The 139456-nt window shown below is 40.9% G+C and overlaps 17 protein-coding genes, 1 non-coding gene and 2 pseudogenes across 19 annotated transcripts; 6 read left to right on the top strand and 14 right to left on the bottom strand.

The window, feature by feature from the left end:
• Nucleotides 1-5865: 5865 nt before the first annotated feature.
• On the bottom strand, nt 5866-7782 carry LOC115738270 (transcription factor RAX2-like). The gene is made up of 3 exons (XM_030670855.2): nt 7555-7782; nt 7259-7388; nt 5866-6849 (listed from the first exon to the last, which is right to left on the bottom strand). The coding sequence occupies exons 1-3, from the start codon at nt 7688-7690 to the stop codon at nt 6090-6092; spliced, it is 1026 nt and encodes a 341-aa protein (XP_030526715.1). The 5' UTR covers nt 7691-7782; the 3' UTR covers nt 5866-6089.
• Nucleotides 7783-25613: 17831 nt separating this feature from the next.
• On the bottom strand, nt 25614-28996 carry LOC115733696 (pentatricopeptide repeat-containing protein At4g13650-like). The gene is made up of 2 exons (XM_048284602.1): nt 26480-28996; nt 25614-25777 (listed from the first exon to the last, which is right to left on the bottom strand). Exon 1 carries the CDS (start codon nt 28944-28946, stop codon nt 26526-26528), a length of 2421 nt encoding a protein of 806 aa, XP_048140559.1. The 5' UTR covers nt 28947-28996; the 3' UTR covers nt 25614-25777; nt 26480-26525.
• A 719-nt stretch (nt 28997-29715) lies between these two features.
• Nucleotides 29716-34289, top strand: LOC125316377 (probable RNA helicase SDE3). Its single transcript, XM_048284586.1, has 4 exons — nt 29716-29754; nt 29877-30921; nt 32433-32636; nt 32963-34289. Exons 2-4 carry the CDS (start codon nt 29890-29892, stop codon nt 33938-33940), a joined length of 2214 nt encoding a protein of 737 aa, XP_048140543.1. The 5' UTR covers nt 29716-29754; nt 29877-29889; the 3' UTR covers nt 33941-34289.
• On the bottom strand, nt 29736-39397 carry LOC115733697 (annotated as a pseudogene).
• Nucleotides 39398-42684: 3287 nt separating this feature from the next.
• Nucleotides 42685-46729, top strand: LOC125316378 (probable RNA helicase SDE3). Its single transcript, XM_048284587.1, has 3 exons — nt 42685-43507; nt 45019-45222; nt 45549-46729. The coding sequence occupies exons 1-3, from the start codon at nt 42752-42754 to the stop codon at nt 46524-46526; spliced, it is 1938 nt and encodes a 645-aa protein (XP_048140544.1). The 5' UTR covers nt 42685-42751; the 3' UTR covers nt 46527-46729.
• A 4213-nt stretch (nt 46730-50942) lies between these two features.
• LOC115738145 (probable prefoldin subunit 5) lies at nt 50943-53489 on the bottom strand. Its single transcript, XM_030670673.2, has 3 exons — nt 53196-53489; nt 53012-53089; nt 50943-51318 (listed from the first exon to the last, which is right to left on the bottom strand). The coding sequence occupies exons 1-3, from the start codon at nt 53487-53489 to the stop codon at nt 51235-51237; spliced, it is 456 nt and encodes a 151-aa protein (XP_030526533.2). The 3' UTR covers nt 50943-51234.
• Nucleotides 53402-67871, top strand: LOC125316379 (thioredoxin X, chloroplastic). The gene is made up of 3 exons (XM_048284588.1): nt 53402-53539; nt 64993-65386; nt 67166-67871. Exons 2-3 carry the CDS (start codon nt 65051-65053, stop codon nt 67370-67372), a joined length of 543 nt encoding a protein of 180 aa, XP_048140545.1. The 5' UTR covers nt 53402-53539; nt 64993-65050; the 3' UTR covers nt 67373-67871.
• TRNAT-UGU lies at nt 53652-53723 on the top strand. Its single transcript has one exon. It is a non-coding gene; the product is annotated as a tRNA-Thr (tRNA).
• LOC115738146 (E2F-associated phosphoprotein) lies at nt 53814-56480 on the bottom strand. The gene is made up of 3 exons (XM_048284589.1): nt 56228-56480; nt 55407-55572; nt 53814-54311 (listed from the first exon to the last, which is right to left on the bottom strand). Exons 1-3 carry the CDS (start codon nt 56283-56285, stop codon nt 54050-54052), a joined length of 486 nt encoding a protein of 161 aa, XP_048140546.1. The 5' UTR covers nt 56286-56480; the 3' UTR covers nt 53814-54049.
• LOC115738144 (E3 ubiquitin-protein ligase RING1) lies at nt 60074-61534 on the bottom strand. The gene has a single exon (XM_030670672.2). The coding sequence runs from the start codon at nt 61294-61296 to the stop codon at nt 60331-60333; it is 966 nt and encodes a 321-aa protein (XP_030526532.1). The 5' UTR covers nt 61297-61534; the 3' UTR covers nt 60074-60330.
• Nucleotides 67872-68798: 927 nt separating the features above from the next.
• Nucleotides 68799-71045, bottom strand: LOC115738142 (sugar transport protein 10). Its single transcript, XM_030670669.2, has 4 exons — nt 70894-71045; nt 70370-70695; nt 69652-70281; nt 68799-69260 (listed from the first exon to the last, which is right to left on the bottom strand). Exons 1-4 carry the CDS (start codon nt 71027-71029, stop codon nt 68814-68816), a joined length of 1539 nt encoding a protein of 512 aa, XP_030526529.2. The 5' UTR covers nt 71030-71045; the 3' UTR covers nt 68799-68813.
• A 6551-nt stretch (nt 71046-77596) lies between these two features.
• On the bottom strand, nt 77597-79936 carry LOC115738143 (sugar transport protein 10-like). Its single transcript, XM_030670671.2, has 4 exons — nt 79758-79936; nt 79229-79554; nt 78511-79140; nt 77597-78184 (listed from the first exon to the last, which is right to left on the bottom strand). The coding sequence occupies exons 1-4, from the start codon at nt 79891-79893 to the stop codon at nt 77738-77740; spliced, it is 1539 nt and encodes a 512-aa protein (XP_030526531.1). The 5' UTR covers nt 79894-79936; the 3' UTR covers nt 77597-77737.
• Nucleotides 79937-81955: 2019 nt separating this feature from the next.
• LOC115738141 (putative pentatricopeptide repeat-containing protein At5g08310, mitochondrial) lies at nt 81956-85014 on the top strand. The gene has a single exon (XM_030670668.2). The coding sequence runs from the start codon at nt 81996-81998 to the stop codon at nt 84519-84521; it is 2526 nt and encodes an 841-aa protein (XP_030526528.1). The 5' UTR covers nt 81956-81995; the 3' UTR covers nt 84522-85014.
• Nucleotides 85015-87674: 2660 nt separating this feature from the next.
• On the top strand, nt 87675-90592 carry LOC115738161. Its single transcript, XM_030670692.2, has 3 exons — nt 87675-88185; nt 89352-89901; nt 90056-90592. The coding sequence occupies exons 1-3, from the start codon at nt 87697-87699 to the stop codon at nt 90361-90363; spliced, it is 1347 nt and encodes a 448-aa protein (XP_030526552.1). The 5' UTR covers nt 87675-87696; the 3' UTR covers nt 90364-90592.
• Nucleotides 90593-93240: 2648 nt separating this feature from the next.
• Nucleotides 93241-95057, bottom strand: LOC115738326 (60S ribosomal protein L44). Its single transcript, XM_030670933.2, has 4 exons — nt 94952-95057; nt 93848-94027; nt 93581-93655; nt 93241-93469 (listed from the first exon to the last, which is right to left on the bottom strand). The coding sequence occupies exons 1-4, from the start codon at nt 94952-94954 to the stop codon at nt 93410-93412; spliced, it is 318 nt and encodes a 105-aa protein (XP_030526793.1). The 5' UTR covers nt 94955-95057; the 3' UTR covers nt 93241-93409.
• A 983-nt stretch (nt 95058-96040) lies between these two features.
• Nucleotides 96041-101110, bottom strand: LOC115738306 (serine carboxypeptidase-like 34). 2 transcript variants are annotated; one of them, XM_030670911.2, is made up of 10 exons: nt 100717-101110; nt 98619-98726; nt 98308-98403; nt 98097-98189; nt 97926-98014; nt 97537-97830; nt 97312-97448; nt 96977-97069; nt 96783-96888; nt 96041-96502 (listed from the first exon to the last, which is right to left on the bottom strand). In XM_030670911.2, exons 1-10 carry the CDS (start codon nt 101048-101050, stop codon nt 96353-96355), a joined length of 1500 nt encoding a protein of 499 aa, XP_030526771.2. In that variant the 5' UTR covers nt 101051-101110; the 3' UTR covers nt 96041-96352. The 2 variants fall into 2 exon arrangements, with proteins under 2 accessions (XP_030526771.2, XP_048140436.1); XM_048284479.1 differs by having other exon boundaries at nt 98097-98193; nt 98312-98403.
• Nucleotides 101111-112939: 11829 nt separating this feature from the next.
• On the bottom strand, nt 112940-116391 carry LOC115738162 (serine carboxypeptidase-like 34). Its single transcript, XM_048284359.1, has 6 exons — nt 116121-116391; nt 115844-115957; nt 113700-113835; nt 113511-113606; nt 113305-113410; nt 112940-113071 (listed from the first exon to the last, which is right to left on the bottom strand). The coding sequence occupies exons 1-6, from the start codon at nt 116389-116391 to the stop codon at nt 112940-112942; spliced, it is 855 nt and encodes a 284-aa protein (XP_048140316.1).
• Nucleotides 116392-118424: 2033 nt separating this feature from the next.
• On the bottom strand, nt 118425-120924 carry LOC115738163 (serine carboxypeptidase-like 34). Its single transcript, XM_030670694.2, has 10 exons — nt 120632-120924; nt 120360-120473; nt 120127-120213; nt 119958-120050; nt 119768-119856; nt 119384-119674; nt 119123-119259; nt 118931-119026; nt 118711-118816; nt 118425-118620 (listed from the first exon to the last, which is right to left on the bottom strand). The coding sequence occupies exons 1-10, from the start codon at nt 120900-120902 to the stop codon at nt 118471-118473; spliced, it is 1434 nt and encodes a 477-aa protein (XP_030526554.2). The 5' UTR covers nt 120903-120924; the 3' UTR covers nt 118425-118470.
• A 1150-nt stretch (nt 120925-122074) lies between these two features.
• Nucleotides 122075-124616, bottom strand: LOC125316328 (annotated as a pseudogene).
• Nucleotides 124617-125700: 1084 nt separating this feature from the next.
• On the bottom strand, nt 125701-132426 carry LOC115738290. The gene is made up of 5 exons (XM_048284480.1): nt 132382-132426; nt 129299-129394; nt 128891-129003; nt 127890-128167; nt 125701-126828 (listed from the first exon to the last, which is right to left on the bottom strand). Exons 2-5 carry the CDS (start codon nt 129326-129328, stop codon nt 126017-126019), a joined length of 1233 nt encoding a protein of 410 aa, XP_048140437.1. The 5' UTR covers nt 129329-129394; nt 132382-132426; the 3' UTR covers nt 125701-126016.
• Between the last annotated feature and the right edge of the window lie 7030 nt (nt 132427-139456).

The raw sequence follows: 139456 nt of genomic DNA, 5'->3' as shown, positions 1-139456 counted from the left end.
TGCTCACCGGCCGGTGAGCCTTATTTGAGACTAATTTGGCCACTTGAAGGTCTTATTTGATACAAATCTTCTTTGGTTCCTCATTTAAGAAAATCACTCCACTTAAAACCCTTATTTGGAATTTTTCATTCCTTCTATTCAATAGAAACTCGAGGTGTTACACTTTGAGGTCTTATTTGATACAAATCATAAAGGTCTTATTTGAGACTAATTTGGCCACTTGAAGGTCTTATTTGATACAAATCTTCTTTGGTTCCTCATTTAAGAAAATCACTCCACTTAAAACCCTTATTTGGAAATTTTCATTCCTTCTATTCGATAGAAACTCGAGGTGTTACACTTTGAAGAAGACCTTTTGGGTTAATCTTGGCTTCTTCTTTTTTGCGAATGCTTCGAGAACAGAAAAATTCAGTCAACTATTAAATTTAAGAGAGTACATGTTAGACTTTTCGTATTATTTATCCAAAATAATCAGTTCTAACTTGTTTGATTCGTGCAATTGAGTCTTTACGCCAATTTAGTAGCAATTCCATTAGCTTGTCACATGAGGATTAATTTGCTAGTTATTTGGGATAAATAACACAATTGATGGTGTCATATAAGAATTTTATTTATTAGATTCCATATTCAACTGGTGAGTATGGTTCTAGAGTAAAACCCGAAACTGGACCGATGGGAAACTTGTCCAATTCGGGTCGGGTTCTATGGTTTGTAGTGTAGGTTTTAGATTTCAAAAAATGGAAAGCTTCTTCCGATAGGTATGTTCTAGGTTTCAGATAAGTGGAATCTAGAACCTAAAATCTGGAACTTGTAACAAGTTTTTGTGTTTTTCTTAGTATATATTTTCGCACAATTCTGCGGTATTCTATGGCGTCCGATGATAAATGTCCGGAACCACTAATCTGAGTTTTCATTTTCAATGGCTAATATTTTTATTTTGTTAATGGTTCATATATTTATCGTGTATCTAAATATAAGTTAAGGTCAAGTAGATTGTAGCAGCAAATAGTGGTAATTAAAAGTAATGATTCACTACAATCGTTTAATTAAGAATACATGTTGAACCTAAGTAAACTATGGAAACGACCATGGAACCTTGGGGTGAGCAAGATGAACCGACCGGACCGGGAGCCTCTCGCACCGAACGGAACCGATGGGTTAGGTCCATATATAGAGGTCACCGGTTTCTCAAGGTGGAACTGTCTGGGCAGCTTGTTTTCCGGTTCTCGGGAGGAACCGGACTGATGGATCGCCCATTATGACCTATAAGTTTTTAATTTTTTTTAAATACACAATTAATTATGAATTCTTAACCACAAAAAAAAAAAATTAACATTTCAGAACTGAAGTGCTCGCTTTACTGAGTCTTGCCTTAAACCTAATCCCCCTAATGAGCAATTGTCATCGTCTTCCTCTCCATCCTCTCGCTCTCAATCTCTCTCGGCGGCCACTCTCACCTCTCGCTTCTCGCCTTCGAAACGAAGTTGATGCACTTTCTCGAAGAGGTCGCGAAGCCATTGCTAAGGTTTCTCGCTAAAAAGGAGACGAGCTCCAATCCGTATTGGAGACGGCTTCATTCTTCGCTGCTGCAATAGTGACATGTGAATTACCAGATGCCATTACTGCTTCGGCTCTGATTCATGTTCTGATCTCGCTTTCTTTGGAGAAGGGATCAATCAAAAAGGTCCGTCTCATTAAAAGCAAGCAATAACTGCTTTCTCTTTCTCTGTGGACAGAATAATTTCAGTTCTTCGGCTTCTCTTTATCTTTGAACTCAACCGGTTCTACTAGACCGCCCGAGAGCCGTATTGGACCGATCAGTAGGATCTGGTTTCGGTTTGGTCCTCGGTTCGGTTCTCGGTTCTGAAAACTGGGAACCGGGACCACCGATTTGACCCCCAATTTTGGAGGGAATCGAACTAACCCGGACTATACTCACCCTAATTGGAACCTGTGAGGTTAGGTTCCATGACATGCGGTGTAGGTTTCGGGTTCTAATAAATAAGAAACCTATTTCGACATGTAGGTTCTATATTCTAGATGAACCCTATACAGAACCTGGAATTGCTCACCCTTACTTGCTAGAACAATGCCATTGCATGACATCACAAATGGGAAAAACAGCTATTCTGCAATATTTTGTGTTTGAAGGAGCGGAAAATTTTCAATTATTCAAAACTAATCCGTACATAATATATATATTTTCTTTACAGTCTTTATTCAGGAAAATGTCGTGGCAAGTTCTTTGGGAGTTTAAAATAATGACTAGCTTGCCCCGTATATATCTGTAAAAAAAGCATGTTAATCCACTGCCACCTACGAACACATAAGATAATGGTCCCACTTCACTTTCCATGCAAGGCACCAAGATTTCTGATGGACTTGGACATATCTTTCTTTCTTTATCTTCTTCTTCTTCTTTTTGGTTTTTCAAATGTTACCATTTCTTGGTAAAATGGACTTAATGTTATGTTGACGAAGTAACATGTCCTTACACGATGAGACTGTTCAACCATAATAAAACGTGTATAACAATTGTCAAGACTGTCGGTTCCACACGTTTGACCTTTGCCATTTCAGCCTTTCCTCCTCAGCTTTAAATACGACAAAGTTCAGACCAAAATAAAAAAATAAAAAAGAAGAATAAGAAAATATTAAATACATATAAAGATGAGATAGAAAAATGAAACAGCTGTGAACCTCATTAATCAAATGTATGATTGGTCGTCTCCGATGCACATCGTCGACTAAGGTGGAAGATCTAGGCACCATTTTAATTTCTTATCTTGCAAAATTTATTTTTCACGTGCATAAATCATTTCAATTTATTTCCTATGTGTGAACTGAAATCAAGAGCCCAAAAAGTTTTGAACGGTCTTGTACAGGTGTAGGTTGGCATTGATATTCAACTTGTGACCCCATTGAAGAGCCAATTAGACGCCGTTTGACCTAAAATTATATATGTGAATGGCTCTAATTATGTGTATGCACTCGCTTGATGACTCTTATTTAATAATTTAAATGTTAGATCTCGTCTTCATTAGTCGTGTCTCAAACTTTTAGATGGATTCACATTGATAATTCACGGAATTTGTTAACCCTGGCCACTCATCTCACGTAATTTCTAAGTGGGATTGGAATGTTTTGGGGAGTAACTTTACAAAGTTACCCGATTAGATTAAAATAGCTTTGTCAAATTTATCCCGAACACCAAACTAATCCAACACATAAATCTCTCTCCCTCTCTTCACCCACCTCGGCCTCGGATCTAGTTGCTCTGCCACCCCCACCCTCGCACAATTGCCGTCGCTTGAAGCTATCGCCATCGCCTCCCTATGACTGCTGGGATCATCATTTCGCCCGTCGCCATCGTTAACCGAAGTCCCTATTTCTCCATCCCACTTATTCCACAACAAGAAAAGAGGAAGAGCATGCGACCTCAAATTGGCCGCACCCATATAGGTGGCTGCCGATGTCGAGGTTACGTCCTAATTTTAGGTGCTTATTTGGTAATAATTCTATTTTCGGAAATAATTTCTAAGCAAAAATGATTTTTTCTACTTCTGTTCCCCGGAATAGAGAAATAGATTTGTTATTCTTCTTGTTTTTATTCCAAATCTGTTCCCTAGCTACTGAACTGTTCTGGGAACAGAAAAATTAACTGATGTTACTAAATAGATTTCTGTTATTTTTCTACTCACGGAGCAAAAGAACATAAATCAGAGAAATAGGAGTGTAACCAAACATGTCCTTAGGTGCCTGTGATCTTGGATCTGAAGCCATGCTCGATCCGACCCAAGGGATATGGAGAGAGAGTGTGAGATAGAGGGGGACGAGCGGCGACGGGGCCGGACATTGCCGACAGAAATTGTGACTGCTTTTGCCGGGGGTGGAAACCATGGCTGACGGGGAAGGCACGGGGACGGACGGCAGATGACGTTGGCTCCCGCAAGGGTCTTGATCTACAATGGACAGTCGTGACTCGTGCGAGTCCGACAAGATTTTGCCTAATCTATCTTTGTCTTCTGTACATTTCGTTTTTTCCTTATAAAACTTGGTGGGCAAAGTTGGCCCAGCCTCTCATTAATTATGTACGCTGACAGAGATCTTGTCGGAATTAGTTTCTTTACAGCCTTTGGATTTGCATCCTTTCTTGTAGGGATTCCTTGCCACGTTCTGCACCCCACATATACAGATAGACATACGCTATAAATTTAGACAAAACTCAGCGACCCCTGATTCTTTTTATGCAATGTGGTTGCACGAAAATTTCGTAATTATCTTATAAGAAATGCTTCCTTAACAATACTGTCAGAAACGGTACAACCTCAATTATAGGCCCTCATACCATCACTTCGTATTTTAAATAAAACACTCATTAATTGAGAGATCGTGTGGTCAGAAATAACTGACAGTACTATTAGGTCAATAGCTTCCTTATCTTATCTCTAATCTCCACTTTCGTTTCCCCAAGACCGACATTTATTCACACCGTTTCATATTGTGAATGAAATAATATAGTTAGACCCTAGTACTATAGTCTTAAAGGTATCTAATCGTATTGATATTTTACTGACTTTGCATCAAGAACAGCGTATAATACGTGGTCAAGAAACTGGTTCGTTACCATGTGATTAGGCCTATGCCATTGTTTCCAGGATACATTTGTGTATTTACACCTCACAAACATTTGTTTGGAGGAAAATAGAAGAATTTTAGTAACTAGAATAGTTGGGAATTGATGGCGGCGGTATTGGCGGCTGAGACGGTGGTCGGACATGATAGAGCAATGGTCGACGGTGGTAGGAGATGGCGTGGTTTTTCAAGTATACACCTTTCCTTACAATGTTTCTCGGGCCGGTGGAGACGAAGCACATATGTGCATTCTGGAGATTACAGCATGTGCCGACGAAGCACGACGCGGTTTCGCGGGCCGTTGGATTGGGCTAACTAGTCACACGCACGACCCGGGAGATTAGACGGTCAAGATTCGTGAGTTCGCTATTTCGGAATCTTTACGTTACATGACAAGAGATAACATTAACTAGGTGATTACCATGACCGATGACCACCCTATCAATTCAATAATCTCACCGGTGATGTGCATGGAACCTCATGACGTTCGTACGTAGAGATTACAATTGATTTCTTAGCAGCTAACTTATGCTGCGGAAACACATACGACACACCGTTGAACAGTTTTAAAATCTCCTCCTCCTTTTTTATTATTACACAACAAGGACTGAAACTCATATGAACAAGTCAGAGAGACTAAGATATTGATGTGGAACTCCCCACTATTTTATTTTTAATAAGAGCTTCAAATCTCCACAAACTTCCCAAGTTCTGAACACTCGCACAATTTTCAAACTTACTGCAGAAAAAAAATGAGATTTTTTTATGAATGCTGTCACTTCTTCCCCTTCCTCTGCTGCAGATCAGTTTGTTCTTGGCAGGAAGCGTGAAAACCCCAGTTGAAAAGCTGTAGAGAATAATGAAAATGGCAGCAAAAAAAACAAGCGACGCCCACACCACCTGTTTACGTGTGAATAGCAAAAGATATGGAAAAGCCACTGTTTGCCTCTCCAACCCTACACTGAATCACAGACCCAGTTTTCAAGATGATTGTGAGGAAGCAACTGCAAACAGCGATTTGACTTAATTTTTCAGGGAAAAGATTAGATTATGTGAGTCTAGTAAAACGTGCCTGCAGGTTTTCTGTGTTTTGGTGGGGGGATTTGGGGATGTTACTGTAATTTTCACGAGATTTTATGCGATGAATCTTGGTCTGTGATTGCACCAAGAGATCCGTAAAGTATAACCTCATCCTTTGATGATCTTTCACGAAAATAAATGCACGAAATCAAGGAAAAAGAAATTGTCTCTTTGTACTGTCAAAGATAAGAGATGTCACATATTTCATCACAAAAAGAAAGAACACACAGACTCCCAGAAACTGAAAGTCTCAATCTTCTGAACTGAATCCCCTCCTTTCCCCTAAACCCTTACCCCATCAAATCTCGCTGACTTGACACATATTCACGGGTCAGACTTCAGACAGAATCAGAGATATATTTGATTTGCATGCATCAGAAATAGTACAAGGCTCTCTGATCTTCTGTTTTGTTGCTCTCATCAGTGAATAATAAGCTGCTGCTGCTGCTGCTGTTGCTGATTAGTCTCTTGACATCCTCAAGATCATAGCCCAGCACGCTGCTATCGGTCTCCCCAAAACACCCACTTAAATTGTTGGCATTGTCACAGCTCCCACTGTTGCTGTAACTAGATCCAACCCTCTGTACATGGTGGTTTCCCTCGAACCCATTAGGTATGTAACTTTGAAAGTCCATCTCTTCTTGCTTGACCCCCATCTCTCTCCCATAGCTGCAATCACTTCTCTCGCTACTTCCAAACACGAGCATGTTGTTGTTGTTGTTGTTGACGACGATGTCTTTAACTGAGGAATCATACTGGATGGGGCACAAGAAACCACCCTCTTGGGCTTGAAACAGTGATGAGGAATCAGTCAATAGGGTAGCGCTAGAGGGGAACGATGGTGAGAACTCAAGGCCTGTGATTGATGACCTGCTGCTGCTGTTGCTGCTGCTTGGGGGGTTATAGAAAGATGTGGTGGTGCACTCTCTGTACAGCGAGGAGGGTAGTGATGATAATTGGGATGATGGACTAACTAGGTAACTGTGAGGAGTTGATGATGAAAATGGAGGGATCATGAGCTTTCTCTGGGATGGTGGGATCATGCCCATGAGCTTCTTCTTGAGCTTGGTGTTCCAGTAGTTCTTGATGTCATTGTCCGTCCTGCCTGGTAGCTGAGCAGCTATTATTGACCATCTGTGTGAAATAAGGGGAGAAATACTTAACACTTTTTTCTTTAAACAGATAAATTTGGCCTGGCGGGTGTTAGATCGAACATAAATGGAACATCTGGTGCAGGAAGAATGCCCAAAAATGGATGATTTTTCCACTCAATGCAATATCTTGTTGGAAATGGAAACGCCTACTTCTCATCTTCTTTCCCTGGTTCTTGTTCTACACCCATTTCAAGTAAGAATTTTATCTGATGACAATGATGATAGGCTCCTGCCAGTCCCACTCGTGATATACTTAAAAAGAAGTTTTGTGCAACAAGAATGGTAGCATCACAACACAAGTCAATCAAGAAATGGAAATAAAAGTGCACACTAGAGAGAGAGAGAGAGAGAGAGAGAGATTTCTGCATATAGATGAGATATGTATGTACCTGCTTCCAATGGTGGCGAAGAGGCTGAAGATGATCCGGTCCTCCTCATCTGAGAACTCACCATGCTTAATGTTTGGCCTCAGATAGTTTAGCCATCTAAGCCTGCAGCTCTTCCCACATCTCTTGAGACCTGAATGATGATTAACCCCCAGAATCAGACACATCTTAAAACACCATTATCAGACAACACTGGACTAGGTTTCAGACAGCAGATCAGAGAGAGAGAGAGAGAGAGAGAGAGAGAGAGAGAGAGAGAGAGAGATGGGTGGTGCTTTATCCTGAAAAATCAAATTTACCAGCTTTCTGCGGGAGGGCAATCCAATTGCCGCCAGTGCCATATTTCTCAATAAACTCTTTGAGCTTGGAGTCCTCTTCAGGTGACCATGGCCCTTTCTTCACATTCGCCTTGTCACAGCAAGGTGCTCTTCCCATCTCTCTCTCCCTCTCTATGACCTTGTGGGTAATGAGCAAGTTCTTGGAGGATCAGAGAGAGAGAGAGATGACAGAGAGAAGGAAACTTACTTTTTTCCGGTGATTCTTTCGGTGGGTGTGCTCTGGGGGACTTTCCTTATATCAAGAACCCCTTCGCTTTCGACAGTAGAACAAATTATTAAACTATTACGGATTGGAGTGTGATAAGTCAAAGGGGGAAAGCAATGTCTCCAGTGCAGAAGAGAGAGGAGAGAGAGTTTCCAACTCTTGGTGGGGGGATGATTTAGCTAAGCTAACGGAAGTTTTTGTGTTGAAAAAACCTTCACAAAGTCCATCTTGCTTCTCGGGAAAGAATCCCCAAGTCTTGGCTCGGTAGAAACATCGCCCGCATCATTGCTGCAATTAATTCTTCCTGAATGGCGACACTTTCCAAACTCTAAGACCTTTGCGACCGTGTTTAATCGCACGGAAGGCGCGGCCGAGGGCAACGTTCCGTCCGAAACAACAACGTGAAAACGATCTTTCTCGAATGAGACAGACAGACAATTAGACTCATTTTCGTCGAGTTTTGGATACGATCCACTTATTTGAAAACCCGTCTGTAAGTGATCGTTCGATTATTCTCTCGACGTCTCTTTCTTTCGTTTTCCTCTCGAACGGGGTTTCAAGAAACCTCAAACAGTGCATATAAGCATTGTTTGCTTATTTAGTTAAAAGAAGACAAAGTTATAGGGGTGACACTTTCCGAACTCAAGAGCTTTGCCACACTAGAATCGTGTTTAATTCCATGGACGGTTTAGAAGAGGCCATGGTTTTGACAATAAATTTCGTCCAAAATTATATGACAGTAAATTTTTTTCCCCCAATTATGTCCACATTCTTGCTAGAATTATTGTATGGACATTCAATTAATTTCCATAATTAGTGTATTGCTAATCTACGTAACTTAATATATTCATTTTGTTAACCAATCGTAATGTTGGTAGCATAACATAATTGGCCGTCACGCTTTATATCTATGTTTTCATGACGTGATCGTTCTCTATGTCAAATTAAGCTCATAGCTGAATCTAAGTGACACATACAATAGATGCTTTGATAATTCTAGGCGTAGTTAAATTTACAAACACATAATTATAGTCGAACCATCTTTCCATATTATCATATACTTATCACTTAATCCGCCGAGTACCTAAAATTAAGTTCCACTTTATGGAAATCGGCTCATACATTTGCAACTTTCCGATTTCTTAGTAGATACTCATATGACGTGGACCGCCCGAAGAGCCTGTTTGGTATACTTGCGACTGATCTGTATTTACGCTATGAATTGTTGCATGTTGTTGATATCTAACATATATTTTAGATCCGCGGCACCTTCAAGTTATGTGAGATATAGTTAAGAGCCATGATAGTTTTCCTCATTCTCACAGCCGAAGCTGCCGTGTGAAAGCTATACCAAGCAACCTCTGATACATCGATTGAAGTAGGCAAAGAAAAACGAGCGATGTAGGTTTCAGCGTTGGTGACATTCCTAATCGAAATCCTCCGAAGCAATTCTTGAAAGAAGCGATCAAGAACATAATGTGTTGAATTAGGATCCTCCTCTTCATTTGTATGGTGGAATTGATTCTTTCTCATATAGAAAAAAAGTTCAGACACGTGAGAACCAAATCAAAACCGATGGTATGCACGGATCCCGCACATCGAAGCGCAGAGCAAAAGCACCTGCAAGAGAAATCAATCATCATTGGGGGACTGTTCAACCACCGTGGGGGCAGAGAGGCCAAAGCGTTGAAGTGGTGGCGACGAACGATGAGTCGAGGAGGAGGATCGAGATGGGTCCCCATTGGATCGGGCCACTCTCAGGTGTTTCGTCGGCCTGACAACTCAATGCCAAAGTGAAAAGATAAAAACTCATGACAGATCACGTCAAGATGAGCATCTCTCTTGACTTGCAATTGTGGGCAAACAGCTTTTCCGCCTCAAGATTGCTAGATCACTCGGAAGTTCTCCTGCAGCAGTACCGGAAAACCCTTTTTCTGGAGACATTCAAAATGAACAAATCTCAATTGGATTGAGAGATAATATCAGCATTTATCGGGGGTTTGATTGCAATTAGGGCAAAATAATCTTTGTAAAAAAACCCGTTTCTTAAAAGATGGTAGAGCGGGGCGTATTTAAAGGAGAAATACTTTCGCGTATGGTCATGGAATCGCTAATTCTTGCACGAATTTGAGAATTTTCGATCGGTTTTCAAGATTTATATATGAAAAGAAACCGGCATCATGAATTATTGTCGAGTCTTCGAGGTAGATTTCTCTTATATAACTTTATTAATTGATTTGTAAATCGATGTTTGTTTTCTCATTATGAGAAGTCATAATTCAAACTTTGCTTACCTCCCAAATTGTGGTATATTCGTTGGGTTTGAGATTGAATTATAAAAAAAATGGTGACAAGCGTCATCTTGACAAACCTATTGAGTGTTGAACCCAAACTCTATGCTAACTAAATAGTCAATGATGATGGAGATGAGAAAGTAAAACCCTAAAAAAAATATAAAAAGAGGTTGAGGACGATGGGGCGGCATACATGGAGAAATTGACCATGTTGGGTCAAAAGTTGGTAGATTCAAAAGAACAATCGAACCGGTTGTTCAAGGGTAAAACGATAAAAAAAAAAAATAGTATTGTTTCTCCAACAATAAGCAAGAAAGGCTTCTAGAATAACCAATCTCGATTTGAATAATTAGAACCATCGCTTCCCTTTCAAATACAGAGGAAGAGAGGAAGTTAGGGTTCTTCAAACCATGCAATTTCTTCCTCCTTAGAAGCTTCGTTTATTGGAAATGACTTGTTTTTGCATGATGTAGGGACCTAAATGTCAAAAATAATTAAGAGAGAAAAAGAGCCTAGGAGCAGGAAAACAAGGAGCAAGTTTGTCCCAACCTTGAGGCTAGCTTCCTTGATATATCACTCAAGGGACCAAAACTGTTCATGGTCAAGCCTAACACTATAGTCTAAAAATGAGAAAATTACCAAAAAAAAAAAATCTAAAAAATTAATGTAATTGTGCCAATTCAATCCTAATCATTTTTTTTTGGGTCAATTCAGTCTTAAATATTTTGCATTTGTGTAAATTCAGTCCATCCGGCCCACTTTTATCGGTTGGCACTAATGTAGACACCGATTTGGCAATTTTTCATAACATTTTAATATTTTTTCTTTTTTTCCTTCTCCTTCTTCCTCTAGCTAGTCGTCGATCTGGCGACCTCATCGGCCACCGACAAGGATGAGGTCGACCTCACCCAAATCTAGTGAGGCTCAACCTTGCCATCGCTGGGTGAGCTTAGCCTCGCCTCTACCCGGTCGCCGAAAGGAGGAGAAGAAAAAAAAATTAAAATTAAAATTAAAAATTAAAATATTGTGAAAAATTGCCATGTTAGCTCTAGCAGCCGCAACTAGCTAAAGTTAGCCGAATGGATTGAATTGACACAAACGCAAAATACTTATGACTGAATTGACAAAAAGAAAATGATTTAGGACTGAAATGACACAATTGTAATAGGTTTTGGAATTTTTTGGTAATTTCCCGTCTAAAAACTATTAATTTGATTAGCGACACCCATCTTTTCCTTTTCTGTTAAAAGCAACCCGAAAACAAGTATTAGAATCTTATAGTTTACAATGGGGCTTCAGTATATATATCTCAAGAGTCAATGTGACATATATATCTTGCGATTATCAACGATTTTTCTAGTATCATCCGATGAAGGTTGCTGGTGACGAGAAACGATTAATAAAACGCTAAGAGATTGGTCCGAAGCTGCATAAAACCATGCATGGTCTTCGTTCAACAACGTGCAATATTGTATTGGGGTTTACTATAGAGTTGGGGTCCAAGGAAAACTGAATAGTTTCAGCGCGTTGATTAGTGCCACTGCCAACCAATGATGTGGTCATCGCTAACGTCTTTGTTCCTTTGCTGTGAAATTTCAACCACGGTTTCATCAGCGAATCTCACTCGCTATCCAATGGCTGTTCAACTTTAACCAACTTATAATCTTGTTGAATTTGGTGGTTCTTGCGTTGTGATTTCCCTCCAAGGTGTTAGATTAGATGCATAAACACGATGAAATAGAGAGTAAATGAGAGAAAGATGAATCAAGATACAAGGTTTATTCTTATTCACCCATAAACTTGGGCTACATTCAGCATATGATTCTACTATAATTAACACGTCACAATTTTCTGTTACAACTTTCAATTACAATGAAAAGAAATTATATAAAATAATAGCTATTCATAGACCCCCGTGCCTTCCTTTCGATTGGGAGTATGAGCCACATTCCAACACAAAGTTAGGGTTTCATGTTTAACCTTGTGATCCCACGTTGTGCGTGCATGCCATGGCATAGGCAACCAATTCCATCCACCAGTCGCGCTTGGACAGTACCCATAAGCTAAGTTTCCAAGCACTAGAATAATGTTGCTTTACCTAGTTAGCCAAATATATGCTATATATTCATGTCAAGATTAAGGGAATGCTGCGAAATCGTTTCCGGGACTTGGTCTAGGTTTTGTACCGTTCGATTGACCGGCATGGATATGCACGGCGCTAGGACTGAATGCGAGATCTTGCACACGATGCGCATTCACCTACTTGATTATGCCCCTAGAAGCTACCCCTTTTTATTTTGTATATGTGATTTAGAACGAATATATATTGTGGGGTCAATGATTTTGGCCAGTTTTATGAGGTGTGGGTAGGTGTACACTTCAATTGCTTATTAATTTTATGAGTACTACTTGAAGCTCCATCATACCATTAAGTCCAGATCTTTTTCTTTTTTGCTGCTGTTGTTAATGTTGAGTGGATTATTAGATGTAGAAAGACATAGAAGAGAGCGACAAAGGGTTGGACAAGAAAGCGCGTAGGAGAAATGCATGGAATTTGTTAGCATTTAGTCGATGAGTGATAAAGAGAATTAAAAACATAGGGCTTGACCTTTCTCTAGGTCATCGGTCGAATGTCGCTAAGATGTATATGAATGCTATTGTTTACTCTAACAACAGAAAAACATTTAAAGTGCCAATATTTATGTACGACACTCACTTTAGTGCAAATATTCTTTTTTTATCACTTAAGTGCCAAAATCGGAGAAAAACGATCGGTTAAGTGTCAATTCCGGTAAAAAAACGATCACTTATGTGCCAATTCCAGCCAAACAATATACGTGGCATTTTTAATTAATTTTTTAATATTATGTGAAATTTTTTTTAAAAAAAGTCAATCCACATGGTATCCACATGGCAATTTTTTTAAAAAAAATAGTCCACATGGATGCCATGTGTAATATCATTTTACAAAATAAGCTAAAATATTTTAAAAAATTAAATTAAAATTAAAAAAATCTTTATAACCTAAAAAAAAATTTGGGCGAGGGCTTCAGCCCTCGTTGCCGCATCCCCGTCGTCGCCAGCAATGGCCGCCTAAGGGTGGGGGTTGCCTCATCGAGGGCTAGCGAAGGCCGGCGGCCCTCGCCCATGCCCGGCCACGGGCCTCCGCCGACGGGGGATCGAATGCCATTGGTGGCCCGCGGCTAGGCCCGGGCGAGGGCCGCCAACCCTCGCTCGACCCGGGTGAGGGTTACGACCCACACCTAGATCTGAGCTAGGATGGGCGGTGAGCGACCCTCACCGGCCTTCAACGGGGTGACCCGCCGGCCAGTAGCCGGGGGTCGCCGACCCCTAGCCAACCAACCCCCACCCGTTGCCAACAATTATCGGCGGCTCATCTTGATTTTTTTTCTACTTTTTTTTTTTTGTTATTTAGTCAATTTTGCAATTACAAATGCTGAAGTTTTGATTTTTTTAGGTATTTTTTTAAATTATTTTCATTTTTTTTCAGTTTTTAGCTTATTAGGTGGAATTTTTTATTAAGTTTTGACTCTTTTTTATTGCTGATTGGGATTCTTAGCATGCCACGTATGCGCCACGTATGATTCCGGCAAGCCACGTTGGACTTGTTATTGAAATAATAGTTTTTCAAAACAACTGGTACCTAAGTGATCCAAAAAAAAAATATTGGCACTAAAGTAAGCGTCGTACACAAATATTTGCATTCTAGGTGTTCTTCCGCCTTACTCTAACAAGATGCTGATTTTAAATAGAGATTTGAGAAGCTGACAGTATAACGATGCAATCTCAATCGCAAGTATTATGAATGGCAAAAAATATATAGCAATCATGGCGGGATCCACTTCTGATTTTATGCCTAGCATTTCACATTTATATTGTCATATTGTCATGCTAGCGGGATCCTTTTAAGTATTCACCACAAAATTAAAGTTCAAAAATAGAATGGTAAAGTATTATTTATCACTCATGTAGTGTCACCAAGCCAATAATTCACCCATAGAGGCTAATTACTGAGTTTTTTTTTTTGTCAGCAATTTGAGAGATAAAATAGGCTCGGTGATATCACATTAGCATGACGAGTAGTATAACTGATGCGCGGTCGATTTCTTAATGTCAAAATCATAATATTACTTTCGATTTTATTTGGAGAGTAAATCAAGAGCATCGCTCGCGAGCCAAAAATGAGTAGTGGAATATTATTTCGACTGCTGATTTCCTTAAGAAAACTATAACTTGGGAATGGATCCGAAAGGTGTTCAAATTCTGGGTCTGAGTTTCCAACAACCATGTTTAATGAATTACAGAAGATGAGTATTTGGCTCCCGTTTCTCATAACCTTCAATGTAAGGGAATAGATCTTGGGAAAAGTTCCTACAATAAATACATGCCGATCATCAATTAATCGAGTCTTCTAATCGAGCCCTTCACAAAAACCCGAGATATACTTTATGCCAGAAATAATAATAACAGACAGGAACACCAATCTCTGAATTCATGGAGAAATCAAACTGGATTTGTCCTAGAACTTCAATCATTAACATGGCTCACTCAATAGAAGCACAACTTGGATCTTGTCCCTTGTGTTAGCCATTTCAGTGCTAAGTGATCCATAGCTAATATCTAACATAGAGGCCAATGATAGCCAATAACTCACCATCGAAGGTAGCTTACAACTTTTATCGTGTCACGCTCTCTAAAAAATAAATTATTCTCAAAATCTTGAAGATTTTAACTATTGATTCTTATGATTCCGGAGGATTTGGTTACAAGAGAACTAGGAATGGATAATTTGCCCCCCTTCCTCCCGACTCTTTGGTCAATAAGCGATTTCCCTTCCCTGACCCGTATTGCTCAACCTAAGAACAGACAACAATACTACTTCCAATAGATTGGTGGATCATGGACGGACAATGCCCATACGACGAAGGTGGAGAGATAATGCAGGAAAAGAGATAGCTTGGATAAGTTGTGACGGCTAGCAGGCTCGTAGGAATAGTGGAGGGTTATGCATGGACTGAATCATACTCCAAACGGGGGCGCATCACTAGTCTTTTGATACTTACTGAGACTTATTAAAACCTCCGGGATGATGCATATTTTGGACCGGAAAAATTGAATGTTGCATCTTTTTGCGTTTCGCAGTTGAGCAAACGTTATGGGTAATCTTTTATATAGGTTCATAATCACCCGTAGATCTCAAATATTAACATAAAATGAGGAAAACCCTAGTCTAAAACTCCAGATCCTATCTTTTTAACTGAAAGGAAAGCATGCGGCATGCAATTTGGGAAATTCACACTGCGCATCTTGGTCGATATTGAAACAGAGAAAAGTCGCAGAACACTATGCAAATTCAAACGAGTTCCCTATAAAAAATTTAAAAAAGACGAACGATCAACTTTCTTGTTCTGTCCTTTCTTGGCACAAAGGAATCTTTTAAATAGAAAAAGGGGAGAAAACAGGTAGGGTCTTCCCTCTCCTTTACAAAAATAATTGACAGGAACACACACACACACACGCATAATAAAGCCAGCAAATCGATTACATCACATTAAAGAAAAAACGAATTAAACTAAAGGAGACAAGGGACAAGTGTCGTCATCTGCATTGACTCTCTGAAAATGCAATAAAACTTTTGTGCTATGTTTTTGTCTGGTCCCTCTCACTTTCTCGTGGTTGGCAAACCAAGATTAGAAAAAAGCCATGCACGCAGGCTGTATTCACGCATTAAAATGGAGGAGGAGGAGGATGGCCTCTCGTCCTTTGCCGAGTAGTTTGATTTTGACTCTTGGCCATGTGTTTAGGGTCTAATAATTCATCGGATCTCTCTCTCTCTCTCTCTCTCTCTCTCTCTCTCTGACCTAATATGCGTGATAGGACTTGTGAGTGATCAAAGTCTTGTTAATTTCCTTAATCTTTTTCCTGATTAAGTTTACTGTGCACGGCACGCCAAGGGTTGAAAGTGAATAGGGTTCTCTTTTGATTGATATGCCTGTCGAAAAAAATTATTATTTATGTCCTGAGAATCTTAGAGCTAAAGATATTTTCTTTTTCCCTTTTCTCTTTTCTATTTTTCCAGCTTTTTAGGGCATGCATAACAACAATTTCGATTCTCTAATTCTATTTCCTGGAACATTTATGGAGCAGAAACAAGAATAAAAAAAAGTTGATTCTCTAATCCGGAATCACTTTTGAGAAACAACAAGAATAAAGTAAGAAGGCTCTAACTTTATTCCGCTCGCCTCCGATCTCCAAGGGTCGCCGGAGAAAAAGGAAAAAATTTATACTAATAGAAATAATTTAATAAAAATATATATTTTTCGAAAAAAAACAACAAATATTTTTTTAAAAAAAATTTTAAAAAAAAATTTGGAAAAAAATTAAAAAAATTCTCTAGATTTGTATTGCATTCTTAACAAATTATAAGAAATAAATATGTAATGATTTGGTTAAATATAGAAGTGTTTAAGTAATACAGGTCGGATCGGGTATGGGTTTGGTTAAATTTAGAAGTGTTTAAGTGCAAATTCGTGGCAAAAATTCAAGTGCAAATTACTTATTGAGCTTATGTTTTTTCTTATGGATTTTGCATATGTCTTTATGTTCCACGAAATAAATAGACTAATTATTGATTATGTACGATATGTGTTCATTTTATTAGTGATGCTATATAGGTTGATTTTGTAGTGACAAAAAGTAATTATTTGACTTAAATGAAAAAAATGGAAAGGGAAATTGTTTATAAGAACAGAAATTTTGTGCAGTTAGCAAACGCATTTTTGCTCTAGGAATTCAAATTTTGTGCGATCACGAAACGCATTCTGATTCTTTAAAACTCGTTCATAGAACAAAATCAGAAAAAATTAATTCTAATTGGAATTACTTTTTCGAATCAGAATTCTAACCAGAATCGTTGCGCCCTTAACTAGAGCTGAGCTTATGAAAAAAAAAAAAAGTTAGGGCTAAGCATAATAGATCAACCGAACCGAGAACCGCTCAGACCGGACCAAATCGGCCGGTTTGATCCGGTTCCATAAAATTGAAACCAATCATGGACGGTACGATTCCTAGTCCCATGGGAAACCATACAAAATAATATATTTTTTTATAAAAAAAATATATAAATGTAAATGTAAATCTAAGATGCTTAGAATATTTAGTATGACTTTCAGATTTAGCGACAACACGATGCAATTAATGAAATGTGGTCAGATAATATGTTGTTAGAAAAAGTTGATGACAAATCACCAAAAAAAAATATATATATATTAATCGGTCCAATGATTGAATTGCCCAGGAACCAAACTGGACCGGTTAGTCCGGTCCGATTTCTGATCCTTGAAACTTGGAACTGATCCTCTCGATTTCACGGTAGGATCGGATTGGACCAAGAGCCAATGACCCCTAGTTTTCACACTATTCCTAACGACTCTCACCTAAAAAATAGTGGGTGACAATCCAAGCATAGCGACAAAGTTTGCATAAGCAGCACCAATCAATCATAAAACCATGAATAATCACTCAATTAAGCATAGTGCGCCGTGGCTCTTGAATTTGACGTTGTTACGTGTTGACCAGGTTGTGTAGCTAAGACATTACACATGTATAGGAAATTACAGGCTAAGAGGAGTCTTGAAATTGGAATCTCCTATCCCATCAAAATGTTCAGAGAAAAATTTACGAGAACAGTGCTGAAGTTTCAGGTGAGCGGGGACTACAAAGCAATGCTTAGTAGAACTTAAACTCTACTTGCCCTTTTTTTCTCCGGCGAGTGATCTGAAAATTCACCGATTGTTACAATTAACGATTCATATGTGAGAATGGGTCCTGTATACATGTGATCTCCGCGTCCGCACTACCACGTTCTATATGCCTTAGGTTTTTGCTTACGCGTTGCTCCCTATCCGTCGTTCCACGTACCATTCTTCTACCGTGCTTATTTGTCACTTAGATATGGGGAAAATTATCCAAAAAAAAAAAATTCCTGAGCCTATTGTAATTGTGCCAATTTAGTTTTAAACCCCCCCTTTTTTTTGTCGATTCAATCCTAAACATTTTGCAATTGTGTCAATTCAGTCCATCCGATAAATTTTCACCTGTTGGCGCTGATGTAGACGCTAATACAATTGCAAAAGATTTATGATTGAATAAACAAAAAAAAGGTCTATAACTGGATTAATAGGTGTAGGAATTTTTTGATAATTTTCCCCTTATATACATGTCAAAGTGCATTCCATGTCTTTTGTTGGGAGAATTTTTAAAAAAAATCATAAACGTTATTGCAATTGTGCTAATTCAATCCTAATTTTTTTATTTTTCCAATTGAGTTCTAAACATTTTACAATTATGTCAATTCAGTCCGTTTCGTGGCAAATTTTTAATATTTTTTCATTTTTTATCTTTTTTATTTTCTTTTCTTTTTTCTTTTTGATTTGAGTCGGCGACCACCGGCCCCTAGGCGAGGGCACGGGAGCCTCGCCAACTACTCACAGCCCTCATTTAGCTACCGGCCCAAACCAAAAATAAAAATGAAAAAAGTACATAAAACAAATAATTAAGAAAATAAAAATTATTAAAATACTATTAAAAATTTGCCACGTCGGCCGGCCGGCCAAATAGACTAAATTGGCACAATTGCAAAATATTTAGGATTCAATTGGCATAAAAAAAAATTATAACTGAATTGGCACAATTTCAATATTTTTGGTAATTTTCACTCGTTTATTTATATGGTTTCAACGAGCTTTATATTCACGCGGCCGTCTCCCTCCCGAATTAGAATTTCTAACATAGTATTAGAACCATATTTCACCTATGTGAGACCCCTCGTTGTCAATTCCATTCCCGATCTCTCCTTGCACGTAAGAGGTTGTGTTAATGAATCTCTCGCGTAGCTTGTCTATAAGTTGCTAAATTGACTTATATTCAGATATAGTCTTCATCCTCCCCCTATTTAAGCTTTCAGATTAGACATTGTGGCAGAATTAATGAACGAAGATCCTTGTATTTTCATTTTATTTTTACAGCAAAGCACACGCGAGACATGCACGATGGAGATCGCAACCACTCGACGGAGGAGGGTGGGGGGGCAACGATCGAGATAGATTTTGTCTTCGGACGTACAAAATTCCTCCGAATCCCCCCGAGCACCCATCTCCTCGGCGAGTTCACAAAGTCCAAAAAACCTTCGGATATGGCAGGATGCTCTGGCTAGATGTAAACCGTGCGAGAGGCTTTGAATTCTCGTTCTATTACGAGCCGAACCATGCCCTGGTTGCCTCAGTCAAGTAGCGTATGCCGAGGAGCGTCCACCACCTGATACGGAGTTAAGAATGTCCGGTTGCAAAATGGGATTCGCTCTTGCACAAACGCACATACCACACGATTCTTACGTCCTGTCTTGTTCATGACTCGAGGAACATCTTACGCAAACTCAACCCGGACCCACGATAACGACGACAAAGGGAAGCAACATGACAAGAGAAACAGCTAGCCCCTAGTCACCCCAAAAAACGCAAAAGCCGTAAGTCAAAACTTCGTCATCACTGGGATTCTGGCACTGTAAGAAAGACGAGAGAAAAAAAAACCGAAGTAAAAGAGCGATTCGTGCCTTTGCCCACCCCCCTCTCGAAACGTGTCCGACCGTCTCTGAGGTCGTAACCTCGTCCTGTGGACTCTTGGGGATTTACACTCGCGCGTAAGATTCAACGTTCAACCCCACTTTCTCAGCTCTTGGCTGGACCTTGGTCGACCGGATCGGCAATTGAGATTCGTCTGTCCCTCACAAGATGAATGACATTGTTAAATTCGACTCCGATGAATTTGGAATCGGGTCGAGCACATTTCCCATCCATGACTAGATTTTGGTCAGGTCGTGTTCGAGCCAATGATGGGCAGACCGAACTTTCTCTTGTCCAAACCCATCCATGTACCTTTCAGGCCTCTTGTGCCTGGATAGGACAACATCCATCTCTGTGAATCAGATAAATTACATCTCTTCATCGCGCGTTGTCCTTGTTAGTTCCATATAAATCTCATAAAAATTCAAGGCAGTTCATTGATTTTGTTGAACATTATGTATGAAATAGAGTATAATCTTATGAATAAATTGCATAATTTGATAAGAGTCAAGCAGCAAGTGGAGGCATGGCAGCATACTCGAGCGAGTGTGATTGGCGGGTGTGATGAGTTGTTCTCAGTTTTTAATGATTTGATTAAATATGGGTTTGTTAGCTGACTGGTGCTCTCCAGAACCAATCAATCAATCACCTCATGCAAATCTTCCAACGGGGAGAAAAGAAACAGTTCCTATCTGTTCGATTTGGTAGGTGGGAAATTGGTGTGCATCTTTGAATTTTTCACCGCTTGTCAACGGGTCGGGTCAGCTGCGGATTTCCGGATCCGGTGCTGTGAACTGTGAACAGCTCCGGCGGCCCGATCAACGGGGAAGTTTGGGCGCGTCGAATCCGGCACGGGGTTTAAGCATCCCAAGCCCGTTTGCACTGGAAAGATCGCTGAATTTGCCATACGAACAGTTAACCATGTTTGAGAGGACCAAAGTGGGTAGATTGAGCTTAATTACGGTCTACTGAGGACACGGTGACATGCGGAATCGACTATGCCAGCCCCAAAAATGCCTTTTTTGATAGACTTGTGTTTCGATACGATTGTTGCGTTTTATGATATATCATAAATTTGGTACACTGAATGAACATTTATGTCTTGAATGTTAGGGGTGAACGGTGAAAACTGGAACCCACCCATCAAAATCAGATTTCAATTTTTTGAACTTTGAAACTCACAATGCATATCATGAAACCTAAAACCTACCATGTCATAGGTTTCAAGGTCTACCCAGGTCCCAACTTTATTTTTAATTGAACAATTACAATGAATTATCACCTCTAATGACCACCATTTGTTACTACAATCTACTTACCACTACTCATTTTTTTATTTTTATTTTTTGGCCAGAACCACTATTCATATTTAGACACGAAAAATATGAAGTATTAACAAAGTAAAAGTCTCCGTCGTCGATATCGCTGGAAAAGGAAGTTTAGACTAATGATTCCAGATTACACACTCATCATCAGACGCCACGGAATATCGTACGATTGCGTGAAGATATATAATAAGAAAAGCGCTAAGATATGTTTCGAGTTTCACCTCTTGGAACCTAAAACTTACCTATCGAAATCGGTTCCTCAATTTTTGAAATATGAAACCACCTTGCATACCTTAGAATATGGAATTAGATTGGCTTCCATTAGTCCGATTCTCTAGCTCTCGATTCTACCCTAGAACCATACTCACCCCTATTAAATATGGTGGCGAAAGTGAGTCATTGTGGTGTGATATCGATGGTTTAAAAGGGGATGACTTTTCTTTCCTTCCTGGTTTCTTTATTCCCATCTAATCCATTTTCGTTATCCCATAGAATAACATGTCTATCTTCATGTTCATGGAAAATTTCTTATACATCCGCTACATGATTAATTCCATTGAAATTCAAAAATTTAATGGATTTAGATATAAATACTACTATTTCTTATAGAGCTAGCTTGATGCACCGTCTCAGTATCGTGACCCCTATCCAAGATGCTTCCCCGTTTATTCTTCCTATATCTCATTCAATTAACTAACCAACACTAGACATGATAAATAGACGGGTCATGTACTGATCTCAAAGCACTTATCTAGAACTACAATTGATATTACATTTCCTTCGTAGAAATAATCGGGCACGAGCGAGTCCGATTAGGCGTGCCAAACACAAAAAAAAAGGGTAAATGGATCGTACATTTGCACTTTCTGAACCCTTAATTAGGTCGTAATCCTATCTTGTGCCTTGTGTAGATAACCACTCGAAAACATACTACGCCGCCCAGTTGTAAAGAAATTTATTTTGTCCACATAATTGGAGAAGTCTCTACTGATTATAGCCTGATGACTCATTCATAGAACCTTGGTAAAATAATCTTTCTTGCGGAATCCTAAGCAATCTTGAGGTGCATTTGGAGGAGGAAAAATGGGGGCTTTAGACTAGAGATGATCAAGCAATTTCGACTGTTTCGACACGTGGCATAAACCCAATTATTTTGCTCAGTATCATTGCTGACTCTGCTAAATCTTTCTTGGTACTCGTCATATTGACTTGTAAGTGGTCAAATTCAATTTTAACTTTGGAAAGCAGGGAGAGAGACAGAGAGAGATTAGTGTAGGCTGTCTAGCTTGATATGAGTAGATGAGCCTAGTTCAATCTAGGACATGCCTTGAGCAAATTGCTTTGGCCAAAAGGCAACTCGAGGCGTTGACTTTTTGAGGCGTGAAGTTTCCATGCATTTGATCTCAGTAAGAACGACGTTTTGATGCCCAATCATTGACCACTTTCTGTATTTTCCAACTCTTATTGTTTTTGCAACTTTCCCTAGAGATAAGACAGAAGATGCCTCGGATAGAAGTCAACTTATACGCAAATCCATGAAGCAACCACTTGGCTTTTTACTTACTTCTTGCCTTGTCCCTGAGGTTAGCGCCATCCGGTGCAATTGGGTAATTAACTAGACAAGAAAATATAAAAGCATTTCATTCACCGATTGTTCTCGCGATATGTACAATCAATAATCTATAATCTATAAGTCGAATGTGTCCTCATCAAACATGTTTCATGAGTGTCCTCGGGTCCCATTTAACAAGACCATTCATAATGTGTTGGCGCAAATTTATTTACTCGAAAGCAATTCTCATTTGCTTTTTTCGTTTTGTATCTTTCTGGCTTAAGATTTGTAAGCATACGAGTATGCCACAATGCTCCATGCCATGCCCAGGAGTTGTAAATTACTAGGTTGATGCCACAATGATTCATTAATTCGAACTTAAGATAATAATGATTAACTAGAGTTTCTTTAAATAAGGACGAATTAGAACTCCAATATGGCATCAACCTAGTTAGTCAATGATAAGTTCCAATCCGAACTTAGTTATTACAACATTTATCATGTTTTCTAGGTCATTTTCTTGTATTTGTCTGATTCTAAACTTGTGCATTGTTTCCGGAAATGTTATGTACATTGTAGACTTTCATCCGTTATTTTCTCGAAATTCTAAATATTAATTATATTAAATCTATTCAATTAATTTTTTTGGGTAAAAAGTTACTTTCATATTTTCTAAAGTAGGTGCAACTTTATCTTGATTCTATTTTGCATCTTTGGGAGCTTTATAATATTTCTATCTTATCTAGAAATTTAGAGGGCATTTCAACCTTTTTATTTTTTTATGTGCTTTCCTTATCTCTCAAAAATATTATGCCCTTTCTCCTAAAACAAAATTTCTTTCCAACTTTTTTCTCATTTAGGTAATTTCTTGAATTTCTGTACCCTTTTTGTCTTATCATCAATTTGTGCCATTTCAATTTGATTGTTCATCTTTTATTGGTTGGGCCAGACAAATGCACCCTTAATGGCATGCCAAATGGCAACATTCAGCAAGAAAATTATTACACCATAAATTTGCTATGTTTGTGTAGGTAGATAGATATGTGGCCATTTTGTGCACGATTTGTGGGCCTCTGTTTTGGTAGCTAAAAAAACACAAGAGTCCATAGAAATTCTTCTTTCGAGGGATGATGGGCCTGATACTCCAACATCATCGATAGAACACTTCATGTAAGAAAAATCATTATAAGGGAAAAGCCACAATTGAGAAAATAAAGAAAATATGCCAGCATGAATATTTGCAAGCATCCTAATTAGCCAAAATATGAAGGAGCTGAAATTTGAACCGAGGCAGGCATTTGGGGTTGGATTGAACCTGGGCCTGACCAACTTAATTTAAGGCTAATCAATTTTTTGTCCAGACCATCACAACACCATCCGACCATTTTCACCGATTTAAGGAGCTAAATTTGATAGACTTGTATTGGAAGAAAAAAGAACATTGTTGTGATGTCAAAATTTAAAAGGATCTAATTGTCATAAAGACTATATTTCGGTGCAAAATTACGAAAAAGTTGAAACATTATCCGGTTTGATTGTCGAGTAATTTGTACTGTCCATTACGTCCCCCCAATTTCGCAGAATTTACCGAGTTATTGCTGACCAAACATAAAAGTATTGGCAAGTCACTTAATAGCACTTCCATTTTCGGCCAAATTAGGACAATACTAAAGAGCAAAGCTACAAAATTAACCCCTAAAATGGAAAGATCAAATCTATAAAGACTGGCACTAGATATTAGAAAAATCATTCAAGCATTATCTGTTAATTCTAGGCTCTACTTTATACCCAAATGCTCTCACTATCCCATATAATGCACGCCCCTGCAACTTTGACTCTACTGAATTTCTTAAGTGTTGCTCTACCTTTGCTTATTTTGCTCCTGAATAATGCTGACTTTCTGTACAGTAGAAGCATCCAATGTCAGGTACCTCAGCTACATTTCTACTCCCGGAGCTGCTTGACCGTGGAGAGCATTTGTCTTCGAAGTGGTTGCTCACAAGATTTCGAAAGTGCCCGCCAGTGCAGCCGGTGCTCCTACGCATAATTCAGTACGAGTCATGAGATCTCCCGACGAACATTAAAGAGCACCAATTCATCAATAGACCTGTTAGAAAGTTTTACCATAATAAGGGCTGATCGCAGCAAGAACCATGAGTTTGCCTTGTCCTTTCAATTTCTTTCTTTTGTTCTTTTTATGTATCCATTTCATAGGCTTCAAACTTACAGATATTGATGGATTATTCGTCCCTGTGTAATACAAATTGGGATGCAATGCATAAGTTTTGATAGCGTCAAATGACACTTATTAAGACAGAAACGGACACGGAGCTCAGTCTGGAATAGTCGGTCGATGGGTATGATTTTTTCTTTAGACTTCAGAGCCAAGAAAGCTGTGGAGTCGCAGTGCCTGGGTGGTCTCTTGCGCCCATCTCATGACTATCGCCACGCGCGGGACTCCGTTTACATGGTTAGTGTGCTATATATCCTCAATTATTCTATTGTGTTTACTTCAGTGAATAAATGAAAAGTATGTTTACACTTTCGGTTTCCACTGAAAACATCAGAATACGCATCTTTTATGTGTAAATCAGGAGCAAGAGGAAGATTGTTAAAATGTCTCAGTGGTACTTTTTATGGGCATCACTTTCAAGTGATACATTACGCAGCTTAGCCTATAATTTTTACAAGAAAAAGAGTTAGGTGGTTCAAGGCATGAAGTTCGTAAGGGAAGGAGAGATGGACTCAAATCATCTCTCTCCTCCGATCCAACAGCCTCTTTGTTGGTAATATTGTGGTCTTGCTGGGTGCACACTCCATCAATGCTTCTCACAGTAAGCATTTCCTGTCCAGAATCTACCACTACAACCAGACACAAGCCATAGACCCTACCATGGAGAGAGAGAGAGAGAGAGAGAGAGAGAGAGAGAGTATAGTGTTCCAGAGCCAAATGTTGATCTGACGGTGATGGTATCCAATGATGTGATGACGCCGCGCACACTGGCAACGCGTAGTACCAGATCCTTCTAAAGGGTCTCGGCTTGTTAACGACTGATCAGATGTTGAATTCAGGAAAGGAGACCCAGGGAACGATGAGTTTGATGACTAGAGATCAGCGAGTGTTCCTCAAACACTTCATCGCAGCCACAATCAAGCTGGGTAGACTGGGGATCGAGACAGGGAATGATGTGAGATCAGAAGATATTTATGGATTTTCTACTTACAATTGAGCTTTATCATACTTGTAATGAGATTGTATATCATGCATTTGCTTGCTCACAGCAAAATTCATGTCTACTTATTGAGAGCATCAGATATTGTGTTTCTGCTTTCAGTTTGATTCAAGTAGTGAAAAATCATAAATGAGAAATATTTTCGACCAGTAACTTGCATTTTCTCATAAATGAAACATCATAAATCAGAAATAGATCATTCGATCATCAGATGCAAGCTACAAATTTATGTATAACATATATCTCTGCTAAATACAATGTGCAAACAATGTGCTACAGATTACACCAGTATCAGCCGATCATAAATATGCTGCCGAAGAAATTGCAGCAACACTAATTTCTACTGAGTGCTAAATGTTACAAGCATTTTCAGCACCGACCATTACAACATTGATCGAAAATTTTGATCTGTCCAATACTATTCAGATGACTCAAGCATGCAACACCCAGAGGAGGACAATTGACTATTTCTGAGTCTCACTCGAATGAAATAACACCAAACTTTGCATGGTCGCAGAAGATACTTTGTATACAACACAAGCAAACAGGACAACAAGCATTAACTAGCTTTTCTAGTAGATCCACCGTCAGTCAAACCAGAATAAAGACAGCAGATGACAAGTCCAGGCTTACTTCTTAACAGAGAGCATCTCTGGCAAACTAGTCTAAGGTTCAACTTTCAATGCACTTGTACCCAGCTATATCCAGGGGACTTTGGAATTCTTTTTTTAATCATATTTTGTCTCAGATGCTCAGCATTTTCCCAACTACCTGCTTCTGAATAAACCTTAAACAACAGTACATGAGCTGCATCATTTTCCGGGACCAATTGACATAACATTTGAGAAGCCCATTCTCCTAACACTCTATTTCCATGTATCCTGCAACCACTAAGGAAAGATCTCCAAATACCAGGCCAAGGTGAAAAAGGCATTGTCTCAATCAAACCCTTAGCACCTTCAAGGTATCCGTTTCGCGATAGCATATCTACTAAGCAGCCGAAAATTCCAGGAGATGGTTCCAACCCATAGTCTGATTTCATCGAGTCAAACAATGCACAGCCTTGATCAACGCACCCCATATGATCACAAGCCGAAATGACAGAGATAAAAGTAGCGTGACTAGGACACAGATTGGCCAACTTCATTCTGTCAAAGAGTTCTGAAGCTTCCCTTACAAGACCATGATGAGCATAAGCCATGATCATGGAATTGAATATAACCACATCATCTGATCCAGATGACTGATTGAAAGCTAATCTTGCATTGGGAATGTCCCCGCACTTTGCGTAAGCATCAATAATTGAACTAGCGACATATACATGTGTATCATAGCCTGTTTTGGTAGCAAGTGAATGAACAGACTTAGCTTGATTAAAAGAAGAACTATTGGCACAACTGTTAAATATACTGCCAAAGATGAACTCATCAGGTTTCACATCAGCTTCTAAAAGTAAGTTCAGAGATCTAATGGCTTCACTATGGAAACCGCTGCCATTGAAGGATGATACCATAATACCCCAGCAGGCCAAATCTAGTTTCTCAAGGGCATGAAAGCACAGAAAAGCAGCATCTGGACGCCCCAACCTTATATAGAATTTAACTAACCAGCAGCAAATACGATTATCACCCGAGAGAACCCTCTTAATTATCAGTCCATGAATTTGTCTCCCCATCTTCTCATTTCCAGATTCGACACAGGTTTCTAAAATGCTGGCAATCGTAAATACATTAGTTTCCACTCCTGAACTCAATAAATTGCAGAAAACCTGTAGAGCTTCCGGATAACAACAATTTAAATTGTACCCAGAAATCAATTCATTGAAATCACCTGTCCCCTTCGACAGTATGCTATCGAAAACTAAACGCGCCATAAGCAACGCGCTGCATCTGGCAAACATGTTGATAAGTGAACTTGTGACAGTACTGCGGTGAAAGAGTCCAAAATGCATGGCAAGACAGCAAAGCTGAAGCCCCATGTTTAAATCACATGCATTTCCACATTTTCTGAACAAGACGGAAAAAGTAATTTCATTAGGCTTCAATCCTGTAAGCATGAATTTACGAAATAAGCCTGCAACTTTTGTCACATCCCATTCTTCATAGAAGGCCCCAAATATGGTATTCCAGGATATAACATCTTTCTTCAGCATCCTATCAAATACTTCAAAAGCATGCATCTCCCGACCATTTTTAAGATACATATCAATGAGTGAATTCATCACTGGAATCCTAGATTGCATGCCGCTACACATGATCAGCCCATGAAGCTGTTTTCCGTAGTACAAGTTACCAAACAGTATGCAGCCTTTAAGGGCATTGATAAGCGTAAACTCATCCATAATTACTCCCTCAGTCTTCATTGAAGACGCAAGCCTCATGGCCTCAATTCCACAACCGCACAGTACATACCCTCCTATCATAGCATTCCAACAGCCAACATCGCAATTCCCCATGTATTTGAAAATCTGCTCGGCTTCTTCAACACAACCCAACTTGGAATATAAGCTCAACATTGAACTCCCGAAAAAAGAATCATTTTCAATCCCAAGCTTCACAACAAGACCATGAACGCACATACCCAACTCCCAAGCCTCTATGATGGCGCATGCTTTCAAAACACTGCCAATAGAAAACTCGTTCGGCCTTAACCCACTCCTCATCAACTCCAGAAAAACCCGGAAGCCTACATCTAGCTCCCCACTACATACCGCGCCCGAGATAAGCGAAGTCCAAGAAACAAGATTTCTCCGGGGCATTTCATCGAACACCTTGAGCCCGTCGCCCAAAGTCCCACACCTCGAGTACATATCGATGAGGTGGTTCTGAACGAAGACGTCATCTCTGAACCCAAGCTTGACTGCCCTACAATGGGCTTGAGCTCCAACGACCAATGCTTTTGACGCGGTGGAGAGGGAGAGGAGATTTGCGAGCGAAGCAACATGTCGTTGTCTCTCTAGTGACGCATGACCTATATCGGAAGAACCCAACTGAAAGGTGAGGCTTTGGCGGTCGCGGGCGAATGTTAGACGGAATTTGTGGGCGGCTTCGATAGACAGAGAAGGTTTGAGAGTCGATGGCAGCAGAGAAGAGATTCTCATGTGACATCGTGAGACGAGCAACAGCGTCGTCTTCTCCAGATACAGCAGAATTCTTTCTTGTCTTTAGATGCGGCGTCAATTATACGCCAAACTTTTCCCTTGTCCAAAAACTCAACTTCAAAAAAACAAAAAAACCACAAACTTCCGATCTATTCTCAAATATACTCCGTAGTAGTCTAGGCTCCACTTGACGAAACTTTTTTACATTGATAAAAAAATCCACATAAGCAAAATCGAGACAATAAGTACAGACATACGTGGTATTTTTACTTGGATAACAAATACGACGCAACAAAAATCGGTAAAATTTTTCAAAATGAAACTGATATGAAAATTATGGACGATTAATAAGGACTTTTGAACAAAGGGCAGACGAGATTGGATTTGAGATTAGAATAAAATCAGTGTTTTTTTTAGACAAAAAAAATTCATAGTAAATTTGAAATTCGATTTAAAGTTTGAAGTGTTTTTCTGAATTAAAAGAGTTTGGGATACATTTAGGGCTAGGTTTAAAAGTTTGGGATTTTTTTTTTTTCGGTCAATTTGTAATATAATCTCAGTTTTCTTGAAACATGCGTTGCAATGTACGTGAAAACGACCAACTAGTAGTCGGCTCGGCCCACCCATGCTGCGGATACGTGATTCGCTAACACGATGTACGATGATGTTGGGAAAGTTTTACGCCAAAACTTGCGCGAGACCTTCGGTTTTCTTCTGGTCTTCCACTTCTCTTCACTGTCTGAATTTCTCTCTCTCTTTTCGAAAATAAGAAAAGCTCCGCCCTTTTCTGCAACCTCCACGATCTTGAGTAAGTCCATCGTTCTTGATCGCGCAAAAGCATTCGCAATTCGGGATCGTGGGTTGTGATTTCCCCCTTTCGAGTTCGCGTCCGTTTGCTGAGCTTCCTTCAATCTCTCGCTGTTTTCGAAGGGAGCGGGGAAGTATGTCATTTCTTGAGTTGCTGCAGTGCGTCCTCTGCTGTGAAGAGGAAGACGTTTATGACTACCGCCAAGCTCAGAGAGATCTTGGGCATGGCGGTCCTCTACTTGATCGAATTCGCAGCGCCTTTGGTTTATTGCGCACGCATCATCATAGAGGACGCGAATCGCGATCGGAGGCTTCACAGTCACTGCTCTGGAATACCCACAACCCATCACCTCTCAAATTCACGCCTCCTTCCTCATCATCCTCCCCTCGCCATGTCGTCGTGCACAACCCAATGAGCAGAGACCCCATCAGGCCTAAAAATGAGCCAAATTTGACCAGGACTGTCGGTGGCAGTGGCTTAACCCAGTCTTCTCACTTCACATCTCCGTTCAAAGCAGTCGCTTCGGCTTCTCCGAAACCATCCCCTTCTGTATCAAAGCCGTCAACCGCCACTTCTAGCGATCCGTTTGTTTCCCCGGCCGAACCGGCGGCCATCTCGGCTCACTCGAATCAGTATGTGTCGAAGTCATCTGAATGTTCCAATGAGCCGTCTTTATCTCGCTTGCTACATCCTTCTCTTTCAAAAGCGTCCTCACCAACTCCACAAGTGCACCAACATTCTTCTCCAATTCCTGAACCGTTTAAACGGGTCCAACATCCAGTTTTTTTGGACACCAAACCGCCACCAATCTCCGCTCACTCGAATCAGAATGTAGCAAAACCGCCTCCGCCTTCCTATCAGCCATCTTCATCTCGTGTGCAGTCTCCTTCTTGGTCGAAAACAACGTCGCCTACCCCGAAAGCGCAAGAACGCTCTGCTAAACAATATAAGCCAGTCTTACGTGCAGTTTCCCCAGTTTCGCCGGATCAGCAAAAGGAGACTGTTTATGTTCAGAAAGATACTTCCCCTCTTTACAACGTCCCCGAGGATATTGAGGATTTGATCAAGCGAGACATTGTGCCAGGCGTTCTTCAGAAACCACTGTCTCCCTTGACCTATAGGGACTATTTTGCAGCTCTTCTATATGCGGAGGACGTCTACATTGAGGTAACAACGATGCTCGACGATTCAATGTTTTTATTTTGCTGTGCGAGTTAATGTGTAATGTCAGTGCCACATATGGCATTGACAGTTTGGTTAGAAAGATTGAAATCCTTGTCTCCATCCTCCCAATCTTGTATGATCGCTTGCGATGTGAGAATGCAATCAAGTGTAGTGGATGAAGTCGGTAGCAATAATTGTTAGCTATAATTTGTTCTTGTATAGGTTCATTATGATAGCTGCTAGCCCACAGTAATGCCATGACCTCATTTTATAGAGAAATTTTGAGTTGCAAGACTCGGCAAAATCCATGTTGACATGGTGTGAAATCGGTGGATTTTATTTCATCATAGTCAACAGCATTACCCAAAACAAGCATAAGCTCCATTCTCCCAAGGATGTATAAGCATTTACTTACCCGCCTCAGACTGAATGGCGTTTACAGATTTATGTGTGCTCTCATAATGCGTTCGATCCTCTTGTACAATCAATCATCCAGATGGTAGTGACTGCAAATAGTTGGATCTAGAGAGGCGAGAGAAGAGGAGACGTGTTGGAAAAAATGCAACAAGGGGAAGAATAGTTAGGGACAGGGGTCTTGACATGTTCAAATGTGCAAATTTTGTGAGCTCAACTCATGTATTTCTGTGTCCGCGCCATGAGATGTTATGAGTATCACAGATTCTGCATCACTTTTCAAGATTTTAGATCAATGTAGCTTGGTTAACTGCTCTTACTATGTCGCAGAAACCTTCATAAGTTACTGGCCATGCTCACTTCGGATTCCCAAAGTTGGAAATCGCCTTACGATTTTATCATTTAAACGTAGCATGCTGAGTTTCTCTGTCGAGTTACTGAGTTTTAGTAATCTTCAGCTGATTCGTGGCCATGGAATTGAGATTTTAGTTGAAGCTTTTTGATCTGCAATATTGGGCAATTTAGCAGTGGAATGTGCACCACATGTCTGCTTCGCCTTGCATTTCTGATTAAGAGAGAAGCTCGTTTTAGCTTGTCTAAAAACGTGCACAATTGACCTTCAATGCTCAAGTAAGGAGATGCGGCTCTGATGCGGACGAAGTTTCTAAGGGGTATAAAAAGACTAAAAGATTAAATTGGAAGATGACTACAAGCAAGCCTCGAGGATCTAGGTCTTGCTGAGGATTTGCTATGAAATGTAGCTTAATTGCTGTTGTTTTTGTTGTCGTGTTACTTACGTATTCAGAGACTTGGAGGTTGATAGAACCAACTTGTTGATGGATAGTGACAGATTAGTCATGCACTCATGCCTCACCATGCTTCTTGCTATTTTTTGCAACAATGAAATGACGTGCTTTTAAGATGAAACTTTGGTTATAAATGCAACAGTCTCTGATGAAGTAGGAATCCAAGGTACTTTTATTGCTGTGAAGCATCATGTATTGTAGATTGATTCAACTTTAAGGTGACTAGAACACTTGTGAATAATATCAAGATTTGTTTTTATGATGTTCTAACAATCATTCTTGTATTTGAATCAGAAATGGACCGATTTCATTCAGGAGGATGTCACTTTGGAGCTGCATCAATTGACTATTTACAAGAATGTATTGGACAATGATTTCGCCGAGGAGAAAACTTATGTCAAATTCAAGATGGAATCTGTACCTGGGCGTCGACCCTTCCTTCTATCAAGGGATTTTGTTTTTGCAAAGCCCCTCGATGAGAGAGATACACAGTTTCAGGTTAGTCCTTTTCAAGTACATTTTAGAGTAATAAAGATGTTAGTATTGTGCTCTGTTTGAAAATGCCGTATTTCATCTCCCATCTGTTTGCTGAATGTGCTTTTGCATCTGCTTTTCCATGGTTTACTTTGGATGATGAATGAATGGCCAGTTGGTGGCTCCAATTGTTCGATTACTAGTGAAATTTTTCTCATCACCGAAGCATCGGTCAAGTTGAGTGCTGAAAAGTACAGCGGTCTTCTCGTTGGCATAACTTGACTATGATATGATTAGTTCAGTGTCACTCGTACTCCTTTCCAGTATTAATCATATTTGTCATAAAGCAGGGTTTTGTACATCGAGTGGAGAAGAGTTCTATCATCTTAGCTGAGTTTGGAGATGATTTTCATTCCCAGCATCATTCAAGCAGCAGATACAACATCAGCTTTTCTTTCAATAGAGTTTGCTTGAAGAGAGCTCATCAAGCAGTTGAAGCCGCCACTGATCCTTCCTTTGGCAACTTCCTCTTCCCCATATGCACAACCAGACGTGATTTGTTTGCCTTACCATCTCTTTTTTTTTCAAGTGACGTGCTTTACTCGGACCAAAGATCCGCAATCCGTCAGATTGTAACTCTCAAAGGTTCAGCACCGTTTCTCTTGGAGGGTCCTCTTTGTACACGCAGTCGAGGGCCTCTAGACCTATCAAAGGCCGGAGTTGTGGTTAGGGAAGCTGTGTCACAAGTATATCGACGCTCTAAAGATCCTCGGATTCTTGTGGCTGCACCTACAAACAAAACGTGCGATGTTCTGATGAGAAGCTTGAAGAAGGACATCCCAGATTCCGAGATATTTCGAGCAAATGCTGCTTTCCGTGAGCACGATGGGGTGCCTGATGACATTCTCCCTTCGTGTCTTTATAAAAAGAAGAGCGAGTGTTTCGCTTGTCCACCCCTCCAGGAACTCCGGAAGTTCAAGGTAATATTTTCGACTTTTGTGAGTAGCTTTAGGCTACACAGTGAAGGCATCAACGCAGGACACTTTAGTCATATTTTCCTCGTTGATGCATCGTCCACTTCCGAGCCGGAGGCAATGATTGTGCTAGCTAATTTGGCCAATGAGGATACAACTGTTATAGTCACTGGCGCACAGGGAAATCGCTCGGGGTGGGTGCGATCCCCAATTGCTAGGGAGAATGGTCTCAGGATATCATACTTTGAGAGGCTCAAAGAATTCACACCGTACAAGAAGCTCGACCCTAAATTCATCGCCCGGTTGGACCCTGAGCCAGAATCAAATGAAACTAACAGCTGCCTGTCATATTGAGTATCAGTTGCTTTTGGATACAAGCTCTGGCTACTTCAGAATGCTCTTGATGTGCTCTGTTTTCTCATTTTGCCATGTTTGAGCTGAGCCGCGTGAGAACGGGATTGAAAATGATGTAGTTATCAATAGGTGTACAATTTGCCCTTAATAAATCCAGCAGGTTGGTTATTTAGTTTTGTAATTCAGTTATAAAGCTCCTTTTACATGAATTTCACAGCTTCTCTTCTCCAATTCTCGAGCCTCATTTGAAGTAAATAGCTGTTTCCTTCGAAATTTTCTCCTCTGGTTCTGCAGAAGCTGTCAGCACCTGAAGTTGGCATCTTTGAGTTTGACAAAAGATGCAATACATGTCGCGGGCCTTTTAGCTGGGAATGATACTGCAATGCGGAGGAACGGGGAGATTGGATCGATTAATGGAAGATCACGGGATGATTCTGATTGCGCATATGCATGGTGGCACTTAGCTCGAACCATATCAAAGGAATTCCTTGAACTTATAATGCGAAATATGATCAACCCTCGTGTTAATTTCTACTGATTCGGATAAATGAGCCATAGAAATAGTGTTCTTTTTTTCGGTTGAAATGAGCCATGGAAATATTAACAGCTGATATCCACATTAAGACCTCTGCTTCAGCCCTTCTCTTTTACATTGAATAAGTTCAATCACTGTCCCTATGCACTAAAACTTCTGGATTCACTGAGGGAATAACCTTTGACCAAAGACATACATGGCTAGCATCACCAGATGCATGCTACATTGTCCAAGAAGCAGTTTTTCCGCGGCAACTTTGCGATACGATGATCTGCATAATGCCATGTTGTCAATCGGGCCTAACTCGTCGGAGATGATTTCTCCAGCTTTGCTATGCTCTTCTTCTTTGATGCTACCTGCGACGCCATCTCAGGCAACAAGAACAGTCAAGGAATGCTCAGCCGAGAAAGCACACAAACGAACGAAACCAATCGATAAGAATTTCCATCAAGCAAATGCAATCGGAAGCATCGTTCACGCAGTCCAAACGAATCATTGTTCCCTTGCAGTTTTGCCACACGAGGCTCCCCCAAGGCGTTTACATGATAAAGCATAAACATTCTTGTACATGTAGACAGAATACTCATGAAAGTACAGAGAGTATGACCTCAGCCATACAGATACTCACGTAGTATTTATGCAGCTCGACTTCAACGTAGAAATTGGACTCAAGATTTTCTTCATCTTACGTCATAAAAAGGAATAATTGGTCCGATTCTATAGGAAGAATCTGTTCTTTCGAATCACTTCCCCTCATTAATGTCAATCCAAGTTGATTTGACTATTAATGTGAGCGATACAGTGAATCAATAATAAAAAGAGGTGAAGGGTGCGTTTATCTATAGAGAAAAATAGCTATCTGAAAGATATATGGCTTTTACAATCCATCTTTTGTATTTCATCATTAATGAAAGCTCTTAGGCATATATAGTTATCAATAATGAAAAAAAATTCCTGTTGATTAAGTTTCTACAAGATAAAAAAAAATTGTTTTTAGGAAAATATATTCTATATTCATGATTTTTCATGAAATTTGGGTCAGATTCTTTATATATAAAGATGTACATCACTATATTACTACGTGTGTATATACTCTTAAACATTTTAAAATGTAATGAAAGCCAATCTAATTCCATATTATAAGGTATGCATGGTGGTTTCATATTTTAAAAATTGAGGAACCGATTTCGATAGGTAAGTTTCGGGTTCCAATAGGTGAAACTTGAAACATATCTTAGCGCTTTTCTTATTATATATCTTCACGCAATCGTACGATATTCTATGACGTCCGATGATGAGTGTGTAATTTGGAACCATTAGTCTAAATTTCCTTTTTCAGAGTTATCGATGACAGAAACTTTTACTTTGTTAATATTTCACATTTTTCGTGTCTAAATATGAATAGTAGTTCTGGCCAAAAAATAAAAATAAAAAAATAAGTAGTGGTCAGGGAGAGAGAGAGAGAGAGAACGTGTGGTGTCCTAGAGCCACGTGTTGATCCGATGGTGATGGTATCCAATGACATGATGACGCCATGCACAGTGGCAACGCGTAATACCAGAACCTTCAAAAGGGTCTCGGCTTGTTAGCGACTGATCAGATGTTGAATTCACGAAAGGAGACCCAGGGAATGATGAGTTTGATGACTAGAGATCAGCGAGTGTTCTTCAAACACTTCATCGCAGCTACAATCAAGCTGGGTAGACTGGGGATCAAGACAGAGAATGATGTGAGATCAGAAGATATTTATGGATTTTCTAATTACAATTGAGCTTTATCATACTTGTAATGAGATTGTATATCATGCATTTGCTTAATCACAGCAAAATTCATGTCTACTTATTGAGAGCATCAGATATTGTGTTTCTGCTTTCAGTTTGATTCAAGTAGTGAAAAATCATAAATGAGAAATATTTTCGACCAGTAACTTGCATTTTCTCATAGGTGAAACATCATAAATCAGAAATAGGTCAACCGATCATCAGATGCAAGCTACAAATTTATGTATAACGTATATCTCTGCTAAATACAACGTGTAAACAATGTGCTACAGATTATACCAGTATCAGCCAATCATAAATATGCCACCAAAGAACTGGCTGCAACACTAATTTCTACTGATTGCTAAATGTTACTAGCATTTTCAGCACCAACTATTACAACATTGATCAAGAATTTTGATCTGTCCAATACTATTCAGATGATTCAAGCAGGCAACACCCAGAGGAGGACAATTGACTATTTTTGCGTCTCACTTGAATGAACTAACACCAAACTTTGCGTGGTCGCAGAAGATACTTTGTATACAACACAAGCAAACAGGACAATAAGCATTAACTAGCTTTTCTGGTAGATCCACCGTCAGTCAAGCCAGAATAAAGACAGCAGATTACAAAGTCCAGGCTTACCTCTTAACAGAGAGCATCTCTGGCAAACTAGTCTAAGGTTTAACTTTCAATGCACTTGTACCCAGCTATATCCAGGGGACTTTGGAATTCTTTTTTTAATCATATTTTGTCTCAGATGCTCAGCATTTTCCCAACTACCTGCTTCTGAATAAACCTTAAACAACAATACATGAGCTGCATCATTTTCCGGGACCAATTGACATAACATTTGAGAAGCCCATTCTCCTAACACTCTATTTCCGTGTATCCTGCAACCACTGAGGAAAGATCTCCAAATACCAGGCCAAGGTGAAAAAGGCATTGTTTCAATCAAACCCTTAGCACTTTCAAGGTATCCGTTTCGCGATAGCATATCTACTAAGCAGCCGAAAACTCCTGGAGACGGTTCCAACCCATAGTCCGATTTCATCGACTCAAACAATGCACAGCCTTGATCAACGCACCCCATATGATCACAAGCCGAAATGACAGAGATAAAAGTAGCGTGACTAGGACACAGATTTGCCAACTTCATTCTGTCAAAGAGTTCTAAAGCTTCCCTTACAAGACCATGATGAGCATAAGCCATGATCATGGAATTGAATATAACCACATCACTGATCCAGATGACTGATTGAAAGCTATTCTTGCATTGGGAATGTCCCCGCACTTTGCGTAAGCATCAATAATTGAACTAGCGACATATACATGTGTATCATAGCCTGTTTTGGTAGCGAGTGAATGAACAGACTTAGCTTGATTAAAAGAAGAACTATTGGCACAACTGTTAAATATACTGCCGAAGATGAACTCATCAGGTTTCACATCAGCTTCTAAAAGTAAGTTCAGAGATCTAATGGCTTCACTATGGAAACCGCTGCCATTGAAGGATGATACCACAATACCCCAGCAGGCCAAATCTAGTTTCTCAAGGGCATGAAAGCACAGAAAAGCAGCATCTGGACACCCCAACCTTATATAGAATTTAACTAACCAGCAGCAAATACGATTATCACCCGAGAGAACCCTCTTAATTATCAGTCCATGAATTTGTCTCCCCATCTTCTCATTTCCAGATTCGACACAGGTTTCTAAAATGCTGGCAATCGTAAATGCATTAGTTTCCACTCCTGAACTCAATAAATTGCAGAAAACCTGCAGAGCTTCCGGATAACAACAATTTAAATTGTACCCAGAAATCAATTCATTGAAATCACCTGTCCCCTTCGACAGTATGCTATCGAAAACTAAACGCGCCATAAGCAACGCGTTGCATCTGGCAAACATGTTGATAAGTGAACTTGTGACAGTACTGCGGTGAAAGAGTCCAAAATGCACGGCAAGACAGCAAAGCTGAAGCCCCATGTTTAAATCACACGCATTTCCACATTTTCTGAACAAGACGGAAAAAGTAACTTCATTAGGCTTCAATCCTGTAAGCATGAATTTACGAAATAAGCCTGCAACCTTTGTCACATCCCATTCTTCATGGAAGGCCCCAAATATGGTATTCCAGGATATAACATCTTTCTTCAGCATCCTATCAAATACTTCAAAAGCATACATCTCCTGACCATTTTTAAGATACATATCAATGAGTGAATTCATCACTGGAATCCTAGATTGCATGCCGCTACACATGATCAGCCCATGAAGCTGTTTTCCGTAGCACAAGTTACCAAAAAGTATGCAGCCTTTAAGGGCATTGATAAGTGTAAACTCATCCATAATTACTCCCTCAGTCTTCATTGAAGACGCAAGCCTCATGGCCTCAATTCCACAACCGCACAGTACATACCCTCCTATCATAGCATTTCAACAGCCAACATCGCAATTCCCCATGTATTTGAAAATCTGCTCGGCTTCTTCAACACAACCCAACTTGGAATATAAGCTCAGCATTGAACTCCCGAAAAAGGAATCATTTTCAATCCCAAGCTTCACAACAAGACCATGAACGCACATATCCAACTCGCAAGCCTCTATGATGGCGCATGCTTTCAAAACACTGCCAATAGAAAACTCGTTCGGCCTTAACCCACTCCTCATCAACTCCAGAAAAACCCGGAAGCCTACATCTAGCTCCCCACTACATACCGCGCCCGAGATAAGCGAAGTCCAAGAAACAAGATTTCTCCGGGGCATTTCATCGAACACCTTGAGCCCGTCGCCCAAAGTCCCACACCTCGAGTACATATTGATGAGGTGGTTCTGAACGAAGACGTCATCTCTGAACCCAAGCTTGACTGCCCTACAATGGGCTTGAGCTCCAACGACCAATGCTTTTGACGCGGTGGAGAGGGAGAGGAGATTTGCGAGCGAAGCAACATGTCGTTGTCTCTGTAGTGAAACATGACCTATATCGGAAGAACCCAACTGAAACGTGAGGCTGTGGCGGTCGCGGGCGAATGTTAGACGGAATTTGTGGGCGGCCTCGATGGACAGAGAAGGTTTGAGCGTCGATGGCAGCAGAGAAGAGATTCTCATGTGACATCGTGAGACGAGCAACAGCGTCGTCTTCTCCAGATACAGCAGATTTTTTTCTCGTCTTTAGATGCGGTGTCAATTATACTCCGAACTCTTTCCTTGTCCAAAAACCCAACTTAAAAAAAAATCATAAATTTTCGATCTATTCTCAAATATATTTCGTGATTTGATCTCTACTTGACGTGACATTTTCACGTTGATAAAAAAACAAAAAAAACCCTCATATGCAACGTTGGGAAAATAAGTATGGATGTATGCGATATTTTTATTTGGATAATAAATACAACCCAATAAAAATTGATAAAATTCTCCAAAACGAAATTGATATGAAAATTACGGGCGATTAACAAGGACTTTTGAACAAAAGACAGACGAGATCGTATTTGAGATTAGAATGAAAATCAGTATTTTTTCTTAGATAAAAAAATTTGTAGTAAATTTAAGATTGGACTTAAAATTTGAAGTTTTTTTCTAAATAAAATGAGTTTGGGATAAATTTAGGACTAAACTTAAAAGTTTTGGATTTTTTTTTCGCTCAATTTGTGATATAATCTCAGTTTTCTTGAAACATGTGTTGCCAGGGTGCTCTCCCAACAAAGGAAAATCTTTTCAAAAGGAAGATAGTACCTGATCCTTTATGTCCCCCGTGCAAACAGAGTGTTGAAACAGCAGAACATGTATGCGTCCTCCACCCATGGACAAAGCCATTTGGGAAAATCCATCGCTGAACCTATAGATTTCGGATCGGGGATTATCTCAAATTGAAGAGTGGACTTATAACTTATCGAAGCACAGGAAAAACGAACTAGATCTGGCTAAGGTGGCCTCGGTTTTGTGGAGTGTGTGGAAAGCACGAAATGCAGCAGTTTTCAATCAAAAGCCAGCCAGCCAACCCCGACGAGGTTGTTGAGACGGCCCTCATCTCGTTGAAAAGCTTTCAAAAATGGAACCGCAAAGCTAGCAAATCCGGATCCGAAGAAGGTGTTGAGATATTAACGCGGAAACACCAACGGATCTTGCAAATAAGTCAATACGAAATCACCAGAAAAATTACGATGAACGATAAATGACACCAGAGATTACGTGGTTCGGTTCGAATGTCGGTACCTACGTCCACGGGGAGAGCCAGCAATGTAATCCACTATAATCGGATAATCAAAGTTACAATCGCTCGTGCACTCGAGTGTTTTCCGCACCTAGCTTAAGCCCAAAACAAACCCACAAGTATTATCTCGCAATCTCTCGCAGAGAATTTACTCGGAAAACTCACCGAGAAAAACGATACTCATCTTCTTTGCTTTATGTACAGAAGAACCAAAAAAACGCCCTTCACGTTCTTTTCTTCGTTCTCTGTGTGGCTTCAAGACGTGCGACTTTAAGAAGCGCTCTGTACAGCTTCTTTTTCTTACATGCGGCTTAAGCTCTCTACCGAAGAAACCTCATGCCTTGTGTGGTTGCGATCAGAGACTAACGAATAAAAGCACCCAAACCACTTTTATTTTCTCTTCAGTCTGACCTAATTCCTTTGGCCCACAAGCAAATATAATAATAGAATAAAATAATGTAAGACCATCTATTTTGTCTTGTAGTGATAGAGACTTTTTCCTCTTGTTTAACCGCAACAGTGACGGCATTTCTTGTATTTCATTATGCAATCCAACGTGGATACTTCTTTCAACCGCATCCTATTCTTGTGCGCAAGAGATATCAACATCTTTTATTTCCAACCACCCACCTGGATAGCGCCGCTGGTTCGTGCACTCTTCTTCTCGCAAAAGGTCGAATGTTTGAATCCCAGGGGAGTTACAAGGTGACTTAACCGGTGGCACGTGTGTGGTGGCTAGCACGTGTTGCCTCTAGGGTTTACCCCCCGGCTGCCGGCCGTGCGGGAGTTCCCTGGGTCAAAAAAAAAAAAAAAAACATCTTTTATTTTCAAAACCACGAAACAATCTTGAATAAAAGATAACACCGATTTTGATAAGATCAAAATCCAACCAAGATTTCCCTTGAACACCTAATTATCTATATAGTGCGGATCACGTTTCAAATACCATTCAAACTCGAGACATAATATAACAGAAGGAAACCCCTCAACTTCCTGGAAAGCTCCCAAAAATCGCAACTTAAATACCATTCAAACTCGAGACATAATATAACAGAAGGAAACCCCTCAACTTCCTGGAAAGCTCCCAAAAATCGCAACTTTAAGGTAAACATTGACAGGGATTACGTACCCGGAGCGCCAAAAGGCTCGATAGCGTGGGTTTGTCGTGACTCGGTCGGCCGATTGGTCAGCGGTGGCGCGAGATCTGTAATTGCCTCACCGGCCCTTGTGGTTGAAACTCACGCTTTAGCGGAAACCCTCAATTGCATCCTCTATCCCCGAAGGAACGAAGATAAAAACTTAGCTGAGCTTCTCTCTCCTGGCGATTGTACTTTTGAGTTTGAGACTAACTGCTTGGTCTTGGTCTTAGTGGAAGCTATCTCCAATCCCCACCAGCACACGTGGGAAGCTCATGTGCCAATCCTTAAGTGCAAAGATATTTTGCTGAATTACCCAAATGACCAAGTGTCCTATTGCCCTAGAGAATCAAATTTCGTTGCTGACTGGGTGGCTAAAAACCATAGAAAAAATACCTTATCTTTAAACTGGGTTTCCTCCCCTCCCCTTGCTTTGTGGGAGCTATTATGTACTGATGCCCATCACTCGGGCTTTCCTTCCTGAGTTATTTTAATGAAAAGTTCTTGTTCGGACCACAAAAAAAAAATGTCTGTAAAACGACCCGTTAGTAGTTGGCTTGGCCCCCTCATGCTGCGGATACGTGATTGGCCAAAACGATGTACGATGATGTTGGGGGAGTTTTACTCAAAAGACTTGCTCGAGACTTTTGGTTTTCTTCTGGTCTTCCACTTCTCTTCACTGTCTGAATTTCTCTCTCTTTTCGAAAATAAGAAAAGCTCTGGCCTTTTCTGCAACCTCCACGATCTTGAGTAAGTCCATCGTTCTTGATCGCGCAAAAGCATTCGCGATTCGGGATAGTGGGTTGTGATTTTTCCCTTTCGAGTTCGCGTCCGTTTGCTGAGCGTCCTTCAATCTCTCGCTGTTTTCGAAGGGAGCGTGGAAGTATGTCATTTCTTCAGTTGCTGCAGTGCGTCCTCTGCTGTGAAGAGGAAGACGTTTATGAAGACCGCCAAGCTCAGAGAGATGTTGGGCATGGCGTTTCACTGCTTGATCGAATTCGCAGCGCCTTTGGTCTGTTGCGCACGCATCATCATCGAGGACGTGAATCGCGATCGGAGGCTCCACAGTCACTGCTCGGGCATACCAGCAAGCCATCACCACTCAAATTCACGCCTCCTTCCTCATCATCCTCCCTTCGCCATGTCGTCGTGCACAACCCAATGAGCAGAGACCCCATCAGGCCTAAAAATGAGCCAAATTTGACCAGGACTGTTGGTGGCAGTGGCTTAACCCATTCTTCTCAGGTCACATCTCCGTTCAAAGCAGTCGCTTTGGCTTCTCCGAAACCATCCCCTTCTGTATCAAAGCCGTCAACCGCCACTTCTAGCGATCCGTTTGTTTCCCCGGCCAAACCGGCGGCCATCTCGGCTCACTCGAATCAGTATGTGTCGAAGTCATCTGAATGTTCCAATGAGCCGTCTTTATCTCGCTTGCTACATCCTTCTCTTTCAAAAGCGTCCTCACCAACTCCACAAGTGCACCAACATTCTTCTCCAATTCCTGAACCGTTTAAACGGGTCCAACATCCAGTTTTTTCGGACACCAAACCGCCACCAATCTCCGCTCACTCGAATCAGAATGTAGCAAAACCGCCTCGGCCTTCCGATCAGCCATCTTCATCTCGTGTGCAGTCTCCTTCTTGGTCGAAAACAACGTCGCCTACCCCGAAAGTGCAAGAACGCTCTGCTAAACAATATAAGCCAGTCTTACGTGCAGTTTCCCCAGTTTCGCCGGATCAGCAAAAGGAGACTGTTTATGTTCAGAAAGATACTTCCCCTCTTTACAACGTCCCCGAGGATATTGAGGATTTGATCAAGCGAGACATTGTGCCAGGCGTTCTTCAGAAACCACTGTCTCCCTTGACCTATAGGGACTATTTTGCAGCTCTTCTATATGCGGAGGACGTCTACATCGAGGTAACGACGATGCTTGACGATTCAATGTTTTTATTTTGCTGTGCGAGTTAATGTGTAATGTCAGTGCCACATGTGACATTGACAGTTTGGTTAGAAAGATTGAAATCCTTGTCTCCATCCTCCCAATCTTGTATGATCGCTTGCGATGTGAGAATGCAATCAAGTGTAGTGGATGAAGTCGGTAGCAATAATTGTTAGCGATAATTTGTTCTTGTATAGGTTCATTATGATAGCTGCTAGCCCACAGTAATGCCATGACCTCATTTTACAGAGAAATTTTGAGTTGCAAGACTTGGCGAAATCCATGTTGACATGGTGTGAAATCGGTGGATTTTATTTCATCATAGTCAACAAAATTACCCAAAACAAGCATAAGTTCCATTCTCCCAAGGATGTATAAGGATTTACTTACCCCCCTCAGACTGAATGGCTTTTCCAGATTTATGTGTGCACTCATAATGCGTTTAATCCTCTTGTACAATCAATCATCCAGACAGTAGTGACTGCAAATAGTTGGATCTAGAGAGGCGAGAGAAGAGGAGACGTGTCGGAAAAAATGCAACAACTGGAAGAATAGTTAGGGACAGGGGTCTTGACAAGTTCAAATGTGCAAATTTTGTGAGCTCGACTCATGTATTTCTGTGTCTATGCCATGAGACGTTATGAGTATCACAGATTCTGCATCACGTTTCAAGATTCTAGATCAATGGAGCTTGGTTACCTGCTCTTACTATGTCACAGAAACCTTCATAAGTTACTGGCCATGGTCACTTCGGATTCCCAAAGTTGGAAATCGCCTTACGATTCTATCATTTAAACGTAGCATGCTGAGTTTCTCTGTTGAGTTACTGAGTTTTAGTAATCTTCCACTGATTCGTGGCCATGGAATTGAGATTTTAGTTGAAGCTTTTTGATCTGCAATATTGGGCAATTTAGCAGTGGAATGTGCACCACATGTCTGCTTCGCCTTGCATTTCTGATTAAGAGAGAAGCTCGTTTTAGCTTGTCTGAAAACGTGCACAAGCGACCTTCAATGCTCAAGCGAGGAGATGCGGCTCTGATGCGGACGAAGTTTATAAGGGGTATAAAAAGACTAAAAGATTAAATTGGAAGGTGACTACAAACAAGCCTCAAGGAGCTACGTCTTGCTGAGGATTTGCTATGAAATGCAGCTTAATTGCTGTTGTTTTTGTTGTCGTGTTACTTACGTATTCAGAGACTTGGAGGTTGATAGAACCAACTTGTTGATGGGTAGTGACAGATTTGTCATGCACTCATGCCTCACCGTGCTTCTTGCTATTTTTTGCAACAATGAAATGACGTGCTTTTAAGATGAAACTTTGGTTATAAATGCAAGAGTCTCTGATGAAGTTGGAATCCAAGGTACTTTTATTGCTGTGAAGCATCATGTATTGTAGATTGATTCAACTTTAAGGTGACTAGAACACTTGTGAATAATATCAAGATTTGTTTTTATGATGTTCTAACAATCATTCTTGTATTTGAATCAGAAATGGACTGATTTCATTCTGGAGGATGTCACTTTGGAGCTGCATCAATTGACTATTTACAAGAATGTATTGGACAATGATTTCGCCGAGGAGAAAACTTTTGTCAAATTCAAGATGGAATCTGTACATGGGCGTCGACCCTTCCTTCTATCAAGGGATTTTGTTTTTGCAAAGCCCCTCGATGAGAGAGATACACAGTTTCAGGTTAGTCCTTTTCAAGTACATTTTAGAGTAATAAAGATGTTAGTATTGTGCTCTGTTTGAAAATGCCGTATTTCATCTCCCATCTGTTTGCTGAATGTGCTTTTGCATCTGCTTTTCCATGGTTTACTTTGGATGATGAATGAATGGCCATTTGGTGGCTCCAATTGTTCGATTATTAGTGAAATTTTTCTGATCACCGAAGCATCGGTCAAGTTGAGTGCTGAAAAGTACAGCGGTCTTCTCGTTGGCATAACTTGACTATGATATGATTAGTTCAGTGTCACTTGTACTCCTTCCCAGTATTAATCATATTTGTCATAAAGCAGGGTTTTGTACATCGAGTGGAGAAGAGTTCTATCATCTTAGCCGAGTTTGGAGATGATTTTCATTCCCAGCATCATTCAAGAAGCAGATACAACATCAGCTTTTCTTTCAATAGAATTTGCTTGAAGAGAGCTCATCAAGCAGTTGAAGCCGCCACTGATCCTTCCTTTGGCAACTTCCTCTTCCCCATATGCGCAACCAGACGTGATTTGTTTGCCTTACCATCTCTTTTTTTTTCAAGTGACGTGCTTTACTCGGACCAAAGATCCGCAATCCAACAGATTGTAACTCTCAAAGGTTCAGCACCGTTTCTCTTGGAGGGTCCTCTTTGTACACACAGTCGAGGGCCTCTAGACCTATCAAAGGCCGGAGTTGTGGTTAGGGAAGCTGTGTCACAAGTATATCGACGCTCTAAAGATCCTCGGATTCTTGTGGCTGCACCTACAAACAAAACGTGCGATGTTCTGATGAGAAGCTTGAAGAAGGACATCCCAGATTCCGAGATATTTCGAGCAAATGCTGCTTTCCGTGAGCACGATGGCGTGCCTGATGACATTCTCCCTTCGTGTCTTTATAAAAAGAAGAGCGAGTGTTTCGCTTGTCCACCCCTCCAGGAACTCCGGAAGTTCAAGGTAATATTTTCGACTTTTGTGAGTAGCTTTAGGCTACACAGTGAAGGCATCAACGCAGGACACTTTAGTCATATTTTCCTCGTTGATGCATCGTCCACTTCCGAGCCAGAGGCAATGATTGTGCTAGCTAATTTGGCCAATGAAGATACAACTGTTATAGTCACTGGCGCGCAGGGAAATCGCTCGGGGTGGGTGCGATCCCCAATTGCTAGGAAGAATGGTCTCAGGATATCATACTTTGAGAGGCTCAAAGAATTCACACCGTACAAGAAGCTCGACCCTAAATTCATCGCCCGGTTGGACCCTGAACCGGAATCAAATGAAACTAACAGCTGCCTGTCATATTGAGTATCAGTTGCTTTTGGATACAAGCTCTGGCTACTTCAGAATGCTCTTGATGTGCTCTGTTTTCTCATTTTGCCATGTTTGAGCTGAGCCACGTGAGAACGGGACTGAAAATGATGTAGTTATCGATATGTGTACAATTTGCCCTTAATAAATCTAGCAGGTTGGTTATTTAGTTCTGTAACTCAGTTATAAAGTTCCTTTTACATGAATTTCACGGCTTCTCTTCTCCGATTCTCGAGCCTCATTTGAAGTAAATAGCTGTTTCCTTCGAAATTTTCTCCTCTGGTTCTGCAGAAGCTGTCAGCACCTGAAGTTGGCATCTTCGAGTTTGACAAAAGATGCAATACATGTCGCGGGCCTTTTAGCTAGGAATGATACTGCAATGCGGAGGAACGGGGAGATTGGATCGATTAATGGAAGATCACGGGATGATTCTGATGGCGCATATGCATGGCGGCACTTAGCTTGAACCACATCAAAGGAATTCCTTGAACTTATAATGCGAAATATGATCAACCCTCGTGTTAATTTTTACTGATTCGGATAAATGAGCCATAGAAATAGTTTTCTTTTTTTCGGTTGAAATGAGCCATGGAAATATTAACAGCTGATATCCACATTAAGACCTCTGCTTCAGCCCTTCTCTTTTACATTGAATAAGTTCAATCACTGTCCCTATGCACTAAAACTTCTGGATTCACTGAGGGAATAACCTTTGATCAAAGACATACATGGCTAGCATCACCAGATGCATGCTACATTGTCCAAGAAGCAGTTTTTCCGCGGCAACTTTGCGATACGATGATCCGCATAATGCCATGCTGTCAATCGGGTCTAACTCGTCGGAGATGATTTCTCCAGCTTTGCTATGCTTTTCTTCTTTGATGCTACCTGTGACGCCATCTCAGGCAACAATAACAGTCAAGGAATGCTCAGCCGAGAAAGCACACAAATGAGCGAAACCAATCGATAAGAATTTCCATCAAGCAAATGCAATCGGAAGCATCGTTCGCGCAGCCCAAACGAATCATTGTTCCCTTGCAGTTTTGCCACACGAGGCTCCCCCGAGGCGTTTACATGATAAAGCATAAACATTCTTGTACATGTAGACAGAATACTCATGAAAGTACAGAGAGTATGACCTTAGCCATAGAGGTGATGTTTGCCCCCCCTCCCCTTAAGACATGCACATAGCTGTTTTGAGCATTCACAGGTGAAATGGGCAAAGATCTAATGAAAGAGATAGGTCGTCAAATGATCCAGTTGAAACGTAAACTACATTTCTATCCCATCCCTATCGACTAACCTTGATGCAGCATTTAGGTAGTTTCTTAAAGAGAATTTCTAGTCCTCGGGAGTGCTAACCATGTTAACCATGTTCTTTTGAAACAACAATAAAAATATTTACACCAGTATCCAAAAAGAATACTATTGTTAGAATTTAACTAGTATCAGGAAAAAAGGAAGGTCTTCTTGCCTCTATAGAGGGCGCTATTCACCTCTTGTCAGCACGGCATATCCCTTGCTGCCAGAAACTAAAGTACAAGTTCGAAAGTTCAAGTCCCCGAAAACTTAAGTTGGTAGTGGAAAGATACCATAAAAAATATTCTCTTCGTTCAGAAGAATATTTGAACATAAATTCTCGTCGATATTGACCAATTATTTTGAAGCTATACAAGTAATCATTTTTAGGAAAATATTTTTCAAATTATTTATTTTTTGCGAAACAATTGAAGCTGAAGAAACCCCAAAAAAGAAAAAACTAATTCTAACTGAATGTTAAAAAAAAAACAAAATAAAATCATAAGAAAATCATCCATAAAGGACACGCCGCTTCTTCACTATTCACCACCCACTCATTGTTTAGTATATTAATTTTCACTTCCACATTAACACCTATTATTATTGACAACACGCCGCCATAACTAAATACGAAAAAGAGTCGTAACATGTAAAATTATTTTACCGATCAAGTTAAAAAAAAATTAACACGATTTCAATACAAATTTTTTTTTCTTTTTGGATTTTTAGTAGAAATTATGTTGGCACTCGTTGTGACGGCCACTGTGACCATCGCCGGTGGCCACACGTGGACAGGTTGCTCTCATCGTCGACGGCCTCACCGAGCGGCAGCAGGGATGGCCAACAATCTAAACTACACCTCAGTTATATGCAGCCCTTCTTAATTTTTTTTTATTACAATTAAATTAGCAATATTATTGTATTCTTTAAACTCGATGAATGTCAAAATAAGCTAAACAAGCTGTATTTGAAATAGCCGATTTATGCTATTTACATAATTAATATGAGCCAAATTCGGGTACCCCGTTTGGTTTAGCATTTGGTCAAGAGACTTTGAGAAAATACAAATATTTTTGAACTAAAGACCTCTATCAAAATGCAAATAGTGTTTGGTAAAGTGTATTTTAAAAGCACATTTGGAAAGCAACTTTGACTTAAATGTTGTTTGGTGAAAAATGAACTTCGTAAAATATTTTTACTTTTTGAAAAAAAAAAAAAAAAGTGGCGGTCGGCGGTAGCGACCGGCGGGGGGGGCGAGCAAGCAGAGGTCAATGTGGGGTGGCAATTGGTCGACCGACGATGGGTGGCGCCGTGGTCCGACAAGTGGGCGGCAGCGGCGGCCGCCGGCAGACGTCGGGGGCGGGCGGGATGCGGGAGGTGGGGGTCGACAGGCGGGTGGCGGCAAGCAAAAGTGACAAAGTTAAAATAAATAAATAAATTAGTTACATTTCGCAAAAATCTTTTAACTCAAAGTACCTCCGGGCTAAAGGATTTTGAAGAGCATTTGAGATGTAATTGCATATCCTCAAAGTAAGTTAAAAAAGTAGCCAAACACCATTTGCATTTGGTCTAGAGACTTTAGAGCCCCAATGCTCAATTTCAATGCTGAACCAAACATGCCTAACTCGCTCTTCCTCTTGTCGCATCTCCTTTCAAAGCAGTCCCCTTGGCTTCTCCCAAACCTTCCCCGTCTGCATCAATGACGTCGACCGCCACTTCTAGCGAATCCCCAAACACCCCGGCGGCAAAGCGGCGGCCATTTCGGCTGACTCAAATCGGTATGTGTCTGATTTCGACCGTCGAATGTGCTACCTGAATTTTCGCTTGTTCCGTCCGTCTCTTTCGAAAACGTCCTCACCGAACACGCAAAGCGCAGCAACGTTCTTCTCCAATCCCGGAGGCGGAAAACCACATAGAAAGGTCAAATGTCCAGTTGTTTCGGAGGCCAAACTGCCACCAACTTCCGCTCACTTGAATTAGAACGTACCCAAACCGCGTCGGCCTTCCGATGGGCCGTCTTCATCTCACGTGCAGTGCAGTCTCCTTCTTCGATGAAAACAGCAAAGGTCGCAAGAAAATTCTGCTAAACCTTATGTGCAGTTTCCCAAATTTCGCTGACCCTTACCGGTGACTTTAAAGGGATAAAATAAAAAGAAAAAGAGGAAAAAAAAATTGAAAAAAATATTGTAAGGATTTGTCCACAGCAGTAATTTCCGGTGAAAATCGATCGAATGGACTAAAATTGGACAAATGCAAAAAGGTTTAAGACTCATTTAAAAAAAAATTTAAAACTGAATTAACACAATTACAATATATTTAAAATTTTTCTTTTGATAATTTTCTCCATTAAAAAGCTAATGTTGAAGCCTAGGCATTCTAGCGTTTCCAAGTCTTGAATAGTTTATGGTGTCCCTAGAAGAAATTAACTCACCCTTAAATCTCGTTAAATGTTTCAATGTTGAAGTTGACCTTTTTGAATCCCGAAACACTACCAACTAACCTGTCGACGCTCTCCTCGACACTCTACAACTGATCCAACACAAGCTACCACAGCGCAAGGATGGCGCAACCAGAAGATCATCGACGCGGGTGAATTTAGAACTTCAAAGAGACTTGTCACGGGTTAGTCGAATACTTCTGCTTGCACAAGCTTCCACCGCCGGGTATTGATTATCACGGCGACAAATGCTTTTCCGACCCATCTTTGATGAGAGTTTAGGATCATGACCAATGTTTTTAATACCGAGAATTGATACCGCAATGGGAAGGAACAGGGAGATTGGGTTGATTAATGGAAGATCGCATACGGGCGATACTTCGAGAGAAGGTTATACTATATTCTGGCTCGAACCAAATCAAAGGGATCCCTTCAAACTTATAATGCGACATACAATCAACTCTCGTGTTAATTTACAGCGACAAGGACAAAAGATTTAAAATCGAAACGGCCACTTTCTGTTCCTCTCCCTCTCATCTTGAGAGAAGTTAACCAGTATCAGCTCCAACACTCCCGTATCGGATTGGAGATCTAAACAACAGGAAGGATTAACCAGAAAAAGCTAAAAGACCCCCAAAAAAAAAAAAAAATTTAAACGAAAGGTAAATCACGAATGATTTTCGGACATCTTAACAGTTTCAAACAATAATGAGGCAGCATGAGCCATAGAAATATTAACAGCTGATATCCGCATTAAGTCCTCTACTTACAACCCTTTTCTTTTACCTTGAATGAGTTCAATCACCGTCCCTATGCACTAAAACTTTCTGGATTCAGGAAGGGAATATCACGTTTGACCGAAGACATGACTAGCATCGCCAGATGCATGCTACATTGTCCCAGAAGCAGTTTACCCGCGGCAAAATTGAGATCAACTGATCTGCATACATGACATGCTGCCAATCGTGTCTAACTTGTCGGAGATAATTGCTTCAGCTTTGCCTGCAAGATTGCCCCAGCTTCATCTGCAATGCATTTCTTTTTTGATGCCACCTGTGATGCCATTTTTATGCAACAAAACAGTCAGTGAAATGCTCCGCAGAGAAAGTGTACAAATGCACGAAACCAATCGAGAAGTAGTTCCATCAAGCAAATGCAATCAGTCGCATCATCCGCACTGTTTAAATAAATCATTGTTCCCCAGCAATTTTGGCACGTAAGGCTCCTGCAAGGCATACATATGCATAATGCACAGGCATACATGTACATGTAGACAAAATACACATGAAAGTACAAAGGATGACCTTAGTCATAGAGCTGATATTGCCCCCCTCCCGTTAACACATACAACACAACAATTCTGAACTTATTATTGTTCTCTCTCACAAAAAGCATTTACAGCCTAGTGAAATGAGCAGATATCTAAGCAAAAACGATGGGCCCTCAAAATATGCAAAAGTAGTTGCCAGGATCAAGATCCCAAACCAGAAAAAGAAAAGGAAAAGAAAAAACCATCTCTCTAGTCGCTGATAAATTGCAATACATGCTAAGCAGTGGTCGCCATGCATTGACAGACTCTTGTTACACATCTACAATTTTAGGTTTTTCATATTACTCAATTGTCTAGGTAGCAAGACTAGTCTTCACTCACTCCTATCACATATCACATATGTTATATTTTCGTTCTTAATCTCAACTTGCTTCTTCATTCTTTTTTTTTTTTTTAAAGCAATGTCATGATTTTAGTGTCAACTAGTATTTTTCGCTCCTCACATAGGACAACGTACCACTCTATTTGAAGAAAAAATAAGCCAGAAGTAAACTTCAAGTGCTTACTTATTTTAACTCTGTGAATTTCAAGCGCAGCGATTAATGTTAGCAAAGATTTGCCCCGTCTGTTTCATGTTTATAATGTTTTCTTGTTGTCAGACTAGTATTTCATTGTTTAATCTAAGTACTTAGTTTTATATCATACAAAACTGAGTTTCCGGATCCTTCCAGCTTACAAATTATATCTTCTGTGGTATTTCAACTTTTGAAACCAAAAAGAGAAGCTCTTAACAAGTGGATAACCGGCGCAAATGTCCCCTAACAAATCATTAAGCACCAGGTCTTTGCTGCCTTTTCGAACTTTCAGCTCAACCAAGTAAAAGGACAACGGGCAAACGGGGAAGGATTGTCGACTCTACTATATCAAGCATCCAAAAACTTGCATCTTCCCCCATCATAATTGACGTGGATTGCGAAATACCATCCAACCCTTTTCTATTTAGAGAATTAAGTGCCCAGTGCTCTAGTGCTCTACATTTTTTTTTAACCCACTAGTGCTCTACATTGATCCCCTTTATTTTATGCAGAATAGTTCACCATATCGATCATTCGGAGTTGTTAGTGAACAAGAGACCCTGTTATGAAAGTACTTAGCAAAAGAGAAAACATTTACGTTTACGGTAGTGAAGCCCCATCATCTACTGTGAAACAAATCCCAGGTCCTTTCCGTTCAATACTGCAAAGGATAATAAGAAGCCTAGCTCCACAGGAAAACACACATTTTCCAAGCCCAATTACGTTTCCCGCTGAGAAGGATTCCAGCATAGCATACCAACATGACAATGACAATGCCAAGGAAGCAATCACAGGGCAGCTCATATCACCGTACTTTCAAAATCTCTACGCATAATTTATGACTCATCCACTGCACAGAATGCTTCAAATAAGAATAATGGCAAAATCAGGAGATCCGCACCTCGATGAGCTGATCGAAATTAGATTTGAGCAGATTGATCTTGCGCTCGCAGTAATCCTTGCCTTCGGCCATCGTTTTCTAATCCACATACACGCGCGGAGAACACGAGAACAGAGTCAAAATCAAGCACAAATCGATCGAAAGCCAACCAACATCGGCAAAGCGAGGACAAAAGATTCGGGACCTCGATGAAGTAGCCGGTGCCGACGTCGACGAGGACCTTGTCGGAGTCGTCGAGGGCGCCGGGGACGTAGAGGGAGGCGGTGAGGGGGACGAGCATGGGGTGGCCTTGAGGGCGGAGGGAGAGGTCGTGGAGGGCGGAGGAGGCGGACTCGAGGCGGGAGGTGGCGGAGCGGATGTTGTTGAGGCTGTCCTGGAGGAGGTTGACCTCCAGATCCGTCTGCTCCTTGATCGCCTTCAGCTGCTCCACGCTCATCTTCTCCAACTCCATCGCCACTCCTCCCTTCGCCGCCGCCATCTCTCTCCCTGTGTCCGTTTTCTTCTTCTTCGTCTCTCTTTCTCTCTCTCCCCTGCTACTGCTTGAACCTATGCTTCTACTTTCTAGAAATTGTGGCGAGATGCCATTATTAAACTGATAAACAAATTATAAAATTTCCGTAGAAAGCGGGTGCAAAAATGAGCCCCTATAGCTCAGTGGTAGAGCGTCAGTCTTGTAAACTGAAGGTCTGTAGTTCGATCCTGCATGGGGGCATCTCTTTTCCTCTCCTTTTCATTTTCACCATCTCTTAGAATGAATTTTTTTTTGCACATCCGAATTAAGCAATTGACCGCAGAGTCGTCATCATCGGAACCGACAAAATTTGATAGATTAGATTGCAATTGAAATGCAAAGGCTCCCCCTAGCTTACAGAAGTACAGCTCCAAAAGCATATGCATATGCCCTTGAAAAGACCTTTTTTCTATTGAAAAACCTTGGCATCACAACAAGCTCAATGACCTTCAACTTTCAAAACTCCCAGGACATGAGAGACGAGTGCACAAAGCCAGCATTGGAAGATGAGATGAGACTCGGGCAAGTCAAGACTCGCTAGGGAGAACATTGTAGAAGTGATAGATCTCCTCTTCGTCCATCACGCCGACCTCTGTGGAGCAGATGGAACAGCAGACGTGCTTGAGGGTTTCGCTGCTGGCAGTGGCAGGGCAAGCATCAGGTGTGGCAGATCCTCTCCCTCTTTTCCGGCTTTTTGGGCGCGCGATGCTTGGCGGCTGAGCCTTCTCTTTCATAACCTCACAATTCATGACAAAGATTGCTCTGTATTGGGTGATATACTTCTCATGCCTACACAAAATCCTGAATGAGTTCTGTTTCAATTTCATTTCGGCATCAGCCATCAGTACGAGAAAAGGGGAGACTCTCAAACATAAGGTCATGTTCCACGTACATCAAACTGGATTTTAGACACTCGAGTTTACATCGTTAAACAATCACTCAAAACAAGTGTAGTATCAGAAAGGGAAATAAAAGTGATAAAAGGTGGGTGTATGAGATACTCTTGATGAAAGAGTATTACGGAAGACTATTCTCTAACCGAAAAAGCATCATGGCAAGCAGCATTTGACTACTGAAAGTGCAACTCTACAGTGGCTTGAACAAAGCAGTAAGTAAAGGATAAGAACATCACCCATGCAAGGTTATTCCTGCATCGTGACTACACTGTCTATCAGTCTTCAGGAGAAATTGCTAGTTTATTTGTCCCAAAGTCATAGCTACGAAGAAATAGGCAAGTTGCAGGCATAAAGTAAAGTAGTGCTAACCGTCTGCGAGTTTCACTCTGAGTAAATCTAAACACAACCAAAAGCTTTGCAAATGTGTCTAAGCAATCCAAATGAAGTTTCAGGCTAAAGAATCATTCTATATAAGCTTCCTGTTCCTCACAAAAGAGAAAATAGTTTGGCATAAATTTTCCAAGTGAGACTGTTGACTATTGAATTTCTTTTTCATCGTGGAGAAGACAGCATAAGTTGATACCTTTATTTTTTCCCCAAAACATATAATTTAGAGAACTGAACCTTGTAATAATTTAGACTGTCCTAAACGTTTCCTGAGAGATTGTTGCAGAAAATGCAACTTATAGCCTATGAATATTTGCCATAACTGCCAAAAACCATCATAAACCAATAACTTTGCAAACCAAACCTCGCCTTTCTCTTGCCCCTTTGGATGGAACAATTCCAAAAGAGGTAGAGGAACAGGAAGGGAAGAGGCATATAGGAAAGGAACCTCCAAAACCATAATCGGATATTTGGGTAAGTGCGAGTACTTTTGTGTGCATTGACCCCAGCGAGTGCACGCACGCGCACATACTTCAGGTCCCATATCAATTCAGATAACATCCATACAATCCTCGAGTTGTACAGACATTCCAATCAGAACCTTTGACACTCCAGGCAGAGGGTAGTGAAACAAGCAGGGCAGCTCAACACGGCATCGGTTCCATGCCCTTTACGCCTCTTCTCAATCCATAGCTCATCTTTATCATCTAGATCTGGATCATAAAACTCAGGTTTGACAGAGTAGTCTATTTCATCGTCCTCGGAAACTGTCAGTTCGAGTTACAAAGACAAGAAGAATCCCGGTCAGAGTGCACCATCAAATTTTAACCGTAAAAAAAGTACGCACCCCACGCCATACCGTGCAAAACAAAAAAAATCCTGTCACCCTCCCTGATAACTTTTTGCTAGAATGACAAAATGGCTACATGTTTTTTGGACCCTCAATGTCAGCCCAAACACAACCACCAAACACATGATCATCAAGTCCAGTACACTCCGAGCCGTGTAAGCATCGAATACACAAATCAGCGGATAAATGCACTAAAGATAAACCTAAGCCAATGACGAAGACCACGTAAAGTGAGAGACAACATAGAGTCACGAGCATTAGCACGCGCAAATGTCGATCAATCAAGACTCCACCACCAAGCAAACTGCAAAAATTGGAGCTTTTTTCCCGCGGAGGGGCCCAAACGGATAAATCAAGAGGAACCCGGCATTTAGATTGCGAATGCCGTGGCGACGGGACGCGAGCGGCAATTCGAAGACCGTCCTCCATCTCCTCCCTCGCACCCCCCGTCAGACATCAAATCAAATCAAATCAAAAGCGCATACAATCGCAAGGCGACATCAATGGAACGACTTGAACATTCAGTGCCGTGCAGGAAAGAGAGGATTTGAGGGCTTCAGGAGGGGAATTACCGGTCTGCTGCGAATAGGCGGGGGACTTGTCCGCGTCCCCCTTGCCATCTCCTTCCATCTCTCTCTCTCCGCCTTCGAAACGGCTCTCCGTTTCGCTTTGCGCGGGGAACGAGGAGAGACGTGATCAGTCGACCCGAACTTGTGTTCGGTAGCTCGGCTGAGGCGGTGGAGCGAAAGTTCTTGACGGTTGTGTCACTCGCTGTGCTTGAACGGAGAAGGTATTTTGTCCGACCGCAAGAGTGACGCATGCATGATGTAATCAGAGGCGATCGTCGGGCGGGCTCGGGCCGGATAAAAATTGGGCGGGCCGAGCCTTTCAACTTGTCTATCCGTTCATAGGACCACGAAAAATCACAAATCGGTACATTTGTGATAAATTTACCCAAAATAATTTTTTTAACCATCAAGAACTCCAAACGGATATACATTTGACAAATTTACCCCAAATTATTTTTTTGACCACCAAAAATCATAAATTGGTGCAACCGTGACAAATTTATCTCAAATTAATTTTTTTTACCGCAAGATACATATTTGATAAATTTACCCTTTGTTAGTTTTCATTAAATTGAGTTAATATCACGAAAAACTCCAAATTAGTACACCTATAACAAACAGAGGGTAACGTATACACTCAACAATTGTCACATGCCATCCAATTTAGCAATTTGATGATAAAATTTAACGAAAAATAACAAAGGATAAATTTGTCATAACTATACCATTTTGGGATAAATTTATGACAAATGCACCAAATTGAGATTTTTTGGTAGTCAAAAAAATAATTTGAAATAAATTTATTATAAGTATATCAATTTGAGAGTTTTGGTGATATTAACTCTTAAATTTAATCGAGCAATCCCACTGAAATTCGCATGCACATGACGCCATTTGAGCAAAAAAATGGAAGTTTATAAAATGCGAGCAATAGTGATTTAATCGGTTACACTTGAGAAATATGGGAAGGTACGTACTTAGAATAAATGCTTTGGAAAAAAGTGCAAACATACAAGAGCAATTGTGAAAGGTGAAAAGGCGAATGACCGTGAATGTTTGTTCCGATACATAAAATTAAAATTCTCTGAAACATTTTTACTTGTTATTCTAAGCATAAAAATGGTTGTAGATACCTCGTCAAATCGAATACTCCATTTTGCTTATTACGCTCTGTTTGTTTAGAAAAATAAAGGATGTCAAAAGATATTTTCCTAAAAATGTTTCCTCATATTACTAAAAATAATAATTAATCAATGACAAAATTTCATCACCGATAATAATCTATGTCCAAATATTTTCGCAGATGACGAAAATATTTTTTGTTCTGGTGCGTCTGGAACAGCTCCATCCCCACTATTCACGAACAGCATGGTCGACAAATTTAAGAATGGAGTTGCGTCCCCTAGACGAGTCATTTTGAAATAACGATCTGCCTAATCGTAAGCATCACAACGCGCTCTAAATTCACCTTTTCGCCTAAGCAACAGAAAAAAATGGGATGCAAGAAGGCTCGTCCTAGGATTTTCAAGATGCTTGATCCTCCAACCATATCATTGTTTGGCACTCTTTGGCTTGGAGCATGCATCCCATCATATTTTTCACGACAGATCAGGTCAGCTGATGGAACAAGATGACCATCCAGATCGACATCAAAATGGCAGTTCCTCAATTCCATGAGCACACACTATGGTGCGACGTGCAGCACGCAACAAGCCCTTCGGGACCAGGCAAATTCAGATTGAATCCAACACTGCAAAACAATTGCTTCCGCTAAACACAATCCGAGTACGTGAAATACGCCCTTTGGGACCAAGAAAATTCAGACTTAAACCAACACTGCAAAACAATTGCCCCTGCAAAACACGATCCGAGTATGTTGCCTCACGACAAATCGGAATCCAAAACACAGAAAAGGATTCAACCCCCCCACAACTGTTTTTGTAGTATGGCACCGGACAATTCAGTCACAACTACTGGAGAATCCCACAACATAGCTACTGCCAAACCTCACCACAGTGGTAAACTTATCAAGCATCTCTGCTATGTAAGCGACCCTACGATCACATCCAATTTCCTCAACTTCCAGAATCAAACAAGATAACTCTCACAATCATGTATCTCACAGTCTAATTGGAGCAGAAAAGCCGAGGCAGAGAGACCAACATAAGAAAACACAATGACCTTTTACCACAAGAAAGAAGCTCTTCTTTCTCTTACATTTTTTACCCCACACAGTCGAAAGTGCAAACAATGGAAACATCACAATTGCCATGGAACTTGCAGCTCTCATTTCAAATGATATCACATATGAACAATGAGCCTAAAACTATTCCCCATCACGGGCTGCATATGGCACATGGGGTAAGCAAGCTCCGCAGTTTCCATCAAACAATTAAATACCATATAATTCAATGGAGAAAAAGAAGCTTTTCATCTAGCACGATACAAGCTGTTACACAACACAGCTTGTAAACATGCTGAACTGAAATGGCACCTTTCCCTCGACACTTAACAGGACGCCAACCACCAACCAACTGAACAATTTACAACATAGCAGATGAGTAACATGAAGTCTACTCTATCCCACCACGTAAAGAATGACATACTTATTTTTTTACGAAGTAATGTAAATTCAAGGCTACACCTATTACACAGAATTTAAATGCATAGAGAAGCAAGAAACAGTAGCTTAAACATATAGCTACCTTTCCAACAAAAGAAAGATCTCTCTCCCCAGCCTGTTATTGGATATTAAAGAGGTAAAAAAGTTTCTAGACCCCTCTTTTGCACAACAGACATCCTAGAGACCCGATGTTTTGAAGCCTCAAAACAAGCAACAAACTAATAGTGTGCGTGTGAAGGAATCGTGCCATGCCGAAGAACAAATATACATGTCATTCTTAAACAAAGAGACTCCTGCAGTGGACTACTTTTGACATTTTCACATGATGGTGATATGATGATGATAAGACCCAAAGTACCATCATAAGCTGATCCAACAGAAAGAAACCACACTAATTCCCGAAAAAAAATATTTATCCATTGTCCTCCTTCCAATTCTTTGCACATCTCTTCAACTCCTAAGAAAACAAGTAGTGAGGCCCCCACAAAAAAAGAGAAGAAAAGAAAAAGAAAGAATAGAAATGAACGAGGGATCGAGAAAGCCACCAGTCCTGTAGATACCCGAAATAAAGAAATATTTCAACAATGTCAAGACATATCTAACCACCTCATGATCCCAACTCCCAACGTCCCAACGGGATCAGCATACAAACATATCAATCAATAACTTCATTGATAAGATCCAATATCTTTACTGTTAACATTTAAAACAGCCCAGGCATAAGATTTAACTAGCCAATCAGTTCATAGTAATTGAACGGACCACATGACAGTCAAACAAAATGGCACACAAGCAGGGACGTATACAATCATGGAGAACAAGAAAGACAGCCATAACTATGAATTTATGTGGCTCTGCCTATTCCAATCAAGCTGAGGAGCCCCACACTTAGGCAGCTATTACCTTGTCAAGATTCTTTCTTTTTGGCTCCTCTTGCAAGCTAATAACTTTCTTACGAAGCTGCTTGTATGATCTAATGGTGCATTTAACTCTATCATGCAGTATATGAACCATCTCCAATCAGATGGCAAAGTGCCACTACCATACCAATCTCTTCAACAAATCACCTAGCGTTTTGAGAGAGTATCCAATGTGGTGGAGGAATTTCGTCAATCGGCAAGATAAACTAAGAAAAACAACAGGTAAACAGAGTAACCAGATAAATGCATTGTTGTAGCAGCATTGAGCTAACAAAGAGTTCACTCATAGAACCAACAAAAGAAGAGAGTATCAATGAACAAAAACTCATCAAGAAATGATCGCTACAGGTTAAAAGAACATCAGAGACCAGTCAAAGCAAGAAATCATAGAGATTTGTACCTTATATGAGAAGTACATAAGCAAGTCTATGAACAAACCACCAAGGCAAGCAAGAGAAAAAAAAAATCCAACTGTATCTGTTTAGCAAGAAGAGAGAGGGCACTAGATATCTTTCAATTACGACCCTCCTCAAATGATTCACCTGAAGCCTCCCACATTCACATCACTCACCACCTGAAGCCGAGTTCGATCCGTCGTTACCTCTGAAAGCATAAGGCAACATTATGCTAAAACTCCTCCGAAATGTCCTGTTCTCCCCTCCTCCACTGCTAGTGCCACCGCCACCTCCTTGCGCATTCCCCTGGGTCGCGCCTCTCCGATTCTCATAATCAGGATCATCGGTCGGCAATTCGTGACGGCAAACTGGGCACGAGTTATGCAACTCAAGCCATGGCAGGAGGCAATCTGCGTGATAGATATGCTTGCAAGGCATTTGCTTGACCTCCATATCCATCTCAAAATCGTCCTGGCAGACTGCGCACTGGTTCATCTCGGAATTCTGCAGCTCCTCCGAGACTTTGATGGTCGGGAGGTTCTCGACCGCCGACTTTGAAGCTGGCGGCGTCCCATGACGGTTCGGGTCGTTCTCTGCAAGCTGCTGGATCAGCTGCTCCAAACCTGGGCCGATGAAGTAATCCCCAACATTGGCCGGAAGACGAAAACCGCCGCCTCCGCGGCCTTCCGAGGGACTACTCTCGACCACGAACTGAATTTGCGCTCCGCTGGACTGCAGATCCTGGAGGTGGCTCATCAAGAAGGCGAACGGGTCGAACAGTTCTTCGGACGGACCGGAAGGGGAGGTCGAGGGGTTCGAGAAGAGGTCGGCGTTCTGGAGGTCGACGGTGGCGGTGGGGGCGGCCGTGGCGGTGGTGTGAATGGCGGAGGAGGTTGGGAACAGGAGAGGGAGGAGGGAGGAGAAAGGATCGGCGAAGAAAGGAGGGCTCCGAGACAGGCCAGGGCTAGGGTTTTCGTACTCCTCGAGGAAGCCGTCGTTGCAGCGAGGGCAGAGGGGGTCGGCGGAGGGGGAGACGGCGATGGTGACGGTCTGGGTGCACTGGTGGCAGAAGAACGATTTGCGGCCGGGGTCCTCGCCGGCGGCGGCGAAATCGCTATGGGAAGCGAACGACATGGCGGCGCTGGAATTGGGGACACTCGATTACGAGCGAGTGAACAGAATTCCGCACTCGGATCTCATGTTATACCCATATCGAATCCCGCGGAAAGCCGTGCTTGACCGACGCTCGTGAGGCGGCGATGGAGTCCTTTCTGGACGGTGAGGGGCGAGCGCGGATTCGAGGTCGATTTGAGGCGGTGAAGAAGACAAAGTCAACCGGTCGATTTCGTCAACGAGATAGAATTTATTTTCTTTTTTAATACACGTTTAATTGGTAATGACACTTGTCAAGTAATAAGTAATCACCTCTCTACTAATTTCAAATAGAGTTAAAAATGAAGAACGAGTTTCCTTCGTAACTAAATAATTCTGACATTATAAATTAATAAGCCTCGATAGATAATCATCAAGTCAATTTTGTTGTGCATGGCAATACTTACGCTTCGAAATTATCTTCTAACCGTGAAGTTAATTTTTCTATTTCTACTTTTGAGCAGAAGTTGATTTCTTATCAAAGAAAAGTATTTAATAACAGGACAAAATTTCCGCTTCTAGAATAAAAATTAGTTTGGTAACGATTGCTATTTTCTACTTCCGGAACATTTCTTAACACAAGATCTTATATGAAAAATTATTATCAGCGGTCGAAAAATTTTTACTACATTTTAAATTTTTTAAAAATTCTTTTAAAAATAATTTTTATTATTAAATAATATTACTTATTTTTTACTCGGGCAACCGAAGACGGCAACCCACCGGCGGTTAGCAGAGGGGGCTACGGTAGCGGGCGGCGACGGTCGGTGGGCGACAAGGGGCAACGGTTGGAGGGTGGCCACGGCGGGAGACAACGATGGGCGATAATGGCCAGCGGAGGTCGGCGGGGGTGGCGATAGGTGGCGACCGCAGAGGCGTGATTAGGAGATAGAGGATCCGAAAATGAAAAGAGGTCGAAGTGAATTAGATATTGATATTGAGAGATTTCTACTTCTAAAAGAGAATTAACATTTTTTAACTTCTGGAATTGACTTAAAAACAACTTCAGAAGTAAGTAAAAATGTAATATTACATAACTAAATGGATTTTTTGCTTCAGAACTTGCATTACCAAACGAAAGTGCTTCTGGAACATAAATTTAATTCCATAAGTGTTACTATGCGGGCTAGCCGGAGAATTTGAGGCACATGTCACATAGTGCTTGCACCCACAACTAAGTAGTCCCATGCGCGCGCGATAGGGCACGACCACCGTAGGTGATCAACCACCATCGCCATGGTCGCAAGGCCTACAAGGCCAAGGTCCGAGTAGAGCTTATTTTCTCTATTTTGACCGAGCAAAGCTATGAAACTCTAACCAACGGCGTAGCTAAAAAAAATCCATGTCAACATTAAAATAGAAAAATTTTTAAATAAAAATTTGAAGTGGATTTTATTTCAAATAAAAGTCAGAAATGCCCTTATTGTTCGAAGAAGGACCTAACTAAGAATATTCTCTTCATTTACTTTTTTTCTAATTTTTTTTTCCTTTTTTTCTATTTTTTTCTATTTTTCTTTTTATTTTTTTCCCGCTTCCCTCCTCTAGCGATGAGGGCAACCCTTGCCTGAGGTAGGCGATGGCCGAGGAAGGGGAGAGGAAAAATAAAAAGAAAAAAAGAAAAGGAAAGCAAAACAAAAAAAAAAAAAAAAAATTAATAACAAAAATGTCCTTCAGACAAACCCTTCTTCTAAATAATAAGAGTATCTCAAACCCTTATTTGAAATAAGATCCATTGCATGTCCTTATTTAAGAAAATGATGACACTTTGGGCTCTTATTTGAAAATTTTCCTTAAATATATAGAATTAATCGAAATAATTCATAAATAAAGATTGTTTCCATAAAAGTGCGAAGCGATTTCAAGAAGGATACACCATCTTAATTTTCCTGTTGGGACATATAGACCGATATGTGGTGGCATTTAACAAAGATAAAGTCGCTAAATAGCATTTGATTGGGTGTTAAATACAGATTTAATCCTCTAAAATTTAGTGTTTAAGCATTTTGTTCCTCCAACTTTTATTTTATGCAAAAAAGTTAAATAATTTTGTGGATTGCTACGACTTGATCCTCTAAATTTTATTTGGTGAAATTAAACATTTTAACTTTCTTGATTAATGTAGTCAAGTATTTTGTTTATCCATAATATAATTGTAACAACTCAGTCCGATGAGGGCGAGGAGTGATCATCGGGGCTAGAGAATTTAGACAAGGGACGGCTCTTGATAGGCTTTTAAGATGGTGAAAGCAAGTAAGGATGAACGCTTTTAGGTGGGGTCGTCGAGGCTAGAAAGCTTGAACAAGAAACTACTCTTGGCAGGCATTTAAGATGGCGAAGGCGAGTAGGGATGAACCGCTTTTAGGATGGCGAATAGGGTAGGAATGAACTTGGACTTTTTTCAAAATCGTGTGAGCTCCAATCCCAAAGCGGATAATATTGTTGACAAGTGGGACTTGGGCGTGACATAGCGGATAATATTGTTGACGAGTGGGACTTGGGCGTGAAATAAGACCCAATTTGACGAGGGTAATGAGAGTCGCCAAGGTTATAGGGTTTAGATAAGGAATAGCTCCCGACAAAGTTATAGAATAGGGACCAACTCCGGGCCAAAGTGGACAAGTGCCACACATATATGGCACTTCACGCCATCACGGGTAGGTGATGTGAGATTTGGTTATCCCTACCCCATTCGCCATTTTAGAAACCTATCAAGAGCCGCTCTTTGTCTAAGCTCTCTAGCCCTCACAACCATTCTTCGCTCTCGTTGGATCGGGTCGTTACAAGCTCACCAACTTTCGCCCAGTTCGTCCCCGAAATACACACTTCCGGTTGGGCTCTAACTCTAATACTATTATGTCACACCTAGGTCTCACTCATCAATAATATTGTCTTTTTTGGGCCGGAGCCCGCACTATTTTGTTCATATGGGCTTTGACCGTAAAAGGCCTCATTGCAAGTTAAGGACAAGTGTCCGACTCATATATCACTTCATCGACCATTTTCCGCCCTCATGGGATCATGTCATTACAATAATAAAATTCGAATTTCTTTTTTCTTGCTTTTCCAGCTCATTTTCTGCCCATTTGGCACCAAATTAACATCACGTCATTTTTGTCATTTTTGCAACACAAGCAATGTGACGTCAAATTAACCTGACTATTTGACCAAAAAAAATTGACCATTTAATTAGAGTGATTAACCGAAAGATTTGTATGGACAAATTGAAAAGGTCTAATGACTTGATTCGCATAATAAAATCGAGCTCTATTGTTTCATGAAAAGGAAATGATAAAAAAATATTTTATTGAAAATGATTATTTATATCACTTGAAATAATTAATTAACGAAAAATATTTTAATATTAATAATTATTTATATTTAAATATTCTTAAAAATAAGAATATTTTTTATTTATTTATTTTTGGAAGCGATATAAGTTGATTTTTTTTAAAAAAATTATTCATTTGTAGCGAAAGAACATAGCCTTGAGGATGAAATCGCACGAATTCAAAAAATTATTGGTAGACCAAAATCGCCTAAACGCTAAAAGTTAAAAGACTATCACGTGCCCATCGCGTGACGCACGTTCAAGGAAGAAGTGGCTGGAAATCGATGGACGACGAGACGATGGATCAGCCATGGATGTCACTGTACCGCTCTTTGAGCCACGAGTCGGATTCTCTCTCTCTTCTCTCTCTCTCTCCCTCCCTCCGCCTTCCACTGAAGCGAAGACGCCATGGACGGAGCCACGCTCCTGTCGAACGCCGGCGCACTTCTCCCCCCGCCGCTCCCTCCGGTCCGTCGTGCGAGAGCCGTGAGTGCCGGCAGTTTGGCTCCTCCGTCGAAGTCGTCGTTCAGGACGTGGCGGGGCAGGACCGGACTCGCCCCGGTACGTAAGTTCACGTGGAGATGCGGCGCTGCCGGAGGCGGCGGCGGCGGGATAACGGAGATAGACGAGAGCCAGTTCTCCGAGACGGTGTTGAAGAGCGATCGTCCGGTCCTCGTGGAGTTCATCGCCAACTGGTGCGGCCCCTGCCGTTTGATCTCTCCGGCCATGGAGTGGCTCGCTCAGGTCTCTGAATCCTCTCCAATCCCCTCTCTCTCCTGCGGTTGGATTCCGTAATTTATAGCTTTCTCTCGGCTTCATTTTGATTGGATTGAGTAGTCGGTTTTACACATTATACTTTTCATGGAATAAGAACCAAAGCTCCCGTGTCTTATGGCCTCTATCGCTCGTGTTTCCATCCCGATTGAATTTCCAGGCTAAGTTGAGATTGCGAGGGGAATGTTAGAGCATGTTCAACTCAACTGGTTCAAGCTTTTCAGATTAGTGAGAGGGTTCCTATTAATAGTACAGACGCCATTAAGCATATGACATAGAGGCTGCCCAGAAGTTTGAACAGTTTATTCTAGTCTTCGATGATGAATTGCTGATGGAAGATACGTGCAGCACTTCTACTCTAGAAATCGGGTCAGAAGTTGATTGTTCTAGTTCCGTTTCTGGTTTTAACTTTGGAGGGAAGTAAGTTTTTTTACTTTTTTCACGTTGCTTCAAAACTACTTCCGGAGAAAAAAATGCTCCAAAAATAGGAAAATAAAGTTGCATAATCAAATGGATTTTACTTCAGAAGTTATGATACCAAACGAAATTTTGCTCCAGAAGTGCTGTCATGCGCCCTAAGTGACATGAGAATTTAGGTCCCCTTTTGAGTATTAAGGTAGCTCCAGTTTTTCCGTTGCTTTCCTTTCCTAATTGTTCTCTTGTTAATTCTTGGAAATACTAAACCGTCATGGTCGTTTCCTTCTAATTTCTAGGGAGGTGGCGGCTTGAAGCTGTATTCCTTTAACCTTCGAGTGTGATCTATTCTGCTTCTTTTCATAGAATTTAGCCTCCTCTTACCCTCCAGATTTCACCTACTTGAATTCTTCATGAGCTAGTCACCTCTGTTCTTTTGCTTAATCTCACCAAACTGGCAGTCTCCATCGAGTGGAAACCTTGTCAAATTGTTGCTCGCAAGGTGAGAAAAGAAAAGAGAGAGAAGCTGCTGATAAATGCAGGGTGAGTTGATATTACCTAGGTTTTAAGACATTCAAGCTGTTAGTGTTGTTATATTTCAATACTTTCCCTCAGAAAAGTCGGTTAACATCACCAAGAGATTTCTGCTTTCTGTTGGTGTGCTTTTAGGTGGCAATAACATTGGCAAAACAAAGATATTTAATACATGACATGTGTGCTAATGCAATCAGTCAGGTTAGGATTCTTCTGATGGGTAAGTTGATTTTCAGGAGTCCCTGTGTTTTTCTTTGTTATATTTTAAGCTGGATTTTGTTGGTTCAGATTAATTAGAAGGCATGCACATGATGAAACACCAATTCCCGCAATTTATTTATGTTCTCCACTTGTTTACTTGAAGCCTCTTCTGCCTAGCCTTTGAGTATGTTTGGGATCTATAGATAATCAGTAACATGAGTTTGTTTGCAAGTCATTGTTAGCGTGTCGATTACTGTCAACTTCTAAGGAAGATGAGCATTTACCTGCACAATAGTGCTACAACAAGTAATTTTAGAAGAAATAACGATATATCTTAGAACATGCTGTGTTGGCAGATTTAAAGCATGCTACACTCTTATGCTGGCTGGTTGTCATTGTGTTAGATTATTTCTGTATTTTACAGCATGCCACTTTCTTATGTATTATGCCACTTTTCGTCTATCAACTATAGCATGCAACTATGTTTCCCATGATTAATATTCATGGGAATCTTTTGCTTAAACGAGGCTCTTACGTATGATATTTCTACAAGAACGTGCTTTTCCAATCTCTGAGGCACTTCAGTTAATTATTCTGAAGGAATACAAGGAAAGATTGATTGTTGTAAAGATTGATCATGATGCAAACCCAAAGTTAATAGAAGAGTACAAAGTTTATGGATTGCCAACACTGATTCTCTTCAAGAATGGGAAAGAAGTTCTGGAAAGCAGAAGGGAAGGTGCAATCACGAAGGTGAAGCTAAAGGAGTATCTAGATTCTTTGCTAGATTCAATATCAGTTGCATAACAGCATTTGGAATTTTTCATACGACAAGCAGACTGCCTTATCCTTGTGCGTCTTTGCTCGAGCAAGTTTCTTCCTTCTAACAGTCAATTCTGGAAATCTGGAGTTTCGTATAAATCTGCAGTCTCTCGTGTTCGATTTTGTTCTGTTTGCAAGCCAAGATGATCACATCGCGATATTTTGAAGTCAATGTGGCTGCTGATCCAGGGCTGTGGGCTTTGTTTTCCTTCTTCTTTTGTGTTGTGCAGTAATCAAAACTCTTTGCTAGCTTCTTGTAACCTGATAATATTTTGAAAAAACATATGTTGTTCAAATGTATCATAGTTTTCCTGCATTCTTGTACTGCTGGCACAGTAGAGGTGCAAGGCTGTATACGGCATTTGACATCAACATGTCTGCAGATATGTTGGACTTAAGAGTGAGTTTATGGCTGTCTCTCCTGCGACGGTGTCGTACCTAGTTGATTAAGAAGTTAATCAATTGCCAAAGGCAGTTCCGCTAACATCTATGATATTCTTTGTGCTAACGTCGCTAATCTACATTTTTGCCACTTCCTTGAAGTATAAGTGGAATATAGCATCAATTTTTGCTTTTTCCAGCCGTTGGGGTAATCAATTTGAGAGACGAAAGATTACAGTTGGTACAAGTATCACAGGAAGCTCTTATCAGGGGCTTCTTTTCTGATACATGGGCTGGCATATCTTCTTGTTATTTTGCGGTTCTTACACGAATGGCTTCTGTAAGTCTCTATAAATTCTAATGAAGGAGCTGCTTTAATTTTACGTATAAATATACAATTGCAAGCTCTTCTCCATTATATGAAGATTATTACTTTGTATAGTTCTTCGGCAAAAGCTGAAGTTATAGTACTTTGGTCTTACTTTCACCAGCATGTCATCTTTAGTGCCTTGTTAGTTGCTGTCATTACTATTTCTTGTTTGGTCGATGCAATTGATTTGTAGTTCGTGGTCCAATTTCCCGAGAAGCAAGCCAGGGTTTCAACTACTGTGATTCGTGAGACCGTAGACGATACACCGATGCATTCTCTGGTAGAGATGCTTCAAACTGTAGCTCAGCTCCTCGTTTGACATTGGAGATTGGACTTGTTAAGTGCAAATTTCTGTTTAGTATCATCACCTTGTGCCTCCTGCCAATACCTAAACCGCCATTCTGGTGACCTTGAGTTTCCGAACCTAACTTTCACTAGCGTGGTACTTAAATTTACTGGAAATAAAAACGAGAAAGGACTTAAACCGAGACAAGTAGAGGCAACTCTTTTGCTTTTAGCATAACCTGTGCAGATGATTTACCAAATAGTAAGATGCACACATGTTTTCGCACAGGAAGAGAATCAAATAAATGGTCCCTCCAATTTGTGTTGCCTTCTCGAATGATAGAAACCATTAATAAACTTCTTCTTTGTTACTCCTATCTGCAAAAATGTCTATTTCTCGGGGTCCTCACCGATGACAGCCTCGTCGGGGATGTACTTTCCCCAGAACCAATGCGCCTTCCACACTCTGTTCATCTCTTCGATCGGCACGTTCTTCGTCTCCGGCAAGAAGAAGAATATGAAGATGGTCATGATGACCACGAAGCCGCCGAAGAAGAAGAAGAGGCCAAACTTCATGGCGCAGAGCATAGAGAGGAACCCCTGACCGATGATGAAGGTGAAGAACATGTTGACCGAGACATTGATAGCTTGGCCAGCCGACCGGATCTCCAATGGGCAGATCTCGCTCGGCACCAACCACCCCAGCGGACCCCATGACCAGGCGAATGCCGCAACATATAAGCAGATCAACGTCAAGAGCAGATCGGCTTCGATTTTGGAGAAGGATCCTTCGCCGATGACTCCCAAGTTTGCGCCAATCAATGCTCCTACCGCAATCTGTAATGTGGACATCCATTAGCAAGGACGTTCACCAACACTAACCAACTTTGTTGTGATTATGATTCATATGTGATGAGATTACTCTCCGTTTTCATTATGCAATGTTACCATTGCTGTGAAAAACTATCAGAGCGATTCTTCATTTCGAATTTCATTTGAAGAAGATATATCTTTTCGAGTTATTCACTGTCAATAGCTCAAAAGGAACTTAAGGAAATGAATAGGAAGAACGGTCATCAGCTATAAGTACAATGTTATTAGTTGACTATTCTAGATTTTCTTAATCAAAATCAATTTGAAAGACCGGAATTTCGCATTTGGTTTTCGCATAAGTTCTGGTTAAAACTTAAAAATCCCCAATATTAGCTTGCACATGTTTTAGTTTTACCTGGCAAATTATCATCTGGATTCCTCCTTCAAGGAACAAGCCTCTCCTTCCAAACCTGTCAACCGAGACAATCGAAACCACCGTCGCGACGACATTAACAACACCGGTGATGGCTGAAGACATGAGGGAGGCGTCGTCACCGAAACCCAAAGTCTTGAACAGAACCGGCGCATAAAACATGATGACGTTGATGCCAGTGAGCTGCTGGAAGAATGGGACGAGGAAGCAGATCACGAGCTGAGGCCTGTACCTCTGCTCCAATATGTTCCTCCAGGGATGGTCGACCTTTTTCGCGGCCTCGCTGGCTTGGACCAGGTCCTGGAACTCGTGGTCCACATTGTCGGTCCCGCGGATCTTCTGAAGCATTTTCTTGGCCTCCTCGTGGTGGCCTCTATCGATGATGGAGTTAGGAGTGTCCGGCAGGAAGAGCGATCCGATGGTCATCAGTATCGCGGGGACACCTGCTAGAGCCAGAGAGATTCTCCAGCCCCATCCTCCCCCGATCTTTGCAGTCCCGTAGTTGACGAAATTTGCCACCAGAATGCCGATTGTGATGGCCATTTGGAAGCCGATGTTGAGCGCTCCTCTGATCTTCGCTGGCGCCATTTCGGACAGATAGACCGGAACCGACTGCGATGGTAATAAAAAAGCAAAAATTTAATTGACAGCTTAAAACAATGCATGAGAATGAGCAGCATAGCAGCTGAGTTTTATCGACCTGATTAGCAAATCCAACCCCGACACCTAGCAATAAACGGCCAAGAATCAGCACTGCGATGTTCATCGCGACGCCGTTGAGGATTGCACCGATGAGAAAGGCCAGGCCTCCCAAGAACATGGAGATCTTTCGGCCGTAGACTCTGGTGACCACTGATGCGGCAAAGGAAGCCACGAGTGCCGCTAGGTAGAGGGACGAGGTGAAGAGGGTCAGGAGCTCGTTTGCGTACTTGCAGTACTGGTTCTCGTGGAGCGACCCGTCTTTCGTTTTATGGTACACTGACGGGAAGAACTTGAGCAAGAAATCGTCCATTGAAGTAACCCCACCTGCAAAAAACATGTAAAATGGTTCATCTACGTCCATTGCAAAAGCAAGATGCATCACATTATAGCGAGAGGATCTGCTTGCAGCAGATGCCTAATTGGAAAACTTGTTCGTTCGAGATATCTATGTACTCCATGCGCGCGCATAATTTAGAAAGTGGACTATCTCAAAGCATGAACCTCAGGAAACGAATGACCAACCTGAGATACCGAGGTCATAACCGAACAGGAGACCGCCCATGGCCGCAACAACGCAGGTGACGACCACGAAAGGCGTGACGCCACCTTCATAGTTCCCACCCCGTCCTTGAGATGCAAAATTCCCTCCTACTGCCATCTCGTCCCAGCGTTAACGTGGATTAATATTCGGTATCGAACCACACTCCAGTTTTTCGATGGTACGGTACTCGAAGTCTCGATCCGCACCGCCGAAATACAGGAGGAAGAAAGACCCGAAATCTTCAATTGCATTGTATCTTAACTGCGGTCTGATCGAGCTTTATATAGAGATTTGGAAAAGCCCCTTCTTTTAGGACCTATCTTGAAGACGGTTTTCTGTCCTTACAACGTTGTTGCAAATACAGAAAGGAAACGAGTGTCCGTTGCCTGGAAGTGATATGTCTTCATGACCCAGGACATCATCTGCTGAAAGCGAAGATATAGGTTGTACATGCTGGCCGGGCGTTGGCCTTCTTCTTTTATTTGGCCAAACATTTTTTATCTCTCTGCATTGCCAACGGATTATGTAACGGAAATTCTGATAAGTTCCTCCATCTAAATTGGTGGATAATTGCGTTATCTATTTACGTTAGTTCTGATTTTTTTTTTTTCTCTTTTAGAAATTTTGAATCCTTCTGCACTTTTTCAAGAGCGTTTTTTTTTATCGGTTTAATGTCAATTCCAGATAATTAGACAACGAAAGAGCTCTCGCACTTTAGGCTTAGCCGGACAAGGTGTCACACATTCAAATGGAGATTGTGTAGTAATTCTTATAATTTTCTAAAACTTATAAAGAAAAATGATTAACGTAATTATGCTTTGGAGCTAATTGCATCCCCTAATTTCCGAGAGAAATATTAACATAAAGGTTAATGCTACCAAGAAAATCCCAAACCGGTATACTTGTGACAAATTTACCACCAAACTTATTTTTTGAACACAAAAAATCCAAAATTAGTACGCTTGGGACAAATTTATCGTAAACTAATTTTTTGACCATCGAAAACCCAAAATTGGCATGCGTGCGACAAAATTTACCCTTGATTAATCTCCATTAAATTGGGTTAATACCATGAAAATTTTTAAACCGGTACACCTGTGATAAACGGATGGTAAAAATCCCAAACTAGTACACCCGTCAATTGTTTTTTTTTTTGTTGTTGGTAAAAGTAAGAATTATATTAACTTTAACCAAGGCGCAACTATACAAAAGTATGGGAAGCCCGACACTTCAAAAAAGAGGTCTTGCACTTATGATTACACTAAAGAATGTCACAACGAGTGCAAGAGTATCGTGGGTCCAAAAAAGGGGTAAGGTCCCCGGAAACTAAAGTGAAGACTGGCCAAACAAGCGGGGCCAAGGGAAAAATATAACCTAAGCTATTGGGATGACCCTCTCGGTCATAGAAGATTATCGGATCAATACCCCAACCGGCTTGCATCTTCCGTTAGAAGGAGTGTCTTTCACATGTTTGAAGGTCAAGGCTTTGTCCTTAACAATCTTCTCGCAGTGCACCTTGATGGCTGGAATGAAGATAGTCCAGATTCGAAATAGAGCATGATTCCTCTCCCTCCATATAATATGGCAAAGAGCAGCAAAAGAAAAGCAGGCAATGGCTTGGTGGAATGTCCGGCATCTGAGATGCCGCATGGCCCAATGTAAGTTGTCGCACTAACATCTATTAAACCAAGCGAGGTTACATTTGGTTGCCCAAAAAGAAGCCAGGGTACTCGTGTGTTGGGAGGCAAAATATAAATGATCCACACTATCTGGTTTGCATCGACAAAAGGCACAAGTAGCATTTGAGATACGATTATAGTTCAAGAAGATCACCTAGGTGGGCAAGCGGTTCAAAGTGATCGGCCAAAGATGGAACGAATGGCGAGGAGCGAGAGTCCGGTTCCAAATGAATGAGTGCGACGGCATAATCCGTGTAGTAGGTCGAATAGAATTCCAGGCCGAAGCAACGGAAAAGACGTTAGAGGCATGGCCAAGCCACATAAATCGATCAGCACGACCGTGATGAATAGTCGGGAGCCGCTTGGGCCGGGATTCGAAGGCACATTTTATGTGCGGCGAATGATCCAAAGAGCTGAAGAAGTTCGCCACCTAGGCATTCCGGGGTATGCCTAATCTGTATATTTCCACATCCGAGAAGAATCTATTCGGGGGCCCTCCGGGATTCCAAGGATCAAACCAAAAGGCTACATCGCACCCATTACCAATCTGCCATCTAAAGAGATGCTGGAAATCCGAGCGGAGGGCCAAGATTTTGCTCCAAGACCAGGAGCGAAAAGTTGGTTTAGTCACTATCCATAAGTTTTTATTTTTCAAGAACGTTGAGTGAATCCATCTGCACACGTGTCATCTAATTCAACAATTTAATGAAAAAATTTAAAGAAAACTAATGGATGGTAAATTGGTCACAACTTGGTGATCAAAAAATTAGATGATAAATTTATCACAAGTGTATCGATTTGAAATTTTCTGTGGTCAAAAAATTATTTAGGATAAACTTGTCGCATGTGTATTACTTTGGCTCCATTAATGAAAATATTTTATATTTATTTTTTGTATGATAAATCTCAATCGGTGAATGCAATTGAGATGTATATTAAAGAAGTTGAGAAACAATTAAGTAAGGTCGGATAGAGGTGGTGAATACTATGAAAAGTATAATGAATCATTAGAATGTTTGAGTCTATTTACTAAGTTCCTTGAAGGACATGGTATTCGTGCTCAATACACAAGACGACGTACAATGCAACAAAATGGTGCAGCAGAAAGGCGTAATTGTGAGGACTCGAATTTTTTTGTTTGTAGCAAGTAAAGCGGGTTTTGTAATGATAATTATGTGGCAGTTATGTAATAAATGAGAAGCTAATGAAGTGTTATTTTGAGGATTGATGATATGTTATGAGATATTATGAGTTATGGATGACGAAATGAGAGTTTGTTCCGGAAATTGAGTGCAATTGGAACACGATTTGAATGAGAAACCGAACCCACTTAACCCACCCCTATAAGTACCCTCTTTCTCTCTCTCTCTACCCTCACTCTCCCTCCCCCTCTCTTTTCGTGACACCCCTTCCCCCACCCCCTCGTTAGTTCCACCAAAGACCCAAGAGGCCTAAGAGATCCATGCCACATCTTCGTTCGCCGTTCGAGCTCCTTGGTGGCAACGGTAGCGGCCCTCGTCCTAGACAACACCTCCACGACCTCAGCTCTAGCTCCCCTCACCTCAACGCCCTTGTCTCGCTCCCTCTAGCTCTCGGCCGTGCATGACCCAAGGAGGACCTGAGCTTTGTTTGGCAACAGTTTGGCTTCATTTTCCCTGGGTTTCGATCCTGAGGCAAGTGAAGCTTCTAACTCTTCTGCTCACTCGTTGATTTGTTGTTCGATTGGCTGCGATACGATATTTTGAAAATAGGTATATGAAACTGAAGTTCGTCTTGCACGAGCTAGGAAATGAGGTTGATTTGATGATCCATTGCTTGAATCGTTGACTGTGAGTTATGGGTATGATGATTACGTAGTCTGATTGTATGAATTTCTGCCGATTGAGCTTAAATTTGAGTCACCAGACTCAAGAAGGGTTCGGCTGTGTGTGAGATGGGTGAGTAGTGTGTGATTTTGTGTTTTGGTCCTTGATCTTGGTTGGGCGTGTGAAGTATAGTGTCAAATTGTTGACGGACTATCTTGTGCAGTGTCCAATTGTGTTGCATCTAAAGAATCGACGCATGAGTTGTGTCCTGATGTGAATGAGTGGGTGTTTAAACTTGTGTGGGAGAAGAGCCCCAAGTGGTGTGATTGCACATGAAATAAATCTGTAATCCGAGGATCCCGTCGACCTGTGTCCCGACAAGGATGTTTATATGTCCGCTTATGTCCGGACCATTGTCCTGTTGGAGCCTGATGAAAATTGGGAAGTCCATGGCCTGTGTCCCGTTGGAATAGAGCCCAAGAGTAGGGGAAATTGAGATATGTGTCCTTTGTGAAAAAATGAGGCTTGTGTCCCTTATGAATACCATGGCCGGTGTCCTATGAACGAAAAGCCAGGGTAAAATCTAGAATCGACGCCTGTATCCCTCGGATAAATATGAAGCATGTGTCCCTCATGAACTCGGAAATGAAGTGATAACTAAAGAGTGAACCTGGAGTCATTTGTGTGTTCATATGTGTGTGAAGTTAAGTTGCATGGAATGTGTGGTGTCGTCGTACGTTTCATGCCCGTATGTTTTGGATATTGAGTCTTGCTAGATTGAATGATTGAATAGCATGTGAGTTGATGAGTTATTTGTTTCACTGCTGAGCGCTAAGCTCACTCCTTATGGTTAACCATTTTTCAGATAAATAGATATGACGATACCTCCCGTCATCCCCACCCTTCGTTATAGTACACCTATGAATTTTATACATACGTGAAAAGAGTACTATTACCCCAAGTTCCCTGCAAAACAGTTTCGTATTTTGATTTCGGTGTTATGGATAGATATGAGCTTATCTCAAGTGTTTGTTCCGCTCCGTTTTGTATCTTTGTTTGTGTTGGATTCCTCTAATCACTTGTCTGGTCCTATGCCGTTCATGCCATTCGACGACGACAGAGACGAGGGTCACGAAGTGGAGTAGTGGATGCATTCAGTGTTATGGAGCGGTTTGTTGTACATGCAGGTTTTTGGTAATAGTGTAGCCGCAGATACTTTTTGTCTTGGCCGTAGGGTGGTAAGGACGTGGATGAGGGCCATGGCGATAGAGGTGGATGATGGATTGTAGCTATTTGTGTTATATCCCAAATGTATGTGAGTAACTCTAATGTAAACATAACACACACACACATATTTACTTAACTGGCTATCTGCTATTTATGTATATCTGATTGTATGGCAAATGTGCGAGATAAGCCCTATTTAAGACTAACCCTCGTTGTGTGTATGCATGCCTGTCCTCCGTTCCTGCGATGCCTTTCCTTAAGGCTTTCACAACGTTTCTTGGATGCGCCTCTAATTTATATTTTATAACAAATTATTATGAAAATCTGTTAGCAACACGGCAATCTGGGATGTCGCAAGGCCTTCTTAGTAGGATTGAGGGCGAACACCACAGAGGTGGTATCGGAGTAATCGTATTGAGCGCGGGCTCCCAAGTAATCGTACTTTATTGGGAACTATTAGGATTATAATTAGTTATTCATTTTTACTCTTATCCTTGTGGATATATGCATTAAGGACTTCCATGGTTTTATTAAACAGGGTTCTAGTGAGACAGTTTCAACCTTTGAACTGTGGGGGAAAGGAAACCTGGTGAAAAGAAATTAGACTTTAAAATGATTGGTGGTCCAAAGGGTATAGATTCTATCGTGCTAATCATAGTACAATAATTACTGAATTTGAGAACACTAGGTTCGTTGAAATTGGTGACATCAATGGGAGTGAAAGAATGCATGATACTTGCATTCAAGAAGCTCGGGTGGAAGTTCTTATACCCAAAACTTCTAAAATTGTTGATTATGATATTATAGTTCAACCCGACTATAACCAAGAAGAACAAATAAATGATCAAACACTCTATAATGATGATGTCAATACTGAACTTACAGTACTTGAGCCACAAAAAATAGCATTAAGAAGATCTCACGGAGAAATGAGGTCAGCTATTTATAATTGATTACACGGTTTATCTACAAGATTCAAGTGAAATTTGCATTCATTTTGTAGGTTTATGGCTCTCTCTCTCTCTCTCTCTCTGATATTCTTTTCCACTTAAGAGTAGGTTCGTGTCTGTCACTCATGCGACGGTGTCGTACCTAGTTGATTAAGAAGTTAATTAATTGCCAAAAGGCAGTTCTGCTAGCATTTGTGATATTCTTTGTGTGCTAAAGTCTCTAATCTACAGCTTCGCCTCGCCACTTCCTTGAAGCCTAAGTGGAATTTAGCATCGACTTCTACTTTTTCCAGCTAAGATCGTGCCATCGTAGAAATCTACTTGAGAGACGAAAGATTACAGTTGGTATAAGCATCACAGGAAGCTCTTATCAGGGGGCTTCTTTTCTGATACATGGCCTGGCGTATCCTTCTTGTTATTTTGCAGTTCTTACAGAAATGGCGTCTCTCTGTAAGTGTGGATAAATTCTAATGAAGGAGCTGCTTTAATTGAAGGATATGTACAATTGTAAACACATCTGACAGACTTATGAAGTCCAATAGAAGATATTCTGAAGGTACTTTCTCCATTCTCAACATGCATTATGCGCTTAGCCTACTGCTGAAGATTGTTGCTTTATATAATTCCTCGGAAGAAGCCCAAGTTATAAAGCTCTGGCTGTATCACATGATTTGCCAAAAACCAGTTATCTTTCTACTGCATCTCGTCTTCGGCGCCTTTTTAGTTGCTGTCGTTGCTATTTCTCGTTGATGCAACTGATTTGTAGTTCGCGGTCCAATTTCCCCGGAAGTAAACCAGGGGTTTCAACTACTGTGATTCGTGAAACTGTAGATGACACGCCGTTGCATTCTCCGGTAGAGATGCTTCAAACTGTGGCTCAGTTCCTCATTCAACATTTGAACTTGTTAAGTGCAAGTTTTTGTTCAGTACGACCGCATCAATTTTACTGGAAAATACGAGTGAGGATGGACTTAAATCGAGAAGAATAGAGGCAACTCTTTTGCTTTTAGCATAGCATGTGCGGATGATCTACCAAAGAATAAGATGCACGCATGTTTTTGCAGAGGAAGAGAATCAAATAAATCGTCCCTCCAATTTGTATTGCCACCTTGAATGATACAAATCACTAAGCTTCTTATCTGTACTCCTATCTGCAAAAAATGTCTATCTCTCGGGGTCCTCACCGACGACAGCCTCGTCAGGAATGTACTTTCCCCAGAACCAATGCGCCTTCCACACTCTGTTCATCTCTTCAATCGGCACGTTCTTCGTCTCCGGCAAGAAGAAGAATATGAAGATGGTCATGATGACCACGAAGCTGCCGAAGAAGAAGAAGAGGCCGAACTTCATGGCGCAGAGCATAGAGAGGAACCCCTGACCGATGATGAAGGTGAAGAACATGTTGACCGAGACATTGATCGCTTGTCCTGCTGACCGGATCTCTAACGGGCAGATCTCGCTCGGCACCAACCACCCCAGCGGACCCCATGACCAGGCGAATGCCGCAACATATAAGCAGATCAACGTCAAGAGCAGATCAGCTTCAACTTTGGAGAAGGATCCTTCACCAATGACTCCGAAGTTTACGCCAATCAATGCTCCTACCGCAATCTGTAATGTGGACATCCATTAGCAGGTGCATTCACCAACAGTTACTAGGGCCGTTGCAAAATTAGCCGAGCAATTCTCCTCTTCGAATTTCAGATGAAGATGATGTATCTTTTCGAGTTATTCACTATCAATAGCTCAAAAGGAACGTAGGAAAATGAATTGGAAGGTCAGTCATCTGCTGTAAGTACGATGTTATTAATTGACTATTCCAGTTTTTCTTAATCAAAATCAATTTAAAAGATCAAAATTTATCATTTAATTATGGCGTACATTCTTGTTTAAACTTAAAAATCCCCAATATTAGCTTGCACATGTTTTAGTTTTACCTGGCAAATTATCATCTGGATTCCTCCTTCAAGGAACAAGCCTCTCCTTCCAAACCTGTCGACCGAGACAATCGAAACCACCGTCGCTACGACATTGACAACACCGGTGATGGCTGAAGACATGAGGGACGCGTCGTCACCGAAACCCAAGGTCTTGAACAGAACCGGCGCGTAAAACATGATGACGTTGATGCCGGTGAGCTGCTGGAAGAATGGGACGAGGAAGCAGATCACGAGCTGAGGCCTGTACCTCTGCTCCAATATGTTCCTCCAGGGATGGTCGACCTTTTTTGCGGCCTCGCTGGCTTGGACCAGATCCTGGAACTCGTGGTCCACATTGTCGTTCCCGCGAATCTTCTGAAGCATTTTCTTGGCCTCCTCATGGTGGCCTCTTTCGATGATGGAGTTTGGAGTGTCGGGCAAGAAGAATGATCCGACGGTCATCAGTATTGCGGGGACACCTGCAAGAGCCAGAGAGACTCTCCAGCCCCATCCACCCTCAATCTTTGCAGTCCCGTAGTTAACGAAATTTGCCACCAGAATGCCGATTGTGATGGCCAATTGGAAGCCGATGTTGAGCGCTCCTCTGATCTTCGCTGGTGCCATTTCGGACAGATAGACCGGAACCGACTGCGATGGTAATCAAAAAGCAAAACTTTAATTGACAGCTTAAAACAATGCATGAGAATGAGCAACATAGCAGCCGAGTTTTATCTACCTGATTAGCAAATCCAACCCCAACACCGAGCATTAAACGGCCAATTATCAGCACTGCAATGTTCATCGCGACGCCATTGAGGATTGCACCAATGAGAAAGGCCAGGCCTCCCAAGAGCATGGAGATCTTTCGGCCGTAGACCCTGGTGATCATCGACGCGGCAAAGGAAGCCACAAGTGCCGCGAGGTAGAGGGACGAGGTGAAGAGGGTCAGGAGCTCGTTTGCGTACTTGCAGTACTGGTTCTCGTGGAGCGACCCGTCTTTCGTTTTATGGTACACTGATGGGAAGAACTTGAGCAAGAAATCATCCATTGAAGTAACCCCACCTGCAAAAAACACGTAAAATGGTTCATCTCAATTATTGCAAAAAGCAAGATGCGTCACATTAAAGCATGAGCTTCTGCTTGCGACGATTCATAACCGGAAAACGTGTTGTTCGTCCCGTCGTATGTATGTGCCAAATGCGCGCCCATAATTTAGAAAGTGAACCATCTCAAAGCTTACAACTGTCAAGAAACGAGCGACCAACCTGAGATGCCGAGGTCATAACCAAACAGGAGACCTCCCATGGCCGCAACAACGCAGGTGACGACCACGAAAGGCGTGACGCCACCTTCATAGTTCCCACCCCGTCCTTGAGATGCAAAATTCCCTCCGACCGCCATCTCTTCCCAGCGTTAACGCGGATTAATATTCGGTAACGAACCACTCTCCAGTTTTTCGATGCCGCAGTAATCGAGCTCTCGACTTGCACTGCCGAAATCCTGGAGAAAGAAAGACCCGAAAGTTCGATTGGCGCTATATCTAACTAGAGTCTGATGGAAATTTATATAGAGATTTTCGAAGAGCCCTGTTTTGGACATATCATGAAGACAGGTTTACGGTCCTGACAACCATGTTGCAGATATAGAAAAGAACCGAGTGTCCCATGCCCGGAAGTGACATGTCTTATTGACCGAAGACCTCATCCCTTGAAAGCCAGAAGCTTTTTATATCTTTGCATTGCTCCAAGTTGCTCGATAATTGGCCTTTTCTATTTGTGTTAAACTCTGGTTTGTGCTCCTTTGTCATTTCGATTTTGCGTCTTTCTCCAACCTTTTCGGAGCGTTTTTGATCTGTTTAATGTTTGATTATAGGTGACCAGACAGCCAAAGAGCTCTCGTACTTCGTGCTTAGCTGGACAACGTGCCGCACATTCAAATAGAGATTTTATAGTAATTATCTTTTAATTTACCAAAAATGGTTAATGTTGATATATTTTCAGGCTTAATTGCATCCCCATTTGTCCAAAGAAATATTTACATAATCCCAATCCGACTTCCGTTAGAAAAAAACGATCCATTGACATTATTCTTTTTAGGGTAAATATTCTAGGATCTTCTAGGGAAATAGAGAGCGAGGGAGAAATTTTCAAATGTAATATCTTTATTCAATGACTTGATGTGCTATAATTAAGGGATATTCATAACCATGGGTTAGGAAGTAACTAATCTAATAAGATGCTATTTACATTTGACTGAAAGACTTTAAAACCGCAAAGCCCCTTCCAAATACTAAACCAAATATGTACGCCCTGATCTCCGTGTATGGCTCCACATCTCCTCCACTGACTAGAACTCCTGCAGCAGCACCTCCCCATGTGCCATAGCTCGCCTCATCCGGTGCAGAGGATGAGACCGCCTGGCGGCGATGCAGCTTTGTGATCTTGGCCTCCTCCTCCTTTGCTGCCCTTTTGCTTAGGGTTCCCACTCCAGTGGACAAAGTTGGTTGAGGGAGAATCAACGAACGGAACGGAGTAGAAATAGTTACGCCTCTCTCTATTATTTCCTTTTCTAATTATACTTTCCTCGAGAATTTTCTCGGTACGTCACATTTCATGGCATCGCAGCGATTGGTTTATCGGCTCGAGTCCCTAGAAGGCCGGGTCTTCGTGGCCGATGAGGACATGGCCATGCAGTCACAACGGGTAAGCCGACTCGGGAAGAAGGCCGGCAGGGTCATCCGGCTAGACGGAGTCCACACGGAATCCCTGAGGAAGGTGCTCGAGTGGTGCACGAGGTGCATGCCGGCGTACAATGCGTGTTAAGAGCTGTTGAGCAGCCAAACTTTTATGCAAAATTTCATATTTGGCTCAAAATCCTTTGCCTTCTACAAAGAGATTCGAGAAACCACATTGAAAATAAATCGTGTTTATGAAAAGTACAATTTAACACATTCTCTCTAATTTATTGTTTTTTTTTTTTGTTTTTTCTGAATTCAGACTTGATATGAGATAAGATATTGATATTCTTTCTTGTCCATTTTTTAATATTCAATGTAAACAGAATATATAAATTGTGAGGATGATAGAGTATGATTGAAAATGCAATCTATCATTGATTTTCTTTTCAAAGTTTAAACTCAATAAGAGGTCAAAATCCTCGTATAACTTCAATTTACCCGTTTCTGAGATTTAAATTCAATAAGAGATAGAAACCTAGCCAAGTTAGTTGCCGCGTGGTAAACACTGGAATGGACATTATCTTAACGCAGCGCACATTGGCTCACTAAGTTCTTATTTTAATAATTTATCGTCTACCAGTTTCTATCTTTTATTTAATTCAAATCTAAGAAAATAAATGGATATATATATGTATATACACACGAAAATTAGATAAACCTATTTTTCCCTTCCGACCATCCAAAAGTACTCAACAAAGCCTGACGAAAATATAAGACGTTAAATTAGCGCCAAAAACAACTCAGAACAGAAAGAGCATTCAAAGCAATGAGCCAATCCGCATGCCTCCGAGTCCTCCTCGCTAAAATCTCCATCGTCATCGACCATCGCTCTCGCAGACCCGCTTCCATCAAAGCTCACAGCTTCTCTTCCCTTCCTTCGGACACCACTCACATCGCTCGCAGCCTCCTCGCCATCTTCACCAGACGGCCCTTCACGCCCGACGACCCGCAGCTTGCGGATCTTGCGCCGTCACTCTCGACCAGAGTCGTCGAGTCCGTGCTGCACGAGCTCAAGAGCTGGAAAATCGCTCTCAAGTTCTTTACTTGGGCTTCAAATCAGAATGGGTACGCGCACAATTGCTACACTTACAATGCCATGGCATGTATGCTGTCTCGTGCTCGACAGAATGCCGCATTGAGAGCTTTGGCAGTTCAGGCTGTCGATACTAGGTGTAAGATGACTCCGGGTGCTTTAGGGTACTTTATTAGGTGTTTGGGGAGCGTGGGTATGGTTGAAGAAGCTAATGTGATGTTTGATAAGGTTAAGCAATTGGGTCTCTGTGTCCCGAACAGTTATAGCTATAATTGTCTGTTGGAGGTTATCGCCAAGTCGGATGCGATTGAACTTGCTGAGATGAGATTGAAGGAGATGAGGGATCTTGGATGGGACTTAGACAAGTATACTTTGACCTCGGTCCTGCAGATTTACTGCAATTCACTGAAGCTCGACGTGGCTCTGAAGATTTTCGATGAAATGTATGGCCGGGGCTGGGTGGATCCTCACGTGTGTTCTGTCTTGCTGCTGCCTTTCAGCAAGTGCGGTGAGGTGGACCAGGCTTTCGAATTAGTTGAGAGCATGGAAGGTCGAAATTTGAGACTGAACGAGAAGACATTTTGTGTTTTGATTCATGGGTTTGTGCGGGCATCGAGGTTGGATAGGGCTCTCCAGTTGTTTGATAAATTGCGAAAGTCAGGTATTTCTCCTGATATAGCACTATATGATGTGCTTATCGAAGGGTTGTGTAAGAATAATGACCTCGAGGATGCTTTTAAATTGTATCTGGATATGAGTGAGTATGGCATCGTGCCGGACGTTAACTTGCTTAATAAGCTTACCAGTTATTTCTCTGAAGAAGGAGAGCTGACCCAATTGCTCAAGGAAATTCCAAAGGATGTGGACACTGCAGCTAAAACCTTGGTATGTAATTCTGTTTTGAGTTTCTATGTTAAGAATGGCGAGGTGGTTAAAGCTTACCATTTGCTCCGTGGGATGATGGGGCATTGCTCTGTTGATGATCTGAATGTTAATCAGCTTCTCAAGACTGGGGAAAGGTTTTATCCTGATACAACATCTTTTACTATCGTGATTAACGGTCTGCTCAAGGATGGTCAAACAGAAACTTCCCTGAGCCTCTTCAACGAGATGGTCCGGATCGGCTGTAGGCGAACCGTTTTACTTTATAATAATTTGATCAGCAATCTCTGTGATTTAAACAGACTGGAGGAAGCCAATGAACTTCTGCAAGAAATGAAGGATGCTGGATTTGAGCCAACAGAATTTACCTGTAACTGTATATATGGATGTTTATGTAGAAGAGAGGATGTATTAGGAGCTCTAAACTGTGTGAAGGAGATGCGTCTTCATGGGCAGGAACCATGGATAAAACATTCCACTCAGCTCATTAAACAGTTATGCGATCATGGGAGAGTGCTTGAGGGTTGTGAATTCCTTAAAAACATGGTTACAGAAGGTTTCCTTCCAGATATAGTTGCATATTCTGCAGCTCTAAATGGTTTGATCAAGATCCGAGCAGTGGATCAAGCGTTGGAGCTATTTCGGGGATTATGTGCTCGCGGATGCCAGCCTGATGTGGTTGCCTATAATATCTTGATAAATGGGCTGTGCAAGGCCAAAAGGGTTCCGGAAGCTCATGATATGCTGAATGAGATGGTGAGGAACGGGCTTGTTCCGTCAGTTGTTACCTACAACCTGCTCATTGATGGGTGGTGCAAAACTAATACTGTCGATCAAGCAATGCTCTGTCTATCCAGAATGTACGAGGTAGAGACGAAGCCCAATGTGATTTCTTATACGTCTCTCATTGATGGATTATGCAATGCCAGAAAACCTGACGATGCTCTTACACTGTGGAATGATATGCTGTCAAAAGGGTGTGCACCCAACAGAATTACATATATGGCCCTTATACATGGTCTATGCAAGTGTGACAGGCTTAATGAAGCCCTAGAATATCTAAGGCAGATACAAGAAAAGGAAATGAAGCCTGACACCTTTGTCTATGCGTCACTTTTACGTGCGTTGCTATCTGATCAGAATCTATCGGCAGCATTGGAGATGCTAAAAGACCTGGTGAAGGAGGGAAAGTTTCCATGTTCACAAGATAGGAACTATCCAATCTTTAAAAATGCGATAATCCAAATGTCGCAAGATGCCGTTACCTCTTCAACCATTAGAGATCTAGTAGAGGCAGGAAGCATTCCGCCAAGTATTGTTTTGAACAGTGGAACAGAGACTGAATTGAACCCGGGTGCTTCGGAAAGTCTGAGCTAGCTCTGCATCCGGTGTCACAATATTTAGCATCGGCGTATTCGGTGCTTTCCTCTGAGAAAATAGTCTCCATACTCTACTGGAAAATAATATATGCTCCAATCGCTTGAGCCGAATCCAATCTGGACTCTCTCAGCAGTAGCAGACCGCCTCCATTCTTGCTCAAATATCATCCATAGCGTTTTTGTGATCGGAGTTCCTCTCCTGCTGCAAATTTTCTGGACTCTGCATCATCTTTCACTCTCCTTTATATGGTATACAGCGTAACCTCCATGGATTTCGGGGCCAGAATACTCTAGCGAGATAAAAAGTCTGACAATAAGAATTTGTACCGTCGTACCATTAGTACTGAATAACAAGAGCTTTGCTCACATTTTTAGGGTGCTCCTTGTATGCTTATTAAGGGTTATCAACCGTGCTTAGGAAATTAAATTTGAGTTTGGTCTATTCAACTTGTAAACTTATTTTTTCATGTTGTTTCTGTTCTGTTGGCATGATAATGACGGGATTCGGGAAAAAAAAAAAAAAAAGAGAGGCATCTCTCCATCTACCTTTCTTAATTATTGTTTATTTAAGTAAACCGTCAACTATATTCAATAGTAAAATGTAGATATTGGAATATCTCACGCCTGGCATTGTCCATAGGCACTTTTCCAGGAGATTACCCATCTTAGTAGCGTTCTTACCTGAGCATACTCAACATTGGAGTACCTAGATATGGCCGGTTCGGCCGAACCGCCGGTTCCAGTTTAAGAACCGGCGGTTCCGGGCCCGTTCCGATTCCAGTTCGGAATCGCGGGTTCCCGAGCCCAACGGCTCTTTCGCCCCGTACCTCCCCCTTTTTTTTAAAAAAAAGGGTCGGAACCGGCCCGGAACCGTTTCGGGCTGGTTCCGACAATTTAGAAACCGGAACCGGCTCTTGAGGGCCGGTTCCGGGCCCCCCTGGGCCCATTTGGCCATGTCTAGGAGTACCCATGTTAAATGTTGTCATTACGTTTGAAAAGCGCCTCTTGCGAGTTTACTTCAGTTCCCCATATATAATCTAGAAACCGTTCCCCCCGGTTTGCTGCGCCGTTCAAGTTATTCTTGTCCCTGTGCATTCTAGAAACCTGTCGGGAGTTACATCTTGTTCGAGCCTCTCGCCCAGGCGATCACGACTTCCCCTCGTCAAACTAGATTGGGTACCCCTGGCCCTGACCACTTACTTAAAGCTTTGCTTTGACAATTTCAAACATCTTTCTCCGACCAATCATTCAAAACTATGGTTGGATTTGGAGATCTTCAACATGTCATCAAAGTTGTTTCGCATCTCTATTACCACCACATTATCATCTCATAAATTCTTATGCGAAGTCCTACGTTAGGACATTCTTCTGTATGGATTGGCGCTCCTCCTGTGGACCGAGTCTATGATGTACTCGAGCAATCCAAGCCGTCGTAATGCGGACATCACGAGATTGCGCAAATCTAAAGGCTGAAATCACTCGGCCCGCCTTATGAGAGAGTCTCCGGAAAAGATTATTTGTGACATCGCGCGGGTAGATATGAGCTTCATCTATATGGATATACATTTGCTTTGATTAGAAGTTCTTAAATTTGTTACTTGACACGCGACACGACACGACACGTCGACACGTTATTTCTCAAAAAAGAGAGAATTTCAACACGTTAGGACACGTTATATAGTAAATGTATATTTTTATTATACATGATAAATTATCATGTATATAAAAATATCGGCAATGAATTTCTTCTTCTTCTGTTAGGGATTCATAATTAGTTTTTTTTAGGCCGGCTGAGTATATTAATTTTGGGATGGCTGGGTGTATGACTTGAGTATATATATTTTTGATAGATTTACATTTTGACCCATAATTTATTGAAAATGGTTAAAATTGATCATGTATCTGTCGAAATGGCGCGTCGAGATGTTGGACTGATATGTTGTTGACATGTCAGAAGCGTTAATCACGTGTTGGTTGTACATCGAAGAGTGTCGGTCGCATATCGAAGAGTGTCGAAGTGTCCGACATGAGTCCGCCCCGACACGAGTCCGCCCCGACACGGAGGCCCTGGAGAGTATTGATGTTTCCTAGGTCCTTACGCTCACCAATCTCCCACCCTTTTTGTTGATTGGAGGCAAAAAAAAAAGGCAGAAATGTTATACCCGACTTCATTTATGTCCAACAAACCTAGAAGCAATTACTAGTCAAGCTCTCTCTCACTAGTTTCCAAAGCAGCAAAACAGGGTGAAATAGCTGCTGCAATGGATCCAAACTCCAAATCACATTGTCACAGCCCTATACATAAAGATATTTAAACTTCTTATGGCTCATTGGCCATAAGAAAAATTAACAAATCTTATAACAAAAGAAAAACATAAAACGTCATGTAACATGCACTATTGGGCTAAGGTCATTTCGGGGAATCTGATGAATTGAATCAACATTAACAATGATAGCGCCATTCAAATTTCAAAAATCAAGACTGTTATGGTTATTATGGCATATTTGTTTCGCGAAAAATAAATGAATTAAAAAATATTTCCATAAAAGTAATCGTTTATATTGCTTGAAATTATTAATTAATAAAAAACATTTTTAACAATTTATGTTCGAAGAAAATGTTATTGCCTGTATCATTAGCTCGGGTAGTCTTGCGAATTCGTAAATCGAAAGAGCATGCCGCAACAAAGGATGGTCCGCTCATGCATTTCATACTCTCCGGAAGGGAAAAAAAAGTACCCCCCATCATGGTGAACCTCTCCTTGTGATCGGGATCAGATAGATGGCCCTAGCCGGGGGGAAGATCGAATCGGAGTTTCCTTAGGTAGCCACCGACCTATAGTTATCCTTAAACTTTCGTGCTTGGTGGAGTTAAAAAAAATATTTTAAATTATTGATTTTTCGTAAAATAAACGGAGAAATTAACGTGACAAGTGATGACACTATTTTACAATTAACGTAACACGTGATTACACTATTTTAATGACTTGGTTGCCGACGTGTGATTGAAAGATTTATCTCTTTTCTCTCTCTCTCTCTCTCTCTCTCTCTCTTCGCTTTACTCCCAATATTCTCATTTATCCTCTATAAATACTTCTTTTTTGCGCCATCACCAAAACCTCCCTCCTCTCTCTCTCTCTCTAGCCAACCATCGAAATCAAAACGAACACGCCATGAAAGAATCACTAGCAATAGAGCGCTATGGCGTGAGAACCAGGCCTTACTACTACTCATCCTCATCATCATCATCATCTCTCATGAGCTCTCTCTTCACGGCCACCGTCAACATGGCGGCCAAAACCCTAGTCTCCGCTGCCTCTCCCTCCAAAAGCCCCTTCGCCTCGGCCGACCGGTGGCGGCTCTCTGACCACCTGCGCTTCATGGTCATGCTCATGGCTTGGGTCACCCTCTGGTTCCTCAGGGTCCTCAAGGACCACTTCCCCGGCTTGGGCGGCCACCTCCAGTACCCTCTCCAGTCGACTCGGCTCGCCTCCTCTGTCGCGGGCTCGTTCGACTTCCCGCCGTTGCTGACTTATCCGGCAGCGGCGACGACGTCGGCATCAGCGCTGGCGCTTCCTTCTTCTCCCCCGTCGCTAGAGATGATCCTGCGGGAGGATGCGGACGGTCCCTCCATTCGAGCCCTCGGCCGAGCTCTCTCCCATGTAAGGTTTTTTGCTTATTTACTAGCTATGTGTGAGTTTATGGGCATCATTTCACATTTTTATAAGGAGCGTTAACGACAAAAATAAGTCACTAAGGTTATCTTAATGTGCAAATCCTTCACTTAACATATGGCTCATTGCAATCATTTTATTCTTCTCTATATGTCATTGTGGTAGACTATCCTCCTCAGATTTTATTTTTATTTTTAAAAGTGTGTTTCTTAGCTATGGAGTCCAAAAAAATTTCTTTTTACGTAAAGTATAACCGCTCCAAGTTCCAATACAGCACATGCTTGCTTATAACTATTCGCAGCTATATCGTATTATAGAATTGTTGCTGCTCCTATTCTTCTTCTTCTTCTTGCAAACCCTAGATGATGACGGTTTTTACAGTGACGTTTCAAATTATAAGCCCTAAAACGAAATGGGTTTTGTGTTCAATTTCTTTAGAGCTAAGTTTTCTAAACTTGGAAGTGTTCCCAAAGAGACACGACATCTTTCGGCGACACGAATTTTTATTGGTGGAGATATCCAGCAACTGTGAAATGAAATCTTCCCACTTTGTGTTGAGTTCGGTTCGGCTCGTTTTGTTTTTTTATCGTACTGGTGTTTTTTTGTCCTTTTGCCTGTCGGTTCCTGAGCCTCCTTAGTTTTGGTTTTGCCAGCATTTATGGGTGAAACATCCGTCGTGGCGGCAAATATCGCACTTCAGGGAACAAATGCTTCGCATGCAAGCTTTTGTTCCACCTGCTTTGCCACGTAATTGTCGAATAACACCAAAATAAAGGAAAATAAATAAACCATAAATGTGCTCTGTTGTTTTTCGTAATGATCATCGGACTCGTTTGACCTCATCTGACCTGTTCGATCAATTGAAGGATTGTTTAATCAAGTTTCTTGCAATAAAATGAGAAACTTCTTACCGAAGCATTTTTCCGTTTTCTATTCCAACGAGCTTAATACAGGACGATTAGTGGGTCGTTTTTAGAAGAAAATGGAATAGTATAGTATATCGTGTGTCAAAACGTGAATTTAGTACGCGACACCATGTATTTTTTTGCTCAAAACTTACCCTAATTCATCACGGGAATGATGACCGTAATGGTCATACAGCGTAAAGTTTTCCCTACTACCACTGACTGACAATCCGATTTCTCTTGGAATAGATCTTGGCGCTGTTAAACGACATACCCGCCTCGTCGAGGAAGTACGAGTTCGCAATGTCCATGGCCGATAGGATCCTGGAAGAGAACTCGAGGGACGGGCACGAAGACCTCCTGGAGATCAACCGGGTGGCCTTGTCTTTGGCGTTCTCCCGCACCTCGAGCCTCCTCTACGACTCCCTCCAGCAAAACCGATCGAAGGACGTCGTCTCGGGCCTGTTTCCGATGAGCATTATCCGTGCCCTCCCCATGGGCTCCTACATCAACTCCTATCTCAAGGGGGTCAACGTGTGTGTTGGCGCGGTGGCCCGGTACATGAAGAGTGGCACCCTCCCGTGGCATGGTGGCCGGCAACTCACTGGACCCGCTGGCATGGACGAAGGGGAGATGGCGGCGGAGAAGCTGGCGCAGGAGCTTCTGTGGATAACCAACAAACTCAGGGTTTTCGGGTCTCTGGATGAAGCGTTGGAGCAATGGAGCTTTGCCTCTGGATTGGCATCTCTTTGTCTTGGTGCTAACCCTAGAGTCCAAGGCTATGTCATCAAGATCTTTGGTAATGCTCTTTTTTTTTTTTAATTGTATACAAAAACGAATTATCTCTAAGATAGCCATGGTCTCAATTTATCTTATAATAAAGTATCTCGTCATATTCTTCGGAAGTTAATTTTGTACCGTGAATTACTGATATGTACTCTTCCTTTATGCAGCTATTTTGTCCGGCGAGCTCCGGCGAGAGAGCGCATCCATACCGAGCGAAGTGAAGTTCGGGCTCCTCACCCTCTGGCTCCCGCTTTGCTGCCACGGGAGCAACGGCCTCTCCTACCCCATCATGACCGGCCTCGAGAAGGTCGAGGCCGAGCGAGCGATGGACGAGGTGATCTCGAGCCTCCCCGCGATCGACCAGGAATTGATCCTCACGAACTGGTTCCAAGAGTTCACCGTCTCCACCTCGGACTGGCCGAATCTTCAGGTCTCCTACGATCGCTGGTGCCAGTACACTCGCAAGCTCGCGTAAACCCTAATCATGCATGAACAACACGAGCGCATGATTATACATGTGCCTGGTCTAATAAGCCTTTAGGTTGTATTTGTTAGCGTCGGATTCTTGATCAGGTTAGGGAAAGAATAATGAGGTCGTTGTGCGCATATGATATCCAATTCTCTCTTTTAGCTGATGCGGCACAGCCAAAAAATATTTTATGGCTCACTTAGGTCGAGATTATTATTTAGAGATGCTTCTTCTTCTTCTTCTTCTTCTTCTGTTTTTATTCCCCGTCTCTTGTTATTATAGTATTGGGAAGGATCATCTGTGCTAGGATTCCCCGTTCAGATGTGAGGGCTCTCGCTCTTGCTTGTTTTGCAAATTACTCGAGTCATTGGGCTCGAATGACATTATTATATTTTCAGTAGACATTATGATTGATGATACCGGTGGATTATTTCGGTTGATCGTGCAACATTCAAGTATATATAGGTGTCTCGACCAAAAAAAAAATTGTATATAGGTGATGTAGGTATGTCCATTGAAGGGTATCGTACAAATTTCCACGAAGACGCGAACTGCTAGCGGTTCTCTCATTTCCTTTCTTCTAGTGCTTAACTTGAGATGGCACTGTCTCGTGAAACTGGAAATAGAGTGGCTAGGTGTCGTGCTCTCGGTCTAGGATTTCATAGCAGCGAGAGGAGAGGAAAAAGGGCAGTCCCTAGAGGGTCTTCACTTATCGCAACTCGGTAAGAACCTACCCATCGGATTTATAGATCGTATGGGTTACCGCTATAGCCGAACCCGAGGGAAATATCATTTATACCAATATTAACAATATCTTTTTATTGGGCAATGGAGATATCTTAAGCATTCCATTAGTTACGTAGTAACCTTTGCAAAAAAAGTATTCGTATGCATAAAAAATCTCAGGTTCCGCACGGTAAATGCGTTAAAAAAAAAAAAAATGAGCCTAAATATTCCTTTTTTGAGTTTTTTTTTTTTTTTGCGATAGGTTTCATATTCATGTGTATATAAGCCTTCTATTATTATTATATGTTACATGAGAATGAAACAAAGTCAAGATAACTTGGATGTGTCGATGACGGAGATTCTATAAAATGACATTATAGACCAATTAAAAGGGACGTAGCGCGACCACCGATTAATTATTGTAACTATTTTTCTAACTTAGTTGCGAAAGGACATTTTAAGTTCTATTTCTATATTACATTAAGGCGGGAGGGATTCAGATTGACCTTTTAAGTTCTAATGATTAAATGCAATGTTGCTATTTGTTCAATACTTAATTAAGACCCGTCACATCACTTAATAATTTCTCGGGAAATTTGGCATTTTCCAACGCTCCATCCTATTCACCTTCCTAGATTGTTACTTGTGTCCAAATATTAAATGATTCTTTTAGACCGAACATAAAATACCAGGCTACGTACCGTAGATTTTGCCTTTTTATAGGAGAAAGTCGGATTAAATAAAGATATGATAGTGCTTGGCAAATTTCTGGATATAACATAGATATCAACGTATGCTATCCACCAACCCCCACGACAGACGAGGACAATGGTTAACGATCACCACGCCGAGCTGCGATCCGGCCTGGTCCTGGTCACATCCCTTAAATCTATATCGTCTTGGCCTGCAGAAGAGTCCAAAGAACGTTCCTGCAAGTTCCTCTCTTCATTCTGCTGTTTCTTCTCCATCCGCACCGAGAGAGCAGGTTATGTGACGTCCCTCGAGGACCATAACGCCGGCGACCACCTGTGGACCAAGGCAAAAGCAGCCACGAGCGCCTCTTTCTCCCCCCCTCGACCCTCGAGCTCAGTTGCACACCTCTCTCTCATTGAGGGGAAAGGGGGCGGCACGGCCGTACACTAGCCCGAGCCAAGATCGAGCGTAAGCATGGGACCTTGGGCTCGGCGGCACTCAACCCAATCCCTAGATATCAGACCCGGCCCTTGGTTGACCTCAGATTCGAGATCTATATGTCTTGACCATGCCAATGAAAGTCGGGCTTCGACAACATGGGGGCGATTGCGGCTTGTCAAGTGAAATCAGAAGTAAACAGGCTTGCTAGCCATCAGCTGAGGTGGCCGTAGCTGAGGGCGGAGGGGACGGCGACCAAATGCTGCGGAGGTGCTGTGTCGAGATGCTATCATTTTAGATGGCCATGGTGGCGATGCAACGGTGAGACATTTTCAGATTATAACCCGCCTCCTATGTGGGATTTTGTTTCTTGTTAATCTGTACCCGGAGAATATCACGATATATGCAGATTTTGCAATGTCTCAAAGACTGGCTAGGATGCAAACTAATCTACTTGGAATTATATCCCACCTACCAAACAAAACCTTGCAAGATGTACAGAAGCTTTGCACCAGGCTCATCATGACGTTCAAAATGGCTCTGTAATCGCCAGACCGAAATGGCCCGCGCCTTGCTGTTCCATTTCCCCTCACTCACAAAATCAAGTGATTCCTCTGTTAATTCCAATTGCTAAAAGTGGTCAGCATGACTTGCAAGTTTAACAAGTGGTTCACTTTAATGAACGAATCTATTCACACCGACTCATTTCAAATTTGGCCCGTCTTGTCACCCTCTTTGTACATCTAGCATATACTTCTAGACCACAACTAGAATGCTTCGTCCCACAATGAAATGTAGCTTCAATTTCATTCAATATATCCCTTGTGCTTAATTCCAGGATCTAGATTTTCACAAGCCACAACTCAGCTTATTCTTCCGACCAAAAACTCATCAGACAACCAACTCGAATTTCTGTGTCTATTATCTCATAGCCTCTGCTTTCCAAATGCGAAATGATGCCTGCGCGGCTCAGTTGTACTACATCCCCGTAAAAACAGAGCATGCAGATTGAAGCCGAAGTCTCCGGAAAAGATATCTCAGTCAAAATTAATCAACTATCGCATAAATCTTGTAGCACATTCAGATAACCAGTAGCAACATCAACTTGGGAGGCCAAAAAGGGAAAAAGAAACAAAGATGCAGATGCTATAAGGTCTTTGAAAGATCCAGAGAACCAGAAGACTAGAGAAATCATCTAGAAAAGTGAAGTGCCCTTCCCCTTCTTATCTCCACCAATCTCAAAATGCTTGCATCTCTGCAGGTTACAGCAGCAAACACCATCAGAGATTTAGACAAATTCACAAGAGAATTTTCAGAAATAGACTAAGTGCATTCGAACAGAGCTCGAGTACACAAAAGCACAAACCTTGATGGGGTGCTGAGAAACATGCTTGCAACCCTGGCACTGAAGCCTCAACACGATCTTCTTGGTGGTTTTGGCCTATCAAGGAACACATACCATATACTTCAATTCCCACCAAGACTGAACGAAAGTATGACTCAAACCTACCCTTATGATGTTAATGCTGTATATTTCAAAATTAAAGAGTCCAACATGACATACTTCGATTTCTTGTTTCAAGCAAAGGATCAGGGTAAATCAGGTAAGCTATTCAAATGCTAAATTTCTCACCTTTTTGTGGAAGACGGGTTTGGTCTGACCACCATATCCCGACTGCTTCCTATCATAACGCCTCTTTCCCTGGGCAGCAAGGCTATCCTTTCCCTTCTTGTACTGCGTCACCTTGTGCAGGGTGTGCTTTCTGCACTCTTTACTCTTGCAATATGTCTTCTTTGTCTTCGGGACGTTCACCTGAAGTTCACACGATGGATGAGCAAACAGAATAAAACAAGACAAAATGAATGCTTCAATGCCGTTCAGAGCGAGGAGATCCCCCACCTGCCCCCCAAAAAAAAGAGACCAATCCCCGATAAAGGAGAACAAACTAGCATCAGGTTATCGTGCCACTCATTTGAACCCCAGTTCCCAATCTATCCCTGAACAATGTACCACAGAAAACTCTTGCCCGTTTCAAAAGATTCACCTCAGACAATTTTTTTTTCACGAGTATCATTTCACGAATCCACAAATGCAAATGTTTTAACAGAGTCAGGAAGGCAAAACGAAGAAGTCTATGAAGAACAGTACTTCTACAAAAATCTGTATGAAAGTGAAAACGGAGACATGACCTTTCAGCAGCAAATTCATGAACAAGGCGCTTTGTGCACAAGCTCATACACCAACAAAAAGGAAAAGAATTAGCAGACAAATCACAGAAACTTTCCAGCATCACCATATCCATCCGATTACCATAAACTTTTCTAAGGTGTTTCTGACAACACAAACAGTCTGAATCAGATCCCAGAAACATCATGACCAAGTTCGGCGTACAAGGAGCGACACAAACAGGATTGACCCACCAGCACGAAATTAAGAATAGGAGTCGAACTCGCCCTTCAAATAAGTAAACACAGCATACACCCTAGAATCGCAACCTATGAGGGAAACTAAAAATCCAAAATCAAGCGGTGTTACAAGAGGTTGGCATCATTTCTCCAAACTTAAAACCGCGATCCACCGCTCAAGATTTGGTTTTTCGCTCGTGTTTCGCCCCCTATTCGAAAAACCTCCAAAGGGAACCGCAAATATGACCAGTAAAACAATAAGCGAGAGCTACGAGCAAGAGAGCAAGAACAATCAAGGTAGGGGTTTGGTCAGATCGGAGAATTCGCTCACCATTGTTGCCGCCGCTTCTGCTTGACTCTCTGGCCGACTGAAGCAGCGAAATCTCTCGTGCGCTGAGGGGCGCTGTCTAGGGTTTCTGATTTTCCAACTTATAGCCAGTTCGTTTCGAGTCGGCCCATGTTAAAAATTTATTAGATGGGCCTCGACCAGACCCGACCTGTCCGAGCCCACTTGATTCGGCCCACCAACAAACTATTCATGAATAAGCAATGCGTTGTCTACATAGTTAAGCCCAAAAGTGACTATCGTCTGACTAATTTAACATTCCAAGATTACCACTAAATGAGATAGTAAAAAGACTGAAAAGGACATAATAAACACTGCTGATAAGATAGATATGCTAAAATCCATCTCCAAAGTTTGTTTAGTAAATTAGATGAAAGAGACTCTAGGAAAAATTAAACCGTTTATATATCTATTTATGAAAGATTCTATTTGAGAGTTTGAGTATAACTCATGTAATTGTATAAAAAAGTGTGGGGGCATTTTCGACATGAATCTAGAAATTTATATGTCGGTTTTCTTTTCTTTTCTATTCTCAACTAGAAAACCAACTCTCGAAATTACAAAAAAAAAAAAAAGAATGATATACACGTTTGAATGGTACTATGAAAATGGGAAGATCGCCTCGGTTTGGGATATCTTACTACCGCAACCAAAGGGAGACCATCAGTGCGGGCGTGTACCCTGCAATTTTGTTCTACTTAGCATTCAAACTGACCAACACTCCGTAAATCTGGTTCGAGAGAAAGTGAAATAGGAGCGAACCAAATTATAGTAAAAACCGATTTAAGGACCAAGTCAATTCATACATCACGGTGGATTCAGTTCCAAGTGAAACGCTTTTCTTTTACATGTTGGAGAATAAATTAGGTTACTGCAGTAATATCCTTTGTTCTCCTAAATTCAATAAATAAATAAATAAAAGAGGGAGATATTTACTACTATTCGATTCGAGGGTTTGGTTTCAATATTGCGAGTTAATCCATTAATGACATTTAATGCGAAGAGAAAGAGCGTGGATATTTAACTCGAAATTCATATCATCGCAGGTGATTAATGAATCATCTCTAGGTAGAATAAAAAAAGAATATCACGGAAGCATTTCAAATCGTTCAAGCTTGCCAAATTCCTCAAGGTCCCAATCGCCACAATCAAACAATGCTGAACAAAGTGGAAAAGGGGCAATTTTCCAAAATCAAACAATTGCTGCACTTTCCTCTCGACTGCTTTGACTTTGACATTGTATCGAGTCCGTTGACTTTTTTTTTTTACTTCTAATGTAGGAAATGAGCAAAAAGCAAAAGCAAAAAAAAAAAAAAAAAAAAAAGAAGAAGGCCAAATTAAAATCCACGAAAAACACAAAAATTGAAAGATAGGTCTTTTTTTTTTTTAGAATGGTGCAGATGGCAATTTCTTATTGGCCAAGAAGTGCTTGGCCAATTGGAGAGACCTCTCGGGAGCAAAAGTTGGGACTTGGTGACCCGCACCTCTCACGGTCACAAAGGTCAACCCATCATACTCAATCGTCCATCCACCCACCTGAAAAATCAATCAAACCCCATCAATTCGTTCAATCCCGTTACAGCAGTAAATCGATCTGCATCTACCTTAAGTCGAATAAAGCCTATCATCTCGAAGAACATATATGGCACAGAATCGTTTCGGAATTGAACGGGACGATCAGAACCGACGTCCTTTCGAGTTTCGTACGAGGAGCAGCATGAATGAAACTAAGTTTCTGTCCAAAATGCATTATTAAGGGACCTACCGACTAAACCTGTCATGACCAAATTGATAGAAACAGATCCGGGATTATTACCTGTTTATGGCTGTACCATGGGGTCCATTCCTGGACGGTATCAAGGCCAAGTTTTCTCAACGTGTATCTTGTTGCGGTCACCGGAATTCTCCCATCGGTGTCTCCGCTGTCAACGGCAGATTCATCACCGAATTAACCATGAGCAACTGATCGCATCGACAAGAATCGATCAAAGATCACGGGGCTCGAATTACCTGTACACCCACACGCGCAGGCCTCCTTGTATGAGCTTCTTGATCGTGGGAAGCATCGACGCCGGCGCATCGCCCCAGAACGTGATGTTATTGCTGCAAATGCAACAAGTAGGAAATTTTTCTTTATCTTGATCAATTCGCCGATGATCGTTTTCTAACTCGTCCCCTAGGGACATTATCCTCCATTTTTCGTCGTGTTTATCTTCCTACATATACCGTAAAACTAATCGAAACTATTCTAACGCGGTGACCGTGTTGCCAAGAAACTAGAACATTCTACTTACACGGATTAGGGTTTGAGATGATCTAACCAAACGTGAACAAGATTATCTAACCTGCAGTGAGTCCAATTATACGGGATTCTGGTGACGTTCGCGTGCAGCGCTTCTTGAACGTCCGGTCTGTTGAAATATATCTCGGTGTAGTCCGATGCGCATGGGTCATAACCCGCCGGTCTCTGGTGCCATCCAGCCTATATACATCACATGAACGTCTGGACATTTTCATTTTTTTTGTCATGAGAGAAATAAAAAAAAATTGTGATTAAAATGCGGACACACAAGTTTGGAGAGCAATCGGGGCGACACGACACCGGTGATGACCGGACGTTGGCAGGTGCTGCTGAAGTTGCTGTTCACGCACTTGGGAGCATACAAGCTGTACATGTCGATGATCTTATACACGGCGAAGTACTTATTGAGGTTCTGGTTGCAGTTTGTGGTCAGCTGCTCTTGGCTAAAATTGCACGCCGCCTTGATGTCACGATACAGGCGATCGGATATGACCGCGTGATCCCACGCATAGTCGATCATCCCCCTTTGGTCCGTGTCGTCGTCCATCAGCGCGTTACCAATCTGGCGAAGTCAAGTTATCGAAATTAAGCGCCGACTAATTCGGTCTCCAAGAGATTTACGAGCCCTTCGAAAAAAATTGATCTGAGAAAACTAACCATTAGACCCTTTAGGTTAATGTAGTCTTCGTTCGAGACCTTCTTATTGTTGTCGAGAATAAGCTCCGAAAGCTGCGGAACATAGTGCCCTGGAGATTTGAAGATTAAAGAGTCATTACATATGTTAATCAGATGATTAAGCATGTTAATCTTAACTCAATTTCTGATTACCTGCATAGCTCTCTCCTGCGATGTAGAAGTCGTGGGACTTGAATTGTGGGAATCTTCTAAACCAGTTCGCCAGAAATACGTACGAGTCCTTAGCTATGTATCATTATTGGAAAAAAAAAAAAGGGCAGAAAAAGAACATTAAGATACAAAGTGTCAAAATTATTTCCAAATTATCGACCAATAACTCAATTCGGATTATAAATTGTTGTACCAAGAACGGTGTCTCCGAGCCGACCGATGTCGCTAGTTGTATTGGTGTAGGAAAATCCCACCCCGACCGGTGATTCTAAAAATAGCAGATTTGTAGCTGAAAAACAAAAGAGCGAGCAGTAGTATTATGCGCCATTTGTTTCGCGAAAAATGTGGCGTTTCTGGAAAATAAGTAATTTTCCAGAAAGTAATTTTCCAGAAAACTAAGGCTATTAGATTTTTTATTTATTTTTTAGTACCTAAAATATATTTAAAACGAACATGATTATCTTGGAAATAAGTGAAAAAAATATTTACGCTTGTGTGGTTTACCTTTGTTCCAAGTGTAACGATTGAACTTCAGATTTGGTTGGTCCTTTTGAGGGAAGAAAGGTCCTAATTCCTCTGATTGGCCGTACCCGATCGAGGAACAGCCAGGACCTGTGGTTTTCCAGATACAGAAACATGTAATGATCGTCCGAAAAATAATCCTGGATAATCTCGCCGTGAAATCCTTGGTAAATGCAAACCTTAATGGACTTTGTGGGTCCCACAATTCCTTGATTAGTACATGCATGAAGTGGCCATAGCCCCAAAAAGGAAAGCTTTGTGGAAGATGCTTATTTGCACTCTTGTTTGCTTGAGTGTATCTTGGAAACTAAACCTAGTGGGGATTAATTGCAATGTTGAAAGAGCTTTGGATACCCATTGTCAAGTGGAACTCAACAAGGCGGAAATTAAAATCAGGATAATTATCGGTATTTGACCGGAAATCGAAATCGCTTCAGATCTCGATTCAACCTATTTGAATGTAATCATTCGCTTTCCGGCAGATCTCCATACTTTTTACAATTAAACTTTACGTTCGATCCTGCCGATTTGTCCAAATAGACACAATAGTAATCTGTGCTACAGCAGTCAAGTTGGTTTTCTACCACAAACTTATAGCCTAGCCCAAAAATAAGGGTCAAAACCCAAATCCAAGGTTGGAAATGTCCAAAACCGCCGGGTCTTGCATTTTCAAATGATATGGCTAGTCAACTAAATCTTGTCATTAGTACCATAATTACGTTTTCTTCTAGAAGTGTTGAGAAAAGTTTCCGGTCCTTCCCCAGTAATATTCTTATTGGAATGTTTCTTTATTCCAATTTGGAACCCAAAAAAAAAAAAAAAAACATATTCAACTACTGTTAGTGTCAACCAGAAGCAATGAATTTGAAAGCTTGGAATAGAAGACAAAAAGGTGGGCGTCCATGAATGATGACAAGCGTAAGCACGCCAGTTTTGGTTGAACTTTGGAAGCCCCACAATAATGCCACACAACTTCATCTTCAAGAATTCATTATTAGGGTTTTTCTTTTTTCTTTTTCCTTTTTCATGTGGGCCTATCGTCTTTCTAGAGTTTATAATATTCTCAATTTCAACTCATTGACGTGGAAACCAGTCCAGAAATATATCGTTGCGTAGCAACCTAACTAGACTCAATTTGTCTTGTAACATAGTTTTACATGATGGGTCAAAAACATCGACAAGGAATTTAACAACATAGTCAAACAAGATTAGTTTGACCACAAAAAAAAAAAAAACACATGATTAGGGTTTGTTTGTTGTTTGTTTTTTTCGCTAAGACGCCCACGGAAAGAGCAAGCGACGGAGGTTGTTCGACAGCCGCCCATATATAAAAATTAGTGAAACTAAATTATGTTTGTTGAATATCATGATTGAAATATGGCCCCAGAAAAAAAAAATAAAAACAATTATCCTCCAACTAAATAGAAAAATAGTGGGAAAAAAATATGATATTTAAGGGAAAAGACAACCTGTATAACTGTCCAAGAAAGGGAAAGTATTGTCCGTTCACTCCCGATAGTTTTTTATTTTCATCCTATTCCCCTTAAATTCTAAATTATTTGCAAATAATTCGTTAAATCATGTTTGAAATGTGTGGAATCTTCCGAGGGAAAATCCATTGGTCAAATGAAGGGTCAACAAATTATTGTCACGTGAACTGAAAAATGCCATGATTGCGACAACAGACCTAATGAGCTCGGAATATTACACGCACAGGAAAATACGGTGCATGGTAAAATTTCATCTTTTGAATAGAAGACAAGAGCATGCTAGCGAGTTTAGTAACATCTCAGGACAAGATATTCGAAGATTTAATGCCATGAATTATGCTGCTAAAATATACAATCGCATGCGACGGGGTTTTTATTAACTCTTACGAAACGATCAAATAATTCACATAATCGCTATGTGCACGCGAGAAGATCATTGTAACCCGGTAAAATCGATGACGGAAGTCGCCGACGAAGACAAGAAATTGCAAAGGGAAAAAGAAAATATCTTGTGGAGGACCACATGAATTGGGAGCCAAAGAGGGACAAAAGAGATAATCTCTGAGAACCCAAAAAGGAGAAGAGAGTACCTCCATTGAGCCAAAGGAGGAGCGGCTTGTCCTGGGGACTCTCGGTGGCTTCGAAGAACCAATAGAACAGGGCTCGCCCATGCGTCGCGTTGACCGTCACGTACCCCGCGTACTGCTTGAACTTCACCTCCGGTTGACCGGGGAGCCGGTACACCCGGTCCGCCTCTTGCTCCCTGGCCCAATTCCCCACGCCGTGGCCAAGACCCGCCTGCACCGGCAGCGACAAGGCCACGAACGTTGCCGTCAGGACGAGCACGCACTTGAACGAAAGCATTGATGGACTCGAAGAAGAAGATGAAGAAGAAGGAGACGAAGAATGATGATGACCCGCCATCGCTCTCTCTCTCTCTCTCTCTACTTTCTCTCTCCGAGTGTGTGTGTGGAGGGGAGGTTTTTATACAAGGCAGTAACAGATAAGATTCATGCGTTATACCGCTGTTCTGAACTTTTTCCTTACATCTAGTGCACAGTTCACCCCATTTTGCTTGCGTTTGGTAGTATTTGCCCCACTTCGAAGGACATGCATGTGCCAAATGAGACGCGACGCTTCTATGGTCCACAGACGAATAAATATACTTCCTCTCTATTAGGCCGGTGGTTTGGTTCTTTGCTCGAAATTTTCGCACCAAGAGTGACGTAATTTTCAGAAACTTTCAAAAGAGAATTCGACGAAACGGACTGGAATTTCATAATTCTTTGATCCGACTTCAATTAGTGTATAAAGAAACGGATCGGAAAACTACCCGGACAAAGCGCAACATCGTTTGAAAGGATTTCCGACCTGTCCATCCAACGAAGCATGAATTTCGAACCCTGTATGCGATATTTGCATGGCTTGAAAATGAACACAAATTCCTACTAAGCTTGTTCAGTAGGGTTCGAAAATTAATCGAGTGCACCAACCGACGTGATCAACAGTTGTTTGAAAATTAATGCGATTTTGATTTTAGATTCACGACGGGATCTCGACGCCCTTGAAAGTGATTTTGCCTTTTGGGAAACGGAAAACGAAGAAGATGTTTTATGTTTGAAAACTTGCTTTGCTATCTTGAGGAATTAAAGTCAAAGGGATTGGTGGTGGGGCCCTTTCTTCTTTGAGGGAGTCCCTCAAAGGAAGCATCCTGTCAATCAATGCGGTTTGGAAAATGGAAAAGATCGGCGGTTGAGTCAATGGCTTCAATCGAAATCTTGCACGGAACTTTGTTATATACATCAAATCACATTGTTCCGGTACATAGCTTCTGCTCAACGAAAATGATCTGCGAGTGCGCGCCTGTTTATCTTGTACAGAGCTGCACGAAAAAATTATCAAAAAAAAAATCTTACATTTAGTATGCTTTTATCAATTCAGTCCTATGCAGTTTAAGTTTATCAATTTAATCCTAAAATTTTTGTATTTATGTCAATTCAGCCTTTTCGATCAATCTTGACTGAAAATCGTTGACCCGGTGTGCTAGGCACTAACGTGGCCAATTTTTTTATAATATTTTACTCTTTTTTTTTTTTTATCTATTTCTCTTTTTGTTCTTTTTTTTCCTTACCTTTGGTTTTGTTTGTCAACGACTAGCGAGAGCCACGACGCCCTCCCCGACCACTAGCGAGGGTTGTGACGCCTTCTCGAGCAGCTCGCCCGGCCTTGCACGGATCCGGCCGAGGCCAACGCAACCACAGACGAGGCTAGCCTCACCCAAATCCGGCCAAGGCTACCTCACTCACTGCGGCGAGGGCCGCAACATCGCCAGCCGGTGGCGAGGGCATTGTGGCCTTCACCCGCTACTAAAGCCATCAATATAGATCCATGCCCCATTTTCTGAATCATATTTTGAACAATTGTATACGGGTTGTAAGTTTTCAAAGGTCGAGTGAGAATGGGTTCAAAAAGTTAAAGTTAAATTAGATGAGTCAAAAATGGGTCACACAGTTGAATCCATTTTCAACCCATCTAAAAAATTAAGTCATTAGCTGGGTTGGACTTGGCTTGCGTCAAGCATCGATTGTAAATGGGCCTTAAGTATATTAATTTTTATTTTAAGAAATAAGGAAATATAAAATATAAAAATATAAAAACTATCCAAGGGGTGGAATGCCGCCGCCGCCGGCCGCCGCCCACCACCATCGCTCGCCCATGCCGCCATCTTTTGGAGGGAAAAAATAGAAAGGCAAATAGAAAATTGTAATAACAAATACTCTCTAAATAATAAAAAATATATACAAACATAAAAAAAATTAAAGATAAAAAAATTATAAAATATTTCACCAGATTTGTATTGCATGAAAGCGTTTTAGCAATTTTATTTTTCTAACAAATTATAAGAAATAAATATTTCATAATTTGGTTAAATATAGAAGTGTTCAAGTAATACGGATTGGGTCGGGTAGGATATGGATAATTAGATTCGACTACATAAAAGTGAATCAAAACGGGTTAAATGGGTCGGTCTAGATCGGACCCGATTTGACTCAATCCAAACCCGACTTGACCCACCTGTTTGACACCTCTATCCACTATTGGCGAGGACTAGGAAATATTCTCCCAGCAGCCGATGAGGGCACGGCGACCCTTGTCGGCTGCCAAAAAACAAAACTAGAGAAAACGAAAAAAAAAAAAAGAGAGTAAAGATAATAAAAAAATCAAAAATTTTATTATTAAAACTTGGCCAAGTCGGCGCTCACTTTGCCACGTTAACACCGGTCGATCAAGTTGGCGATTTTTGTCCAAAATTGACTAGAAAGACTAAATTGATACAAATACAAAATGTTTAGTCAAAAGTGCAAAAGATTTAAGATTTTTTTGATAATTTCCCACAATTGCATACCTTGCATTTCCAGCAAAATTGTGACAAATTAATCGATTAAAAAAAGAAATTGGGACTTGTCTTAAAAAAAAAAAAAGCAACGACTTTCATCCCAATGATAAATTTGGCCATTTAAGCCCCAATTTTTTTTTTTTTTTGGACAAAATAGCATTTCATTCATATTCGCAATAAAACAGAGAAATATCATAGTTCAACCGCTAACTCTTCAAAGCACAGTAAGATCCAGATAACAAAATAAATCATCAGAACCATGATATGAGTTACATGCTCAAAAAATAAATATATGACTTCTTCAAACCAAAATCGATGGCTAAGTACTGAATCCGTCTTCGATAATAAACATATACCGATATCTTCATTTGTTGCTATGGCTTTGTCTTTCGGCATGCGCACCTAGGTTCGACGTCCCCAATACCATCGCCATACGTAAAAGGTTGAACGAGTACAGATCTGATAGTGAGAACAACCTTCACGAAACTCCTCCTAGTCCTTCCAAAATGGACTTGTACGCTAACGAGATCCATGGAAAACGAAACCTCGAAAACATACACTAAAAAAAACTACTTGAAATGGAAAAGAGAAGCTTCCAGATATAGACTAGATCAAAAGAAAAAAGCTCTACAAAGAGGAGGAAAGCGAGAAAAAAAACCACAAAAAACTAAATTAGTTAACGAAGAGGGGAGAGAGAGAGAGATTTAACTCAAACCCTCTCTTCCATAGAGAAAGAAGAAAAACTTGCGTAGAGATGGGAAGGAGAGGAGAGGAGGTGGCGGCTAGGATTAGGCCACAATTTTTATGCAGATAGATGGATTTGGTCGCCATTAGAGTTGTCGTAAAAATTTGCATATTTGCATTTGTTGCAGTAAAAGGAGTTTGTCCTCTTGATACTGGTCATGGAGAATTATGACCTCAATTTTGGGGGCTTGTTTGATTGTCCGAATAATTTTGCTGAATAGGATAATGTCCGATAGGATAAGAATATGATAGAATTTTTGATATCCCACCTAATATTTGTTGACATCCCGTTATAATATGGATTCAAACAGATATTATCTAAATAAATATTTGATTTGCAGGATGCAAATTAAAATTACACCATGAACCCTCTTCCTCGTGAAGTAGACGAGGGGGCCATGAAGTAGAGGAGGCCGTTGTCGCTCAGCTCTACTTCCACAACAACAACAAAAAAAAAAAAAGAATTAATCTAAAAGCAGGTAGAAATTTTTATGGGAAGTGAGGTGAACCCGGTATCTCTTTGCTGGAGATAGACAATCGTGTGGATCTTCGATAAATAACTGAACTTGAGAAGAAAAAAACAAACCGAGCTTTTTACTTTGTCGATGATGTCGGGTTAGAGGGTTGATCAATGAAGGATGTGTTGGGGAACCCCCACATTAAGTGACCGGAGCTGATAATCGGTCTATAAGTGTGAGGAAAAGTCTCATCATTTAAGCTAACTTTTAGGATGAGAGAGGCTTAAGACCACTCAACACTAGTATCAAAGCCCGGATTACCAATGAGTATAGATCCAAGAGTCACATAAGAGAGATACGAATTGTTCTTTGCTCCGGCCTCGGCCCGATGTATGAGGAAGAGACTGTTGGGATTATCCCACATCGATCATGGAATGGTGATCGGTTTATAAGTGTGAGGGAAATCATCATCCTTTGAGCTAGCTTTTGAAATGAGAGAAACCCGAGATCATCCAACACCGGTATTAGATGTCGGGTTATCAACGAGTCTGGATCCATGAGTCACACGGGGGAGAGATATAGGTTGTTGTTGCTCTGACTCATGGCCCAATGTGTGAGGGGAAGATTGTTGGGGTTGTTTAATATCGATTGTAAAAGAGGTTGGTCGTCGGATTATAAGGGTGAGAGAAAACCTCAACCTTTGAACTAGTTTTTGGGATAAAATAGGCTCAAGACCACCTAACACTCATATTAGAGCTCAAGTTACCAATAATTTTGGACCTAATAGTCTCATGGGATAGTTATGGGTTGTTGCTGCTCCGACACAAGGTGTCGATATATGAGGAAGAGATTGTTGGGGTATTCCCATATCGATTGTGGAAGAGATTGGTGATCGGTTTATAAATGTGGGAGACAGTTATCTTTTGAGCTAGCTTTGAGAATGAGAGAGGCCCAAGACTATTTAACAGGATAATGTTATCGAATTTGGGTCTTTAGGGTGTCTTGAATAGAGAGGAGAGAGCATGGGAAGGGATTTGGAGAAATGAAAAGGATGGCGCAGTTTTTTTCAAAGATGATGGAAACAATCTCACACAACACCTGAGCTTTTTGCCTGCTCCCTTCTATTCTTCCTTGCTTTTCTTAATTTTCGTATGGCTTTCTATGGACCCAAAACTAGATCTATGATGCAAAGGCTTGAGTTTTACTATCACTTCTAGATCGATGGACAAGCCTAAACGCAAGCAATCATGAAGAGGCGGCTCGGCCATGGACGACTAGCGACTACGAGTCGCGGCGACTAAGATGGTGGCTCGGCCATGGACCCTAACTTCATATCTCGCATTGTTGATCATGGACCAATGGCGTCACTAGCCAGATCTGGTCAACTCTATCTTCTCGTGGTTGTCATAACTCTGGCCAGCGTAGCAACGAAGAGAGAGGGGGAGGAAGAGAGAGAAATTTTTTAGTTTGTTCAATTTCACACACCCTATCCGAATCTATCCCACTCATAGGTGAATTTTTTTTTTATCCGGGTTATATCCGGTCATATTAAGACGTTGTGTCATTCCAAACACTGAATATGATAAAAGTTATCATGTCCGAAATGTTATCCGGCCCATCAACGCAGCCTAAAAATTTAAATAGTGAACTTATTACGGTTATAAAAAAATTTGTTATACTTAAGTGACGTGACGGATTATTGTCGAGTTTTGAATATATCACATCTGTTTTATATCTCTGTTACTTATTATATGTAATATTACCTTTTGTAATATGGAGAACAAGTCACCATCTCCTTTTCTTTTCTTTTTAAGATTATTAATTTGTATTTCCCAATAGGAGCCCAAATAACGAGGGGAGATGAGAAGAAGATCTGCCTGATGCTATTTGCATTATCATCAAAAGGCTTTCAATTTTAATATCAGTTCGAGGATGAATCCCTTTCTCGACTATTGAGAATTCTAATTTTATAAATATCATCTCCGAAAATTACATATATCATGGACGGACTATCTACAAGTTCGCTCGAATTAGTCTGAGTATCTGAAAGTTGGATTTAAAGTACGGACGATGAAATTAACGATCGGTGCTTAAGGACTAAATATATCACACACAGGTAAGTAATATCACGATATTGAAAGCGAAAAATAAAAGAAATTTTCACTCTTAATTCCTCCTATTTCGAAGTTCCGACTGGGATTACGTCTCAAATCCCAAATCTCTGTTCGGTCGCTAAGCAAATTTTATTTAATTAGAAGCACTAAATAGACGAAAATCGAAGTCTTGAAGCTTGGGTAGCGTGATGCGCTGCTCCTCTAACTGTCACCAAAGTCAACCCCTCGTGCGTAATTGTCAAACCTCCAACCTTGTCCACACAAAACTTAATTTTTATCCACCAACATATTAATAAATAAGTAAAAAGAACACGCACAAAATATAATTGCTCACAGACCCAAATAAGCGTTGTTAAATTCCAACATCGATTTATAATTCCGGGTTGCGTTTGTTTGGGGAAAACTTCATAAAAAAGGAAAATGATTTCCGAAAAAAGCATTTTTCAGTTTGTTTGTTAATATGTGACCGAAAAAGTTTTTCGATAATTGGATTTCATTTGAAAAATGATTTATAATCCTGTGACTTTACTTAAGGCAAAAAAAAAATCGCATTATTTTTTTATAACATTTGTTCTTTATATTACATTTACTTTATTATTATTTTTTTATTCTTATTCCTATGCCCGTCGTCAAGCCTTGACGATCGCCCACACGAGGTTCAACCTCGCCGGGATTTGTCGAGCTTGAGCTGACTAGATATGGCGAGGCTCAATCTCATGTGGCCGATTGCTGACCGTCACGGAGGCTCGGTGATCAACGGAGGAAATGAAAAAGAAGAATATATATAAAAATATAAAATTCTAAAAATACTATTTAAAATATTTTAGTTTAATAATTTCGAAAAGGGTTTTCACTTCTTTAGATTTAGAAATTTACTTTCTTAATTCTATGTATGAATTATCTGTTGATCGGAAAGTTACTTTCATTTATTAAGTTATTTTCGACGAATCAAACAGGTGAAAGTTTGAAAAACTAATCTCTAACATTTTTACTCAAACAAACGCACCCTGAGATTTATCTTGAAATCAAGGCTGATCATATGTTCAACAGTCGAAATAACATCGATAATCAAAACGATGTTACGAATCCGTTCGACTCAATCCGTACACGACTAAACAACCACCTGATTTCAACTGGAAATCACGGGGAGGAAAGGAAATGACAAGAGTAACTTCAACATCGAATTTTAATCTGCATTTACGTTACTATTCAAGGGGGAAAAAAGGATGTAGCGGATTAGATTATCATCATAATTAGAGACTAATAATGAAATTACCTCTCTGCCTTTGTACTTGAAGGCCCATAAGCGAATACTCCCATCGATGAGCTTCCGCCAAAATATAACGAAAGCTTGGACAATGGACACTACTGAAGGGATAAGTACATCACGAGTACCATAACTTGTGTACGGCGTTCACTTGAATGCCATAACTTTCAAAACGTTCACTTAAGTGTCATAACTTTCAAAAATCGTTTACTTGAATATCACGTCGGAGCAAAATTGTTCACTTAAATGTTACGGCAACTTTTCCGGCATGTTACATCAGCTTTCCGATGTGCCACGTCATCTTTCCGGCGTGCCATATCAATTTTCCAGTTGCCACGTCAGCTTTTCCGGTGTCCACGTCAACATAGCACTCAAGTGAACGATTTTTGAAAGTTATGGCACTTAAGTGAACGTTTTGAAAGTTATGACACTCAAGTGAACGCCGTACAAAAGTTATGACACTTATAGTGTACTTTTCCCCACTATTGAATGGTGCAATTGCATGTGCAGCATTTTTCCGCAAAAATCTGTCTCTCTCAAAAAAGAAATTTAGATTTTTCTCTCCCACCCCCCACCACAAAAACAAAAATAAAAGACATTGACTTTCTTTTCGAGAACAAATTTAGCCAAAAAAAAAAAATTGTGGTATCTCGTAAAAGCACGCAAACTTTTATTCAAGAGACACTGGGCCATTATTAGAATTGTCGTCCAAATTTGCAAACCAATATCCGATGTGACGAACGGAGGATGATGACACGAATAGTAACCTAAGTAGCACCGATATTGACACGTGACATGCGATAGGAGTCGCACAATACTTCGGCACGTCATTTTTAAAAGATAGAGATTTTCGATATATTGAGGCACGTTATATATTAAACATATTTTTATATATATGCATGATAAATTACTATTTCTTATTATTATTTTTTTGTAAAAATAAAGAATTTACAAAGAGAGCTCTCATAATAAAAAAGAAATTTCCTATCATGGGTACTCCCGTAATTTGACCCCAGCCAGTCTAGAAAAAAATAAATAATAAAGTAAAAAAAATTAAACTACTTGGTCGAGAAAATATTGAGTGCTCCTGGAAGTCCACGTCATGTACTCCCCCAACCAATCAAAAGGAGATATGTGGAGCCATGTGTCGCTGTGGGGCCATATTTTAGGAGAAAATATTATTCTCTTTCCTATTATTAAAAAAAAATTAGTTTGTAACTAGACCTATGCAGCAGTCTACCATGCACAATCTTTCTCCTCTCTATGGGCCTGTTTGGTTCAGTATTTGGCCGACAGATTTTGAGAAAATGCAAATATCTTTGGGTTAAAGGCCTTTTTCAAAATACAAGTAGTGTTTGGCAAAATGTATTTTAAAAACATATTTGGAAAGCAACTTTAACGTAAATGTTGTTTGGTGAAAAACGAACTTTGTAAAGTATTTTTACTTTTTGAAAAAAAAAAAGCGGCGGCAGATGGCGGCGGCCGAGTGGCAGCAAGCGAAGTTGACAAAATTAAAATAAAAACAGATTAATTGCATTTCGTAATACTTTGAGCTAAAAGACTTTGGAGAGTATTTGATATGCAATTGCGTCTTCCCAAAGTGAGCCAAAAAATGAACCAAACACTATTTGCATTTAGCCAAGAGACTTTAGAGTCCCAATGTTCATTTGCAATGCTGAACCAAACGGGGGCTATCTTTGAAGCGAATGAAAACCACCTTGATTTTGGCTGCCTCGTCTCTCCTCCGGCGCTAGTTCGCTCTCTGCTCTAGCACACATGAAGCCCATTCTCCGCTGGGGTGCTCACCATGCGTCGGCAGCTCTCTCTCTCATCTCTCTCATCACCCGAGATGCGGACATCCTTTCCCCCCGATCTCTACCCTTCAGATCCGTGCTTTTCCCGACTTCCTTCCTCACCGACTCGGTGTCCCCCGGTGTGTCACCGGCATTGACTACATGTCGGACGCATGTCGGAGCGTGTTGGACATGTCTCTTTGTCCGACACGTATGCGGCGATTCCCTCGGCATGTTGGTGCTTCTTCATAGGCGGTGGCTGCCATGTGGGCTAAAGTGGCAAAGATTCCTAAACAAAACGATGACGTGCTAGGGTTCTAGAGCCAATACTTTTCAAGAGAGCGATGCAACAACTCATTAAATTAGGTTGGGAGAGAGATGCAAGTAGACCTGTTAAATGGGTGGATTGGGTAGGGTATGAATCGGGTCATAAATGGTCTAGCTCAAATTGATCCATTAATCCGTTTATGATCCATTTATGCGTAGTGCAAATTTTTTGACCCATACTAGTCCCGACCCGTACCCACCCTATACCCAACCCGACGCACATTACTAAAACACTTCTATATTTAATTCAATCTAAGAAAATTTATTTCTTATAAATTTGTAAAAAAATTATATTACTAAATCATTGTGGACAATTTTCATATTTTTCATATTTTATTTATTTATTTATTTACAAGTTAATATATATTTATTTCTTTTAAAAATCTGATTTTTTTTCTCTTTATTAGAATTTCATGTACAAAAAACAGTCGTTACTTCTCTGCCACTATTTTCCCGCCGCAAGCGAAAAAGAAGAAGAGAACACAATGTTTCACGCTCGAACTATTAGTGAGGGAGACGCATTCGAATAAACTTGCTCTTCTCGTTGCACCATATCGAGGATTCATCTATACTGAAGACTAATACTACCAAACTTAAGTACGAAGTGTGTTAGCATCTTTACGCTTCAAAGCGGTATTGCATCTACTCGAAGAACCACTTGGGATAGTGATCAACGGAGCTAACGAGCCGGTGGAGGAGAAGCCTCTACTCCTGCGCCTCGAGTTCGTCTAGTTTGAACTCCTTCAACCTGCCGCCGAGGTCCTAGAAGATGCATATTTAATAATTAAAATATCACCTGTTTATGCATGTTTCTTTTGTTAACATGTGTTCTATTCATATCATATAGCAAGTCCTACAAACATCTGCCTTTTTTTTTTCATGGCCACTCTGCAACCTCGACAATAATATTCAAATTGAATAAATTAAATATAAAAAAAAGAAGGGAAGCAACCGCACCAAGGAAATGATGTCAATTCGTCCAGCAACAAAAATCGATTGAACCGAATATTAAAATCTCAAACATAATCGACTATGAATAAGAGCAAAGCATGAGGCTCAAGCACCAAAAAGGAAAAAAGAAGAAGAAGAAGACGAAGAAGACAATACTCGTCTCCTGCTAGTGAGAATGAGGGAAGAGAAAGAGTGAAGGCTTTTAAGTGGGTTGTCCTAAGTGAGTTGTAAGTGAGTTCACAATGGACCCATTTATAACCCATTTATTTTGACTTTTTAAATGGATTGTCTTATCTGTTGGTCTATTAAGTTTGTTATGACTTATTTATGACCCACCTAATTGCTTGTGGGTTCTTAAATTGATTTTGGACCCATTTTGATACGTCTAGATGCAAGGGTGCTCAATTTGAGCGATGTCCAAAACCTTGTTCAATAATGCACACATGACGATATATTTTAAAATGCTGTGACAAACTTTTATTAAGTATTGAATATGACCTATTGATTGATATGTATATTTATCGTATAAAATTTGTATCCCTACTTTATTATACCTGGTATCACTCCTTTAATAAGAAGGTTAAGCCCCATCTCGTAATTTCAACTTTATTACTTTGTACTTCTCCTTGGGAACCCAAATAACGAGGCAAGTAGAGAGATGACCATGCCTGATGATATTTGCATGACCATCAAAAGCGTTTGGCAAGAACATAATGACCCGATTCGAGTTCAAGCACGCACCCTCTTTCTCGACTATTTAGAGTTCTAAATTCATTAATATCATCACTCAAAATTACATCCATAGCAATGACACGACATAGGACATGACAAGATACGACACGTCGACACGTGATTTCTGAAAAAATAGAGAATTTCGTTATACTGGGACACGTTGTATATTAAATATGATTTGTATATATACATGATAAATTATCATTTTTATAATTTCATCTGCTTTTTCCTTTTTTTATTCCCTAATAAAGAACACAAAATAAAAATTTAGAAAAATTACTAATGCAGAAATAAAAGCCCAACTAAAACAAAATAAATTCAGAAAAAGCATCACTAAAAATCAAAACCTTCTCTCCCTCTCTCTCTCTCTCTCTGTAACCCTTCGGTCTCCTTCTTTTTCTAGCATCGTCGTCCCGCCGTCATCGCAATCTCCTTCTTCTTCCTCCATCTCGTCCCGACATCGCAGCCGAAAGAAGGAAACCCTAATCCTCCATCGCAGTGCATCCCCAATCATCCAGTTCCAGCAGGCGCACCTCGCGATGGTAAATCCTAATCTCCCATGGCGAGCCAAGGGGAGGCCAGGCAGAGCCGAGAGCAGAGAGACTGAGAGGGGAGGAAGATGAAATTAGGTTAGCAATTTGAGGCTTTCGGATTCCGATTTCACTTAGCTTAATTTTCCCAAATTGCACGAGGACACGCGTGTCCGAGTGTGTCCCAATCGTTGACTGCGTGTCGGAAGCTCGGACATGCGAAAAACGTCCAAACTCCCGAGTCCGTGCTACATAGCATCTACCCAACATTATTAACATTTTGCTAGCGTGAGTTAGAGTATTTGAAAGCGGATCCAAGCGCTAATTGATAAAATTAATGATCGCTGGCTAAGAAGTAAGAACTAAATCGAATCCGAGCACGCAAGTAATCTCACGGCATAGAATAGTTCGAGGATTCGACCTTGATCACGTCCCAAACTCCAGACGTCTCGTCCGTCACATAGTTATTCTTCTTTAATTAGAAGCATCAAATAGAGGAATCAAAAGGGCGTGGCCGGGGAGCGTCGAGTCGGCTGAGGAGAGCGCTTGGCGGCAAAAGTGGGAACTTGATGCCGTGCTCCTCTCACCGTCACGAAAGTCAACCCCTCGTACATAATTGTCCAACCTCCGACCTAAGACCAAACAAAATCTAATTTTCGGGCACCAAGAAAAATTAAATAAATAAAAATAACACGAACAGCATATAATAGCTCGTAAGCTCAAATAATACTTTCATAAATTCCAATATAGATTTGTCTATAGGGCCACCTTCACATCGAATTTTCATATGCATTTACGATGTGATTAAAAAGTAAAGGATGCAGTAGATTAGATCATCATAACTAGAGACTCATGATGAAATTACCTCTTCACCCTTGTACGAAGGTGTCCAGTTCTCCGTGATGTTGAGGCCGAGCTTCTTCAACGTGTACCGAGTCGACGTGACCGGGACTCTCCCGTCCGTGTCTGCACTGAATTGCAAAAGGATCAATCAAACCAAAATTACCATTGTAATATCTAAATGGAATTTAGTTAATGAATACTAATTTAATTAATTTTAACCGACAATACCTGAAGACCCACAAGCGAATACCCCCACGGATGAGTTTCTCCAGCACTGGGAGGACTGAAAAAGGCATGTCCTTCCAAGAATATCTCACCTCGAGGCTTAATTAATTTTTCGAGACGAACTTAGCATAAATTAATATCTTTTTAATGGCTTCATATTCAAGAAAATCAAGAAATTATAATTTAAATCACCTGCAAAGACTCCATGGTCGAGGGATTCGCGCCACGTTCGCATGCAATGCCTGTTGCACGTTGGGAAGGTTAAAGTAAGCCGTGGCGTGGTTCTTTAAGCATGGATCATAGCCCGCTGTATCGTACGTCAGAGTTCCTGTTGGATCAAGATAGATTTTGTCGTTAAATTAAGCTAATTGAAAAAATAAAGTGAAGGGACAAAAAAATGAAGGAAGAAAAGGCACCTACCAAATGATAATTAGGTGCATCCCCTTTGGCTCGCATGTTCAAGAGATGGCTGGCGAAGGGCCGACCGAGCGTAGACATGGCCACGGGCCGTGAACCGCCGGTTCCGGTTCATGAACTAGCGGTTACGGTTCGTGGCCATGCTTGAACCCGAACCGACCCTTGAAGGGGTGGTCTCGATTCCGATTCAGCCTAATTTTGGGTCGTTGGGGGGAAAAGAGCAACTGGCTGTTTTCTCCTTTTATTTATTTATTTTTTTTAGGTTTGGAACCGGTTTGAAACCGCATGTTCTAGGCCGATTTCGAATTTTTTTAAACCGTAACCAGCTCGTGACAGGTTTGGCCGGTTCCGGTCAACGAGCCGATTTCGGTTATCTCACGAGCCGGTTCCGAGCCGGTTCTAGGCCCAAACCAGCCCGTGGCCACGTCTAACTGAGCGGACAAGTGGGGGAGTACAAACTGTACATGTCGATCATCCTGTACAATTTGGAGTACTTGCCAAATGAATTGCGACAATCTTTGGTCACATTGTCATTACTAAAGTCGCATTTGTCCCGGATCGAAGCGTAGAGATCATCCGAAATCGGAGCGTGTCCCCACGCATAATCGACCATCCCTGTCATATCCATCTCGAAATCCTTGTATGGATTGCTCACCCGCGTGTTGAGAAATTCGGCAAATCATTTTTTGATTCATATGAAAAATCATCGAATAAGATCGAGTTTAGTTGAGAGTTAATTTGGGTACGCACGATGAGGCCTTTAAGGTTTATGTAAGTGTCATTAGTTGCTTTTTGGTTCTCATCGTAAATTGCCTCAGCAAGTTGGGGTGCACAGTGCCCTGAAAAAGGAAGGAAAAACCATCTACCACATTCATTGATTGATTAAATAGAAAACATAGAAGAAATTGATATTTGAAAGAATCGATAATTACTAACCTGCATAGCTTTCTCCTGCTATATGAAACTCGCTTGATTTGTGCTGCCGAAAACTTTCGAACCAATTCAGTAAAAATGTGTGGGCATCTCTCGTTGTTAATAATCGCATGAAAATTCATTTCAGCAAATGAGGTTATCTTGAAAATTGTACAAATAAATTTTAATTATTTCAAACCAATATTATTGTCGTCTTGTTCTACGGTGATGTTTGAGTAAGAAAATCCGGCACCGACCGGCGAGTCCAGGAACAACAGATTGGCAGTTGCATTTGGCAAGAACAAAAAGGCGAGAAATTATTATGCAATGTGACAAAATATATGGTGTCGTAATTAGAACAACTGAGCAAATATTAGGGGTGAGCAAATTGAACCGCTCGGACCGGATCGGGACTGATGGTTCGGTTCCCGGTTCTAGAGGGAGTGGTCCGATTCCCGGTTCTAGGGTTCACCAGGACCGGATCGCCCCGACTGCACCGATTGATTATTTTTTTTTATCAAGAAAACTCCATGCGCATGGGGTTTTCTCGATCTTGAATTTTTAGTCCCTAAACGAAATCCCCATCTCGATCTTGCTTCAGCTAGTTCCCGGGCCGTTTTTGACTCGAAGGGAGATCGTTACGCTTGAATCTCATGTGCATTTTGAAAACAATCTTGTAAACGGTTCTCAGCTTTGCCTTGAAAGACCTGTTTTAGGAAATGAACTCGAATTTTTTTATGTCCAACCTCTATATTTGCTGGACTGGGACCGTCTAGGAACGGCGCATTTTTTTTTTTTTTTGGCATATGTCTAATCCAATGGAACAGCACAAGAACCGAACTAAACCAGTGGTCTAGTTCCCCGTTCCGAAAAATTGAGAACGGGAACCACTGGTCTGGTTCTTGGTTCTCGAGGGGAACCGGACTGGACCCGGAACCGATCGCCCCTAGCATATATACTTATCTTCCTTCTAGGCTGGGGAACGACAAAAGAAATATCTGACATGCCTTTTTTCCAAGAATAGTTGTTGAAACTTAGGGTCGGGCTGTCCAGCCCATCTATTACAAGAAACGGGCCGAGTTCTCGGGCTTCGCCGAACCCTACTGAACTGCATCCTGGGCCTGTAAGTATAGGACGTAATATAAAGTTGGAGATTAGAGAATATAAGCAAAATTAATTTTCATCAAATCCAATATCAAAGCAATTTTTACCCCGTCATTTTTAGTTTTAAGTGGCACATTCACGTAAAAAGTTAACCTATAATGGAGTTCTTTGCAATATTACCTCCATTGAGCCACAAGAGGATAGGTTTCTCGGCAGCATGGCTCGTCGCCTCGAAGAACCAGTAGAAGAGAGCCTTCCCGAGGCCGTTGTTCACCGAGATGTAGCCGAAGTAGTGACAGAAGCTCGCCGGGGTCTGGCCGGGGAGGGTGGTGATGAGGTCGGCCTCTTGCTGGGCCATGACCTCAGGGTCGATCTGCTTCCATGAGGATGAGGAGGTGGCAGAGGCCAAGAGACACAGACAAAGGCACAAAACTATGGCTGAGAGGGCCATTTTTTTTTCTGAAGTTCTGCTGAATGTGATGTGCAAACATGATTCTTATCACGCTCCATTTATACCCGAGTATGTAAACTTGTTTGGGCTCAATATGCTTCGAAAGTCATTCATCACGCCCCAAATCAATCGAAATTATGTACGCGATCGACTCGTCCAAAAATTACTATGGTTTCGATTATGGATGGACTCGCGACGAGATCTTGATGCAATTCAAATGTGATTTTGCCTTTTTGGGGGAGGGAGGGAGGGTATAAAGGATCTTCGTTTGTTGAGTATTTTTGCCGCTTGATTTTGTGAAAATGGAAGTCAAAGAAATTGGTGGCGGGCCCTTTCGATCAATGCGGTTTGGAAAATGGAAGAGATCCTCGGTTGAGTCGATGGCTTTAATCGATTATTTGACAGGCTTTGGTACATTAACTTAACTTACATTGTTGCCGGTTCATACCTTATGCTTGTTTAAGGATGATCTGCACGTGCGCGCGCGCTTATCTTATCTAATCCTTCCATTAATGAATGGGACAACTGCATGTCCGGCATCCCATGTGATGAACGGAGGATGATGCGACGAACGTCAACTATCACGTCGACCAACGTGGCAAAAATTGCCAAACAGAACGATGACGTGCCCTCCCTTCACCAAAACGACGTCGTTCATGGAGAATTAGGCCTTCACTTTAGGAGGCCCGATTTCATGAGAGAGAAAGAGACACGATGCTCAATGCAGTCAATCTGAGGGATTTAAGACTAGGGTTCTTGAGCCAATCCTTTCAAAGAGAGCAATGCAGCAGCCGACTGAATTAGATTGACAGAGAGACGGGGCGCTCTGTTGAGTTGTATTAAGAGAGATACAAGAGCGCTCAATGGAGGCGATGTCCATAGCTCTGTTCAACAGTGCATGCATGGCGATATATTTTAGATGATGTGGCATGCACTTATTGAGTGTTGAATATGACCCACTTATTTATATATTTATCTATGTATAAAATTTAGATTTTAGCTTTATTACACGCGGCATTACTCTTTTCTTAATAAGATGATTAAGTACCATCTCCTACTTTCAAATTTTTTTTTTTGGTCGAATCTACTTTCAACTTTGTTACTTTGTACTTCCCATGGGGAGCCCAAATAAAGAAGAAAGAAGAGAGAAGGCCATCCCCGACGATACTGGCAATAGCGCCTTCTTTTGACCAAAATGACTGTCGGCCACGGAGAATTAGGTCTTTATTTAGGGGGCTCGATTCAATCAGAAACAGAGAGAGAAGGCGCTCAATTCAATCGATCTAGGGGATTCGGGGCTAGGGTTCTAGAGCCAATCCTTTTCGAGAGAGCAATGCAGCAGCTCGTTGAATAAGATTGAGAGAGAGACGGGGGCGCTCGACGACTCATAGCGAGAAAGATACAAGGGCATTCAGTTTGGACAGCATTCAGATCTTTGTTCAACAATGCACGCATGACGAGAGATTTTCAAATGACGTGACAAACTCTTATCAAGTGTTGAATATGATCCGTTGATTTACATGTTTATTCATCGTATGTAATTCGTATTCCAACTTTCTCATACCTAGTATTACTCTCTTTTAATAACAAGATTGAGTACCGTCTCGTGCTTTCAACTTTATTACTTCGTGCTTCCCATTGGGAGCCCTAGAAATATCGAGGCAAGAACAGAGAAGACCATGCCCGATGATATTTGCATTGGCACCAGAACACATTGATAATGACATAATCACCCGATTCGAATCTCATATCGGTTCGAGTGTGCACTCCCTTTCTCGACTATTTGAAGCTCCAAATCGATACATGTCATCACTAAAAGTTGCGTACGGCATCTACCCACCATTTTGCACGTTTTGCTAGTGGGAGTCGAAGTATTTGAAAGTCGGATCCAAGCACCGGCCGGTAAAATTAACGATCGCCGCCGGGCGAGGAGTAAAAGAACTAAATCGAACGGGGTAAACTCACGACGTAAAAACACGAAATAGAGAAAAATCTCGCCTTTACATATATTTATTTATTTCGAGGATTCGACCGTCACATAGCTATTTTACTTTAATTAGAAGCGTCGGATGGAGGAATTCAAAAGGGCGTGGACGGGAGCTTCGAGTTGGCCAAGAAGTGGCGAATGATCTGAAGAGAACGCATGGGGGCAAAAGTGGGAACTTGGTGCCCTGCTCCCATCACCGTCACGAAAGTCAACCCCTCGTACATAATTGTCCAACCTCCAACCTAAGACCAAACAAAATCTAATTGCTCATAAGCTGAAATAATACTTTCGTAAATTCCAATATCATAATTAGAGACTAATGGGGAAATTACCTCTCTACCCTTGTACCAAGGTGTCCAGTTCTCCGTCATGTTGAGGCCGAGCTTCCTCAAGGTGTACCGAGTCGACGTCACCGGGATTATCCCGTCCGTGTCTCCACTGAATCGCGAAAGGATCAATATAAAAAGAAAATACCAAAATTGCCATCATAATATCTAAATGGAATTTAATTAAGGAATGCTAATTTAATTAACTAATTGTAATCGACAATACCTGAAGACCCACAAGCGAATGCCCCCGCCGATGAGTTTCTTCAGTACTGGGAGGACTGAAAGAGGCGGTTCCTTCCAAGAATAGATCACCTCCAAGCTTAATTAATATTTCGAGACGAAATTAGGGAAGAATTAGTATCTTCATAATAGCTTCGTATTCAAGAAAATCAAGAGAATCATAACTTAAAATCACCTGCAAAGGCTCCATGGCCGAGGGATCCGGGCGACGTTTGCATGCAGTGCTCTTTGCACGCCGGGAAGGTTAAAGTAAGCCATGGCGTGGTTCATTAGGCATGGATCGTAGCCCGCCGGTATCGTACGTAAGAGTTCCTGTCGGGTCAAGAGAGATTTTGTCATTAAGTTAAGCTAATCATGGCGGAAAATTAGGAAAGTTAAATTGCAAAAAATAAGGTGAAGGGATGAAAAAAAAAATTAAGGAAGAAAAGGCACCTACCAAATGATAATTTGGCATGTCCGCTTTGGCTCGCGTATTTAAGAGATGGTTAGCGGCGAATGGCCGATCGAGCGGACAAGTGGGGGAGTACAAACCGTTCATATTGATCATCCCGAACAATTTGAGGTACTCGTTGAGTAAATTACCACAATCTTCAGTCTCATTATCGTTCCTAAAGTCGCACCTTTCCAGGATTGAAAAATGGAGATCGTCCGAAATCGGAGCGTGTCCCCACGCGTAATCGATCATCCCTATTATATCCGTCTCGAAATTCATATACGGATTTCCCACCTGCGTGTTTTAGAAATTTCATGCATAATTTTTTTGATTCATATGAAAAATCATAGAATAAGATCGAGTTTAGTTAAGAATTTGGGTACGAACGATGAGGCCTTTAAGGTTTATGTGGGTGTCATTAGCCGATTTCTGGTTCTCATCGAAAATTGCCTCGGCGAGTTGGGGTGCATAGTGCCCTGAACAAGGAGGGAAAAACCATTTACCACATCCATTGATCGATTAAATAGGAAAAGTAAATGAAAATTAATTGTTAAAATTAGGGTCGATAATTACTAGCCTGAGTAGCTTTCTCCCGCTAGGTAAAACTCGCTTGATCTGTACTGCGGAAACCTTTCGAACCAATTCAGCAGAAATATATGGGCATCTCTCGCTGTTAATAATCACATAGATTTCAGCAAATGAGACCGCCTTTAAGATTCTACTAATAAATTTTAATCTTTACAAACCTGTATTGTTGTCGTCGTGTTCTACGGTGGCATTGGAATAAGAAAATCCGACGCCGACCGGCGAGTCGAGGAACAACAGATTGGCAGCTGCAATTAGTACGAACAAAGAGGCGAGATATTATCATGCGATATGACAAAATATGTGATTTCGTAATTTAGGACAACTGAACAGATACACTTCTTGCTGTTCAAATTAAGCTGGGGAAAGAAGAAAAAGGAAATATCTGACGTGCCTTCGTTCCAAGTATAATCGTTGAATCTTAGCGTCGGGCCATGGGGCCCATCTGTCACGAGAAACGGGCCGAGTTCTTGGGCTTCGCCGAACCCGACCGAAGTGCATCCTGGGCCTGCAGAATGTTGTCGATTAGCGAACGTAAGTTAATATAGTCACTCGCTAATTCCATCAAATCACATAAGAAAATAATTTTCACCCCGTCATTTTTGGTTTTAAGTGGCACATTCACGTAAAAAGTTAGTTCTGTAATGAAATTCTTTGCAACGGTACCTCCACCGAGCCACAAGAGGAGAGGTTTCTCAGCGGGACAGCTCGTCGCCTCGAAGAACCAGTAGAAGAGCTCCTTCCCGAGGCGGTCATCCACCGAGATGTAGCCAGAGTAGTGGCGGAAGCTCGCCGGGGGCTGGTCGGGGAGGGCGGTGACGCGGTCGGCCTCTTGCCGCGCCGCGACCTTGGGGTCGATCTGCTCCCATGAGGAAGAGAAGGCGGCAGAGGCCGAGAGACAGAGACAAAGGCACAAAACCACGGCTGAGAGGGCCATTCTTCTAAGAGTTCTACTGAATGAGATGCGCATAACATGGTTCTTATCACGCTCTATTTATACCCGAATATGTAAAATTTTGTTTCGATTCGACATGCTTCGAAAGTTATTCATCACGTTGCGAACCAACCGGGCGCGTGCGTACGAGTCCGAAAATTGATATGATTTCGATTATAGATGCACGCGTGACGAGATCTTTATTGCTATGAATAAAGGATCTTCTTGCTGCTTGTTTTGCGAGAATGGAAGTCAAACGAATTGGTGGCGGGCCCTTTCGATCAATGCAGCTTGGAAAAATGGAAAGGATGCTCGGTGGAGTCAATGCCAGTGCATGGCTTCTGCTCGTTTAAGGATGATCCGCACACGTGCGTGTGCGCGCGTGTTTTTTTCTTATCTAATCCTTCTATGAATGAATGGGGCAACTGCATGTGCGGCATTTTCCGCCATAGTCTGTCCTCTCGGTCTTTTATTCTAGAGACAAATTTGGCCATCATTTGAAAGTTATCTCAAATGTGCAAACCGGCATCCGATGTGATGATCGGAGGATGATGCGACGACCAACGTCAACTAACTTTGCAAGTACTGCCAAACAAAACGACGCCGTCCATGGAGAATTAGGTCTTGACTTTAGGGGTTCGATTCAGTGAGAGAGAGAGAGAGAGAGAGAGAGAGAGAGAGAGATACAAGATGCTCAGTTCAGTCGATATGGGGGATTTAAGGCTAGGGTGCTTGAGCCAATCCTTTCAAAGATAGAAATGCGGCAGCTTATTTAATTAGATTGATGGAGAGACGGGAGCGCTCGGTTGTGTCATATTGAGAGAGATACAAAAACGTTCAATTTATGCGATGTCCATAAGTCCGTTCAACAGTGCACGTATTGCGAAGTATTGTTAAGTGATGTGACAGACTTTTATTGAGCGTTGAATAGGACCCGCTTATTTATATATTTATTAGTCGTGTGAAATTCATATTCCAGCTTTATTACATGGAGCATTACTCTTTTTAATTAGAAGGCCATGCCCGATGATATTTGCATTAGCATCAAATGACATTGGCCATAACATAACGACCGATTCAAATTTAATATCAGTTCGAGTGTGCACCTCCTTTTTAAACTATTTGGAGTTCTAAATTCATAAATATCATCACTCAAAATTACATATACCATCTCTTTATTGTTTTTCAAGTTTTAGCTGCGCAACCCGAGTATTTGAAAGTTGGATGAAAGCACCAATGACGCAATTAATGATCACTAGCTAAGAAGTAAGAATTAAATCGAATTTGAACACGTAAGTAATCTCACGACATTGAAACGCGAAATAGAGAAAAAAAACATTCCAATATTAGATCGTCATAATTAGAGAGTAACGAGGAAATTACCTCTCTACCCTTGTACCAGGGTGTCCAGTTCTCCGTGACGTTGAGGCCGGGCTTGTTCAACGTGTATCGAGTCGACGTGACCGGGGCTCTCCCGTCCGTGTCTCCACTGTATCGCGAAAGGATTCATTAATTAATTAAATAAAACCCAAGAATTACCAATTTAATTAATGAATGTAGATTAAAGCAATCAAATTAATCAATACCTGAAGACCCATAAACGAATACCCCCACCGATGAGTTTCTTCAGTAGTGGGAGGACTGAAAGGGGCGAGTCTTTTCCAAGAATTGTTCACCTCCACGCTTTTAATTAATATTTGACACAAAATTAGCACAAATCAATATCTTTATAATAGCCTAGTAATCGCGAAAATCAAGCCCGCCCCCGTTTGTTTCGCGTACAATGAACTATCTGGAAAATATTTTCTCAGAAATAATTACTTGTGTCGTTTGAATAATTTGTCAATAAAAGAATACTTTCATCACCGACAACAATTTATGTCTAAATATTTTTATGAACCGGTGAAAATATTTTTTGTTCATTCATTTTTGTAAGTGATACCGGCGGTCATTGTTGGAAAAAAAAATGCTTGCCAAATTTTCAATTTCTCGCGAAATAAACACGGCTCGAGAAATTAATTTAATCACCTGCAAACAAGCCATGGTCGAGGGATTTGGGTGACATTTGCATGCAATGCGTGCTGCACGTTGGGAAGGTTAAAGTAAGTTGTGGTGTGGTTCAGCAGGGATGGATCGTAGCCTGCTGACGTAAGAGTTCCTGCGGGATTAAGAGAGATTTCCGTCATTAGCTTAAGCTAATTATCTCGGAAAATAGAAAAGTTAATTTGAAAAATAAAGTGAAGGGACAAATAATCAAGGAAGAAAAGGCACCTACCAAATGAACGTTCGATGCGTCCGCTTTGGCTTGCGTGTTTAAGAGGTAGTCGGCAAAGGGTCGGTCGAGCGGACAAGCTAGGGAGTATAAACTATACAAGTCGATCATCTTGTAGAGTTTGTTGTACTCGTTAAATACATTAAGAGAATCTCTAGTCGTATTTCCGTTGCTGAAGTCGCATTTGGCCTTGATTGAACGATAGAGATCGTCTGAAATCAGGGCGTGTCCCCATGCATAATCGATCATTCCCGTCGGATCCGTCTCGAAATCCATGTATGCATTTCCCACCTGCATATTTAGAAGTCTCGCAAGTAATTTTTTTTTTCATTCTTATCGGTGGATATAATAGGGAAAACCATCGAATAAGATCGTGTTTAGTCGAGCATTAGAGTACGCACGATGAGGCCTTTAAGGTTTATGTAAGTGTCATTAGTTGATTTTTGGTTCTCATCGTAAATTGTCTCCGCAAGTTGTGGTACATAGTGCCCCGGAAAGGAGGAAAAAATCCATTTACCACATGCATTAATTGATTAAATAGATTTTCTCTCAAAAAATAAAAAAATCGATATTTGAAAAACTTGTAAAATCAATTGTAAGATTAGGGTCGATAATTACTAACCTGCATAGCTTTTTCCTGCTATATAGAACTCGCTTGAGTTGTACTGTGGAAACCTTTTGAACTAATTCAATAGAAATATGTGGGCATCTCTTGCTGTTAATAATCACATAGAATTTCATATCTGCAAAGGAGGTTATCTTTAAAACTCTACTAATTGATTTAATTGTAACAAACCTGTACTGTTGTTGCCGTGTTCTATGGTGTCGTTGGAGTAGGAAAATCTGACACCGACCGGTGATTCAAGGAACAACAAATTCGTAGTTGCGATTGTTAAGGCAAAACAAAAAAGGGAGACATCATTTATGAGACGATATATGATGTTACAACTAGGACATTGGTGATGCCCGATTGATTTAAGTTAGAATGCTGAATAAGCATACTTCTTGCCGTTCTAATTAAGCTGGTGAAAAGAAGAAAAATAAATATACTCCTGAGCTCGGACAATTGGTTGAGGCATCGGGAAGTTTCGATTCGGAAATTGGAGGTCGTTCATGCAAATCTTGTCGCTTGCAAACTATACTCGGTCAGGGCTTCCTGCACAGATCAAGGACTTGGGGTTCAACTGGTTCGTGGGATGTTTCACTGTGGCCGGTTTGTACCCTGGATTGAAAAGAGGAAATTTGACAAGGGTATTTATGTTATATCTAATTATCGAAGTGCAATAATAATAATAAAAAAGAACTGACTAGACAAATAGAAGCAGGGCGACGAGCAATGACAAGACCGGTCTTCACTGTTTTATCTTTAGTCTTCGTCTTTTGGGTTCATTGACACCCTCAATTGAAGGACAGCATTGAATTGGTCCAGGTTATTACCTGATCATTTTAATTGACTCTTTTCTCTTGTACTTTGCAAAAACTAAGTGCCTCAAAGTTCCAAGGGCATGTGAACTGTCAGAACGTCCCAAAAGATCAAAAAATAAAAAAATTAAGAAAATAAACAACAACATAAGAGCGGGAAGTTTCCCATCTCGTTAAGGTTGTTAAACTCCTATGTAGAGAGAGAGAGAGAGAAGCCCTAATCCATGATAATTTGCTCTCGCCGAAGAGATTACGGTATTCTTAACAATGCCAAAGGGAATAATATGCTCCAGCAACAATAGATTGCAAAGATTAAGACTCTTCAAAGGGATTGGAACAATCGTGTTTTCCTCTCAATAGGTCGACGGCATCCACAAGTCGTATCAAATCCTAACCTAAAATTTTCGGTGAACAACGGCTGCTTGTCAAAGCTAAAGATGAGTATGCAGGGATTCGTGCGCGTTTTCAAAGGAAACAAGGTTATGATTTCCAACGTCTTAGGTCCGTATGGACAGAATGATTACGCTGAGGGTAGTTGGAGTACATGGAGTGTGATAATCCTCTCATCCAAAGCACATTGGAAAATTATTGTTTGTGGAGTTTCATGATCATGCACAGAGAAAAGCTGCTGATCGAGTTACTATTCATGATAATGAACAAGTTGAGGCTTAGAGCTTTAACCCCGTTCTAAGGAATCATGATAATGAACAAGTTGAGTCTTAAAGCTTTAACCCTGTGCTAAGGAAAATCCTTTGATCTACCAACCCAAAAAAGAAGGGAAAGTCCCCTTCATCATCTCTGTCAACCAAAATGCCAATGTCAGCTGTGACTAACCATTCTTGCAGAAATATCACCTATCACGATCGATAAATAAACCCACCTTCTTGCACAGTCGTGTACTGGCTATGCTCAGTGTACCTCCACAGATCACAAGAGATTACAAGTCATCTCTAAAGATCTAGGGGCATCCAGAAACAAGACTTCGCAAGCAACAAATCCTTAATTCTTACAGTCACATCTTGGCCCATGGGAAGGATCAGAGGAATGGCATTTCAAAGTCGCTTGCAGTTAGAATTTCAACGGTATCATCAAAAACAGTGGTGAAGATAAATTATTCATACGGCAATGTGCTTTTAATTTTCTAATCTTTCTAAGGCACAACAAAAGTAATATGAATTTCAGCAACAGTTTGCTGCCTATCCTAAAACATGACAAGAACTTGTGGAACTGGTACCTTTCGCTTCATGAGAAGCTAGAATCCAGCAACTAAAGAAAAGTTGACCACTGCAGGTCTGAGGCTCAGGTGAATGATCCCTGAAACATTCGATGAAAAAGTAGCATGAACTCGCATTACGATCCTAAGGAGTGAGAAAGTTCTCTAGTACATAGACCAGGCAGTATCCATGTCCCAACACTCACCAGCCTAGCTCCACCTTCTTCGTTCTTCCTCTTCATCAACTGGGACATACCATGCCGGTCGTCGCTTCAAGTTACTAAGACGGTAGTTCAAGAGCACTTCTTCATCACATAGTGCCCGAGTAGCCACCAGAACTATTGTCTTCAAAACAGGGACCTGTAACCCGCTATTTCCTACACCCCCCCACTTGAACCAAAAGCTGCCAAATCTTCTCATATTAGCTTCTTCTCCCCTTCCGAACAATATATTTGGAATATAAGCCCTCATGTTCTTCTCCGTCAGAGGAAAGTCGTAAGGACAAATCATGACATTTGGATCTATGCCCTTCGCAGGGTGATTAGCAAAATGAGCCAAAGCTAGTGGATTTCTACGCTCCAACACATCAACATTATTTCCCGCCTGTCTTCCTTCCAAAGGCTTACTAAGGACCTTCCAAACCCGGTCAGATGCACGTTCATTGTTTTGCATAGTACAGTTGATATCCATTGCACTAGAGCCATCCCACACTTCTCGGGCATTGCCACCAGCACCCCAAGGCTGAGCATTTATCACGGTTGCATCATACCTAGTGATTAAATACGGGTTCTGTGCGTCAACCCGGGGATATCCAGGAATATACCGGTAATATGAAGGGGAATATATGACCCCAGGGTACAAGGCTACCACGGTACCAACTTGAGCCTCGCCATCTATAAATAAACCTTGACCGGCATCCTTATGTGGAATTTTAGATGGTTTAACAGCAAGGGTGTAGCCCATAAGATCCTTTAACCTTTGAGAGACTTCAATGCATTTCAATGGCCTTGTCTCAGTTATGGCTGTGCTGAAAAGAATAATATAAGTACTGAGATACAGAATAATTCACCCTGTTTCCATAAAGAGGAACAAAAATGACAAAACTTAGAGGAGATGCCAATGCCAGATATATCCTTTCTAATGCAAAAAAAAGTAGGTGGAAGATAAACTCAAAAGTCATGCCTCAACACAATAATGAATAGTTCATGTGTATATTAATGACATAAATCATTTTATGCTCATTCATTCTCGAATATCTAAATAAACTCAATCCTACATTTATAAACACTGAGTTCATCCTCCAAGCAAAACATTACATAGTCAACTGTGGTATGGCTGTTGCCCCTAAATTCAGTTTGAAATGAATGAAGTTGAGGAGCAAGGATAAGCTACTGTTGCCAACTCATACAGATCATTCTCTCAAGTAGGAGAATAATAATTCTCTACAAAAAATGATCGTGGAACAGGCCTGGAAGAGGATAGCAGCTGGTGCCAACTGCAATAGCCAGACTTTGAAGGATTTGGCTCCATGGCAGATTGCACAGCAAAATTTCACTAGAGGAAGCATAAAACCACCTTTGAATGCATAGATATATATGTGTTCCACTTGTTCTCTGCAACCTTGTGGCTATGGTATGGCACAAGTGACATACATTGAGCATTTTGGAAGATAAAAAAGTACCATATGGCTTTTTGAGAAACAGAGACAGCGCCATACTAGCTGGACAATTGGATAATGCTTTTAAGACGCTTTAACATTACTTGATTCAGAAATACATTGTGTTGCACCTTAACATTGTGCATGTGCAAGGTAAATGGAACATAGAGAAGGAGACAGAGCGCTATACATAACTAGACATGTGATAGTCCTTATGAGAAGCTTTTACATTTCTTGATTCACTTAGCATTGAATTTACACCCAAATGAACAAAGCCATCCATCTTAACGAATGAAACAGCCATCCATCTTAATGAATCTAAATAGCCATCCACCTTAATGAATGGGAACAGCCATCCACCGTAACGAATAGAAACACGATGCTTGCTTTCACGGAAAAGGATGAGATATGTGCTAAAGAACTCACCAGATCTTCTCTCGGTTGATCCACTTCCGCCTACAGCAAAACTAAGGCCACTGCGATGATGAACTTTACTTGCTACTGGAGAATCAACTGCTGGAGCAGTATTTGTCTTGATAACATCGGGAAGAAGAATCTCATCCATGAACTTGCAAAAAGATTTAAGTTGAGAATGGACATTTTCTTGGACTTGCTTTTGTTGCTCAGCAACAGAAGCATTACTGGCCATCTGAATAATCTCCTCTGCATCTGACTCTTCAGCATCCCCACCTAAACAGTTGTAGCTGAAAGAGAATTTTTTTGTCTGTGAGTCACAAGCATCTGGATGTAGGCAATTATCGATATTGAGGAAGATTACCAACTTATTTCACAGCACTAAAAGATCATGCAGAAAGCAAAAGAAATCATAGGGCAAACATAGAGGACAACCAAATGGCAGCAAGAAATGATTAGAATTGAAGAGCAACATCATCCAAACGTTTAACTCTAAGAACCATAAAGGACCAGTAATTCGTATATAGCCTAGAAATTTCACTAAATTCAACAAAAGTGAAATTCCCCTCAAACGCAATAAAAATTCTCCTTTTGAAACATTCTTGTTTTACAAAGAGGAGGGACTCATCAGCAACAGCAGAAATCTCCTGGGAATGATGGAATTGCATGTAAGTGCAATGATAAAAGGCACCAGCAGTCAAACAAGAAACCTGTTTCTGTATTGTGTCATTGTAATCCCAATACAAAGTGTCTTCACATACAAAGCATTTAAAATGTCTTCAACAAACAGTCGAGATCTCATGTTTGTGATCCAAGTTCAACGGCAACCGACCCCGCAACGAACAGTTTCTGAGGGAATTTAGAAGCACGCCTCGAACATTGCACTAAAGACAACAAAATTATGAACATACAAACAACACTGCCAAGCTTGATGCAATGCCCACCATAGGCCGCAACTTCCAGAAAACAAATGGAAAAAAAAAAGCCTAATTTCACAGAATCACAGGAGTCACCTGGTGTATAGGAACAGGCGATTTATATCTGTTTCGAATTGAAGCTGCCTCGGATCTCTCGCAAACATGGGATTCTTTGCGAACATGGGATTCTTTGCGAGAGTTTTCACGGCCTGCAATGGCACAACGATTGCGCACGCCAAGAGTTATCGCAGATTCAAAATGGCACAAGAAGAATCCACAGGAAAGCGCCAGTCAACGAAATGCGACACGAATGAACTCGTGGGCATTACTTTGCCGAAACGTTCGCGTAAAATGCTGCAACCCAAACACGAATTACGGGTAAAGATTTTTCAGCGGCTTCAGCTAATGCCTTGAACAAATTCTTGAAAAGACCCGAGAATTCATGTGGGAATCGTTTGAAGAATCTACTCAAACGTCGATTAGAGAGAGAAAGAGAGAGAGTACCTCTTGAAATTTCTGAAACAAGAACGCCATGGGAAGAAGGTGGAACCTCCCTGTTCCTCGGTTCTCGCTGTCCTCGCCCAGTCGCGATGTGTTTGTTAGACGCGGCCGGTTCGGTGGAACCGCCGGTTCCGGTTCCACGAAAAGGTGGAACCGGAACCGGCCGTGAAAAATGGCGGTTCCGGTTCGGCTTCGGAACCGGCGGTTCCGGTTCGGAACCGCCGGTTCATTCCGATTCATTTTTAATAATAATTTTTAAAATAATAAATAATAAAATAAATATAATAAATTATAAATTATAAAATACAATTAAATTGTACATTGTAATAAAATATGGGAAAAAAAAAAAAAGGAATGGGCTTGAACTTAATGAATTATCATTAAGCGACCTACATATCTTCTTGGGGATAGAAGAATCAAAGCCCTATGTAGTTCTTTTTACCTTTGAGAACCCCAACTTACGTCATCGTCAATCGTCGCTACCCGTTGTGGTACCCGTGGCGGTGGTATCTCCAACATCATCGCTAAAAAATTCGTGTTCACGATCTAACTCTTGGTGTCGATATTTCGCCCTCGTCCAATCGCCGACACAAGCTTGAGCTTCCACGAGTCCGGGCTTAATCTTGAACGGCGAGAGTCCAAAATTAATCTTCCGTAACTAAATGCTTGTTCAACCGCAACCGTTGAAGAAGGGGTTGCTAATATTTGACGAGCGATGAGGGCGAGAACTGGATACTCGATTTGGTGACTCTTCCACCACTTCGGGATTTCGAAATCATGTACTATGTTCTGCATCATCACGAAACTCAAATTGAGTGGTTAAATATTTTTCTAATTCGAAATATTACCCGTTGCCCCTTTTTTTTTTTTTTTGCCTACTCTTAAGCATATTATACCCTCTACTAAGTGAACTACCACCTTCGCTACGTGAGGAGGTAGATTGTAAAGATCCGAATCACTTAAACCATATCTACTACAAAATTCTTCATATAATGCTACTATAGATTCTTTAACATGTCCTAATATATTTAAAATATCTATTGAATCATCCAAATGTAAACAATCATGATAATACACATTCAAATAATCTTGTAAACCGTCTAATTTAATACGTGGATCAAAAACAATACCAACTAAATAGACAAGAGGAATTTGCAAATAATAATGCAACCATTTTTCTCGCATTACTAAAATAGTTTGACCTAATTCGGTATCTTTTTCATATTCACTAAAAACACTACTAATATTAACACACTCTATTAAAAATAAATGCGTTGTAGGATAATAAATACCAGATAAAGTCTTAGTAGCATCATTAAAAATTTTCAAAATATCTAAAATTTTCTTACAAACGTCCCAATGTTGAGGAAGTAAAGTAATTTCGGGAATATTTTGTGAAATAAACATACATAATAAATCTTTATATTCAAAAGTTTGCGAAAGCAACTCGTACGTAGAATTCCAACGAGTCGGAATATCTTTTGGAAATCTTCTTGGCCTTCTCCCATTTTGTTTACAAAATTTTCCCCATGATTTCATACATTGGGGACGACTCCATAAAAATTTAATTGCACTTTTTATTGGGGCAAGAGAAGTGTCAAGAGTTCGTAAACCATTTTGTACACATAAATTTAAAACATGACAAGCACATCTAATGTGAAAAAATTGTCCGCCAAAAGTGGGTTTGCAAATATTTTCTAATTCGGGAATAGAAGCGGTATTTGCGGCGGCATTATCAAAACCAATTGAAAATACTTTATTTATTAAATTATATTCTTCTAAAACTTGCCTAATTATTCTATAAATATTATGAGCCGAATGGCTTTCATCAAAAACTCGGAATGCAATAAGTCTTTTTTGAATCATCCAATTGTCATCTATCCAATGACACGTGACACCCATATAACAATGAATTTGCCAAGGATCACTCCAAATATCGCTACCTATATGCACACGTCCATTGAATTCCGCAAAAAATTTTGCTAAAGATTTTTTTCCTTTTTTATAAAGATGAAAAACTTCGCGTTTAAGAGTATTTTTTGGAATAGTTGGCGCTATGCGGAACCAACGCAAAGTATTTATCAAATATTTCATATTAAAATTTTCACCAGTATTAAACGGAGCATGATCAAGGGCAACATATTCACCTAATGTTTGTTTATAAAGTGCTTCGGTGAAACGAAATAAAGGATGAGGCTTAGAAGTGGCGTACCCGGAAATTTGTTGTTGCGTATTGTCGATCCCCGCTTGCGTTGGATGTTTTTTCGTCAAATGCCGACGGAATGTTCCGTAACCGTCTCCTTTCGTGAATTTATAAGTTTGCGAACAATATTTACATTTTACATTATACTTACCTTCGACTTCATCACGTACCTTGTCGAAGTGTAGCCACAAGTCCGATGTATTATCTCGGCCCTTCCGTTCCGGCTCATTTGCCGTTGACGTTTCTTCGACACCAGTGGGAGGATGAAGACTTTCTTGTGTTGGGATGTGCTCGACGTTCGGAATCGGGACATAGTTGATATTATCGTCGTCGTCTTCCCAACTTGCATACTCACGAGGATCGTATTCATGAAAGGGATAGTCGGAATCTCCCATAGCCATCTTGCCCTTGTCGGCATTTACGCTTCCACTTGCCATTTTTTGAGAGAATTGATCGGGATTGAGAGAATTGGGAGAATTTGAGCGATTTGAGAGGATTTCGGAGAGAATTCGAGAGATTGTTCAGAGAATTTATGACAAAAATGAAAGGGGAAGCATATGTATTTATAGGCAAGAATCATTTTTTTTTTTTTTTTTTAAAAAAAAAAATGAAAAGCAACGGCCAATTTGGCCGTTGCACGTTGGCAACGGCCCAAAGCGGGCGCGGGGGGAGAGGGGGGGCCGGGCGAGAGCCCAACGGCTCTCGCCCGGGCCCACCATCTTTTTTTTTTTTTTTTTTGCGGTTCGGAACCGGCCCGGAACCGCCGGTTCCGGGCCGGTTCCCGCGTTTCCGGAACCGTGGGCCCGGTCAACGGGCCGGTTCCGGGCCGGTCAACGGGCCGGTTCCGGGCCCACGGGCCCAAATGGCACTCACTAGTGTTTGTGCTGGTGCCTGTCAAGCCGCGAGGGAGCTTAAAACCCCCCCAAAACCCTTTCCATTAAAGAATTTCATCGCAATCGGCTATGTCACACGTGCTTTTCGCACGTGTTAACATTTTAATTTTTCGACTTTATGCTTGTTTGAGTAAAAGTATTTTTCACAAATTAATTTTTCGGACTTTCGCCCGTTTGGTTCCTCAAAAATAACTTAATCGACCGAAAACACTTTTCGCGATGTGGCCGCCGTCGGCCGATCTTGATGGAGGGCCCGCGACCGAGGAAGAAAAAAGAATGAAGAAAGAAAAGAAAAATAGAATGAAAATACAAAATATAAGGGAATTAATTTTATGCACTACGGTGCACATGTGACTGGGAGCTTGTAAACGAGGTGAAAAGATGTCACATTGGCCGATCTTACGCACGGAATTGTCATTGTTCTCTCTCTCTCCGGTCATAATGGAAGTGTCTATTGACCGCTTTCATTATCATTATTCTTTTTGTTATTTCTCCGCAATCAACTTGGTTCCGACCGGTTCGTGTTCTCTAGGGCACACTAAGTATAAAAGAAAATTTGAGCCAGGGCATTATCACCTAGAGGTGGCCACGGTTCGGAACCGGTCGGTTTTGGTTCATGAATTGGCGGTTCCGGTTTGTGGCCACCCCTGAATGGGAACCGACCCATTAAGGAGCGGTCCCGATTCCGATTTGGAACCGGCGGTTCCAGGGCGGTTCAAAGGTCGGTTTCGATTTTTATATTTAATTTTTAAATAATAAATTATCAAATAATAAATAATAAATTATCAAATATAAATTATCATCAAATTGTACAATCGTAATCAAATTTGGGAGGAAAAAAAAGGGGGGGGAAAGACTTGAACTTAATGAATTATCATTAAGCGCTTACATATTTTCTTGGGGATAGAAGAATCAAAACCTATATAGTTCTTTTACCTTTAATAATCCCAACTTACCTTATCGTCAATCGTCGTTCTTGTTCCAGTAGTTGTGACGGTGGTATTTCCATCATCATCATTGAAGAATTCGACTTCTACGTTGCAATCCATCTCTTGTTGTCGAAATTGATCCTTTGTCCAATCATCGTGACAAACTTGAGCATCCACCAAATTCGGATGTAATATTAAACATCGGTCGTCCAAAATTAATCCTCCAGCACTAAATACTTGTTCAACTACAACCGTTGAACAAGAGGTTGCTAAAATCTTTCTTGCGATGAGAGCGAGTGTTGGGAATTGAGTTGAATGCCTCTTCCACCACTCTAGAATTGGAAAATCTGTGCTTTCGGATTCACCAAATGTTGCAATGCCAGAGGTCATTGAAAATGTTCCTTCCTCTTTCATTTAATGACAATTTTCTTCCCAATATGAGTGAGCCTAGATACTACATTAGCAATACTTCTTAGTACCAAATATTTTCTTCTCTAGCCATTATGTTACACAATACAAAAACGAAGAGTGAAGAAATCCATATGGGGTTTGACAGTAATTTTATTTTGTCCTCACATGAGAGAATTTGTTTTCTTTCTTTTTTGGATTAATATCATGAAAAATCTCAAACTGGTACACATGTGACAAATTTACCCCAAACTATTTTTTTTATCACAAAAAATCTCAAACTAGTACGGTTGTGACAAATTTACCATAAATTATTTTTTTGACCATAAAAAATCCTAAACTAATTGTGACAAATTACTCCTGAACTAATTTTTTCTACCATAAAAAATTTCAAATTGGTATATCTGTGACAAATTTACCCTCGATTAATTTAGGTTAATACCACAAAAAATTTTAAACTGATACACCTATAACAAATAGATGGTACAAATTCCAAGCTGGTACACCCGTCAACTGTCACATGTCATATAACTTAGCACTTTAATGGTTAGATATAACAAAAATTAATGAAGGATAAATTTGTCACGGATGTACCGGTTTGAGGTAAATTTATCACGGGTATACCAGTTTGGGATTTTTAGCGATTAAAAAAATAATTTGGGATAAATTTATCACAAGTGTACCAATTTGGGATTTTCCGTGATATTAACCCTTCTTTTTTTTTTTTAAAGAATGTCTCTCCGCACAATATCAAAGCACGGATCATCGTACAAGACCAAGGACAACTATTGACGAGTTCCAAATTCTTATGGCAATTTCGCAGAGAGAGAGAGAGAGAGAGAGCATCGCAAGGAAGAAGCGGGGGCATTTTGGGAGGCCGAAACGGTAGTGGAAAATAGTATAACCAAGAGATTCCGCTTGTGTGGTTCATCCTCAACGACGAAGAGAGGTGGGTCTTACTCGGTAATAGCCATCTTCTTCTTTAGCGTTAGCTTCACTCTATTTACTTTATTTTTCCTTCTACTTTTCTACGTTCTTAGCAAGCTCTATAATCTAGTGAAAGAAGCTCATCGGTCCGTTCCTTATGGTTTTCTATTTTTTTGACTGTTCAATTTTTGAATTTTTTAAGAGTTTTTATGCCAAGTTGGAGAGAGAGAGAGAGATTGGTCAAAGTGGATTATCATCAGAATGTTACATCAGCGCAGCACACTCGGAAATTGTTCCTCCCTATTTGGTATCTTTTTTCATCCTTTCACTTGCCCTTTCGATTTTTGCTATTTAAATTCCATCTCACTTATATTTATTCCTCACTTATTGATTTATGTTGAAGCACCTTGGAGGTTGCAAGAAGATTGTGCGTAGGTAAACTTCTTTGATTAATCATTTTTTGGCGCCCATGAACGAATTCCAGCGTTTTAATTTACCTTATATTCATAGAATTTTCTATTATAGTAGTTTCAAATGAAGATAATCAAGCGTTATATTGATTTTTCTTGATTGGCTATCCAAAGAAAAAGGGTAAATATATGGCGCTCTAGGATGCAGAGTGGTAGTGGCTAAGTTGAAATATTCAAGATAATCAAGTGTAATGCAATTATATATACATACTAGACATGGCCAGTTCTTCGGAACCGTCGGTTCCGGTTCGAGAATCGGCGGGTTCGGGCCGGTTCCAGCGGCCGGTTCCCGAGCCGATTCCGATTCTGTTTTTTAATTTTAATTTTTAAAATAATAAATAATAAAATAAACACAATAAATTATAAATTATAATTAAATTGTACATTATAATAAAATGTGGGGAAAAAAAATAGAGGATGAATGGACTTGAACTTAATGAATTATCATTAAACACCTACATATCTTCTTGGGAACGGAAGAATCAAAGCCCATGTATTTTTTTTACCTTTGATAACCTCAACTTACCTCATCGTCAATCATCGCTACCCATTGTGGTACCCGTGGCGGTGGTATCTCTACAACCCTCATTAAAAAATTCGTGTTCTCGATCCAGCTCTTGGTGTCAAAATTTAGCCTTTGTCCAATCATCGACACAAGCTTGAGCTTCCACAGACTCCGGGCTTAATCTTAAACGATGAGAGTTCAAAACTAATCCTCCAGCGCTAAATGCTTGTTCAACCGCAACCGTTGAAGAAGGGGTTGTTAATATCCGGCGAGCGATGAGAGCGAGAACTAGGTAATCGATTGAATGATTCTTCCACCACTTTAGGATTTCGAAATTTGTACTATGTTACGCATCACGAAACTCAAATTGAGTGGTTAAATATTTTTCTAATTCAGAAATACTACATGTTGCCCCTTTTTATTTTTATTTTTTTGCCTATTCTTGAGCATATTGTACCCTCTACTAAGTGAACTACCAGCTTCGCTACGTGAAACGATGGATTGTAAAGATCCCGAATCATTTAAACCATATCTACTACAAAATTCTCCATATAATACTACTATATATTCTTTAACATCTCTTTGTATATTTGAAATATTCATTGAATCTTCCAAATGTAAACAATCATGATAATTTTTTTTTTTTTATAACCGAGGTGTCTGCGCGGTTGGCAAGCTTGTGCTCAAACCAATGGTGAAGCACGACTAGTCCTCGGGAAAAACAATCATGATAATTCACATTCAAATAATCTAGTAAACCGTCTAATTTAACACGTGGATAAAAAATAATACCAACTAAATAGACAAGAGGAATTTGAAAATAATAATGCAACCATTTTTCTCGCATTACTAAAATAGTCCGATCTAATTCAGTATCTTTTTCATATTCACTAAAAACACTACCAATGTTAACACACTCTATTAAAAATAAATGCATGGTAAGATAATAAATATCAGATAAAGTATTAGTAGCATCTTTAAAAATTTTCAAAAAATCTAAAAAAATTTTGCAAACGTCCCAATGTTGCGGAAGTAAAGTAATTTCGGGAATATTTTGTGAAATAAACATACATAATAAATCTTTACAATCAAAAGTTTGACGAAACAACTCGTATGTAGAATTCCAACGAGTCGGAATATCTTTTGGAAACCTTTTTGTCCTTTTCCCATGTTATTTACAAAATTTTCCCCATGCTTTCATAAAATGAGCACGACTCCATAAAAATTTAATTGCACTCTTTATTGGGGCGAGAAAAGTGTCAAGAGTTCGCAAACCATCTTGTACACATAAATTTAAAACATAGCAAGCACATCTAATGTGAAAAAATTATCCTCCAAAAGAGAGTTTGCAAATATTTTCTAATTCGGGAATGGAAGCGGTATTTGCGGCATATTATCAAGACCAATTGAAAATACTTTATTTATCGAATTATATTCTTCTAAAACTTGCCTAATTATTCTATAAATATTCTGAGCCGAATGTTTTTCATCAAATACTCGAAATGCAATAAGTCTTTTTTGAATGGTCCAGTTGTCATTTATCCAATGACACGTGACACTCATATAAGAATAAATTTCCCAAGGATCACTCCAAATATCGCCACCTAAATGCACATGTCCATTGAATTCCGCAAAATATTTTGCTAAAGTTTTTTTTGTTTTTTATAAAGATAAAAAAGTTCGCGTTTAAGAGTACTTTTTGGAATAGTTGGTGCTTGCGGAACCAACGCAGTATTTATCAAATATTTCAAATTAAAATTTTCACTAGTAGTAAACGGAGCATGGTCAAATGCAATATATTCAGCTAATGTTTATTTATAAAGTGCATTAGTGTAACGGAATAAAGGATGAGGATTAGAATTGGCGTACCCGGAAATTTGTTGTTGCGTAGTGTCGATCCCCGCTTGCGTTAGATGTTTTTTTGTCGGATGCCGACGGAATGTTCCGTAGCCGTCTCCTTTCGTAAATTTGTATGTTTGCGAACAATATTTACAATTTATATTATACTTACCTTCGCCTTCATCGCGTACCTTGTCGAAGTGCGGCCACAAGTGGGATGTACTCTCTCGGCTCTTCGGTTCCGGCTTATTTTCCGTCGACGTTTCTTCGACACCGGTAGGAGGATGAAGATTTTCTTGTGTTGGGATGTGCTCGACGTTCGGAATCGAAACAACGTTGATATTATCGTTGTCATCTTCCCAATATGCATACTCACGAGGATTATATTCCGGAATAGGATACTCAGAATCTCCCCTAGTCATTTTGCCCTTTTCGAATTTCTCGCTTCCACTTACCATTTTTTTGAGAATTGATCGGAAATCCGATTGAGAGAGAATTGATGCGGGATTGAGAGAATTGAGCGGATTTGGAGAATTTGAGAGAATTGTTGAGAGAATTTGTGAGAAAAATGAAAGGGAGAGGATAGGTATTTATAGAGAAGAATTAAAAACAAATCAATTTTTTTTAAAAAAAAGCCTCTCCCTTTCATTTTTCTCACATTAGCCAAATTGGCCGTTGCATTTTGCGGGGGGGAGGAGGGTGTGGTGGGCTAAGTGGGGCAAAGAGCCCAACACCGACCCACCGGGGCCTTTTTTTTTTTTTATAAACGGGTCGGAACAGCCCCAGAACCCGCGGTTTCGGGCCGGTTTCAACAATTATGGAACCGTGGGCCCCGTCAACGGGCCGATTTCGGGCCCCTATTCCAATTTGGCCATGCCTAATACATACACAAAAAATTAGACGTGATTTCTCTATTGTGTAACACACATATAGTAGAAAAAAAATCATCAAATAAGTTTTCACCCATTCACTACGAAAAAATAATAATGTTGAGCCTAATTTTTTCTTTCGAATGTCCTTCAAGAAAGTATAAAAGCCAAGCATAAATTTCAAATAAAGGTAGAAAAAAAACTACATCCCATATTAATTAAACCGAAGTTCAAGGCCACAATAGCCACATGGCCGTTATGGCCACAATGGCCACAATGGCCACATGGCCGCTATGGCCGCAATGGCCGCCATGGCCACAAGATTTTTTCGTTGATAAAAAATTCTGGTAATCGATTTTCTAGACTTCTCTTTATGAAATAGTTCATTGTTGTTGAAACCTAAATTTTGGTTATTCTTTGTCAGGCATTTCTACATAAAAATTAGAACTAATATTAGTTCTAAATTGTCGCGATCTAAAAAAATAAACAAGTTAAATTCCAGGCTAATGGATTATCGGGTTAATTAATTAACTAACCTAACTCGGACTCTCCCAAATCCATACCAAATCGCAACTTAAGGTTCAAATAATTAACGTGCAACGTGTTTTGAATTTGGAGTCGCCACTAATCATTTTCGGTAGGTTGATTAAAAACCTAAATAAAATAGCGGGAGAAAACTATCTTATTTCCGCGAACCGGAGATTTTGAATTCGGGGATTTGGTTACGCTAGATTACTCTAACGCCCTTTCGGTACCATTTTCATGAAAAATATTTGATTTGGCAATTTTGATGGATTTTACTTGAAATTCAAATATGCAAATTTTTTGATTTTTTTTCTTCTTTTTTATGAGAATGTAAAACAATGAACTTTGTGCAATATACACGATGGATGATTTAGAAAGAAAGAAAACGCAGCCGATCACGAGTATTTATAAAAATAAATTAACATGTAATAATGCTAAAATTTGGAACACGTGGCATGTCTAAAATAAACAAACAAATGTTCAAACCAAACGATTACATTTTTGTAGATCGAGATGGAAAGGATTACCTTCTATTACACAAAATCTTACTCACATACACGTTATAGTTCCCTTCAAGATCTCGGAGTTGGAAG

Source organism: Rhodamnia argentea, chromosome 8 (assembly GCF_020921035.1).
Source record: "Rhodamnia argentea isolate NSW1041297 chromosome 8, ASM2092103v1, whole genome shotgun sequence".
Taxonomy (NCBI): Eukaryota; Viridiplantae; Streptophyta; class Magnoliopsida; order Myrtales; family Myrtaceae; genus Rhodamnia; species Rhodamnia argentea.
Note: the sequence above shows the minus strand (reverse complement) of the source record. Positions and strands in the feature narration are given on the sequence as shown.

Bases quoted from the DNA above. Each gene is read 5' to 3' on its own strand.
- LOC115738270 (XM_030670855.2), bottom strand. From the start codon at position 7,690: ATGGGAAGAGCACCTTGCTGTGACAAGGCGAATGTGAAGAAAGGGCCA. The intron at 7,389-7,554 runs GTAAATTTGATT...ATCATCATTCAG, and splicing joins TGCCCTCCCGCAGAAAGCTG to GTCTCAAGAGATGTGGGAAG. The intron at 6,850-7,258 runs GTACATACATAT...TATTTCACACAG, and splicing joins TTCGCCACCATTGGAAGCAG to ATGGTCAATAATAGCTGCTC.
- LOC115733696 (XM_048284602.1), bottom strand. From the start codon at position 28,946: ATGAGAATCTCTTCTCTGCTGCCATCGACTCTCAAACCTTCTCTGTCT.
- LOC125316377 (XM_048284586.1), top strand. From the start codon at position 29,890: ATGTCATTTCTTGAGTTGCTGCAGTGCGTCCTCTGCTGTGAAGAGGAA. The intron at 30,922-32,432 runs GTAACAACGATG...TATTTGAATCAG, and splicing joins CGGAGGACGTCTACATTGAG to AAATGGACCGATTTCATTCA. The intron at 32,637-32,962 runs GTTAGTCCTTTT...GTCATAAAGCAG, and splicing joins AGAGAGATACACAGTTTCAG to GGTTTTGTACATCGAGTGGA.
- LOC125316378 (XM_048284587.1), top strand. From the start codon at position 42,752: ATGAGCAGAGACCCCATCAGGCCTAAAAATGAGCCAAATTTGACCAGG. The intron at 43,508-45,018 runs GTAACGACGATG...TATTTGAATCAG, and splicing joins CGGAGGACGTCTACATCGAG to AAATGGACTGATTTCATTCT. The intron at 45,223-45,548 runs GTTAGTCCTTTT...GTCATAAAGCAG, and splicing joins AGAGAGATACACAGTTTCAG to GGTTTTGTACATCGAGTGGA.
- LOC115738145 (XM_030670673.2), bottom strand. From the start codon at position 53,489: ATGGCGGCGGCGAAGGGAGGAGTGGCGATGGAGTTGGAGAAGATGAGC. The intron at 53,090-53,195 runs GTCCCGAATCTT...TATGTGGATTAG, and splicing joins GCACCGGCTACTTCATCGAG to AAAACGATGGCCGAAGGCAA. The intron at 51,319-53,011 runs GTGCGGATCTCC...ATGGCATCACAG, and splicing joins ATTTCGATCAGCTCATCGAG to GTGGCATCAAAAAAGAAATG.
- LOC115738146 (XM_048284589.1), bottom strand. From the start codon at position 56,285: ATGGAAGGAGATGGCAAGGGGGACGCGGACAAGTCCCCCGCCTATTCG. The intron at 55,573-56,227 runs GTAATTCCCCTC...TCGAACTGACAG, and splicing joins CGCCTATTCGCAGCAGACCG to TTTCCGAGGACGATGAAATA. The intron at 54,312-55,406 runs GTTCTGATTGGA...GATTTTGTGTAG, and splicing joins CTCTGCCTGGAGTGTCAAAG to GCATGAGAAGTATATCACCC.
- LOC115738144 (XM_030670672.2), bottom strand. From the start codon at position 61,296: ATGTCGTTCGCTTCCCATAGCGATTTCGCCGCCGCCGGCGAGGACCCC.
- LOC125316379 (XM_048284588.1), top strand. From the start codon at position 65,051: ATGGACGGAGCCACGCTCCTGTCGAACGCCGGCGCACTTCTCCCCCCG. The intron at 65,387-67,165 runs GTCTCTGAATCC...ATTATTCTGAAG, and splicing joins CCATGGAGTGGCTCGCTCAG to GAATACAAGGAAAGATTGAT.
- LOC115738142 (XM_030670669.2), bottom strand. From the start codon at position 71,029: ATGGCAGTAGGAGGGAATTTTGCATCTCAAGGACGGGGTGGGAACTAT. The intron at 70,696-70,893 runs GTTGGTCATTCG...TGTTTTTTGCAG, and splicing joins TTATGACCTCGGTATCTCAG to GTGGGGTTACTTCAATGGAC. The intron at 70,282-70,369 runs GTCGATAAAACT...TTACCATCGCAG, and splicing joins GGGTTGGATTTGCTAATCAG to TCGGTTCCGGTCTATCTGTC.
- LOC115738143 (XM_030670671.2), bottom strand. From the start codon at position 79,893: ATGGCGGTCGGAGGGAATTTTGCATCTCAAGGACGGGGTGGGAACTAT. The intron at 79,555-79,757 runs GTTGGTCGCTCG...TGTTTTTTGCAG, and splicing joins TTATGACCTCGGCATCTCAG to GTGGGGTTACTTCAATGGAT. The intron at 79,141-79,228 runs GTAGATAAAACT...TTACCATCGCAG, and splicing joins GGGTTGGATTTGCTAATCAG to TCGGTTCCGGTCTATCTGTC.
- LOC115738141 (XM_030670668.2), top strand. From the start codon at position 81,996: ATGAGCCAATCCGCATGCCTCCGAGTCCTCCTCGCTAAAATCTCCATC.
- LOC115738161 (XM_030670692.2), top strand. From the start codon at position 87,697: ATGAAAGAATCACTAGCAATAGAGCGCTATGGCGTGAGAACCAGGCCT. The intron at 88,186-89,351 runs GTAAGGTTTTTT...CTCTTGGAATAG, and splicing joins TCGGCCGAGCTCTCTCCCAT to ATCTTGGCGCTGTTAAACGA. The intron at 89,902-90,055 runs GTAATGCTCTTT...TCCTTTATGCAG, and splicing joins CTATGTCATCAAGATCTTTG to CTATTTTGTCCGGCGAGCTC.
- LOC115738326 (XM_030670933.2), bottom strand. The intron at 93,656-93,847 runs GTGAGAAATTTA...GTTCCTTGATAG, and splicing joins AACCCGTCTTCCACAAAAAG to GCCAAAACCACCAAGAAGAT. The intron at 93,470-93,580 runs GTTTGTGCTTTT...TGTAACCTGCAG, and splicing joins TTTCTCAGCACCCCATCAAG to AGATGCAAGCATTTTGAGAT.
- LOC115738306 (XM_030670911.2), bottom strand. From the start codon at position 101,050: ATGGCGGGTCATCATCATTCTTCGTCTCCTTCTTCTTCATCTTCTTCT. The intron at 98,727-100,716 runs GTACTCTCTTCT...GGAAAACCACAG, and splicing joins CCTCCTTTGGCTCAATGGAG to GTCCTGGCTGTTCCTCGATC. The intron at 98,015-98,096 runs GTAATCAGAAAT...TCAAATCTCCAG, and splicing joins CGCAGGAGAGAGCTATGCAG to GGCACTATGTTCCGCAGCTT.
- LOC115738162 (XM_048284359.1), bottom strand. From the start codon at position 116,391: ATGGCCCTCTCAGCCATAGTTTTGTGCCTTTGTCTGTGTCTCTTGGCC. The intron at 113,411-113,510 runs GTATTGTCGGTT...TTTGCAATTCAG, and splicing joins ATTCGCTTGTGGGTCTTCAG to TGCAGACACGGACGGGAGAG. The intron at 113,072-113,304 runs GTAATTTCATCA...GTTTGGTCTTAG, and splicing joins CTTCGTACAAGGGTGAAGAG to GTCGGAGGTTGGACAATTAT.
- LOC115738163 (XM_030670694.2), bottom strand. From the start codon at position 120,902: ATGGCCCTCTCAGCCGTGGTTTTGTGCCTTTGTCTCTGTCTCTCGGCC. The intron at 120,474-120,631 runs GTACCGTTGCAA...AACATTCTGCAG, and splicing joins CCTCTTGTGGCTCGGTGGAG to GCCCAGGATGCACTTCGGTC. The intron at 118,817-118,930 runs GTATTGTCGATT...TTCGCGATTCAG, and splicing joins ATTCGCTTGTGGGTCTTCAG to TGGAGACACGGACGGGATAA.
- LOC115738290 (XM_048284480.1), bottom strand. From the start codon at position 129,328: ATGGCGTTCTTGTTTCAGAAATTTCAAGAG. The intron at 129,004-129,298 runs GTACTCTCTCTC...GTGCCATTGCAG, and splicing joins TGTTTCAGAAATTTCAAGAG to GCCGTGAAAACTCTCGCAAA. The intron at 126,829-127,889 runs GTGAGTTCTTTA...TTTTCAGCACAG, and splicing joins ATCAACCGAGAGAAGATCTG to CCATAACTGAGACAAGGCCA.